We start from the raw sequence: 121,896 nt of genomic DNA on the forward strand, positions 1-121,896 counted from the left end.
ACATTTGTGTGGGACAGAGAGCAGACTCTCACCTCTCCCCAGGATGCTGCTTTTCAAAGGACTACATTCTTTTTAGAGCTAATAAACTCTTAGAGGTGTTCTCCCCTAAATGCTTTCTTTCCAAACCAGACAAAGGGTACAGAGCTGGGGAGATGACCTAGTCGGTAAAGTGCTTATCATGCAAATATGAGAGATATAAGTTCAAATCCCCAGAAGCCAAATACAGCCAACTGGAATAGTATACCTGAAATTCCTATAGAGATGGGTCATAGAGACAGGAGAATGCCAGGGAGTCTGCAAGCCAGCCCGGTGAGCATAGCCATGAACAAGAGACCCGATCTCAAATAAGTGGAAAGTAAGACTAGACATAAGTTGTCCTCCGAACTCCATATATGTGCTGTGACGTGTGTATACCTGCGCATGTGTGCATTCATGTGCACACTCGCACATACTAATAGTGATAACCATTATCATCATCATCACCATATCATAAAAGTTGTACCAGACATTTGAAGACTTAAAGTCAAAGATATTTCTGAAATTCTATGAACATAATTTTAATCTTTGTCTTTTGTGTTTTCATGTAAAATGTATAGCCACCATTACATGTGACCGATCATTGGGAAAAATGAATCTTGTGCTATCTTCAGGCATGTTGGGGTCCTGTTGCTGAAGCAAAACACTTCACGGCACTGGAGAAGTCAAGACTAAAGCAATTCTTGAAAACCTGACTGACCACCTCCACCTGGTTTATCTAGTGGGCTCTCACCCTTGCCGTCTTTAAAAAGAACATCCTGATGTCTGTAATCATTTAGTATGATCTTTCTTCTTTACTCTGTTCATAATCTTAATTCCATATCCCAACACCAGGGCCACTGGCAAGAGAAAGACATCATTGTGCATGAACCAACAAAGCATGCAGGCCCGAGATGCTTTTATTGTTGGACACAAAAGCCCATCTGTGAGTGGTGGAGCCAGTGCCCCATATCTTGCGGCAGAGAGAGAAGGGTACTCCCTGTGCCCATGTTCTGTGTGACCGTCCTGCATCTGTAAACAGCCAAAACATAGCGCACAAGACTTGGGGGTTTCTTTTTCGCATGCTGGTGCTTTTTACTCAACAATGTGTTTGTTAATGAACTCTTCACACTGTTTTTTAAAACCTTCTGCATTTGAGCTGGGCATGGTAGCACACAACTTTAAACCCAGCACTTGAGAGGTAGAGGCAGGTGGATCTGTGTGAGCTCAAGGCCAGCTTGGTCAACAGAGTGAATTCCAGGACAGCCCAGGGCTACACAGTGAGACCCTGTGTCAAAAAAACAGAAATGGTAGGTCCGTAGGTAACGAGATAGACAGATGATAGATAAAATAAACTTCTGCATTTGAACAGACTCCTCCTGCTGGTTTGAATTGGTGTCCTATTTGAATGTGAGTTGATGTCTGTGTCTGGGTGTTGTAACGGTCAGAAAAAGCAAATTCATGGTGTAGTAACAAATAAACCCAATCCCAACACTGTTCTCCGTTCACAAACCTCATGGCCTCTGAGGATCAGCAGACGGTCTGGAGCTTCCATGATCGTCTTAGCAGATGGAGAGAACCCTAGAGGCCCTGGGACAGCAAAGATATCATTCCAGTGGATTTGAGGGTATCCTGTGGCTCAGGTGAGCCAAAAGCTAACTTAGGCTGAGGTGACCTTGGGTCCCTAATCTTCCTGCTGGGACAGAAGTCCTGTGTGGCAATGCACCCATTTAGGAAGTGTTAGAGAATCAAACCCAGGTCCTTTGATGCCTTGGATAGGTACTCTACCCATTGCGCCTAGGCAATATGAAGGGTGGAGTAACCCCAGAGCAGGGAAGCTGGTGGCCAGAGGATTAGGTGGAGAAAGATAGTGTCCTGGTTAGTGTTACATCATCTTGACATAAGCCAGAGTCATTTAAGAAGAGGAACTCGCAATTGAGAAAATGCCCTCATAAGATCTGCCTATAGGCAAGGCTGTAGTGCATTTTCTTGATTAACGACTGATGTGGATGGGCCCAGGTCCCTGAGGGAAGTACTACCCCTGGGCAGGTGGTCTTTGATGGTGTAAGAAATCAGGTTGAGCAAGCCATGAGGAGCAAGCCAGTAAGCAGCAGTCCTCCATGCTCTTGCCTCCAGGTTCCTGCCCTACTTGAATTCCTGACTTGGTTTCTCTCAGTGATGAACTGCGATATGAAACCTAAGTAAAAAGCCACCAGAGGCAGACACGATAGTGCACGTGTGTAATCCTAGCTCTTGGGAAGCTAAAGTCGAAAGTTCTTGAGTTCAAAGCCAGGCTGGGCCACATAGTGAGTTTGAGACTAGCCTGAGCTACCAAGTAAGATCCTGTCTCAAGAAGGGGGACTGAGAATATAACTAGCTCACTTGGTAGAGTGTTTGCCTAGAATGCAGGAAGCCCTGGGTTCAACACCTAGCACTGCATGAAAGTTGTCATGGTACTACATATTTATAATCTCAGAACTCCAGAGGAGGAAAAAGGATCAGAAGTTCAAGGTCACACTACATATCAAGTTCAAGGTCAACCTGGGATACATAGGACTCAGTCTCAGAGGAGGGATGCTATGGTATGTATAAGCTTGGCCCAAGAAGTGGCACTATTAAAAGGTGTGGCCCTGTTAAAGTAGATATGGCCTTGTTGGAGTAGGTGTGCCACTGGGGGTGTGAGCTTTAAGCCCCTCATCCTAGCTGCCTGGAAGCCAGTATTCTGCTAGCAGCCTTCAGATGAAGATGTAGAACTCTCAGCTTCTCCTGCACCATGCCTGCCTGGATGCTGCCATGCTCCCACCTTGATGATACTGGACTGAACCTCTGAACCTGTAAGCCAGCCCCAATTAAATGTTGTCCTTATAAGAGTTACCTTGGTCATGGTGTCTGTTCACAGCAGTAAAACCCAAACTAAGATAAGGGGAAATGAGGAGGAGAAGGTGGTGGCAACAAACACAGATAAAAGAACATTTGTGTCTAATAATGATGGAGGCTATGTGTGCTTGTGTGTGTGTGTGTGTGTGTGTGTGTGTGTTGATTTTGTTGTAACCAAAACTCATCTCAAAGCCACCATCACCGTCTCTAGCACTCTGAGAGTTCAGCTCAGAGTGATCAGGAAAAGAGAAGACAGAGAAGGCCTCGCCCTCAGCACCCAGATCCACCTGCTTCATTTCAGAATCCAATCAAACTTGACAGTGGCCTTGAGAGGGAGTTTGAGGAGTTTAATGAAAAGCTGCTCCATCTAAACAACTCTGGCCTTTTGGAAAACAGTGGAGAGTGGGCCCACTCACCTCCTCCACGGGTGTCCCTGGATAAGGACAGATTGTTCTTGTCGGTTTCTCTCCAGCTGCACTGAGAGTTTTCTGGGTTCCCAGGCTGTGGTGTACCCCAGCATGGATCACTCAGGAATCCTACCGGCTCCTTCATTTCTGGATTCTTCTTCTTCCTGCAAGCGCTGTTTTGGAATTAACACAGGCGATGCTTGCAGCTGAGGGTAGAGTGCTTGCCTGGTCCTGCATCATCATCCCCAATGGCACGTAGGCAGTGACATCTAACCCTGAGAGGTCACATCTATAAATCCAGCACTCTGAAGGTGGAGCAAGAGGATTGTGAGTTCAGGGTCACCCTCGGCTACACAGTGAGACAAGGCCAATCTTTTTGAAACCCTAGTGTTAAACAAAACCCAAACAAACAAAGCCTACTGAGAGGAGATAGCTGACTTAGCAGTTAAAACCATACACTGCTCTTGCAGAAGACCTGAGCTGAACTCCCTGCACCCACATTGGTGGGCTCACAAGTACCTATTACTCCAATTCCAGGAGATATGATGCCCTCTTCTGGCCTCCAAGGGCAACTGCACTCACATGTGCACATAGATGCATAATTAAAAATAAGACAAATCTTAGCCGGGCGTGGTGGCGCACGCCTTTAATCCCAGCACTTGGAAGGCAGAGGCAGGTGAATTTCTGAGTTCGAGGTCAGCCTGGTCTACAGAGTGAGTTCCAGGACAGCCAGGGCTACACAGAGAAACCCTGTCTCGAAAAAAATAAATAAAATAAAATAATTGCCAATTAAAAAAAAAAAAAGACAAATCTTTCCTAATTGACTATCTTGAAAAAACTAAACAGGAACCTATAGATGCCAAGTACTGTCTATGACCCGTAGCATAGCTCACTTCAGAAATGTCTAACTTTGTGACATATCCATAAGTTCAAAAAACACGTGCAAAAAGAACTCAACATTTTCAGGAAATTTATGAATGTTATGTTGCATGCATAGCTACCACGGTGGGGGGGGGGGGGGCAACATTCAGTCCACAGGCTGGCAGTTGGACACACCTAGGAAGATGGGAGAGAGGCAAGAATGGATCTAGAGATACCGTGAATTGAAGGCTAGCGCTAAAAGAAATCACATTATAAAGCAGCATTCCAGAACCCGCGTCAGGCCTAGGATATCAATCACGGTGACTTGCTATTCATTCTCCACCCAAGGCAAACCAGACTGGGTTAACAGAATCAGCCCCCTGCCGTGCACCTGGAAGCCCAGGGGCTTCTCTCTACTGCCCCAGCTGTCAGCTCCATTGCTCCACATCCCAGGTGGAAGAAACTGACAGTAGCTGTCAGAACTGCAGCCCCTCCCCCCCACACCCCAACATCTGCCCAGCCATGAGCTGTAAGAACCGTCTGGCAGGATGAAGCTACAGAAATTTCCATGCACAGAGAGACATAAACGACTGCAGCAGCTGATGCCCAGGGCGGTGATGGATTTGAAACACTGCATAATGCTGCCATAGGTTTCATTTACTGTTTTAAGCCACAGAGAGTTTCCCCCCACAGACGTGGATGAAATAGAAGCCAATCTCCTAGAGGCAAAATCTCCTGCCTGACTCCTGAGTACACCAGGGGCTTTGTCACAGCACAGTAAACTATGAGACTAGAAGTTGAATTTTCAAGCTACTCAGGGTAGTTTGAATCCAACCATTTCACACTGCCAGGATGGTATCTGACCCCTAATTAACTTTTTGGGTTTTTTTTTTCATACAAATGTTGTTTAAATTTAATTTGAGGCAGGGTATCATGTAGCCCAGGCCAACCTCAAACTTCCTATGTAGCCCAGAATGACAGTGAACTTCAAATCCTCCTGCCTCCACCTCCTGAGTGCTGGACTTATATACATCGGCAGGAGTGGGAATGGAACTCAGGGCTCCATGAAAGCTAGGTAAGCAGTCTACATTCTTTAAGATTTACTTATTTTATTTATGTGAGTACACTGTAGCTGTCTTCAGACACACCAGAAGAAGGCATCGAATTCCCATGACAGATGGTCATAAGCCACCATGTGGTTGCTGAGAATTGAACTCAGGACCTCTGGAAGAGCAAGCAGCCAGTGCTCTTAACCACTGAGCCATCTCTCCAGCCCAGCACTCTACATTCTTAGCTTTTGCCTTTTAATTTAAAAATTAAACCTTACTGGTTTTTAGAGCAATTTTAAGTCTACAACAGAGTCAAGCAGCAAGTGCAGAGACCCCATAGGTCTCCAACTACACATAGCCATCTTGTCCACTCTGCACAGCCTGAATAGAGAGGTACACACATCACTCTCAAAACGACATTATCAGCCAACACCACGGTCCACACTGGGGATTACTTATGGTGTGCTGTACACTGAGGATTTGGACAAACGTATAATGAATAATGACACGTGTACTAGTCTGTGTTTCCTTCTCCATTGCTGTAACAAAATATCCGACAAAGAAACATAAGGAAGGGTTTATTCTGGCCCACGGTTTGAGGTACGGTACATCTTGGTGAGGACATCACGGTAGCAGATACACCAGACCTGGTCATACTTTTCCTGGAGTCACAAAGCATAATGGCCAGTCAAGGTAGCTTGATGAAGCCCCAGGTCCTAGGAAGGGACTCTAACCTCAAAACCCAAGACGGACAGCTCCTAAGGAATGACACCTATTTGACCTCTGGCCTCCACACACAGGAGCACACCACATACATATGCACAAATAAATCCCCTCAAATTGAGAATGGAAACTAGCCATCAGACCATGTACCACCATTCTAGTACTGCATGGGACAGTGTCACATAAGCCTAAAACCACCAGGCTAGCCTGCTCTCCCCTAGCCCTCACCTCTGATGGATGCTAATTCTTTATATAGCCCAGACTAGCCTTGAATTTGCCATTCTCCTACTTCTACTTCCCAAGTGCCTGGGGTTACAGGCATGTGCCACTATGTTCAGCTGAGGTCACCCTGCCCGTGTCTAACCGTATCCAGTTGAAACCCTCCCAACTCAGCTAATTTTAGATTTTTAGACGAATAAAGGTTCAGAGTCATTGCGCTGAGCAGCTAGAGGGCCGAATCCCTGCTGTATTCACTGAACTGTAGAGACAGGACCATGTTTACTGGAGGATGATAGATGTGTATCTGCTTCTCTAAGAGGAAATCCCCCAAATGCTATATAACTACAGTAGCGGTTGTTCTTGAGAAAGGAGGTGCCACCGTGGTGCAGACCTATAGAGCTAGAATTTGTAAGGAGGAGGCAGGAAAGTCAGGAGTTCAAGGGCATCCTTGCCCACTTGGTAAATTCCAGGCTAGCCTGGGATACCTGAGAGCCTGTCTAGAAAAGCAGAAAAAAAAATCGTTTTACCTCGATAGAGAATAGCTTGTAAAATAATGCAAATGACAGCCTTCAGACCCCGGAGACTTGCAGACTCTTAGGTGTTGATACATTTTAGAATTCTAATGACTTCTTCCAAGGAGAGGGAACTTGGCAAGTGCAAGTGCTAAAGATGATTTCTGCTCGTCTTAAGTAAGTTCTGAATTTCGGGACTTTCCCAGGGGCAGAGATACTCATCGAGGTAAAGCCACGTAGGTCGGTAGGGTGACCCATTCACCCAGGATCACCCTCAACTCCTGGATGGAAACTACAGTGCTGTAAGCAGCGTCCTCATCTGCAGTCTCTGACATGTGGAGACCGGCATCAGTGGGACACTTAAGGAAAAGGGGAATGATTCCAGAAATGTCACAGTGGCCAGAGACCTTCAGTCATCCCATGACCAGTGAGAAGTAAACAAACAAACAAACAAACAAAACAACAACAACAACAAGGATCCAAACCCACCTTGCTTAGTGCATTGAGATATTTACTAATAAGCACATGAGTAGGTGACTTTTTTTTCCCCCTTTCCCTTTTAAACAGTTTCCCTTGTGTTTTTTGGTTTCTCAAGATGTTTTTTCTCTTGTAGACCAGGCTGGCCTCCAACTCAGGGATCAACATGTCTCTGCCCCCCGCCCCCCCCCCCGACAGTTGGGAATAAAGGCATGGCATCACTTTTCGATTTACTCGGAAGGAAGAGCTTGGCCCCAGAGAACCTGACCTTTTTGCCTCTTGAGCCAAGGCTGTGTGTATGCCCCAAAGCATCCCCACCCACTGGGATCTCTCCAGCTAGCTTTGAGGGAGGGCTGTCAGGCCTCTTGTCACAGCTCCCACTACCAATTAGGCAGATCAAATACACGGAATGCATGCTAGACTGTCTAAACACTCCCCGAACGTGGGCCTCTGGATGCAAACACCAGAAATAAAGGAATGCAAGTTTTGAAAGCTGTCATCAGTCTCAGAAATAAAGGAATGCAAGTTTTGAAAGCTGTCATCAGTCTCAGAAAAGGTGCCTTTTGAGATGTGTTTCCAGGAAGCATTCGAAGAGAAAGACTGCTTATTCACAGTTAGAATTAGCAAGCGAGATGGCTTCTTTGAAGCTTCTGGGCTCTTCTCCAGGGCTTCCTGGCATTTAGCTGGTCACAAGGCCCTCTGTAATAAAGTCATATAATTGTCATTGTTTATTATAATGGTAGTCACATGTATTGTTATGCTACATTCATTATTAAAATTTTACATTTCAGCCAAGCTTGTCGAAATATAACCACTATCCATGGTTAAATGTAAATTTGGTTAAAAAAAAGTATGCTAGCAAGGGTGTCATGTGGTGTCCAACCATGATTGTGCACAACTGTAATCCCAGCCCTTGGGGGATCAGGGGCAGGAGAATTATGAATTGGAAACCAGCCTTGGCTATTGTGAGATCTGTCTTAGCGAAAACAACAACAAAATGATATCAAGCTTAAAGTGGAGGATGGGATGTTTTTCTGTGTTGTGTGGATGGACTGATGTAGTCATAGGGTCTAGACAAGTGAAAGGGGGAGACTAGAGTGTCTAGTGAGGAGACATCATGACAGAAGCAGAAAGCGGACTGGTGCCATTCTGGCTAGAGGCCATGTGCCTTGAACTCAGGCTGTCCCAAAGCTGGAAAGCCACAGAAGCAGGGTGTCCTCTAGACCTGTCAGGAGGAGGTCCATGTGACCCACTGTAGCTTCTGAAACTATAAAATGAGGCATCTTCTCTATTGTAATTTATTAACGTATCTACCTTCTCAGGCTCAGTTGATGTACCTGTCCTTCAACAGTATCAGCTGGGCAAGGGTGGACCAAGAAGTGTCCAGGCATTGGGCTTGACGGCATATTCCTGCAACCCCAGCACTTGAGAGGCAGGAGACTGAAGAGTTTGAGGTCAGCCTGGGCTCTGTTGGCTTTTCTCAGAACACTGAAGGTTAAGGGTGCAGTACAGGATGACCACAGCTAGCTCCTGGCACACCCTCAACAGCACACACATTAATAAAGAGGAGCCAGGTGTACTCGTAGCTCACCTTGTGACAAAACACCTTAGAGGAGGCAAATGTGAGGGAAGACTTGAGTGAATACAGCTGGAGCTTTTACAGTGTATCCTGGATACTGCTGGAGCGTTTACAATGTATCATGGACATGGAAGGCAAGAGCCTGAGGCAGAGGATCCCGCTGCATCAAAGCCAGAAAACAGAGAGGGAGGAATGTGCAAACTCAGCTCACTTTCTCCTTTTTATTCAGTCAGGACTCCAGCCCATAACATGCTACACACTTCTGACCTCAACACCAGCTCTTTGTCACCAGTCTGTGATCTGTGATCAACTGCTCAGGCCTTGAGTTTGTACATCTTCTAACTTTAAATCCCATATAAAAAATAATACATTGACATGTGTGTGTGTGTGTGTGTGTGTGTGTGTGTGTGTGTGTGTGTGTGTGTGTGTGTCTGCCAAGACGCATTTGTGGAGGTCAAAGGACAACTTTTGGGAGTCACTTCTCTCCTTCCACTATATAGTTCCTGGGTATAGAACTTGGGTAGTCACAGCCAGGCAGTGGTGGCACACACCTTTAAATCCCAGCACTCGGGAGGCAGAGGCAGGCAGATTTTTTAGTTCGAGGCCAGCCTGGTCTACAGAGTGAGTTCCAGGACAGCCAGGGCTACACAGAGAAACCCTGTCTCGAAAAACAAAACAAAACAAAAAAGAACTTGGGCAGTCAGGCTCCACAGGAAGCACCCGCTGAGCCATCTCAGAGCCAACTACCCTTCAATGGAGGCACTGCCTATTAAACATGGTTGAGCCATGAATCTTGGGAAGAGCTGCCCTTGTCACGGTCTCCCAAGATGATACTCTTTAGTTAACCTATAGTCTAGTTCCTATCATTTTTAGCTGTAGTACCCATATACTGAACCAACTCACCCCATATATAGAACTTCCACCAGCTGGATGAATGGGACTCTGATGGAGCCACAGGTATGTGCAAGGGGCACTAGTATGTGGTGAAGCTCTGCTGGGTAGAAAGGAGGGATCCAAGAAGTGTCACATGCAATGGCCTGTGCCCTCTGCTCCTGCTCAGCACCCAGCTCCAATGCAACACCTGTGTCTATCAATGACTGAGCCACAACCCACCTATCCTTGTGATTCGACTGGTCTGACAAGACCCAGCTAATGAGGTATAGGTAGGTCATTTGTTATTCCATGGTCGGGCGCAACTGCATTTTTACCAACACTCAACAGCATGCCAGCTGTTTCTCAAAAAGATCTATGTGCCCTGCTGCTGATGGCACCGTCTGGCTCTGAGACATCAAGGGCTGGCACTGACACAATGATTCTCACTCTGGGACACAGTACAAGTACCACACAATACCCTGTCATGGTGGCTGCTTCCTAGCCTCACAGACACCATGAAGCTGACAACATAAAATTGAACAGCTGATGTTCTTGCTGCAGAGTCCTTTCTTCTTGGAGATCCACTTAACCCTGACAGCCTTTTAGGTTGATTGGGTATTGATCAAAACAGCATCCCCAGATATGGAATATGCTATCTCCAATCTCTAGAGAGTATTTCTCTGTGTCTTTCTCCCTTTAGCAATGGGAAATATAAACCGTGATTTCTTTATCCAAAATTCTTGACACCAGAATGTATCAATTTCAGGTTCCTTTGGATTTAGGAATATTTATAAATCATAATGATATGTCTTAGGGATGGGAGCCAAGCTGAAACTCAAAATTCATTCATGTTTTATAAACACCACATACAGAGAGCTTGAGGGAATTTTATACAGTATTTTTAAGAATAATTTTATACACTGGAGTTTCACTTTGGGAGACTAGGAGATGTCTCCGTGAGTAAGAACGCTTTCTCTGCAAACCCAAGGACCTGAGTTTGAATCCCCGGCATTGACATAAAAAACCTAGCATGGATGGATTTGTCTGTACCTGAGCATCATGTGACAGAGACGGGTGGCTTCTGAGAACTCAATAGCCGGCCAGCCTACCCAAAACAGCAAGCTTCTGGTTCAGTGAGAGACCTTCTCTCAGGGCAGAAAGGTGGAAAGGGACATATGAAGCCACCTAACAGCCTGCTCTCACCTCTGCACATGTGCCCATGGGAGCACATGCCCCCTCCTCCACATACACACTCACACACACATTCTCCTTTTCTCTCTCTCTCTCTCTCTCTCTCTCTCTCTCTCTCTCTCTCACACACACACACACACACACACAGAATGTGTGTGTGTCTGTGTGTGTGTGTGTGTGTGTGTGTGTAGAATCATACCAGCACTCAAAAGGCTTTTCACTTTTTTGTGTGATCAAGGATGGTCTTTAAGATTTAGTAATTTCACTATCTTTGGAGTATATGTTCAAACCAGACCCCTACAATTATCACTGGTTTGGCAAGTGTGGGGTGTGTGTGTGTGTGTGTGTGTGTGTGTGTGTGTGTGTGTGTATACATACATGTGTATGGAAGACAGAGGTCAATATTGGAGAAATCTCCCTTTATCATTTTAAACCTTATATTTTGAGGCAGAGCCTCTCACTGAAACCTAAAGCTCACTAATTCAGCAAGACTAACTGACCAGAAAATCTCAGGGCTCCTTCTGCCTCTGCCTCCTCAGTGTTGGAACCGTAGGTGCACCGTGCAGTATCTAGCTGGGGTGGTTTGAATAGGATTGGCTGCCACAGACTCATGTGTTTGAATGGTTGGCCCATGGGGAGTGGCACTATTAGGAGGTGTGGCCTTGTTGGAGTGGGTGTGGCCTTGTTGGAGGAAGTGTGTCACTGTGGGGGCGGGCTTTGAGGTCTCCTATGCTCAGGCTATGTCCACCAGTATGGCTCACAGTCTCCTTCTTCCGGCAGATCATGATGTAGAACTCTGGGCTCCTCCAGCAGTGCCATGTCTGCCTGCACATGGCCATGCTTCCTGCCGTGATGACAATGAACTAAATCTCTGAAACTGTAAGCTAGCCCCAATTAAATATTTTTTTGTAAGAGTTGCTGTGGTCTGGGGGCTGGAGAGATGGCTCAGTGGTTAAGGGCACAAGCTGCTCTTCCAGAGGACCCAGGTTCAGTCCCCAGCACCCACATGGCAGCTCACAGCTGTCTGAAACTTCAGGATCTGACACCGTCACACAAACATACATACAGGCCAAACACCAATGCACATTAAATAAATAAATAAATAAATAAATAAATAAATAAATAAATAAATAAAATATAAAAAGGAGTTGCCTTGGCCATGGTGCCTCTTCACAACAAGAAAACCCTAAGTAAGTTACTGGCTTTTTATGTAAGAAGTGAAGATCCAAATTCAGGTCCTAGGCTTACATGTCAATCACTTTGACACAAGATGTTTCAACTTATTCCACCTTCATCCAGAATTTGTGTAACTTACCAAGACTTTTAATGTGGTTTTTTTCTCAACTTACACATTTTCTTGTGCCCTTTCTGTTGTTGTTTTGTTGAGAAACAGCCTTGCTCAGTGACCCTGGCAAACCTGGTTCCCACTATGTAAGCCCAGACTGACCTTGAACAAGTGTTCCTCCTGTCTCCGTGTCCTGAGTGTCGGATTATAGGTATACGTCATCAGACCCACCTTCATACACAGAATGGTGTCATTGGACAGCGGGTCCAAGTAATGTTCAGAAGAATGTTCAGATGACATAGGTCCCTTTGTATCAGGCTCAAACAGGAAGCAGAAGCCACAATGTAATTTGACCCTTAAAACTTCAGTTAAAAAAAAATCTTTGGGCTAGAGAGATGGTTCAGTTGGTAAAGTTCTTGCCGTGCAGGCATGGAGACTTGAGCTTGAATCCCTAGCACCAATATAAAAGACAGGTGGGCTAGTGCATCCTGGAACTTCAGCACCTAGCAGGAGGTGGAAGGTTGGGTGAATCCTTGAAGCCAGTTAGCCAGTTGGTGAGCTCAAGTTTCAGGGAGAAACCTGTCTCAATAAGTAAGACCGAAAAACAATTGAGGACTTGATATCTCTATATACATGAATGTATAGGTGCACACACACATACACACACACACACACAACACACACAGAGAGTTTTTCATAGCACTTGGAAGGTGGAGGCAGGAGGATCAAGGTCAGGAGCCTGCTTACCTTAGGGCAGAGTGAAGCCTGGGGTGGGCAGTATCTGGGTAGAGAAAGCCCCAAGAGACATTGCTGCAGGCAAGCCAAAGCAGGCAGGGTGAGTGCACCACAGAAGCAGACAGCCCAGAAGCTGGCTTCTCAACATATGCCACGCCCAGTGCATATCCCCTCATCGGGAAAGCCACAGTGAGGCTGACACCAGGCGCTGAGTGTGCGGCCGGGCTTAGGGCACCCCTGCATCCTATGAGAAGAAGCAAATGCTGGCCACACCAGAACCAAGAGGGAAAGCCTCCGCCTTCTGCATGCTCTCTTCAGGGCATTGCTTAACAAAACCTAACCACAGACTCACCACTAAGATGAGCCACTCACCGAGCCCGGCGCCATTAGCACTGAACAGGTAACAAGGGATTGGAGATGAACAGCAATAAACTGAAAGACACCCAGCCTGACCAGAGCAGTGTGCACCTGTATCCCAGAACTTAGGAAGCAGAGGCAGGAGAATTGTTACAAATTTGGACCAGCCTGGTCTACATCATGAATTCTAAGTCAGCCAGGATTACAAAGACTAAAACTTAAGTAATAATAATAATAATAAAACTTCTACAAGCTAGATTTTAGCACAGGCTGGAAAATTTAGCACAATCAGGGATGCAAACGTTTGAGAACTTCCTTTCTGACAGGGAGAGGACGGAATAAATTCACAATAACCACACAACATGTATCTGAAACTATTAATCTCTCCCAGCAAAGACAGCACCTCTGGCTCCTCAGGCTCTCAGGGCTGCTGCCCGACTGAGCCTGCCACAGTTCCGTGTCATCTCAGATCCTGTGTTTTGTAAGCCAGAGTGGTGATTAAATGGAGCTGTGAAGGGAACTCCCCCCCCGCCCCCCCCCCCGCCTCCTCCATATCCCAGAGGGAGCATCGAGATCCTCAGCTCAGCTCTCCTGTTTGCTTCTCACTTAGTAGGCTGCCATAGAGGGCAGAAGAGTGGGGGCTTCCCAACTGCTATAGTTCCATTCCACAAACCAACAGAGTGTGTGTGCGTGCGTGCGTGCGTGCGCACATGCGATAACCAGCAATGTGGCAGGGATGCTCAACTCTTGAGTATATCAATCTCAATTTTTTACCCAGGAGCCATGGGAATCAGCCTTACAGACCTGTCTTAGGGTTTGATTGCTGTGAAGAGACACTATGACCAGGACAACTCTTATTAAGGACAATTGGGGCTGGCTTACAGTTTTAGAAGTTTAGTCCATATTGTCATGGTGGGAGGATTGTGGCATGCAGGCAGACAGGGTGCTGGAGAAGGATCTGAGAGCTCTACATCTTGATACCAAGCAAAGAGAGACTGTGTCACACTGGATGTAGCCTGAGCATAAGAGACCTCAGAGCCCGCCTCCACAGTGACACACTTCCTCTAACAAGGCCACACCTACTCCAAAAGGCCACACCTCCTAATAGCACCACTCCCTATGGGTCAAGCATTCAAACACATGAGTCTCTGGGGGCCGTACCTATTTAAACCATCACAGGACCCAAGGGACTCCTGTCAGCCAACCACAGGACAAGGCTCCATGTCTATCTAATGAGTCAGAGCCATTATCAAGATGGAGACAAAATGAAGGTCATAACATGCACCCTTTAATAAAGCTAGTACTAGTTATCCTCTGTTTATTTATTTTTTTGTAAATATATGGTCTCATGTAGCTACGCTGGCTTTGAACTCACTAGGGAGCCTAGCATAACCATGAACTTTTGGTCTTCCTGACTCTACCTCCCAAGAGTCGGTATTCTAGGCATGTATCACCAGGCCTGGTTTCCTTGTAGATTTAAGACTTAGTATAGAAGTACAACTTTCAAAAACTTAGGGAAGCTGTAGTCTAGATGGGTGAGGGTCACCAGCAATGTGGCTTGGATCCCCTGGAAATAAACACAGGTTGGTTCCAACAAACCAAGTACTATTAATCTCATGCTTACACAGCAAAGAGCCACATCTGCCTTCTGCTGTTCTGAGTTCTATCATGCCCACGACCATCAGTGGGCATGACTCTGTAAGAACGTGTTCTGGGACTGGAGAGATGGCTCAGGAGTTAAGATTGTGTACTGCACCCACACAAGGTAGCTCACAATCCCCTGTAATTCCAGTTCCACGGAGATCCAATCCCTCCAGCCTCTGCAGGTACATACCCATACCCCACACAGACACACATATAATCAAAAATAATAAAAGAGGTCCAGCACCCCGTGTCCCTCGTGCTGGTACGTTCTGGTTATGTCTTGCAGGTCCTTTAGGGCACGTTCCCTTCTATTCTTCACTGGATTATCATACCTGACTGATTTATGCTGAGACGTAATGCCTGTGCCTGTTTTTATTTAGTTTGTATTTATGCCAGGAGAGATTCTCACAAGAGATTCTGCTTGAAGTTACATGTTAGCCTAGGGAAAGTCTGCATTTTCTTCCCAAAGAGATGGACAAGGTCACTCCTGCAGGCTCAGAGTTGTCCAAGGAATCTGGCAATCCAAGGGTTCCAGGAGTACCACCTATGATGCCTTCCTTTCCAGAGAAGGGCTCTGACCTTGCCATTGCCAACCTTCCTGGGAAACTCTGCCCTTAGTGCTACTCAGCTGACCTGAGTAAACTCCACCCAGTGTGGAGCCTGTCAGTGTTCCAGACACCTGACGTGCCACACCAAATATAACACACACCATGCCCAATGACATTCACAACTACACTGCTACCTGTGCTGGGCTGGCTGTGTTCAAATGACCCCCTGTAACAGGGCCTCACTAACCAGTTCTAACAGCCCTCTTACCTTTCACTTTCTTAGACCATTCCTGACACCAATGAATGGCTTAGGGTTGAGGGCCCTAAGCAGCATGAGTCTGGGACACAGGATGTTTTATTAGAATGTTCCATCAACACCTGCCCAAGCTGGGGATAGGAAAAGCTGAGCCTCCACTCATCATGAAACAGCCTGGCAGAACTTACGCTAACTTTAAAATGATCCATAATGAGTGTTTACTGCAGGGCCCGAAGGATCCATTTATTCGCTTACGTCCTCAGTCATTGAATATGGGGTTGCCTACGACAGGAGAGTTTACTTATTGTTTTGTTTCATTTGTTTATTTGTTCATTTTTTGAGATAGGGTGCATGTAGCCCAGGCTGGCCCCAAACTTACTCGTTAGCCTGAGATGACCTTGAAGTTCTGATTCTTCTGTCTCTACCTCGTGAGTGTTAGAGTTACAGGTAGGTGCCACCATGTCCACTTGAAGCGGGCCACCCCCGGAAGTCTGAACAGCTTGGGGCCTGTCTAAAGAGAGCTCTCCAACACTGGAGCGTGTCCTCCCTGAAGCACAGCCCCACGTCCACCACACACTGGAGCACAGTGATTTAAGGTTCTGATAACCATACATAAGAATGTCTGCTTTGTAACTGCTTGGATATTTATTTCTTTTTATTTATGTGTATGTACCTATGTGTGCTTACATGAGTTTATGCGTTCCGCACGCATGCAGGTGCTTGTGGAGGCCAGAGAGCATCAGACCCCCTGGAATTGGAGCTAGAAGCAGTTGTGGGTCACCCAGTGTGGGTGCTGGGAACCAAACCCGGGTCCTCTGTAAGAACGGCAAGCACAGGTCTAGCTCTCTGGCCTGTAATTGTACATATTTTACTTGATGCATTTAAAATTATTCTTCTGGAAAGTGGTCTCCTGAGATATCAAAGGGTTCCATAGTGTAGAACGGTGAACCACCCTCTGATCAGTGAAGCATTAGCGACACTGTTCTCAGCAGCCACTGTAGAAAATCAGCTTATGGGCTGAAGAAATGGCTCAGTGGTTAAGAGCACTGACTGCTCTTCCGAAAGGTTCAAATCCCAGCAACCACATGGTGGCTCACAACCATCTGTAATGGGATCTGACGCCCTCTTCTGGTGTGTCTGAAGACAGTAGCAGTATACTTACATATAACAATAAATAAGTCTTTGGGCTGGATCGAGCAGAGGTCCTGAGTTCAATTCCCAGCAATTACATGACCCAGCAACCACATGATGGCTCACAACCATCTGTACAGGTATAGTGTACTCATATACATAAAATAAATAAATAAATATTGAAAGGAAGAAAGAAAGAAAGAAAGAAAGAAAGAAAGAAAGAAAGAAAGAAAGAAAGAAAGAAAGAAAGAAAGAAAGAAAGAGAAAGGAAGGAAGGAAGGAAGGAAGGAAAGAAGGAAGGAAGGAAGGAAGGAAGAAAATTGGCTTATCTTTCCCTAGTAACTTTCCACCCTCCTGTCCGCCATGGTCCTCCAATATATTCATTGTACACATACAGTCCCATAATAGAGTTCAAGGTCTGTTTTCATTTTCCCAGGGTCCTTTTAGCCCCTAGTGCAGAATACATAAAGCAGACCCTGGTGCTTACTGAAGTGCTTTATCCTCTTCTTTCAGAACCCACATCTCCCCTTCAGTTATTGATTTGGGGGGCAGGTTTTGGTTTTTCGAGATATGGTTTCTCTGTGTAGCTCTGGCTGTCCTGGAACTCACTTTGTAGACCAGGCTGGCCTCGAACTCAGAAATCCGCCTGCCTCTGCCTCCCAAGTGCTGGGATTAAAGGCGTGCGCCACCACGCCTGACTACATTTATTGATCTTTCAGTGGGAGATCACTGACTAAAGGAAGCCTCTTGAACAACCAGCACTTCCCTCACATGGTCCTCCCCCTCCTGCAGATGGACCCCTAAATGGTAATCTAGCCTCATCTCCCCAAAGAACATGGACCTAAGAAATGGCAGCGCCACAAAATGGAAGGCGCCTGGTCCCATAATCTCCCAGGGAAGGTTGTTTCCCAACCTGGAATACCTCCCTGTACTGCTGCAATCAGGTTAAAGCCATCACAGGTAGGATCCGTTTGTTCCAATGCAGCAGCTTATTTTGGAAATACATTTGGTGGCAGACCATCCAGACTCTATCGATCTGGGCTCTGACTCCATCGGAGACTATTCAATAAAGGACTTGAAGTCTGAAGAAGGTAATGAATTTGTCTAACCCCACACACGAAGGCTAAAATCGGACCCACGGCCTGCTACCTCTGTCGGTTTCCATTCCCTTGTGCCAAGCTGCCTTCTATGGTCCTCTTTGTGTGGGCTCGTGCTGGACCCACGAGGCCATGAGCTTTCTATTTCAGCAAGAGGGAGGGGCAGAGGGATGAGAGGGGATACACTTTCTAGGCCTGCATTAGTGAGCCATTAGCTACCCACAGTGATCAAATTATCTGGAATGAACACTCAACTCCACATCGCATACATTTAAAGGACAGATTTGCTTAAGACTCACCCTAGCATTCATTAACTCCATTTAGTGTAGGCAAATGTGACCATTCAGTATCAGGGGACTGCAGGGTCATTAGGTCCTTGGCAGTTTTCAATCATACTCTATATTAGGGGCTCATAAGGATAAACTTAAATGAGGAGTGTCACTCTGATGATTACTAATGACATATATTAAGAAGGTAAAGTGTAACAAAAGCATTGACCTTGAAAATGATGGTGACATAAATACAATTTATCATTTAGTGAGTGCAATTTGTTACTGTATAAGAAACACACACACATACACTTATTAAATTGTCATAGTCAGCTTTATCAGGCTAACAACCAGCTCCCAAAATCTTTGGCGGCTCCTGCAATAAATTAAATTTTTCCCTCATGGTGTATATACTTCCTTAAGCCTTTTACTCCAGAATCTGGGCTTCGGGAGCAGCACATGGCAGTATGTCTTTCTGGTAGTGGAAAGCAGAGTCAAAGATACAAACTTGCAATGTCTTAAGTTTCTGTTTGGACATGTGTGCATCACATAGCTGGTATCAGGCAAGGGTGCTCAATACCCACACAGGGTAAAGACAACTATTGGAGACAATAATAAGGTGCCAACATGGAAAGATAAATATAAACTCTTCTCCTCTCCTCAGGAATAATATAGCTAAGTGCCTTGTAGAGACTGGAAATATCAGTTCTACTTGCAGTGAGCGGAGAAGGCTTTGGTAAAGTCTAACCTTGAGTTTGAAGCTTAGGTAGGGTATTCATGGGCAGGACTAAGAGCCAGGACCTTGTAGGCAAAGGGAAGCCCCAGAGTACAAAGGTGGAAAGGAGATTTAGTGGAGTGGCCTCAGTGGCCTCAGTCACAGAGCAGAATGGAGGGGAGGTCTGATCAAGGCAGGAGGACCAGATGCTAGGCCAAAGAGTTTAAGTGCACCTGTTGAAAGCCGGTAGACATCTTTGAGCAAGAGACTGCCGTGACTGAAAGGACTATGTCTGAAAATTGATCTGACCAGGAGCACAGCTGGCCTGAAAGAGGAGCAGGAAGACTACTAAGTTCCTAGATGTCCAGAACCGATGCAGAAGTCTTGAAGCAGGCATGCTGTTTGTGGTTAGAAGAATAGCAAGGCAAGACCTAGAAATTCAGAGCCTCTGTGGCTGGTGAGATAGCAAGCGTTCAATTCTCAGCAACCACATGGTGGCTCACAACCATCTGTAATGGGATCCGATACCCTCTCTGGTATGTGTGAAGACAGCTACAGCGTACTTGTATACATAAAATAAATAAGTAATTCTTTTAAAAAGAAAGTAAAAAGAAATTAGCCCCATTTGCGTCATTCCAGAATAATTCAGTAATTAAGCTCATATGGGAAAAAATGTTTGTGGTGCTAGAAAACTGAACCCAAAGTTATCTCAAAATTTTATTTTGGGGGCTGGAGAGGTGGCTCAGGGGTTAAGAGCACTGACTGCTCTTCTGAAGGTCCTGAGTTCAGATCCCAGCAACCACATGGTGGCTCACAACCATCCACCCCCCCAGCCCAGAAGTGTGTTTGTTTGTTTGTTTGTTGACTCACTTTCACCCTGTAATACAATTCAGGCTGGCTTGGATTCTGCTATATAGCCCAGGCTGATCTTGAACAAGTCTCAGCCTATCTGAATGCTGGGATTACAGATGTGAGCCAACACACCGAGCAGGTACAACGTTGGAGTTTTAGAAACAACTGCTGGGATAGCAGTGCACACCTTTAATCTCAGCACTCTAGAGGCAGAGGCAGGCAGGGGATCTCTGTGAGCTCCAAGCCAGCCAGGGCAACATAGTGAGAACCTGCCTTGAAAAATAAAGAAAAAACGGCATGCAAATGAAAGCTTCAAGACAAGTTTTCGCCTCTTTGGCAAGAAGTAGGTGCCTGTCTCTCTTCCTTGCATTTGAACAGGCTCCAGCTGTCCAAGAGAATTGAGCTTTGGGGAGGTAAGATATTAAGCTAAAGCCACAGCCCACGCCTACGTAGCTGGAAGGAGAACTAATGACCAATTTCAACCGGAAGCTTGACATCCAGCAGGTGGCCATCTCCAGCAGGCACCTTAAAAATTCAGCTCTCACGCTGTACAAAGGTGTTTCAATAAACGAGATAAAAATAACTCTGTGAAAATGCCTTGCAGTGTGTGTGGTAAGCATCATTAGAACTTACCTATTTAAAGATTTTTCTTCGCTAGGGTCACAGTCAAGATACCTAATGGGTTTGAATGCTCCTTGATTTAAAAACAATTGTTTTTCCACGAAAACGCTAAAGTGTATTACGGTCAAGTTAATCTGTTTCGAGAAGATTTGTCAAGGAAATCATTCACTTTGGCCATTAACAAAAACAGGTGGAAAGAAAGCAAGCGAACAGCTGGCCCTGGAAATAGAAAGTGCGCTCTATCTGGAGGGCCACATTTTAGGAGACTCGGGGAGCCTGTAGCACTTGGGGTTCACGGTGTACCGCCTGGAGAGCCAGCGAGGGTGAACTGAAAAGCGGACGATGACCGACACACCGCTCTGCCTGGACCCCGCGGGGACCGAGGGAGGGGACCCCTGGACTAGACAAAGGCTGCAGCCCCGGGAGGCCGGGTGCGCGTGCGCCACGGAATGCGCGTGCGCGCGGCGGTCAGCACCGCGGCCCGAGGCGTGGCGGGACCCGGGGAGGGAAGCGCGGAGAGGGGCGAGCCGAGCGGCGCGGAGAGAGGAGGGTTGAGGGGCGCTCGCGTGCGCCCCCTAGCGGTCGGAAGGGGAGGTGCCCGCCCAGGCCTCGCTGCCCGCCCCTCCCCTAGGGAGGTTCGCGCTCCCGTGGCTCGCGCCTGCGCTGCCCGCCGGCCTCCAGAACGCGCTTTCTCGGCCGCGCGCGCTCTCAGTCTCCGCCACCCACCAGCTCCAGCACCAGCAGCAGCGCCGCCGCCACCGCCCACCTTCTGCCGCCGCCGCCACAACCACCTTCTCCTCCGCTGTCCTCTTCTGTCCTCGCCTTCTGTCGATTATCAGGTAAGCGCCGCAGCTCTGAAATCCAGTCCCCTCTGGCCCTGTGCGCCGTCCTCCTGCCACCCCTCGCCCCAGAGATGGATTTAGGGAGCTGGGCATCAATCAGGCGCAACGGCGGGGGCCTCTCTGCGCCCTAGGCGCTGGGGAGCTGGGAAGGAACGCGTGCAAGAGATGCACGCACGCGAGCGAATGCGTGTATCTATGAGTGCTGGGGTCCCCACTATCGGCTCCGCGCAAATGAGGGGGGCTGTGCCCGCAGGGTGGGGCGCGGATGACGGTGACCTAGGGAAGGGGTTGTTCTGTAATCTGGATCTCAGCCTTTTGCCGCAATGGGCGTGGGTCTGTGAGTGTGCATGGGGGTCCAACGACGACCCCCGAAACAGAACCTGAAATCGGATTTCTCTGCTCCTGATTGCCATCAGCCCTAAGGAAGGTGTGGATCGGGTTCTAGAAAAGATGACTGCCTTCATGTCTCTCCACCTCCCTGACAGCGATTCTGACACGGCCTTCACTGGCCCTGATTTAAGGCGGTGGCCCGCCCCCTCCCCTTTTCCTCCTTCAGAAGCCGGCAGGGGACATTTGGGGGCTGGGAGGAATCCGGAGGATGGGGAGGGGTCCAGGCGCTGTCACGTTAGTCGCCCTTCCCCCTGCGCGCGCTTGGTACAGTGACAGGGGCAGCGCCGTGCCCGAGAGAAGGTAGTGCGCGGATCCCAATGTGGGAGCTCGAAGAGTCAGGGGTCACCTGGCCTCGCGGTGTCAGCGGGCTGGCTGGCAGCGGCTCCCCGCTCGAGGGCGCGCAGCGTTGCAGCCAGGCACAGACCCACGCGAGGGCTGCAGGTGCATTTCGGGGCGCGTTTCTTTCTCTGCGTTCTGCGCCGGGCTCCCGGCATGTGCGCTCCCTGCCGGAGGCGCGGGCTGGCGCGCAGGGCTCGCCCCTCACTGCGGCAGTGGGTGTGGACCTGGGTGGGCGAGGAGGGGGGAGTACGATGTGTCTCCTCCCGCTGCCACCCCTCTCCGTTTTTTCCCCCCTCTCTGAACGCGAGGTGCCATCTTTTTGCGGCGAGTCACGTCTCTATCGTAGCATGCCAAGAGCTGTGGCCAGGCTTTGGAGGACCCGGCTTGGACCCATGTTAAAGAACAGGGGGTGATGAACACGGAAGCCTTGGCGTTTTGCCTCTGCAGCGGTGCGCACCAGAGCGTTCACCTGAGGTCGTCTAGGGGAGCTCGCTGCTTTGTTCGTCGTGTGATTTAGGATCTGCGCTCCCAGCCCTGGTTTTTTGGGGGAGTGTGCGGGGGGAGGCGGGAAGCTTTCATTCGACGAGGATATTTGCCTACGCACTCGGAGCAGCTCCATCCTTTTTTCGCCACTCTTTTCAGACCCTTTGTTGGATCTACAGACTTGCGGCAGCCCACTCCCCAGTTCGACCCAGAGCCACATGGGTGGGATTCGAGATAGACTCTCGTGTGCAGGAGCCCTCAGAGGAAGCACATCCCTCCCCACACCCAGGCCATCCTGAGGACCACACCCCACTTGTGTTTCACTGCTAGGGGAGCCAGATAACCCTCGGGAATGGGGAGATTCGGCAAGCTCAACTCCGCATCCCCACCACCACCACCACCGTTGAACCCTGTTGCCTCTCCCGGTGGGAGAGTGTGAGGAGAGGGTATGAGATCCCCTGGGATACTGCGGCCACACCCATCCCTCCCAACCCAAGGAGAGAGGGTTAAGGGTTGCCATAGGAACCACACCAGCCAGAGGAGGAACCTCTGGGCGTTACCTCACCCCCTACCTCCCACCCCCTACCTCCCACCCCCCCCCTTACTCCGCGGAGATTTAGAATCCTGGGGTAGTCTGATAGTGCCTGGAAGACACGAGGAAGGGGCCCCTCATCCCTGATGCGAGCATCATTCTCTTGGCACTGGCAACCATAGCCATCCAGAGAGAGAGAGAGAGAGATGCCTCTAATGTATTTTATTATAAGCGTGCTGACTGATATTATTTTATTAATATCATTTAAATGAGGGACTTTCATTTTTAAAAAAATCCACATCTACAACAGCCCTTGAAACCAGAGAGGGATAGAAAGCTAAGAGGTCCCAGCCTCCCCACCGTACAGTAAGCTCGGTCTTCGAGGTTTTCTGGTTAATTTTACCGCTGAATACTGGTGCGGGTAAGCAGTTTTGAGACCGATGGATGAGCTTCTTAAGGGCCGAATTGCCCACGTCGACTGCTCACTCAGATTGATGTAGGCTGGGGGTGGAACGCCCTCTCCCGATCAAACCGCGGCCTGAGGCTGTGGCATCGTGGCCGGGCCCGCCTGGCAGAAATTTCGCGAGCATCTGAAAGATAGGTTCAAATACTACCCATCCCTCGCCACACGACGGGCTGCTGGGAACAGGATTCTTAAGCTAGAAGAAGCCAGGCTCTTGGGCTGGATGCGGAAAGGGGAAGGCTGGGAGGGGGGGCTGACTATAGCGGGCCCGTTGGGCAAAGGTGTCACAGCGGAAAAATCAGCGGGAGGGGGAGGAGACAGAACGTTTTACCCAGTGCAGAAACAAAGCTCAGATCACAGCGTCTTCGAACTCCCATTTTGCACTGTGTTGAGGGGTCGAGTGAGGTACTGTGCTGGCCAAGGCCCGTGTTGTTAATTAAAGATCGTGGGGGTTGCTGCTGAGTTTGAGAGACTCCATTCCTGGCTCTGCCCTTTAACAAGCCAGTTTCATTCACCTCAGAAGCTAGAAGTTTGTGCTGAAGCCAGAGCTGTGGAGCGCTGAGCTAGGCTCATCCGAAAGGGTTCAAGAGCCAAGATTTCACCCACCAACCTCCGCGGGTGTGTGCTCCCTTTTATGTCCGGGAGGCCCTATTTATCCTCTAGTGTTCAAGAAATTGTAATCCCAAGTCTTTTTTTCCGGCTGGTTAGCATTGGGTGTATGACAGGGTCAGAGACAAACTAACCAGGCCATTTTCGGCTCAGTCCCCGGGCTCCACAAGACTGCCCAAAATTTTCACGGATCCTACGCCACCCATTCAACTGTCAGGTCTCATAGCAGAAAAAGAAGTATGAAGCCATGGTAGGTTAATTCGGTGGTTACAATTCTGAGATGTCATCTGGGGTTCAATGATACTGCTTGTGTTTGCCACATAAGAATTGCTTGCCCACTCGCCATTTGCAAAGCTTCTCTAAACAAATGGCTGTCCAGATAATTTGTGTGCCCATTCCTCCCCCAGCTGCCAGGCCGGGTGTAATGACTGCTGATCTGTTCTGGACAGTTTGCCTCACCAGCAGATGTGTATGATATAGTACCCTAGCTTGGCTTTGCGGTTCACCTTCGGATGGTTTGAATATTTCTTAGCTTGGCTGGGTGGTTTGTTTGTTTTTTTTAAAGATGAATGACAGCCCACGGTGTGCCTCTTTGCCCTCTGCACAGACCCTGTCTGTCTACACAATTGTGTGTTGGTGGAAGGGTGTGGCTTTTAAGTGGCTTCTAGTGTCAGGCTCCGTTCCCCAGAGAGGAACAAAGGAAGCAGAGAGAGTGCCCAGGAATTGCAAGAAGAAAACTTGGTTGGATTGAGTTAAGGTCAGGCTTGCTCGTTGAGAACATGAGCCCTTGTACAGAGCAAGCTCTCTGGCCCACTCGTCCTTGGAGGGCTGGGTCAGCCTGGGGATGCGATGGGGCTGGAGTGGAATTTCTGCAGACTGACTTCTCCTCCCCTTTAAACATCAACGTGTGCAGTTCATTTGTTGGAAATGTTAAGGACTTGTGTTGCATTCCGTCTCCCCTGAGCATACTGTATATGGCTCTTGTGAGTTCCTGGCTACGTGTATGAACATACATTGCTTTTTTTTTTTCAGTTGAATATATGAACCTTTCCCACTATGCCTTTTCTTATATTTATTTAGTTAAGTTCTTCCTTGGTCCCCTCTTGAAAATGAATCACTTCAAAAGAATGTTTTTAGATATCTAATATAGGGGCTAGATATAGAGTGGGTGTCTGGCCCACCATTGTTTGACAGATCCGTGGGTAAAATGGAGAGATACAGGTCAGGAGGGCATCCAAGAGAACATAGAGAGGGGCAAATATTCAAGCTCACAGCATCCGGGAAGCTCGGGGACAAATCCAGTCTATTTTGTCTATGTGTCCAGTTGGTGCCCACACCGCTGTCTGTGATCTGCTGGACACCTTTGCTCTGCCTGGGGCCCCATAATGTGCACAGGTGGCTCTCCTGCCCCTTGTTGTTGAAGGGGAATTAAGAGCCTAGAGGGGGCTACCTGTGGGGGTGGCCATGTTCCGGCTGCAGGTGACTAGGATGGAGATGGGGAGCCTCACTCTCTCATCAGCCACTGTAGTGACACTCATTGGATTCCTCTGCAAGCAGGAGTTAGGGGTACCTGGCCAAGTGAGAAGGAGAAAAGTCCCTGGCTCCTAAGCAGGGCCTCATAAGGCTCCTGAGACTTGGGTCTTTTCCTGGAAAACCAAGGTCCTCATTGGGGTTGCTGAAGTATCTGGAAAGTGGGGTGTGTTGGGGGCATCTTGTGGGTAGAGGCGGGAAATGCTGCTAAACATTATAGGACAGCTGCCAAATGTCACTCACTGGCTCTGGCATAGAGAAGCCCTGCTGTAGAAACAGTGTTTTGCTGGCACTGTTATCTCAATTGTATATAGTGCCTGTCTTCTAGGAGTGCTGCATGCTGCTGGAGATGATCTCATATAGTTCTCACTGTGACCCTCTGACACATAGGGAAGCCGAAGCCCAGAGAGGTTTCATAACCAACTAAGGATGCACAGCAAAGAACACACAGCTAAGCCCCAGGAGATTTAATGGAACTTTGTGGGCTAGCCTGGGAAGCTAATCGGGCTTTCCAACCACCCAGTTCTTTTGTAAGAGTCTGATTGGCTCACAGGCTGGAATAAGATACGGAAGTGTGGATTTGAGTCCTTGGTGTCTGCTTTGGACATCTGGGACAAAGGATTTCCCTCCACCTTGGTACTCTGCTTATCAAACAGAGAGCAAGTCTTTCCCGGAAACCTTAACCCGACCTGACTGAGCGATTCTCCACTCATCTGTTTCGTGAAGGGCCAGCCAGGTTTGACTGGCTTAAACATAACTGTTAATTAAGATAGGGGCATCAAGGGCAGGGAAAATGGCTGTCCCCTCGCATGAGGGCCTTCCTGAGTTCAGATCTCTAGCGCTTACATAAAAGCTGAGTCCTGCTGTATGCATTTATTAAACCATTGCTGGGCAGGGGGTGAAAACAGGTGAGTCCCTGAAACTCACTATCCAGAAAGCTTAGCCAAATTCACAACCTCTGGGTCTCTGAAAAGCAGGGGGGGGGGGAGGCACAGAGGGGGAGGGGGGAGAGTGAGTGAGAGAGGGAGGAAGATATCAGTTGGATAATTGGATTCAGCTGTGGCCAGGGTGAAATCACTGAGGTTTGGGGGGTGTCAGATTCCTGTCTTAGATTCTGTCCCTCCCATAGCTTGAACATTGGCACCCATGGCTGAGGCCCAGCCCTGAAACTGTGGATATATGTGGAGCTGTGAGCACAAGAAGCTCTCGTTGCAAGCATCCCAAGTCTCCGTGGGCATCGTGGGCCCTGCAGGCTATGCTTGCTGCCTGGCCAGACTCCAAAGTACATTTGCATTATTTCTCTGTGCCACAGTGCCACTGAGACCGCTTCAGCCATGGGCTCACTGCTGCTGACCGTGAGAGGTGAGGCAGCCGAGGTGAGCAGGCCCCTCCTAGCCCGCCAGTGCCAGCAATGGAACACATACTGTCACACTTGCTTCACTACTGTCACCTTGCCAAAGCAGTTGCTGGCAAATAATTCCTTCCCCGCCTCCACTTGCTAGACTTCTGCCTGTAGGGCTCCCAGGGAACATGGGGGGCAGTGTTGAGGTTACCCCCAGCTAGCTGTGGCATTCTAGATTGTTCTCTAGGCATGTGGATAGAATGGGCATCTGCAAAATGAAACCTCAAGGGACTTCCAGGCGGGTATCTTAACCTTTCCTCTTCGCTCATGTGCCAGCAGGCTCTTCACTGAGCCCAATCAGCTTCTCAATAGAAAATCGCAGGAAGTGTATCTCTTACCTGAGCAATTCAGAGAAGTGTTGTAAGCGCCTGGAGAGCAGGTGCCCAGCACAGAGGGCATTTAGAGGTCATTTGGTTTAGAACCCTTGGATGCCAGTGCCAGCTTCCCAACAATCCAACCTATGGTGGAGCTTAGCTACTTAGTAACTGGCTTTTTTTATTTTTAATATATTCATATGTGGCCTGGGGTATTATAGGGCCTGTCCAGAAGATTGCCTAGGAGTTTAAATGAGGAAATGTGATGCTTGCCATGGCCTGGCATGTGACTAAATGGCATTCTTAACCATCTGTATCCTGGGCCACTGGTGTTGGAAAACATGCAGCAGATAAATCGCACCAAGAAAGAACCAAGCCCAGATCCTCTTTCGGAACCAGGCATTGTTGTTTGGGCGGAAGTGGATCTCCAAGATCACACACACCCATGTTTAAGTGTACACACAGAACTCTTGTGTACAGGGACTTATCTGCTGTCCTGCTTCTGTCTGCTTCCTTCCTGAATCCTGCTCCATGCCAGGATTAGACTGCAAACTCCCCACACCAGCCTTCCCTATACACCCACTGGCGCTCTCTCCCTCTGCCCCCCCCTCCCTCCCTCCCTCATGGAAAGGGTGACCTGGCTCAGTGTGTTAGGCCCGAGGTCTCCTGGTTTACTCATTGAAGCAAAGTGACTACTGGTGACTGAGAGCGTAATGACAGTATCAAAAGGCAGTGCGGGGGGGGGGGGGGGGGTGAGATTGCAAACGAAGTGGCTCCCCTCCTACAGAAGTCAGTAGCCCGGTGAGTGGCCTTCATGGCTGACAGTGTCAAGAGAGACAAATGTTAAGTAATCCATAGTCCTGAGAAATGAAGCCTGGGAATTCCAGGCACCCAATAAACCGAGTAGAGTGTGAGCCAATAGAACAAGCCACAGAAGCCTCCTCAATGTGGAATCAAGGCCAAGGGCGTAATAGAGCAGTTTTGGATCATTTTTAGGAATCATTTTTCCGCTTCATTTAATTATTTATTTGTGTGTGCGTGTGTGCATGTGTGCATAGATGAGTATGTAAGGGTGCCCTCAGAGGTCAAAACAGCATCAGGTCTGACCTCCTGGAGCTGGAGTTACAGGTGGTTATAAGCCATGGATGTGAGGACCAAACCTGAGTCTTCTACAAGAGCAATACATGGTCTTAACCACTTACCATCTCTCTATCCCCTTGAACCTTTAAAATACAGTGTGTGTGTGTGTGTGTGTGTGTGTGTGTGTGTGTGTGTGTGTGTGTTGTGTGTTTATTTACTGTTGTATTAATTATCTAATCTCACTCAGGGGTTTCTACCTGTATTAGTCAGGGTTCTCTAGAGTCACAGAACTTATGGATAATTTCTAAATAGTAAAGGAATTTATTGATGACTTACAGTTGGCAGCCCAATTCCCAACAATGGTTCAGTCGCAGCTGTGAATGGAAGTCCAAGGATCTAGCAGTTACTCAGTCTCACGCAGCAAGCAGGCGAAGGAGCAAGAGCAAGAGCTAGACTCCCTTCTTCCAATGTCCTTATATTGTCTCCAGCAGAAGGTGGAGCCCAGATTAAAGGTGTGTTCCACCACACCTTTAATCCCAGATGAAAGGCGTAGCCCAGATTAAAGGTGTGTTCCTTAAACTCGGAGATTCAATCTTCTGGAATCCATAGCCACTATGGCTCAAGATCTCCATACCAAGATCCAGATAAGGATCTCCAAGCCTCCAGATAAGGGTCACTGGTGAGCCTTCCAATTCCGAATTGTAGTTCATTCCAAATATTGTCAAGTTGACAACCAGGAATAGCCACTACAATCCACCCCTTGTCAACTTGACACAAATAATATCTCATGTTCACATGAAACAATAACAAGGTTGTAAATACGCCTAACATGATATAACTATCCCTCGTACAATCGCAAACGCATTAGTAAATTTACAATGGGCATTCATATTACTTTATAATCCTCGTTTCTGCAACTGGTTACGTGGCCTTAATTGGTATTTATAACTACCTTCCTCTACTACCCATTCTGTATTTCCTTCACCTTCAGCCAGCACCTCAGCAGGTCTTGGCTCTTTTCCTGGAGGATTGACCCATACCTTCATTCCTGATGGGTCTGCGTCCTTTGTCATCCTGCTTGGATTAGGCTGTTGTAGTTTCCCATTGACTTTAATCACAGGACATGGTAGTACTAAGAGACGCCCTAAGGGATCTCCTGCACTCCAGACATAATCTTGCTTACCACCATTGTGAAGAGGTAATCCAATTTCCCCATGGTAATCTGGATCTATCACCCCTCCTAACACTGTTATTCCTTTTTTAGCCTGTTGGTTTAAGGGCATTAGAAGCCCAAAATGACCAGGGGGAAGTCTGAGCTTCCAGTTCAATGAAATGTTTGTTGTAGCTCCTGGTAGGAGCACTCCCCTCTCTGGAGCCAAAACTTCTAAGCCAGCAGAACCTAGAGTTATGGGGACAGGAAGCAAAAATTTTCCTAGAGGGTCACTAGGAGTGATAGTAAGTGGAACTATTCCGTTTTCCACCCCTTGATTCCTGGACCCATGAATCCTGGCTATGGGTGAAACTGTACCATATATTGAGCGCTGATTCAAAGCATATACTGCCTTCTGAAGAACTCTGCCCCAGCCTTTCAAGCTGTTACCACCTAATTGGCGCTGTAACTGCGTCTTCAAAAGGCCATTCCATCTTTCTATCAGCCCAGCTGCTTCAGGATGATGGGGAATGTGGTAAGACCAGTGAATTCCATGATCGTGAGCCCACTGTCGTACTTCTCTGGCTGTGAAATGAGTTCCTTGGTCAGAAGCAATACTGTGTGGAATACCATGACGATAGATGAGGCATTCTGTCAGTCCGTGAATGGTGGTTTTAGCAGAGGCATTACGTGCAGGAAAGGCAAATCCATAACCAGAATAAGTATCTACTCCAGTAAGAACAAAACGCTGTCCTTTCCACGAAGGAAGTGGTCCAATGTAGTCAACCTGCCACCAGGTTGCTGGCTGGTCACCTCGAGGAATGGTGCCATATCTGGGGCTCAGTGTTGGTTTCTGCTGTTGGCAGATCTGGCAATCAGCAGCAGCTGTAGCCAGGTCAGCCTTGGTGAGTGGAAGCCCATGTTGCTGAGCCCAAGCATAACCTCCATCTCGACCACCATGGCCACTTTGTTCATGTGCCCATTGAGCAATGACAGGGATGGCTGGGGAGAGAGGCTGATTGTCCACAGAACGGGTCATCTTATCCACTTGATTATTGAACTCCTCCTCAGCTGAAGTCACCTTTTGGTGAGCATTTACATGGGACACAAATATCTTCACATCCTTTGCCCATTTGGAGAGATCTATCCACATACTTCTTCCCCAGATGTCTTTCTCACCAATTTTCCAATTGTGATCTTTCCAAGTCCCTGACCATCCAGCCAATCCATTGGCTACAGCCCATGAGTCAGTGTATAATCGTACATCTGGCCATTTCTTCTTGCAAACAAACTGTAATACCATGTGTACTGCCCGAAGTTCTGCCCACTGTGAAGATTTCCCTTCACCTGTGTCTTTCAAGGTTGTCCCAGAAAGGGGTTGTAATGCTGCAGCTGTCCACTTCTGGGTGGTGCCTGCATAACGTGCAGAGCCATCAGTAAACCAGGCTCTAGTCTTCTCCTCTTCGGTCAGTTGATCATAGGGAACACCCCATGAGGCTATAGGTGCATGCTTGGCAGCAGATGGCATTGTAACAGGAGTAGAAACCATAGGCATTTGAGCAACTTCTTCATGTAACTTGCTTGTGCCTTCAGGACCTGCTCTGGCCCGATCACGTATATACCACTTCCATTTGATAATAGACTGCTGCTGTGCACGTCCCACTTTATGACTTGCAGGGTCTGATAGTACCCAGCTCATGATGGGTAGTTCAGGTCGCATAGTGACTTGGTGTCCTATTGTCAGACGTTCAGTTTCCACTAAGGCCCAATAGCAGGCCAAGAGCTGTTTTTCAAAGGGAGAATAGTTGTCTGCAGATGATGGTAGAGCTTTGCTCCAAAATCCCAAAGGCCTTTTCTGTGATTCACCTACAGGGGCCTGCCAGAGGCTCCAAACAGCATCTCTATCAGCCACAGACACCTCAAGTACCATCGGATCTGCTGGGTCATATGGTCCAAGTGGTAGAGCAGCCAGCCAGTAAAATCATTTTTCGATTTTTTCCCCATCTTGTAGAAAGCTTTGTGCACTGAATCACCTAATTCATTAAGAAAATCAAGGGCATTAGCTTCTTTAAGTTCGGAATATAGTTTCAACCATGGGTCTTCAAAATTCTCTGAGCTCCCAGGAGGGAGAGAATCTGGAGAGGTTTCAATATTTGAAAGTGCTGGTGGATCAACAAGCCAATTCCAGTATTTTAAAAGATTCATCCTTGTACTTCTGTTACTCTAGAACCACTCCTGGTACCAACTTCTGTATTAGTCAGGGTTCTCTAGAGTCACAGAACTTATGGATAATTTCTAAATAGTAAAGGAATTTATTGATGACTTACAGTTGGCAGCCCAATTCCCAACAATGGTTCAGTCGCAGCTGTGAATGGAAGTCCAAGGATCTAGCAGTTACTCAGTCTCACGCAGCAAGCAGGCGAAGGAGCAAGAGCAAGAGCTAGACTCCCTTCTTCCAATGTCCTTATATTGTCTCCAGCAGAAGGTGGAGCCCAGATTAAAGGTGTGTTCCACCACACCTTTAATCCCAGATGAAAGGCGTAGCCCAGATTAAAGGTGTGTTCCTTAAACTCGGAGATTCAATCTTCTGGAATCCATAGCCACTATGGCTCAAGATCTCCATACCAAGATCCAGATAAGGATCTCCAAGCCTCCAGATAAGGGTCACTGGTGAGCCTTCCAATTCCGAATTGTAGTTCATTCCAAATATTGTCAAGTTGACAACCAGGAATAGCCACTACACTACCCTACCTTAGATCATTCAGTTCCCAGGTAAACAACCCAAAGCTTTTATATTTATAATAAGCCTTAATCAGTACTAAAGCTGGGCAGATATCTTCTCTCGACTATTCCTATCTACTTCGCTAGCCATAACCCTGAATTCTAACTTGCCATGTTCCGTCTGAGCTGCTGCTCTTAATTTCAATTGGCCAGCCCTCATGGCCATGTTTTCATGACTCACCTACCCTATGGCATCTCCTCTTCTCTCCACCTTCTTTCCTCAAGGTCCCTGCCTCAGACCCCAGCCTGGGAACCAAAACTCCACCTATCTCTCTCTTCTGCCGAGCAGTAGGCTGTAGGGATAATTTGTGGGGCGGGGCTACATAGCATCACCTGGGTCTGCTCGAGGTCCTCCTCCTTCCTGGGGGCAACCAGGGCCAGTATTTAGCATTACAATAGCAACAGACCAAACCTCAACACTTTGTGTGTGTGTGTGTGTGTCCACATGTGGGCTCACAGAACAATTTGTGAGGGTCAGTTCTCTCCTTCCAACGTCTGAGTCCCGGACACAAACTCGGGTCATCTAGTTTAGGACCAAGCACTTGTTTGGCCATCCCACTGGACCTATTTATACCTTTTGGGGGAGAAAAGTCTTATTTGTGTGTGCATGTATGTGCGTGCTTCTATAGTGTATGTGTATGCATGGTATGTGCATGTGTACGTGAGATGGAAGCCAGGAGACAAAACATCAGATTCTCCATACATTGCCATCCACCTTATTTGTTTATTTATTTATTAAAATTTTTACTTTATTATTTTATTTTATATGTATGTGTGTTTGGTTTGCCTATGTGTGTGCACCATGTATATGCCCGGTGCCCCCCACAGAGGCCAGAAGAGGGTGCTGGATCCTCTGGGACTGGACTTATAGATGTTTGTGAACTGCCATGTTGCTACTGGAAATCAAACCCAGGTCTTCAGAAGAGCAGCCAGTGCTCTTAACCACTGAGCCATCTCTCCAGCCCCCTATTAGTGTTTGAGGCAACATCTCTTGTTGAATCCAGAGCTAAGTAATTGACTAGAATGGCTGGTTCATGACATCTGGGATCCCCTGTCCTTGCTTGAGTTCACCATGCTGGTGTTACAGATGAGCATCATTGGTGTTGCGAATCTAAAATAAGAGTTTCTAGGGCTTGGTGGGAGGTGGCTTGGGAGGTGAAGTGTTTGCCACATAAACATAAAGACCTGAATTCAAATCCCCAGCGTACACATACAAGCCAGATGAGGCAGTGTGGTTCCTCGTGCTTTCAAGACTCTCCCCAGCCTCTAGCTTGTACTTATAGAAGTAATGCAATCGTTATAGCAAAGATATAATAGCCACGTGATGGTTCCAGTTACCTGATTAGTATAGCAAATAGGATAGACAGAGAAGGCTTCAGAACAAGCCCAGATGACCCTGAGCAGGAGCTTGGTTGTGGCAGGAGGTTGGCCTGGCTGCAGACAGGCTCTGTGGATCCCAGCCTTAAGAAGGTCTTTCATTTCTCCTACAAAAGGCCAGAAAAGCACCTACCAGGGAGACATTTGTGTTAAGTTAAAGGCAGGTATACTCCTCTCTGCCCACTCTTGCCTGTCTTTAAGGCCCCCAGAATACACATCAGACACAACTTTAAACTCCTCTTAGGAAAAAGTTTTATTCAAGGTCCAACAATAGAAAGAAAGTTTGAAATCCACAAGAAATGAATCCGTAGTCACTGATAATGGTGGCACTTCCTCTGTGGCCCTTCCACTCCCTGCCAGCGAGGAGGAGAGGGACATCTGTGATCTCTGGTCCCTGGTCTTCCTTCTCCTTCCAGCCTGTGGCTCAGTGTTGTTTTCCCAGAAAGAGTGGGTGATGCTGTCCTGGTACCCTCGCCCTAGCGGTGACACAGAAGATCCAGGCATGTACTTTGATCTTGATGTCTTCCTCCCTGGGACACAAAGGATGTCAGAAAACCTCTGTGTCCATAACTGCCTGTCAATTATGTCAATTAGTCTGCAGCCAGCATAAAGTGATAAGCAGGGAGCGCTGGGAAGACTCACAGAGGGTGCCTTCTCCAGGACAGCTCTTCCACCAGAAGGCTTCAAACTATGTGTAAACAAAATTCAAGGGGGCTTACCAAGCAAAAACAAATGAAGCAAAACAAACTAACAAAAATTCTTAAAATTGTTCTCTGTCAAATCTAGCCCTGCCATTCATTTACACTGCAATTCAGGAGGTGTGTGTGTCTGTGTCTGTGTCTGTGTGTGTGTCTGTGTGTCTGTATGTATGTCTCTGTGTGTCTGTGTGTATGTCTGTGTGTATGTATGTCTCTTTGTGTATGTCTGTATGTCTGTGTATGCATGTGTGTGTATCTGTCTGTGTGTGTGTCTGTGTGTGTCTGTCTCTATGTCTGTGTCTCTATGTGTGTGTATGTCTGTGTGTGTGTGCGTGTATGTGTCTGTGTTGTATGGCATATGCTTTCACATATGTGAGTGTGTGGAGGCCACTGGCTGAGGTGTGGTGTCACCCACTATGGCCCCACACCTTATTTTTAATTTTTATTTTATTATTTTATATGTAGAAGTGTTTGCCTGCATGTATGTTTGTATGCCATGTGTGTCCCTGGTGCCTGTAGATGTCAAAAGAGACATCAGATTACCTGAGAGTTACAGATGGTTTTGAGCTGCCCTGTGGGCTCTGGGAGTTGAACCAGGTCCTATGAAGAGCAGGCAGAGCTCTTTACCTACCAAGTTTCCTCACCAGCCCCTCCACACCTTACTGAGCTCAACATTTTCATTAGAGGAGTGACTAGCCAACAGGATCCATCTGTCTGTCTGTCTGTCTGTCTGTCTGTCTGTCTGTCTCTCTCTCTCTCTCTCACACACACACACACACACACACACACACACACACACACACACACACCGACCCATCCAGTGTTTCAGACATATGCTACCACAGCTGGTTTTTATGTGGGCACAGGGATTGAACTTTGCTCTTCATGTATGAGAGGCAGGCACTTTAGCCACTGAGCCACCCCTCCCCCACTGAGCCTGAGGAACATTTTTTTTTTTTTTGGTTTTTCGAGACAGGGTTTCTCTGTGTAGCCCTGACTGTCCTGGAACTCACTCTGTAGACCAGGCTGGCCTCGAACTCAGAAATCCACCTGCCTCTGCCTCCCGATTGTGAGTGCTGGGATTAAAGGCGTACGCCACCACACCTGGCCTGAGGAACACTTATATGTCCCCCAAATTACTTGTCTTACCTTATCCTTCCCCGGTGGCCTTACCCCCCAAAAGAGGTTTGCCGATGAGCTAATAATCTGAGACCAGTCCTAAGAGAAGGTTGGACTTAAAGACTGACTTTGGTTACACAGCCATAAATGTGAATATTGACTATTGTATGTCTGGGGTTTTTATGTTGAGCTTGCTGAAAACCTGGTCACTTTTTAACTTTGTTATTGGCAGTGCATCAGAATTTAAGTAAATTTATGTTAATTGTCAGAGGAAAAGTTGGCACTGTGAGTAAGACAGAGTAAACCACAGGATGCCTCTAGGGCACAATGAAAACCCACAGCGTGGACAAATAGGAACAGGTCTCTTTCAAAGCTGCCCATTGCCTGGAAGACTGAGACAGCATTTGGAGGTCTCACCAGCCTACTTCCTGCCTAGTCTTTTTCCAGAAGAACACAGGAAATACTACATGGCTTGAATCTGCTGTGACTACTGTGGGGTCAGGCTCTGCCCCGCCCCTATGCAGCCAGCTCAGGAGGATAGACTTTGAAAAAGAAAATAAAAATCCCTAAATCCGCTTAAACGCTTAAACGTGGAAGATCTTCACACTCCCCAGGACCTTCTTTAAGCTGGTTGAATATTCTCCTCCAATAAACCTCTTGGGAATGATATGCCTCCCAGGTGGCTCAGTGCTGGGGTGAGCCCCTCCTCCCGGCTCCAAAGTCCAGCCCTTCCTCCTCCTCCCTCCTCCTTCCTCCCTCCTCCCTGTGCCTGAGAAAAGGCTAGTCATGGATGCACTGTTCCCTGCAGAGTGCTAATAAGGGCTGAGTGCATTAAAATATATGCCTTGCTTTTTTTTTTTGGTATCATAAAATATTATTAACAATCACAAGGCAGCCCTTAATGGCTGTTGGAGAATTTCAGAAAAACATTTCTTTGGATAAGCAGGATTTGTGCCATAAGTTGACAGTCGGGACCAAGGCTTAGAATAAGATTTAAGACTTGATCCATCATTTGTTGCTGACAAAACTGAACTACAGAAGCCAGTGAGCTGCTCACGGTGTGGTCTTGGTCATCACCCACTGCTGCATCCTGAATTTAACTGCCAGTTTCCCGTTGGCCAATAAGAGATTTTTGACAAAGATGGAGAATTCCTAGACCTCTGTCCTTCGTCTGCAAAATGTGAATGATACAGTCTCCCCTTGGAATGGAGTGGATGGTAAGGCCTCAGCCTTGATGTCTACTGAGTAGTCACAGAACTGGAATGAAACAGTCCATGAGAAATCCTTGGGGTAGCTCAGAAGTCAGTGTCCCACTGGAACTGCTACAGCTCCCTGATCAGAGGTCCCAAGTGGGCTGAGTGTAGCCTGAAGTGGCACAGCTGCTCCCTGCCACCTTGCTCCTGTTTCCAGCCAGCCGGAGGCAGCTGGTCCTCTGTAGTGAACACTAGGTCAGCACGGGTCCATGTCCAGAAGGATAAACAGGCGGCCACAGCCCAGTCTGTCCCCAGTGTAGAGAGGAGGAGACCCCAAGTCAGGGTGCAGGACAGTGGGAGGGGTGACCTCAAGTGATTTCGAGACCTCTCCGGAAAGGAGCTGGGACTTCCTCTTGGTCTCCAGTTGTGACCCTTGAGTGGAATTTCCTGGGAGTGTGCCCATTTTTTTATGGAACTTTCAGTGTCTTCCTAATTGGTACAGACTTGACACAGAACCTCACATTCTAAATTTTCCCAGGGTGGATTCTCCCTGCCTGTCCATGGTAGCATATGACAGAAATCCACCAAGGTGAGAGCAAATTCGAGCCAGACCTTGACTTTGATGGCATGATACTTTTGTGGCTCATTAACTGAATGGCTTTAATTGAGCCGCAGCTGGGCTGGAGTTCATTGACTTAGCCCTGTGAACGGAAGGTTTCTTTGGCCTCGTCCTCCAACCCCCAGCACTGGGGATTGAACTCAGGGCTTCATGAGTTCTATCACAGAGCTACATCTGCTGCCTGAATGGAAGGTTCCTGAAGAATGAGGCTGGTGGGAAATCCAGTGTGCAACCCCATCCTGTCAGGGGCATTGGCTGCACCTCAGTGAGCTCCAGTGTCTACTGACCCCACGTCACTGCTCCTTAGACCCTCACCATCTGATCTTCCCGCTTGGGCTGTTGAAACCTTCCATCTTCCCATCCCCCGAGTGGTGAAATGCAGTCTTCAGCTCTCCCTCCATATCCTGGAGTGGACCTGTCGGTTTCCCGCAGACATTGCCCACCCAGCTTTGTTTCTCCAGCTCTGCTTTTACTGACTCCAAAATGAGTTCTTACAGGGCTGGAGAGATGGCTCAGTGGTTAAGAGCACTGATTGCTCTTCCAGAGGCCCTGAGTTCAAATCCCAGCAACCACATGGTGGCTCACAACCATCTGTAATGGGATCTGATACCCTCTTCTAATGTATCTGAAGACAGCTACAATGTACTCATATACATAAAATAAAATCTTAAAAAAAAAAAGAGTTCTTACCCTGGCATCGTTATAGAAATAATTATAATTCCTAGAGTGAATTCTAAAGTTATACTCGATGCAGTTTGTATCCCATTGCCAAACACTTCCCAGAGCAAAATTCTGTCTGTCATGTTCATGTCCACCCACAAATCCCTTGTCTGTCACCTGCTAAGCCGATCCTGCCCTCACGCCCCGCCCAGACCCTGGATTTCTTCTCACTGCCAGCCAGCTGCCATGTCTTCTTCATAGATGGCACCTTCTTAATTCCCTCATCTTCCATGGCATTGTGCAGGTGGTACCCTCCTCACCTGTACAGACTCCGCAGTCTCTGTCCCCTCTGAGTTGTCCCCACCTGTGTGCACTAGATCCAGGAGCCCCACACACTTCCTCTCCCATGCATTCCCACTGGAGTAGCTTATGTCTAGCTGTCATCCTCTTTCTTGTCTTGCTTTGTGTGCATTTCCTGCCTCCTCCAGGTTATCTGTCCTCTCAGAGCAGACACTGTGCATCACCAGGCACTCCTGGACCTCTGGGGCATACCACAGTCACCCAACCCGCACTCAGAGCCCCGAACGTTCTGGTTTTGTTTGGGTTTTTGTTTTGTTGTTTTGTTTTAAGACAGGGTCTCACTCTGGAGCCTAGGCTGACCTGAATCTCACTGGATAGTCTAAGGAACTTTAAACTTGTGGCAAACCTCCTGCCTCAGCCTCCTGGGTGCTGGGATTACAGGATGTGCCTGCTAGCACACTCTGGGTGAATATGGCTATGCAGGCTGATGCTGGGTGAGCCTGACCTGTTTAAAGAAGACGAGCCTTTCCCTGCTGATCCACAGTCCCACTGCTCTGAGCACCTAAAAATAAAAATCACATTTTCAGTGAGATACTTGATTGCAGTCTGTTCTACTTTGAACCAGCCAATCAACCAGTCTCCCCCGTGATCCAGATCCGTTATCTGTATGAAGACGCACAGAACACAGCAACTACCGGTTGCATTTATTTTACTAAAAACTGTGCCTTGGTCCCCGTTTCCCCACGAGACTGGGTCATTTTGCAAAGGAGCAAAGAAATTTGGGGGCTTAAGAAAGAGCCAAATGGTGTCTTAAACCCAGGTCTACTCCATGTCAGGCCCTTGGGTCTCCTCCCCAAGGCTCCATGCTCTCTGCCAGCGCCGCGAGGAGCCAGAGGACCTGTCTGTAAGAATCTGGGAAGCATGCCCACGTGAACGGGTCACTTGTAACGTGAGCCCGGAGAAATTATTTTAACCTGAAAGCAAGCCTCTAAACCAGGCTGCTGCTTCATGTGGCCCATGACGGCAAAACCAAATTTAGCATCACAGACAGGTCCACCCTGAACAAACTCCACTCTCTTAAAAAAGTCTTCCAGCTCACAGAAAGCATGGGCAAACATTCACACCCACCACAGTGCCAGGAGGTTCCCAGTGATCAGAGGCTGGGGGATGAGCGCGTAAATGAACTCAGGGAAGAGACAGACAGTGTTTCCAGGAGGAGAGTCAGTTAAAGGGGACAGGTTCCCTGGATGCGACAAAGGCATCTTTGCTGCTGGGGGAAAAGGTGGGTTGATGGGACAGAGGGAGACCCCGTGGTCCTTCTCTTTTAAAGGTCCTGAGTTCGATTCCCAGCAACCACATGGTGATACATAACCAACTGTAATGGGGTCTGGTGCACTCTTCTGGCGCATACAGATAGAGCACTCATATATATATTAAATAAATAAAAATAAAATTTAAAAAATGTACCATAACCAAAAGGCACAGTTCCTGGAGACCACAGTCCCACTTAGTGGGTCCTGTGGCGCTGCAGAATGGGTGTCTGTGCCAGCCCTTATGTGTGCGGCAGCAGGTACAAGGGTGTTTGTTACAATGGTCCACTAGATAACCCACAGAAGGCTACGCACATTCGTGTTTGGGGACCTCATTGCCGAAGGTCTTCACGGTGACTCCAACAATGAGGTCCCACTTGCTAGTAGGACAAACCCTGCCCCCATAGGGGGCCCCAAACTTTCAAAGAACACTTGAGAAAAACCTTTCTGGATTTACTAAAATTTGGTGTGATTTGGGATGAATTTAGAGAAGACGAGTCATTTTAAGTTGTGGGTGTTTGAGATCAGTGACTGACATGGGTCACCTAAAGTAGGCCCAGGAGTAGGGCAGTAGTGGTGCACACCTTTAATTCCAGCACTCAGGAGGCAGAGGCAAGCAGATTTCTCTGAGTTCAGAGCCAGCCAGAGCAACAGAGTGAGAACCTGTCTCAAAAACAGAAGGGAGGCTTCGGAGGAGTGGGCGGAGCCTGCGGGACTCAACAGAAGACACCAAAAGAAGAAAGAGCCAGGTCTTTCTCTGTGTAGCCCTGGCTGTCCTGGAACTCACTCTGTAGACCAGGCTGGCCTTGAACTCAGAAATTCACCTGCCTCTGCCTTTCAAGTGCTGGAATTAAAGGCGTGTGCCACCACCGCCCGGCCTAAGAGCCACATCTTTTTTTTTTTTTTTTTTTTTTACTGTATATAATTATTTATTTTTAATTTAAGTCAAATAAATTATTTGAGGGATTTTGATTCCTTTGCTGTCCATCCAGGTCACCTGAAAGAGAAGACAATGAGAGATGTGTTAATGAGTTAAGTGATTCAGGGAAATGTATGTTATCCTCTCAGAAAAACACAGCACTATCAAATCAGTGCAGGATTTTCTCTGTGAAGAACATCAATCTTTGGTCACAGCGTTAAGAGCTGTGGGTTTTATAGCCCAAAAAGCCCTCTTTGAAATGACCTAAGAGCCACGTCTTACGTAGCACAGTTTTAGGTTTTACTTTAAAGAAGAAAGCAATCTGTGTCTTTACTTATGGTACAAACTCTCAGATCTCTGACCAATCCAGCCGGCCAGGCAGCCAGGCAGGAACCATTTCATAACATAAGTTGTGCTTGGGTGTGGGTGTAATTTGTGGGTGCAGTGTTCCCATAGTGTTGCAGTGGAGGATAGGTGAGAAAAATCCCACTGTCCAGGCAGCCCCGAGGAGCTGAAGAGGAGCAGGCGGAGACTGCGAGGCTCATCAGGCTGCCCTGGGAAGCAAGTGACTGCTGGGGCTGGGGTGGTCCAAGGAAGCTGAGGTCAAGGCCCACACTCACCCATATACATCTCCAAAGATCCAGAAGACATGGAAGGGGAAAGAGCCACGTCATCAGGTTAACGAAGCCAGTTAAGTAACTCGTCTTCAGACGCAAGTTATTTTTCCCCTGAAACTAAAGTCTAAAAATAGGTAAATTAATGAGTGTCTGTCTATTTCAAACCAAGTTGATTTCTCCCCTTTCCCTCTGCTATACCCATTGTGTGTAATTGCAGTGATAGCATCTCATACCACGGTTTTAAACCACCCTGGGGAACAGGCTCCTTAGCTAACCCAGTATGTTGAAGGGACTTTCACCCATGTGTCCCCAGCCTCTGGCATTCTGCAGGGCACAGAACAAGAGCTAGGCACCATGGAATGGATGAATAAATAGATAACGGATCCATGAATGAACGTAGTATGAGTTAAAGCGGCACACAGGGGAAGGACAATGTACTTTGGTCTGTGTGTTCGTCTCTCTACCTTCTGGAGTTCTGCATTTGGATTTGGCATGCTCACAGTAGAAACATGTGCACAGTGTGTGTGTGTGTGTGTGTGTGTGTGTGTGTGTGTGTTACAACTGCCTTTGGGGATTTCTTGTTTGTTTTTCAAGACAGGGTCTCTCTGTGTAGCTGTGGCTGTCCTGGAATTTGCTCTGTACACCGAGCTTGGCTATAGTTGTCTGTTTAAAAGTTCAGTCAGGTGCCTTTAAGTTCCCCTGAATCCTGGAATGGCATCATGAGCCATAAGTCCCACATCAGTGGCTGTGAACAGGGTCGGGTCTGTGGCCTGGGTTACTGGCATTCCAGCTGACTCCTAGAGTTTCAGTTCTGCATAGAGGTGTTAGATTGTCAGATTTGGGTTGGAGAGATGGCTCAGCAGTTAAGAGCACTGGATGAGCTTCTAAAGGGCCTCGGTTTCATTCCCAGCACTCACACAATGGCTTACCACTGTCTGTGACTTAGTCCCAGAGGATACAGTGCCTTCTGCTCACCTCCAAAGGCATGGGGCATACACATGGTACACACAGGCACATGTAAGCAAGACACCCATATCTTAAATAAATAAATAAATAAATAAATAAATAAATAAATAATTTTTAAGCAGCTGGAATTGCCAAAATAGAACACAGGGTGTCCAAGAGCTGGAGAGATGGCTCATTGGTTAAATGATCCAGAGGATCCAAGTTCAATGCCCAGCTCCCATATCCTGTAACTTCAACTCCAGGGGAATTCTCTTCTGGCCTCTATGGCCCTGCACTCCTGTGCACATACCCTACTCCCTCACATACATACCCATAACTAAAAATATAATCTATGAAAAAACACACAGGGTGTCCAGTTGAATTTGGATACCAAAATAATAATAATAATAATAATAATAATAATAAAGAGGCTACAAAATGTCCCCTTTAGATTTCCAGAGGAGCCTTCAAGGGAAGTGGATCAAAATGCTTCTATCATTTCCTGTCACACCACACACACACTGAAAAGCCCTGGACTGGAGGCCACTGTTAAAGACTGACAGCCATTTTCTCATGTGAAGAGGCCTTCCAAGCCAAGGTGAGCACAGGCCAGCTCAGTAAAGGTTTCTTTCTGTCATTGTCTTTCACACCCGATCTGTTCCCCACACTCAAAGGATCCACTGTTCTGGACACATAAGGGCTCTGGGATCATCCAGAATAGGCCATGGTGCTAAGACCCCAGGATTACTCTCCAGATACCAAGGGCTTATAGAAGAGAAAATGTACCTGGTGGAAGAAAGAGCAGGAAAGGAGAATGAACACGAAAAGCTATTTGGTCTCACCTATAATAGGTGGCTGGTCCACAAGGTGAGATGTCCTCACTGTTCACCAGACAGCAGAAATCCAGAATGGTGTGGGCGGTGACTGCAGCTTATTAACCAGGCTGCAGCCTTTGACAGAGCCTCAGAGTCGGAGAGGAACTGCCTAAGAGAGTGGTCCTTAAAGTAGTCTTTATTCTCCACCCCACCCCACCCCGTGTATGACCTGTTAAAAAGATAAATATGTACACCAATGCACCAGCTCACCTCAGAGGATATATCTGTTCGAAGCATCTAGCTGGATTGATTGCTTGGTGGGTCACATCTGTAATTATAGACTTGAGGTGCTAAGTAAGGATTATAAATTCAGAATCAACCCGGGAAACACAAAAAGACCCTGTCCCAGATAACACTCTTAACTCCCCACAAAAGCTCAAGGCCTTCTACAAAGACTGTTCTTTTAAACACACACCCCTCCCCGCCAGTGGCATGCCTGGGAAGAGGTTCTGATCTGCCCTAACCATCTTATGTCACACAGAAACAGGGAAGCGGTTGCACCAGGCCCCTGCCAGCTATCCTCAACACTTCACTGCCTTACACAGAACCTTCCAGTTAAGCCACAGGATGAGACTAGCCGAGGAGCAGCCAGGCATGCTTGTACACACCTTTAATCCCAGCCACTTGGGAGGCAGAGGCAGGCGGATCTCTGTGAATCCGAGGCCAGCCTGGTCTATAGAGTGAATTCCAAGACAGCTAGGGCTACCAAGTAGAGAGAGTCTGTCTCAAAACAACAACAAAATAGCTTAGAAGCATGGCATACATGGGTATGTACATGTGTCTGTGTAAAACATGTTTATAACATAAGACATAGTTGAACCCGGGAACCAAATGTTCTTGTAGACCCACAGATGGACGGGATAGGTGAGCAAGGAGAAATGGGTTAGTGTGTTTAAGTCCCTACCTTAACATAGATGGGAACGAACGATCTACACTGCCCAGTGGGGAACTGCATGTCATGTGACAACATAGATGGAACTATCTGATTTATAATCCCAAATCCTTTTTATGTCAAAAATAGCCCCACTGCTATTTTTTCCTCTTGGTGCTTTCACATAGATGACTTCATTGCGTGCCCCTCCAGGCCGTTCCAGAGCCAGTGGCACTTCCTGTTTGGAAGGGGAGGAAATGGGTGCTGCCTGTCTCCATCTCCCTACCTTCCTGGGTGCAGATGCCACACCCTGCCCCTGCACAGTCCTCCCCCAGGCAGCTCATCATGGTGAGCGGGACTCCTTCAGAATCCCTGCCTGCTCACATCACCCCTGCTTCCTCTGAAGGACTCAGAGAACATACTGGAGACCCTGCGGAGTTAAAGGAGCCGAGGCGATGTGGTACCTCAGTGTTCTCCAAGTCTTTAGCAAGTACACGCGGTTACCAGCCTTGGCAGGCTAGCTGAGCACCTGGCAGCCTCAGCCGGGAGAACCTTCCAGATGGGCTGTAGGCTTCCAGCACAGGTGCCGAGAATGATGCTCTTCCCAGGCTCAGACCCTTGGGCTGGTCACCCATGTGGTCCAGGTCCCAGGTCTTGGGCCCATTTTTGGAATTTCTATTTGGAGATGTGGGGGTGGCCACTGAGCATGGGACAGATGGTGCATTCCTGGTTCAGCTCATTGCCTCAGCACAATGAGATCGTGCCAGCATGTTTGCAGATGCTTTCTGGTTTTCTCCTTAAGGAAGTCGAGCTCCAAAGTGGCTTGATAGCTTTCCCATGGGCCCTTAGCTCATAGCAGCCTCACTGGGCAGTGCAGGGGCTGCTTGGCCTTTTTCCTGTATTGCTTCCTGAGAGCTCTCCTCCCATCCTTGCTCTGGATGCTCTGGTCCCCCAACCCAGCACCCATTTACCAGAGGCCTAGCATTGCCCTTTGACCCTTCCCAGTCCTCCAAGGAATCCAGACTGTAGCCTTCCAGTAGGAATAGGGTGGCTGTGTGGATGCCTTCCTGTGCATTGGAATCCCACAAACACACCACACAAACCCATCATCTGCAGGCTGCAGAGGACACGTATGGAGTCCACAAGACACGGAGGCACATCTGCAGAGCCCTGCTGTGTGGCCCAGGTGAGAGAAGCAGGAGATGGAAGAGTTCTAGACACTGACTGGTGTGCAGCTGAGGCCTGCCTGGCCCTCAGCGCTGTCCAGCACCACCTAACAACATGCATGGATGTAAACTTCACACAGGATTGCCATATAGCGGGACAGAGACACAGCTCAACATGAATCCAAGGAAATCTGAATGAGGACATTTCTTACTCTGTTTCCCTCCATAGGCTTTTAGGTGAAACTTAGCTGGTAATATCCCTTTATTTGTCCTAATAGTTGGGTTAGGAATTGAAAATATTGGATCAAGACTCTTAAGAATTTCTCCATTGTTTGGGTTTTTTTTTAATCTTAAAAAAGCAAAAACAGAAACAAACCACTTTAGATTTATTTATTTTAGGTATATGAGTGTTTTGCACACATGGATGTCTGTGCACCACGCTCATGCCTATGCCTGAGGTGGTCAGAAGAAGACATAGAAAACCTTGGAACTGGACTTAGGGATTGTTGTGACCCCATGTGGGTGCTGAGAATCAAGCCCTGTTCTCTGCAAACATAACAAGTGTTCTTTTGTTTTGTTTTGTTTGTTTGTTTTGTTTTTTGTTTGTTTGGATTTTTGTTTTCCGAGACAGGGTTTCTCTGTATAGCCCTGGCTGTCCTGGAACTCACTTTGTAGACCAGGCTGGCCTCGAACTCAGAAATCCCCCTGCCTCTGCCTCCCAAGTGCTGGGATTAAAGGTGTGTGCCACCACGCCTGGCTATAACAAGTGTTCTTAAGCAATGAGCCATCTCTTTGTTGTTTTGGTTTGAGACTGGATCTCATGTAGACAGGGCTAGCCTTGAACTTCTGCCTCCTGCCCCATCTCTCAAGTGCTGGGATTATAGACATGTGACGCTACATCTGGATTTCCATCAGGAGAGAGTATTCCTTTAGGATACCCCTTACCTGTGGAAAGCCTGGTACAGAGCCAGTGGTAGAGACATCCCAGAAGCAATTGTCCTTGTCCATGAATTCCATACCTGGCCTGAGGCCCAGACATCCAGTTTGAGCATGTCCTCAAACAAACCCAACTTAGCCAGAGTCCAGTGGCTGCTTAGCGTTCTCTCCCTGCACACAGGCTTTGAGAGTCAAGAGGCCCAGCTCCCAACCTACAGGGCAGGACTGCTTTCCCTGGAGAGGCTGAGCAGCCTGGAAGGGAGGCTAAGGGTACCACAAAGTGTTTACAATAGTAGGTGGCAACACACTTCTTCCTCCTCTTCCTCTTCCTCTTCCTCCCCCTCCTCCTCTTGTTTTTCAAGACAGGGTTTTTCTGTGTAGCTCTGGCCATCTTAGAACTTCCTCTGTAGACCAGGCTGTCTTCGAACTCAGAGATCCACCTGCCTCTGCCTCCCAAGTGCTGGGATTAAAGGGACAGCACCTTTCATATTAACCAAGAGACAGGGTATAAAAAGCTCAATGGAGCATCATGTCACCTAGTGCCCCTTGCGATTGCTGCTGTAGGTCCCTCTCCCCCACTGCCACCAATGATCTGAAGACAATTAAGCCCAGAGTGGCCAGATCATCCTAATTTCTCAAGATCAGTTGGAAACTATATTCCCATTAGGGCTGGCAAGATGGCTCAGAGGGTAATGTCACCTGCTGCCAAGTCAGACAGCCTCAGTTCATAGTCTACACAGTAGAAAAAAGGAGCAAGCAACTCCCAAAACTTACCCTCTCCTCCACTTGTGCACCCTGACATGTATACACACACACACACACACACACACACACACACACATTAAATAAAATGTAATACAAAAATTTTAAAGAAATTTCGCTGCCATCAAAAATCCTTGTCATACATCTTTAATCCCAGAATTTGGGAGGCAGAGGCAGGAGGATCTCTGTGAGTGAAAGGAGAGGCAGGAGGATCTCTGTGAGTGAAAGGGTGCTACATTGTGAGTTTCAGGCTAGCCAGAGCTGCCAAGTGAAATCATCTGGAGATAGAGAGAGAGAGAGAGAGAGAGAGAGAGAGAGAGAGAGAGAGAACGAGAACCTTCTTGTCAAGCATTGGCAACTAAGCTGGGGAAATTAATATGTTCCTGGGGTGTTTGTCTGATTTGGACTTATTGTAGAAGAAGCACTTGAGGCAGACAGCAGGTAGAACTTCCTGAGATAAGTAGGACTGTAAGGAAGGGGACAGGAAGGTAAGTCAGAGATCCATGGATCACCAGCAGCTGGGAGCTGTGCCGTAGTGATGAAGCCCCTTGAGCAACTCCTGAATGTCCCTCTCTGCCTCTCATTCACCAGACAACCTTAAGCCACACCCTAAGAGTGCCTCTTAGAACTTGATTCCCTATGGAGAGGCGTAATGGGCTCTCCCTCTGCAGGGTGCTGAGAGGACCAAGCACAGGGACTCTGTCTGGGAACAGGAATATAATGAATGCCCTGTCTCTTTCCCTCCTTCTCATGGCTGCTACTGGGGCTTGTGAATTCTGGAGCGACAGAGACATCCCCTGCCCTCTGGAAGCCTCTAGGAACCAGAGAGCTAGACCACATGGAGGAAAACAAGGGAAGTGGGGTCTAGAGGAGGTTTGGGGAGCTCACAGAACAGGTGCCCTGCCACCCGCAAAACCTTGGTATGGTCATGGCCGGGTCCACAGTGTGTCTTCCATAGTGAGTTTACTCTCAATCTTAGCCAGAGTAAGATGTCCGGGGGATGTTTAGCCCTCAGGCTCCTGTGAGGGTGACCCATGACCTCCACAGTCATGTCTCCTGTTTTGTTTTTTGGTTTTTGGGGTTTTTTTTTTGTTATTTTTTGTTTGGTTGGGTTTTTTTGTTTGTTTGTTTGTTTTGTTTTTTTTCTTTTTGGTTTTTCGAGACAGGGTTTTTCTGTGTAGCCCTGGCTGTCCTGTAACTCACTCTGTAGACCAGACTGGCCTCGAACTCAGAAATCCCCCTGCCTCTGCCTCCCAAGTGCTGGGATTAAAGGCGTGCACCACCACGCCCGGCTCAGTCATGTCTCTCCTGAGCTCACCAGCAGATCTCTTACCCAAGTACTCTCCACTGCTTAATTTTCCTGAGAAATACATACTAGTGAAGAAAAACTCCACCCCTACCCCAATGAGAGTTCCGTGCCCTAAGGTCATCTGCCCTGTGGTTTCATTGACAAGGCAGTGAGATGTTAAATGCACACATGGGGGCTAGGGGTTCAAACCCTAATTCTGCTAAAGTCCTGACTGTGTGGCCCTGGGTGTGTCATTCATGCCTCTGTGCTTCAGCTGCTTCCTCTGTGAGACTAAGAGAACGGGTTACAGAAACAGCGGACTGAGCGGAGAATGCCATAAGTCCTTGGTGTAGAGCTCGTGGGAGCTGTGTAAGAGATGGGACGGAAAGAAAAGATCCTTAAGTGTCTTCTACATGCATTTCCCAAGCCCTCCATACACAGTTCCCACCGTGCCTTGGGTATGGGGCAGGCTGCAACAGATCTCTGCAGGAAGAAGAGGCTGCCTCGGCCCCAGGTGGTGACCTCTGACACAGCTCCGCCATTCCCTGGTGGTGTCTACAATCTGCAGCCTCGAAAGGTCATTTGCAGCCCATGCAGTGACAGTCACCAATGAGGCCCCTGGACTCAGGCTGCGGCCCTGCGCAGAGGTCGTGAGAATGGGGCATGCTTACGCACAACCCCCAGACACAGGGGAGCCCTGGGTTGGTTTTCCTGCCTCCAGGCCTGAAGCCTTGTTAACCTGTTCATTCCTCACCCAGCCTCTGAAGGTAAACAAGACTCCCATCAGTGCCAGAGCTGGGGAAGAAAGGCCAGAGCTCACAGACCCGGGGAATAACTGTGACATCCTGTCATGTGACCCAGGACATCAGCTCCTGGGCTCCCTCGGGAACCATTCATTTCTATTACACAGGCACCACGGCTTCCTGTCCCCAGAGCCATCCTTAGGCCAACTCACCCATCTCAACCAGGAGAGCTGCTCCCAGCCACCTGGTGTCCTGGTGTGCTTTAGTCAGGGTTTCTAGTCCTGCACAAAACATCAAGTTAGGGAGGAAAGGGCTTATTCAGCTTATACTTCCACATTGCTGTCCATCACCAAAGGAAGACAGGACAGGAACTCAAGCAGGTCAGGAAGCAGGAGCTGATGCAGAGGCTATGGAGGGATCTTACTTACTGGCTTGCTCAACCTGCTTTTTTTTTTAGAACCAAGAACTACCAGCCCAGGGATGGCACCACCCACAATGGGCCCTCCCACCCTTGATCACTAATTGAGAAAATGCCTTACAGCTGAAACTCATGGAGGCATTTCCTCAAGGGAAACTCCTTTCTCTGTGATAACTCCAGCTTGTGTTCTGTTGACTCAAAAAGCCAGCCAGTACATTAGACCCCCTCTCAACTTGCCACACAAACACACCACTATTAAGCCTCAACCCTTACTTTCTTATTCATCCTCAAGATCAAAATAACTTTAAAAGTCCCGCAGTCTTTACAAATTCTTACATATTAAATTTTCAATACCTTTAAAATATTCAATCTCTTTTAAAATTCAAAGTCTTTTTACAATTCAAAGTCTCTTAATTGTGGGCTCCACTAAAATACTTTCTTCCTTCAAGAAAGAAAAATATCAGGGCACAGTCACAATCAAAAGCAAAAGCAAACTCTAGCTGTCCAATGTCTGTGGTTCACTCACAATCTTCTTGGCTCCTCCAAGGGCTTGGGTCACTTCTCCAGCTCTGCCCTTTGTAGCACACCTTGTCTTCTAGGCTCCAGATGCCTGTACTCCACTGCTGCTGCTGTTCTTGGTGGTCATCTCATGGTACTGGCATCTCCAAAACACTGCTGTCTTCCACTGTAACTAGGCTAAAACAATAGCTTCTCATAGGCGCTCTTCATGAAGCCAAGCCTCAATTCCTTCGCATGACCCCTTCAGTCCTGGGACATCAATTGCTACTGAGGCTGCACCTTTACCAATGGTCTTCCATGGCCTCACAGTGCTGAGCCTCAGCTGCTCTTCATGACCCCTTCCTTCATGCCTTCAAAACCAGTAGCACCTGAGTGACTCTTACACATTACCAAGTCCAGCCATAACACAAGGTACAACCTTGGCTATCTCTGACACACAGCTTCTTTGTGCTCTAAGAAACCACTTCCCAGAAGATTTCACCTCAATGATGCTGGTCTCTTCTTTTTTTTTTTTTTTTAAGATTTATTTATTTATTATATGTAAGTACACTGTAGCTGTCTTCAGACACCCCAGCAGAGGGCATCAGATCTTATTACGGGTGGTTGTGAGCCAACATGTGGTTGCTGGGATTTGAACTCAGGACCTTCAGAAGATCAGTCAGTGCTCTTAACTGCTGAGCCATCTCATCAGCCCCCTGGTCTCTTCTTAATCACCACTAATTTCTTAGCTCCAGCTAACCAGCATCAATAGTCCCAGTAATGCAAAGGTTTCACTTTAGTAGTTCTGGTGTCTTGTTAATCACAGCTGATTCTTCAGCCCCAGCTAACCAAAACCACAGAATCTTCACAATAAAAATAGCAACAGTCCTGATAAGAGTACCTCTGAAATTCCATCTTCTGCACTGTTTTCAACATTCTCTTCCAAGCTCCTGCAGAACATCCCACAGAGCTCTTAACATCCCAATGGCTCTTCTAGCTCAAAGTTCTGAAGTCCTTCCACAGCCTCCCCAAAACATGGTCAGGTTGTCACAGGGATACCCCACTATGCTGGTACCAATTTCTGTCTTAGTTAGGGTTTTACTGCTGTGAACAGAAACCATGACCAAGGCAACTCTTATAAGACAACATTTAATTGGGGCTGGTTTACAGGTTCAGAGGTTCAGTCCAGTATCATCAAGATGGGAACATGGCAACATCCAGGCAGGCCTGGTACAGGAGGACCTGAGAGAGTTCTACATCTTCATTTGAAGGCTGCTAGCAGGATACTGGCTTCCAGGCAGCTAGTATGAGGGTCTTAAAGCTCACACTCACAGTGACACACCTACTCCAAAAGGGCCACACCTTCTAATAGTGCCGCTCCTTGGGCTGAGCATAGACAAACCATAACATGGTGATGCCAGGACACCATCCTCCTGGAGTGGTAGTGCTTCACCCTGCAAACCACGAGCACAGGACACTGCTGCTCCTCTCTAGCTGGAGTCGGCTCCTGGCAGAGGAGCAGTGCTGCCTGACATCAGAAGCACAGCATTTCACTCCCATGGCCTCTCTGCAGCTGTATTGAGAGCTAACTGGGGCTGAGACATGTCTTGCAAGGAAGAGCCCTTGATGCCTGAGCCATGGGTGGAGGCAGGCTTGTTTCCTGCGCTCTCCCCAACTCCACGGTCTGTTTCACCTTGCCTCCTTCCTCTTGCCTCCTTGTGTCAGACAGAATGATGGAAATATGCAGAGTCATGCTGGAAGCACTTCTTGAGTGTTTGGAAGCCAGACAGAATGGGGTCAGTGGTCCCTGAACCTCTTCCCCCGGGTCTCCATAAGAAGAGACCTTGCCATGGGTTCTACCAGCCATGACCACACCTTTCCTCCTTCAGCTCAGACTGTCTCTGCTTCAAAGGCAGCGTGTGTTCAGGCAGACCTATACAGTGCGGGAAAGAGGGCGTTGGTAAGGAAGGCATTTGGGATGCACGATGCACAGAGAACCTTTAAAAAGGCTGATGCTCCCTGATGGAGAATACCACTTCCAGGGATCTGTCCTAAGGAAATAATTAGTGAGGGGAAAAAAGGGTTACTATTACATGCCTGCCATCCCAGCTCTGTGTGGGCTCAAGCAGGAAGGTCCTGAGTTAGAAGCCAGCCTGGGCTACATAGAAAAACCCTGTCTCAGCAAATGGGGGACAATGGTTTACAGATGAAGATGTTTATCGAGCTGTTGTTAACAGTAGAAAATCTCAGACAAGCTACAATTTCACCTTCTAGCACAGTGTTCTCAACCTCCCATATGCTGCGACCCTTTAATACAGACCCTCATGTTATGGCGAACCCCCACCATAAAATATTTTTTGCTACTTCATAGCTGTAACTTTGCTACTGTCATGAATCATAATGTAATACCTGATGAGCAGGATATCTGATGTGTGGCCTCCAACCCCTGCTCTAGGAGATAAATATGTAGTGTAGTGCATAGCACTTAGAAAATTATGTCTGCGGAATTTTTAGAATTATTTATTTGTTTGTTTGTTTACTGTATGTGAGTACACTGTCACTGTCTTCAGACCTCTGTAGTTGCTGGGAATTGAACTCAGGACCTTAGGAACAGCAGCCAGTGCTCTTAACCACTGAGCCATCTCTCCAGCCCCCAGCCCTGGAATTTTTAAAAATATGTATTTAGTTTTATTTTACATGTGTACCTAGTACCCACAGAAGAGGGCAACAGATCCCTTGGAACTGGATTGCAGATGGTTATTAGCCACCATATGGATACTGGAAACCAAACCCAGATCCTCTGCAAGACCCAAAAGATCTCTTAATGCTGAGCCATCTCTCCAGTCCTCCAGAACAAAATACTTCAAAATGTATAGGAAAGGCTGAGTGTGGTGGTGTACGTCTGTAATCCCAGCACATGGGAGACTAAGGCAGGAAGGTCAGTGCAGGTTCAAGTCCATCTTAGGCTACATGTAAGACCCTGTCTCAACAAACAAACAAACAAATAAGCAAGCAAGCAAGCAAACAGGGGAAAAAGGAAATGGGTAGAAAGATTAATTGGAATATCTCCATTAGTCGCGAGCAGTTCTATCTCTATACTTCATAATATAGACACATAGCCAGGCGTGGTGGCACACGCCTTTAATCCCAGCACTTGGGAGGCAGAGGCAGGAGGATTTCTGAGTTTGAGGCCAGCCGGGTTTGCAAAGTGAGTTCCAGGACAGCCAGGGCTACACAGAAAAACCCTGTCTCGAAAAACAAACAAACAAACAAACAAACAAACACCATAATATAGGAACATGTTACTTCCTAAATATGAAGTTTAAATCTAGAGTTAAGACTGTCCCATGGTGTATATCTGTAGGGCCAGCTGTTCCATAAGCTATAAGCTAAGGCAAGAGGATCACTTGACCCCAAGAGTTTGGGTCAGCCAGCATAAGAGTAAGATCATGTCTCCTAGTATTAAATAGGTTGAAGAGGTCTTTTAGAGAATAAAACACCTGCCAGTCATTGTGTCTGTAACCCCAAAGTATAGTCTAGCTAAGGCAAGAGGATTTACATTCAAAGCCAACGAGAGCTACATAGTGAGACCCCATCTCAAAACAAACAAAATACCAACCAATCCATGAAGGATATGGTTGGACGATGGACCTACCCAGCTTGAGCCCACCCCCAAAGGTCACCTGAAATGCTTGAAACTAGGAGTGTTTTAGATTGGGGGGGGGGGCATGGGAGGTTTGGGAGCATTTGTTTAGATATACTAGTTAAATATTCCTGATCCCAAAGCCCTAAATCCAAGTTTCAGAGACTGTGGAGAGATGGCTCAGCAGATAAGAACACTTGCTGCATAATCACCAAGACTGGAGGTCGGATCCTAGCATTCAAGTAACAAACTGGGCATGCATCCCAAGCATGCCATCGCCCCAGCTCTTGGGAGAATGGGGGTAGGATGATCTATGGGGCTTGCTAGCTTCCAGCCTAGCCTAGAAAATGTGGGTGCCAGGCTCAAGGAGAGACCCTGCCTCAAAGGAATCGGCTGAGAGTGATAGAGAATGTTGCCTTCTTCTGGCCTGTACACATGTGTGCATACACAGACACATACATACATACATACATACATACATACATACATAGACAAAAAGTATTTGGGGTTTTTGTTGGTGGTTGGTTTTGAGACAGGGTCTCTCCGTGTAGCCTTGGCTATCTGGAACTCACTTTGTAGATCAGACTGGCCTCAGACCCACAGAGATCCACCTGTCTCTGCCTCCCATGTGCTGGCATTAAAGGCGTGCGCCACCATGCCGGGCCTGGGACATTCACCCTGTGGTAGTATCATGTGATTGTCACAAAGGCTCTGTAGGAAGTAGACTCATTCTTTGAAGGGAAACTTGTCTACATCTTCTCTATGCCTTGCCCCCTTCTCAGACTGAACATGGCTTCCCCCTCCCCCAGGAAGTTTCTTAGGGACGTAGAAGCAGCTGAACCTCACATACTTCAGGGAAAGATGTGAATATGAATATTCATGCAGGCACATATGCACTTTATAATATAAATATATACCTAAATAGAGACAGCTGAAGTATGGCCCTTTTAGCATAGGTAAGGCTGAATCTTGGGCCTCTGGTGTTTATTGTATTACTTAAGCAACTCTTCTATAGGTTTGAAACTTTCCAAAATGGATCCTCGGAGGAAGGAGCACCAGTCAGCCCTCTGCCCTTTGCTACAATGGGAATATACTTTGAGCCCACAATAATAATTTGACAGTTTAATTCGTTGAGTGTCTGGTGAGCCTTCCGTGTTGGGAGTGGGAACTCTTGGGCTGTAGCTGTCCAATGTCCACACTTCCAGGGTACAGATGTTTCGCTCCACTGACCTGTAGGGTGAGAGGTCCTGGTTTGATGTGCTGACTCAGCAAAGTGCACTGGCTGAAGTTCATGCCTTGGCAGCCTGCTCCTCCCCGCCCTGCAGTGGCCCAGCCTCCCACCCCCAGCCTCAGATTCCACCCATTGCCTTGCACCGCCTCTTCCCCACCTCACAACCCTTGCTTACGGTTCTTTTCCCCTTTTCTTTTTTTTCTTTTTAAAGATTTATTTATTTCATGTATGTGGGTATACTATCACTGTCTCCAGATGCACCAAAAGGTGGCATCCGATCTCATTACAGATGGTTGTGAGCCACCATGTGGTTGCTGGGAATTGAACTCAGGACTTCTGGAAGAGCAGTCAGTGTTCTTAACCGCTGAGCCATCTCTCCAGCCCCTTCTTCCCCTTTTCTATTTCTATGTTCTCCCCCATGGCCTCCCCTGCCTGTATATATTAAACTAAATAACTCTCCTTGGGCTGGTGAGATGGTCCAGTGTTATTACCACATAAATGCAAACCCAAACATAATGACCTGAGTTTCATCCTCAGAACCCATGATGGACTAAGAGAACTGACTCCTGAAAGGTATTCTGTGACCTCCACACATGTGCCATGGGACACGTGTGTGCGTGTGCACACATACACATGGTTAAAATCCCAAAGGTATTAATAGTTAAAGAATAAATTAAGTAAGTCAGCAACCTTAATCCTTATGACAACGTAAAGCCAGGGTCTCTCTCATTCATCCTTCGCCCGCTTCTGTTCCCAGCTGGGTCTGATTTGGGAGTTTTTGCGGTTGTTTTGTTTTGTTTTGTTTTGTTTTTGCTTTCTGTACTGGTCTTGAACCAGGGCCTTATACATCTTAGGCAGACACTCTACCATTGAGCCATATCTCTAGTCCTTTTTATTACTTTAATTTTAAAACAAAGTCTCAGTAAATTCCCCAAGCTGCCCTTGGCCTCTTTATATAGCCCACAGAGGCCTTGAACTTTTGATCCTCCTGCCTCAGCCTCTGAAGTAGCTGGGATCACAGGCCCAGCTCCAGATGATTGTTTGCTGAGGTGTCCTTGACAGTTCCAACATGTTCACCCTCTTCACAAGAATCCATAGGGACCTGGGCTTTGCCTTTCCCCCAAAGCACCTGTAGTTATCAGCAGAGCCAGCAAGACCCTGTAGTTTCCTGTTCCAGCCCCTCTGCCTGGATTGTCCCCCACCCCATCCCTACCCCCGCCTCACTCTCCTTGAGAACTCGTCCACATCCTTTGGGTCACAACATGAATTTCACTTCCCCAGGGAACTTTTCTCTCAACCTGTCCAGGCTTATGACCTACTTAGGAAAATACAGAAAGAGCTCAATGAATGTTACCCACGCCCCAAAGCAAAAGCAAAACCTCATTGTGTTTTAATCCTACTTAAACCTCCCCTCTTTCCTTGTGAGTCTCCCCACCTGCAATCCAGTCCCCTAATTCTCAGGTATAGATTGCCTGCTCATTGTTCGATGTTAATAGATCCCTGAAGCACAGGCTCCCGGGTAGCTGACCATGATGTGCCCGCCTCTGCCAAGCTAAGTCCTCTCTGGATGGGGTCTGGTGCTCCAAGGAGGGCTTTATGCACCTGTAGAATTTGTCTTGTTGCTAAGGACTATGGGAGGAGATGGTGAGATGGCTCAGTGGACAAAGACACTTGCTACCAAGCTGACAACTTGAGTTCAAACCCCAGATCCCTTGTGGTGGAGGGACAGAAGTGACTCCAACTAGCTGTCCTCTCACCCTCACATGCTTTTGCCATGACATGTGCATACACACATACATGATCAGATAAACCAGATAGGTGGGTAGGTAGATAAACAGAGATAGATGATAGGCAGACAGATAGACAGATAGACAGACAGACAGACAGACAGACAGATATATACATACATATATACAAACATACACATACATACAAACATATACACATACATATATACATATGTACATACATACATACATACATACACGTTTCTTAGACTTGGTTTTTTTCCAGCATGTGTCACAAAGCAGGAAATTGAGGCTCAGACTGGTTATGTCACTCACCCAAGATCACATGGCCAGCACATCAAAAACTAGAATTTGAATTCAGCTTCATGGTGTTTTTATTTGTGAGTTCATTACAATAAAATTATATTTTTTAAAGAGCAGAATTTGAATTCAGCTTTATGATTTCTTAAAAATTTTGAGTTCATTACAATAAAATTATATTTATTAAAAAACAACAACAACAAAACCGAATAAGCTGGCTATGATATCTCAGGCCTTTAGTCCCAGCACTTGGGAGGCAAAGGCAGGCAGGTCTACAACATGAGTTCCAGAGTTCCAGGATAGTCAGGGCTACACAGAGAAAATTGGTCTCAAAAAACAAAATAGAAAAAAAAAAAAAAACTCAGAATTTAAACCTAGATCTGTCAGCCACAGCCTGTATTTTAATACCTTCCACCCCCAATAACCGATTTCCAAGATTAGATGTTCTATCTATGACTTTCATCCCCAGAACACATGATAACTATTGTTTAGGAACGAGCCCACGGCAATTCCAAATACACCTATTTCTGCTTTGTCACAGCTGTCTGGTCCCTGCCAACAGACCAGGGAAGTAGGTCACGGCTGCAGGGACCACGCGCTGGCTGCTGCTTCTGTTTCCGGGACCAGGGGTGGTCAAAGCCTGCCAGGAGTATCACCCTCCACTGGCCCTGCTTGGGTTTCATATCCTGAGCTTGGGGAGCCGTGACCAGGTCTCACAGTGCTGACTGTTGCCTTCTAGAATTCTCTGTCCGTGGCTGCTATGTGAGGCAGTGTCTAGAGGCTCGGGCACTGGCAACAAGCGGGTATTGATGAGATGAGCTAGGAGTGTGTCTCTTCATTCTCCTGGGGACCGTTGCAAACTGAGAGCTGTTGAGTGCTGAAGGAGGGTTACCTCTTAACTCACCTACAGAACAGTCACATGGAGCTAACCTTCGCTTTAATAGCCCACCTCTCTCTATTATTTTCAAAGTAACCATGGTGTGAGCTGTTTGTAACAATGGCCAGAGAAGAAACTGTTACTTTAATGAACTCACTGTGCCAACAGGTTTTGGGGGTTGTTTGTTTGTTTGTCTGTTTGTTTTTTGGGTTTTTTTTTTTTTAAGTCAAAATAAATGGCTGGGCATGGTGGTGCATCCCTTTACTCTCGGACTCATGAGGCAAAGACAGGTGGATCAGGCGGATCTCTGTGAGTTCAAAGCCAGCCCTGAGCTTCAGAGTGAGACCCCGTCTCCAAACAAAATTAAATAAAATTCATAAAAAATTTCAGTAAATGTTAGTCAAGATGTAGTGTTCCTTGCCTTTAATTCCAGTGCATGGGAGGTAGAGGCAGAAGGCTCAACAAAAGTACGAGGCCAGCCTGATCTACATAATGAGTTCCATGTCAGCCCTGTCTCAACAGCTCACCTCCCTGCAAAATAATGCAGACAAAGAGATGAGAGTTCGCCTTGGTGACATGCTTACACATACATGCCTGTCATTCCAGTACCTGGGACCCTGAAACAAGAGGATTGCCATGAGTTTAAGACTTGCCTGGTCTGCGTAGCAAGATTTTGTCATAAAGGGGTGGGGCCTGGGGATGTAACTCTGTTAGAGCACTTGCTTAGCATATCTGAGGCCCCGAGTTCAATCCCCACCACTACAAAGAAAAAACAAAAGTGTCTATCCATGTATGCCTAAGTTTTGATCTTACCATTGCAGCCTGATAGTGTGAAGCTTTGTTTTGTTTTGACTTTTGTTTGTTTGTTTTTTCAAGACAGGGTTTCTCTGTATAGTCCCAGCTGCCCTGGAACTCACTCTGTAAACCAGGCTGCTAACCTGGAACTCACAGAGATCTGCCTGCCTCTGCCTCCTGGATGCTAGGAATAAAGGCATACCATGCCCAGCTTGTTTCTATTTTAGATATAGGGTCTCACTTGATAGCCCCGGCCTGGAACTTGTGGCCAATCCCCCTGCCTCAGCTTCCTGTGTTGGGGGGTTGACTTCAGATTTGCTATGAAGTCAGTGATGACCTCAAACTTGATACCCCTGCCTCTCCAAACTCTAGGATACAGGTCTATGTCATCAGTTCCAGTTTGTGCAGTTCTGGGGTCCAGCCCAGGAATCTGTACCTCTTATAATAGGCACTGTACACACTGAGCTATATCCTCAGTCTTGGAGAAATGGTGTGTGTGTGTGTGTGTGTGTGTGTGTGTGTGTGTGTGTGTGTGTGAAGGAGAGAGGGCCTAGCAGTTAGAAGTATTGTCTGCTCTTCTAGAGGACTCGGGTTCAGATCCCAGCATCCCTTTCAGGTAGCTCACAACCTTCTGTCTTCAGCTCCAGGCAGCCCCCTGGCAACCGTGGGCCTACAGAACACACGTTCCTCACAAACATGGAAACTGCTGGCCCAGACTGGCACAGCCCAGAGGAAAAGCCAACTTTTTCCCTTTGTCACTCACAGACTGGGCCACTTCCCATATCTTGTGTAGCCTCATCATAGTGACATCCACTCTCCTTCCCACCGAGAAGGTGAACCCTGGACCTGAGGCCACCTCGAGCTTTTCTCCTTTGAGTTTAACCCTTGTGGGTTAACGACTGGGAAAAGCACGGGCAAGCACTTGGCTCTGTCTCCCCGAGCTAGCTGCCTGCATCCCAGCCTCATGGGGTGACCTCCGGTGGAAGGTCAGCAGCTGACGTTGTGCTTGGCCTTGTCCCTCCTCAGAGACCTTCCCCTCCTCCCAGCAGTGGGGCAGACTCCCTTGGGTAGCCTGCCTCTGCTCTGATCTTCCCTCCACCATTCCCCTCCCCGGCAGGGGCCTCTTCAAGGCTTCATTATGCAACCTGATATGTTCTTGGCCCAAGACCTGCCTGGAGCCGTGGTCAGGAGTGTCCTTGTAGGCAGCTCTGGTGCTCACCACTCCTGTCCTTTGGAACCCAGAGGTGGCAACGGCATCTGGATTGTACAGGACTGCTGGTTCCCCAACAGTCTCAGGACCCAAACTTGGGAGCAATGCTCTTTGTTAATGTCCAGCTCAAAGGCCCAGCAGTCTCTGGCTCCTGTGGCCCTTAGGGAGCTATCCCCTGAAGCGGGTGCAGACTTTCAACATTCTTTGGGCCTCATGCCTCTCCCATCTGGGTCCCTCCAATATATTCTCTTTCCAGTCACTCTTTCCCACCCCTCTGCCTCTCTCTCCCATCTCAGGAAAGCTTGTGAGGTAGCACATGCAGGCCTGGAAGTGAGACCCGGGAGGGGAGTGTGGAGAGCACTCTACGTAGCCACTATTCCACTCTCCCGGCCATTCAAGAGGTGCCTGCCCCAGACACAAGTATTGACAGGTGTCCAGTAGCTCAAAATAGTCCATTCAGGAGTCTCTACCTTCAAGATGCTTACTATCAGTGGGAAACCAGAGGAAGGCGTGACACTGATAACCTGCCTGCCCAGTGTCAAGTGGAAGACAAGAAACTCAGCGATTCCTGCCGGTGTCTCCAGATTGTTCAATTCTAGCTCAATCCTCCAGGGAAGGAGACAGGACCAGGGACACCAACTATGGAATTCTTCCAAAGAGATTGTGATGATAGATCTGTTTCTGGTGTCCCTAAGCTTTCTCTGCTCTCCCAGCCTTAAAGGGCAGGGGGAGTCCTCTGAAACCCACCCTTTGCCCCAGCACCTTCCCTGGTAGCCATCTGGTCTCCTTGTCCATGATCTCCCGCCCTTTCCTGTTCATGAACGCTCTACTTTAATGTGTTAACCCAGCATGTGGCCTGTCCCTCTCCATGCAGGGACGGTTGATCTGCAAATCCTGTGGCCCACCAGCCCTAGAAGGTGTCCTCTGGCAGGGCCTTTGCCCTGTGCCCTCTGTTCCCTGGTGGGAAGTAGCCTGAATTCCACCACTGCCCTATCTTTTGGGATCCCCACCTCACCTCCAATATCAATCCTGAGAGTCTACAATGGGCAAGCCACCTAGACAGTTTAATGCAGACAGAATTTCCCTAGTGACATGGCTTAAGCCAAAGCCAGATTGACAGCAGGGAACTCTGTGTACAAGCCATTCCTCGGGATGACTTGTTTATCCTATGGATCCTGAGGTCCCTGTGGGGAGACTGGAGACAGGGAAGCTGAGACCAGCCAACAGCAGACTCTGCGGGCCAGCTGGGAGTCCTAGCTTGTGCCCAGGTTCAAAGGGCATCTCTATTTTTAGACACGGACAAAGAAAAGAAATTTAATTTCTCACCTCTTATGCAACTTTTTATTTGGGGTGTTTTGTTGTTAAATTGATGTTTTGCTTTTAGGCAGAGTCAAACTATGTTACCCTGGCTGGCCCGAAATTCACTATGTAAAACAGGAACCAGGCTGGCCTTGAACTCACAGACTTGCCTCTGTGTCTGTCCCACCTCATTGCTGGGATTAGTCATGAACTGCCACATCCAGCCCTTATGTAACTTTTGAAAACACTCTCCTGTTCTTCTTCTTTTTCCCTCTTCTTTGTTTTTTGAAATAGGATCTTGCTGTGTAGCCCAGGCTAGCCCTGAACATGTAATAATTCTGCCTCAGTTTCCCCAGTGCCAATAGTATAAGTATGGACCCGCGACACCCACCTGTGTATGATTTTGCTGGTGACTCCTGGGACACTCAAAAACCCAGAGGAGGCACGTAGCATGATTATCATTCTGTTTTTCCCTCTTGATGTGTACATGTGCACACAGTACAACCACACATACACATGGACACATGTGTGCACACATCCTCAAACCAACATACACATGCTTGTGTGCATATGCACACATATACACATGCATATGCACACCTACACATGTGCTTGCACATACACAAACACATATGTGTGCATGCATGTGCATGCACTAATGTGCTCTCCCTCCCTCTCTTCCACGATGTTTTGTCCTTTTTAATTTTCCGAGTAGAATTTCATTTCCTAAGTTCTTTGGGCTTCTTTCTCATTCCCTTCTTCCCCCCATCTTTCCCTGAATCCCCCTTCCCCCACTCCCACCAGCCTCCCTGTTTCTGGACATAATTCCCATGCAGGCCTTCTTTGGGTCTTTCTGCTGCTCAGTGGACACTTGGCAACCAGCAAGGCCGCGGCTTCAGCAGAGTGTTCTTGAAGCTCAGAACCTAAATGTGTGCCCGGGCCTCCTTTCTCCTGCCTCTCCCTGACCTAGATTTCTGCTGTGTCCACTCTAAGTGGTCCAGGTCTACAGTGCCAGTCTGTCCTGGGCGGGCTGGATCTGGTGCAAGCATAGTTTGTTTTGCCCAAATGAGAGCATGTTTATTGTCCTTTATCAGCTGTCGACATGGCAGATGTTGGGAAAATGCTACAGTGAGGAAAGCAAGCATTCACAGGGGTCTCCTGAGGGGGCGTTCACAAGGCGGTGTCTCCCAAGGGGACAGCTCCCTGCCATACTTTTAAAGAAATGCCTATTCTTCCTGCAGCCTGAGGGTTTTTGTCTCCATTCACAAACACGTTCTCTTTAAAATGATATTCATGAATAATTTCTACAGTTGCTCTTCGCTCTTGAAGGGGCCTTTGTAGGCCCCTCACCCCTCCCACAAAGCGGTTGGCTTCACGAAGGGTGTGCCAGGACAGGGTTTTGGCATAGTCCCCGGGGTGTCACGGGACCAGGGGATGATCTCACTGGGTCCACCATCTGCCCTGCCTGGCCAGAGGCTGCATCGGGAGGGCCAAGGGGCACCACGTGCCCTGGGTATTTTCAAACAAGAACCTTTAGAGAGAGCTGGGAATTCTTTGGCTAATGGGTGTTTCTCCCCTTGTAGGCTCCCAATTCTATAAAACTCCAGAGGCTTCTGCAAGGGCAGCCTCAGGCAGAGTATTATTATAACACAACCTGAAGCAAACCTGTACCATATGAGGATCTGGGGTGAGCTGAGACATTTGCCCTGAGAGGCTGTTTGGTCTGAAAATACAGCTATCCCATAAAGGTTTAGATGCCCCCATAAGGCTTTAATGATAATTACCAGAGACCGCCCTTATGTAGCTCTTAAAACACATGTATTAATTGTTTAACCCTCACATCTTCTAGATATCTGAGGCTCAAAGAGGTTGAGTGACTGAACCAGGGTCACACAGCTAGTAATGAAGGATCCAGGCAGCCAAGCCTGACTTTGCCCTGTCCTGTTGTGAATTCTGTTCCTGCTGCCACCACTTAGAAGGAAGGGGGTGCGGGCAACCAGATATGGTGGCACGCATCTGTACTCTGAGCACTTGAGAGGCTCAGGAAGGGTTCAGAGCCAACCTGGGCTACATAGTGATGCCCTGCTCCCACCCCTCCGCTGAAGAGAGAACTCAAACCTCAGTGCCCTTGACCCAGGGGGTCATTTCTTCCTTTCCGTGTGTTTGTGATGGACACTGTTTATTTTCTGTCTGTCCAAGGCTACACCAAGTTCAGGGCATTCATTACAGAGGGACAACTGCTCCTTAGCCACAGCTCCTGACACTGCCCTGCCTCCACACCCTTCATGACATGTCCTCAGACTCAAAAAATAGGAATGAAGACATCTAAAAAAATTGCTACCTTCCCTCCCCCAATTCTCCTCTTCCTTCCCCAGCTTCCTTGTTATCCCCATCTAATGAAATGTCTTCCCCAAAAAGAGCCAATTTCGGCCTGTTTCCTGTGGCCTTTCAAGCCCCTGCCTCCCCCACGGCTTGTGGGCAAATCCCCAGCAAGCTGAGACTCCGGTGGAACAAAGTTCCAGACTCAGTTTGTCCCCCCAGATCTGCTTCCTCTTTCCTGTGCTCACCCAAGGACAGCACTAGGAGTGAGGGGCCAGTACCCTAATCTTCCCCGGGGTTGCCCTTTACCCTACCTCTGCTGAAACCACCCCAGAGGTCCCCCACTTCCCCTCCCCTCCAACTGACCCACCCGGCCCTTGGATGCCATCTCTCACCTCTATCTAAGCAGAGTTCAGGTTAGCCCTGAATGAGTCTCTTCTGGATAATCCTTATCGTCTCTATTTTCTTTATTATTTCTTTATTTTTTATTTATATTAGTACACTGTAGATGTCTTCAGACACACACCAGAAGAAGGCATCGGACCCCATTACAGATGGTGGTGAGCCACCATGTGGTTGCTGGGAATTGAACTCAGGACCTCTGGAAGAGCAGTCAGTGCTCTTAACCGCTGAGCCATCTCTCCAGCCCCTTCTCTATTTTTTTTTTTTTTTTTGAAGTCTCCTTATTGGGTGTCCATGTGTCATGGTGACAGGTCTCTTCAGGCTACTGCAGTTGCAGCCACTAATGTGCCACCTCTCACAAGCAGTATTTTAGTGACACTCACAGCCATCCCGCATGACTGCAGTAGTTCTGCCCTGTTACACAAAAAAAAAAAAAAGACCCTGCAGTTTGGATGGGGAAGGTGGCCTCAACATCTCCCCTCTGGTGAGTTTCCCAGCTGACTTAAACATACCTGGCTTTTGACTTCACACTAGTATTCTGTCTAGACAAGTCTAGGGAGAGATGTGAACCAAGAATCTCCCTCAGGGTGATGATTCAGATCCCCAAGCTAGAAAGTTGGAGAGTGGGCCACCCATTCACCTAGTAAACTGAGCCCGATGCATTCTGGGAGGAGGTGGGAGGAGGTTGGGGTCGCCCCATTCCGGTTCAGAGAGGCTTGATGCAAAGAGGCCATCTCTGATCCTGAGGTCTGACTTCAGGGGAACCTGGCTCAAAAGGAGCAAAGGGGGTCCCCCTGGGCTCTCCTGTGAGCCTCCCTAAGCCCCTGCCATGAAGATGAGGGTGTGTGCTTCCAGGTGCTGTCTAGAAGACAGATGAGGGCTGAGGGGAAGGTTCAGTGGGTAAATTAGCACTTGAGGTCAAGCATTAGAACCTGAACTGGAATCCCTGTTTAAAGCCAGACACTGTCACACTGAGTGTCTGTAATCCCCGTGAGTCCAGAGGCAGAGCCAGGAGACTCTCTATAAGCTGGCAGACCAGCTAACCTGATAACCCACAAGGCGAGAGGTGAGGACTGACACCTGAGGTTGTCCTCTGACCTCCCCATGCACAATGTGGCTGTGTAGGTCTGCAGTTAGACAAGACCTCACCCAGCGTCAGACTGAAGGCAGGGTGATTTAAGGATAGAATTGAAGAAACGCACAAGTAGTGCCTGGCTATAGAATTATTTGCTCTTATTAAAGGAAAATAAGCAGGGTTTACAAAGAGGGAGGCTGCAAACCAGGTATGGTAGCTCTTGCCTGTAATCCCAGCCCTTGGGAGATTGAGACAAGAGGATCGGGAGTTCAAGGCCAAGCTGACCTACATATAAGACCTTGTCTCACAAGACAGGGGAGAAATGGAATGGAGGGTTTAAAAGCTTCCCTTATCCATCCAGGCCTCTGCATTCAGAGGACTCGGGTAGACTTAAAGTGGTGACAGGGACACTGGTGTCTCTTGAACCAGTCAGGCTCAGCAACCCACCTCTACCCATTAAGATATGTCACATGATAGCTCCTGCCCCCAAATTACTTGGGTCTGGGGTGTGTTTCAGTGACAAAGCAATTACACTAAAGACACACACAAACACACATACACACATACACACATACACACACACACATCTCAGCAAGGGAAAGTAGAGGGAAACCAAAGCCACACAGACAATGCAGACTTTATTTTTGGGGAAGGGAGAGTTGAGACAGGGTCTCACTATGTAGATCAAGTTTGTCTTGAACTCCTAGAGATCCGTCTGCCTCTGCCTCCCGAGTGCTGGGATTACTGGCGTGCCCCACCTTTAATGCTCAACTATTTGGCCATATCAGTGGTTACAAGGCATTTTAGTTCAAACAAGCAAACAAAATCCCCAGAAACTCTTACTTAAAACCAGAACTGTAGCCAAGCATAGTAATACACACCTCCACTCCTAGCAAGGGGCGGGGGTGGCTGGGAGGGAGGGTCAAGCAGGAAGATCATGAGTTCAAAGCTCTCCTGGGCTATTTAGCAAGATATTTCAAAAATACCAGAACTGTCCTCTCGGGCACAATGTATGGCTTTTCTACCCTGGTGGACAGCAGCCAGCTGACATCAGCCATGGCATCTGTGTGCACACAGCAGCACCACCTCCTCTCTGGAGCGACTTCCCTTCATCTTTTTGCACAAGTGCCCGATTGTTCTCCCTTGATGGAGGCTCAGAATCATTTCATCTCCTCACCAACGTGAGTCTCCTCTGTGTATGCTCAATTTCCTCACATTTAATTCGGCCATTTTGCTTGATACTTGGGTCCGTTATTGCTCTGTTCTAGAATGTTCCGTGGTAAACCGCAATGTGATATGACGATGAGCTCAGAGGTCAGCCTTGCAAGAGCACCTGTCCTCACCTGCCCTTGTTAGAGAGACGAGTGGTGACATCCAAAAGGATATGTAACTTCTGAGCCTCCAGAACCTGCCCTCAAGAGGGCCCTTAAGCCTTGGAGGACGATCTTGTCTTTCAGTGCAGCCTGATCCCCTGGCTGTTCTGTGTCCATACGGGAGGGCTTTCCTCGATGCCTTGGCTCCAGTGGTGGCAAGACTGCCTGCTGCTTCAGCCGCCTTTATATGGAAAAGTGCAGGAGCTGGACCACAGGCATTTGCATCTAGAGTACGAGAAGGGCCTCAGAGGAATCCAGGTTTTTATTTTCAACTTTGGTTGAACCAGTGTTCTCATACTCCTTAGCTGACATCGGCTATTGCTGATAACTCACGGAGCCTCAAACTTGACATGTAGCTGAGGAGAGCCTGTGTGTTAGTCAGGGTTTTTATTCCTGCACAAACATCATGACCAAGAAGCAAGTTGGGAGCCAGGCGTGGTAGTGCACGCCTTTAATCCCAGCACTCCGGAGGCAGAGGCAGGCGGGTTTCTGAGTTCTAGGCCAGCCTGGTCTACAAAGTGAGTTCCAGGATAGCCAGGGCTATACAGAGAAACCCTGTCTCGAAAAACAAAAACAAAAAAACAAAAAAAAAAAAAAGAAGAAGAAGAAGCAAGTTAGGGAGGAAAGGGTTTATTCAGCTTACACTTTCACATTGCTGTTCATCACCAAAGGAAGTCAGGACTGGAACTCAAGCAGGTCAGGAAGCAGGAGCTGATGCAGAGGCCATGGAGGGATGTTACTGGCTTGCTTCCCCTGCCTTGCTCAGCTTGCTTTCTTATAGAATCCAGCCCAGGGATGGCACCACCCACAATGGGCCTCCCTTGATCACTAATTGAGAACATGCCTTACATCAGGATCTCATGGAAGCATTCTTCAAGGGAGGCTCCTTTCTCTGTGATAACTCCAGCTTGTGTCAAGTTGACCCATAAAACCAGCCAGTACAGCTGGAATTCCCTCCGTCTCCCAAGTGCTAGGATTTGAACCCTGGCTCTTTGAATACTTTCTTCATGGCTTCGACAAATTAATCTTTCTAACCTATGGAAGCAAGGACAGCAACCAGCTGTTGTAGCCATTAAATAAACCAATACCAGGAACCACTTGCAACATGGTTTCTGCCCTTAGGAGAATCCTGCTTCCTGCCTACAGACACTGACAGAGTCCAGGGGAACAGAACAGAAGCAGAAGAGAGATGCAGTGAACACGGCAAAAAAAAAAAAAAGCCTCTTTTAAAAGATTTCCTACTTTATATGGGAGGGTGTTTTACCTGCATATATATTTTGTGCCACATGCATGTCTGTGCCCACAGAGATAAGAAAACAGCATTAGGCATGGTTGTGAGCCACCAGATGGGTGCTGGGAACCAAACCTCCGGTCCTCTGGAAGAGCAACAAGTGTTCTTGACCTCTGAGCCGTCTGGTAAGCCCTTGATTTTTTTTTTTTTTCCAGACAAGGTTTCTCTGTGTAAAGCCCTGATTGTCCTGAAACTCTCTGTAGACCTGGCTGGCCTCAAACTCAAGAGACCCACCTGGCTCTGCCTCCCAAGTGCTGGGACTAAAACGTGTGTGCCACCACAGCCCAGCTCAGCCCTTGATATTTTTTTGAACCCAGGTCTTTCTGTGTTGTCCCAGTTGGCCTTGCTAGTGGTGTGGTCAAAACTAACCCTTGAGAGCAATGTCCATTGGGAGGTAATTTGGAAACTCTATCTCTACTTGCTTTTCACCAAATCTGCCTGCTATCTATTCTAGATTTAGTGGGTTTCTTTGGGGCGATGGGGTTGTTTGTTGAAACACATATGTTTCTATGTATATATGTAGGAAGGTAGGTAGCCTCAGCTGGCCTCGAACTCCCAGAGATATGCCTGCTTATGCCTCTCAAGTGCTGCTGGGGTTAAAGGTGTGTGCAACAACTCCCAGTTAGAATTTGTTGTTGTCGTTAAAAGAAAAACAGACAAACAACACTTTATGGACATAATTAACATGATGTAAAAGTGATGTTTCAATACATTCACAAAGCAATGCAGTCATCCCTTTTAACCCGAGGCCAGTTTGGGTTTTTAACCGGAGGTTGCTGAGGACGATCCATCCTTCCTGAGAAGCAGAACCTGACTGTGGCAGATCCGCTGAGTCACAGCGTCGGTGTCCGAGCTGAACCCGGGTCTGGCGTCTGGCGCCCCCTAGCGAGGCCTGAGTGGCAGAAAACCCCACTCGGCGCTGCCCGGAGCACCGCGGGCCCCCCACCCCACCCCTCGCACCCAGGAAGCTGCTGGGTCCAGGTCTCACAGGCGTCTGAATCACAAACCTCAGACCAGCCTCACTCCGCCCTTTTACGGGGGAATGAAGGCTTGTGGGAAATGAAGCGAGCGATGTGGGACAGTCGCTTAGAAATGGGTTTTAGTGGCAAAAGATCTGAGTTCGAACTCTGCTTGCCCTAGCTACACGGGTTACTCAACGTCTCCAAGCCTGTTTCCTCACATATGAGAAGGTACTAATTATTCCTTCTGGCGTGGTTGTACGTCAGACATGATGCTGTAAACTGCAGGGGCTGGAGTTTAGAACCACTGTATTTAATTATGCAACTACCTAAGGGTGTTGAGGCCCCTCTCTTACCCAAGGAGCTCTCCAGCAGCTCAAGGGCTGGTTATAAGCCGTTTTGCCAGGAGCAGGACCCAGGCAATGAAGCCATTGTAGCTACATCTATTCAAGAAACAAACCCCAGACTAGGGCAGTCTGCAGTCCAGGGAGGTTCCCGTCTCCCTTGGGAAGAAGACTGGAAGATCTGGGAGCTAGGAAAGACCAGGGCGTCCTTCTGGAGCCTGAAGGGAACTGCTAATTGGTATTTGTAGACTTCTCCAGCAAGTTGAAGCTCCAGAAGGGAAATCACTCCCCAGACCCCAGCACCACTGGGAACCTTGCTCCCAGGGTAGCAGGGTTGGAAGCCAGAGGATATCACTCATGTCCTCAGTAGACTGTCAAGTCCCTGTGGCTGCTTGCCCATCAGGGATTCTCATCCGGCCCACCGTAAAGGTTTACAGTGAGCTCAGAGGCTCTGCCATGGAAAGAAGCCGAGGAAAAAATAGCAGACAAATTCAAGAGAGCAAGCAGGGCCCCAGGAGTGTTTCAGAGAGTCAGCAAGGTGGCCAATTACTGAGGGTTCCCTTGCCCACCTCCTGACACTTGAGAGGGCCACCCAAGATGGCAAATGGGCTGTACAGAAGACAGAAGGACCGATGTCTTTGAGCCTGAGTAGCCGCTGTTCTTCAGGAACAGAAGGACCTGGGACTTCATCTGCACATCCCTGGGCCTCCAAAGGTCGGGGAAGTGCATCTGTTAAGGTGGCAATAGTCATGTCAATGGAGATATTGATCTAAAAGGATAGCCTGCAAGGGCTCCCGAGGGGCCTATGAGGAGCACTCTGTCAACAACTGCCTTCTTTGGCAGGTGTCTGGTAAATACTTCCTGGTGCCAGGTCTTGAGGCTCTGAGGCAGGTGTCCCACGTGCCTCTTCCACTCCTGTGTCATCAGTGTGACTCATAAGGCTGGGAAAGGGTCATCCCCTCTTGCTCTCCAGGGATCTGTTCTTTCTGGGGTTTGGTCCAGTGAAACCTCAAGGATGTTCCAGAACATTCTTTTTTTTTTTTTCTCATCACCCTCCCTCCCTTCCTCTTCTCTCTTCCTTCTGCCTTCCCTACACTGCAGATGGAACTCAGGGCCGTGTACATGCTAGGCTAGTGTTCTACCATGGAGCCCCATCCCTGGCTTGGATTGGCTCCTAGGTCCTGAAATCCCAGCCGACCAAGCCCAGCCATGGAGGGTATAAAGAAGGAACCAGATCCTAAGGGCACCTGCCCTCCCAGGACTGGGGACCTACCTACTTACACAGTTTTTCCCATCCCCCACAAAGGAAAATCGTGACCCTTGAGATGTGCACGGTTTATTTATTTTACATAGTAAATAGTAGCCTGTGTTTTTAAGGATGATTTAATTTCTGCCCAGACCCTGCAATTCACCCTGCTTCCAGGGGGCGTGTCTGGACCTCTAGCTCTGACCGGAAGGTGGGATGTGTGCAGGGGCAGAGGGATCATTAGGAGCTGAGTCATGGCCTGGATGGTGGTGTATGCGTGGGTTTAATGAGACAACTGAGCAGTCGGACACACCATGGACCACCATCCCCAATCTACAGGTAACCTGCAGAGCATCGCCCAGATGCAGGAGTGATTCTTGGCTCTCCAGCTCCCACGATGGGATATATGGAAACTTCTAGAAACAGCTGAAGACAATCCAACATGGAAAGCAAGCAAAACTCCACATTGAGAATACAGGATGTCCAAGAACATACCACCCTGAATGTGGGTGATCTCATCTGATCTCTTAGACTCTACACAGCGTCAGACCTGACTGGTGCTTAGATGGGAGAATATAAAGAGGAGTCGCTGTGCAGGGATTCTTGCTGATAACTCATTTATTTACAGATTTTTATTTATTTTTTAAATAATTATTTATTTATTTTATGTATATGAGCACACTGTAGCTGTCTTCAGGCACACCAGAAGAGTGTGTGGGATCCCATGACAGGTGGTTGTGAGCCATCATGTGGTTGCTGGGAATTAAACTCAGGACCGCTGGTAGAGCAGTCAGTGCTCTTAACCTCTGAGCTATCTCTCCAGCCTCCTAGTTACAGACTTTTAAATTATTATTATTATTTGGAGAGTATAAAAAATATACTAGAGAAGGGACAGCAGTTAAGAACACTGGCTGCTCTTCCAGAAGACTTGGGTTCAACTCCCATTACCCCATGGCAGCTCACAAGTATCTGTCATTCCAGTCCCAGAGAATCTGACCCTTTCACACAGTCATACCGGCAGGCAGAACACCAATGCACATAAAATAACTTTTAAAAGAAATGAAAATATACTGGAGAAGAGACAGGTCTGGCCATCCGCTGGTCCTAGCACTCAGGAGGCTACGACAGGAGGATTAAGAGTTTGAGGCTCACCCAGGTCTCAAAAGTACAATGAAGGGCTGAGGAGACGGTTCAGTGCATAAAGTGCTTGTAGCACAAGTGTCAGGACCTGAGTTCAAATCCCCAGAAACCACATGAAGCTAGACACAAGCAGTGATCTTCAGCAAACAGAATGGCCCCGTTGTCCTGTCCCCATGGTGTCCCTTTCCCTTACCCCTCTTTGCCTAGCCATCTAAGCCCCTGCCTTTAGTGTACTTGTGGATTTTAATCACCTGCCTAACTGCACTCTGGCTTTGAAAATCAATCTACCAGTTTCTAAGCCACACATCCTGTGCCTATGTCTTCCTTTTCATCTCCTTTACCCACATCTAGTTCTGACCTTTGAATCTCTCCCTGGACATGGTTGTCACCCCCATGCCAGCAGGTACTCTTATACTCCCATTAGCCCTGCACATTGCTGCCAAGTTCACCTTAGGGTACCTCTTTGGTGCTGTCCCTGCTGGTGAGCAGAGTCCAAACCAGCCACTTCATCCTCCTCCAGACACTGCTATGCCCTGCAATTGACTCGATTCATAACTGACTGGGTGGACATGCAGGGGCTGGAGGAGGGTGCTGGCAGATCTTCCCGTCTAGCTGCAAGGCAGGGCGCTACCTCCGTAAAGATGCAAGCGCAGCCTGCACAGGGGCCTGGGTTCCACAGTCCTGGCCATAGTCAGCTGGCATTCACAGAACAAAGCAGCCACTCTCTTCCTCCCAGCCTCCTTTCCTGAGGAGAGAGGCCCTGCAATCACCTTCCCTCCATAACTACTTACAAGTCAACAGCACTTCTCAGTGATATGGAACCATCGGGAATGGCTGTAAGTCACTGCCTCATCTTGCCTCATCTTCTTATGGCTTCAGATATGAGCTAATGAAATGGCAGATGACAGGAGACAGAAATGTCACCTGCTTTAGTGGGGATGCTGAACACTCATTGAGACTGGGCATCAGTTTTGCCGGATGGGAAACTGAGGCTCTCCTACTGTGACCTGCGGGGAGGAGTGGCTCTCTCCTTGTCCCCAACTCCATACCCTAAGAAGTCAGATCACTAGACTCAGCATCCCACCTGTAACCAATTCCATTGTCTTTTTTTCCTCCAGGCTTTGAACCAGTATGGCTGACCCTCGCCAGGAGTTTGACACAATGGAAGACCATGCTGGAGATTACACTCTGCTCCAAGACCAAGAAGGAGACATGGACCATGGCTTAAAAGGTCAGTGGGGTGGACATACACAACTGGCCAGTCACAGTGGAGCACAGTCTGTGTTCTCCTCAGCAGGAGCTGACAAGAGGGGTTCAAATCCAAGATTTTAAAGGAGTTGTTCATACCTTACAACACTAGGACATCAGGAGAAGGATGTCTTGTTAATTCGAATGGACTAAGAAAAGTAAAAATTCGAGGGGGTTGAATATTCACCTTCCCAGATAGCATGACAAAAGGGGGGGGGGCGGTCATTCTCAGTTCTACAGCAGTCCTTAGCTACACAAACCTGGCCATCTGGACTCTGTCAGGCAAGAGTATGACGGCACCAGGTTGGGTGTGACATGTTGCCACTATCCAGTAATTCCAGTATCCAAGTGGCAGAGGCAGGAGGATTGCTGCCAGTTCAAAGCCAACCTGGTGTGTAGAGTGAGTTCGAGTTCAGCCAGGACTACATAGAGAGATCCTGTCTCAGACTGTCTTAGGGCTAGAGAGATGGCTCAGTGGCTAAGAGCACTCGCTGCCCTGGGCATGGTGGCGGCATGGTGGCGCATGCCTTTAATCCTAGCACTTGTGAGGCAGAGGCAGGCGGATTTCTGAGTTCAAGGCTAGCCTGGACTACAGAGTGAGTTCCAGGACAGCCACAGCCAGGGCTATACAGAGAAACCCTGTCTCAAAAAAACAAAAACAAAAACAAAAACAAAAAAAAGCACTTGCTGCTCTGCTAGGGGACCTGAATTTGGTTCCTAGCACCCAGTCAATCAGGCCACACAATCTGTTAACCCCACTACTGGGAGACTTACACCCTGCACCTACCTACCTTGCATTCGCAGATTTACATACATATGCATAAACAAAAATAATGGGGGGGCTGGTGAGATGGCTCAGTGGGTAAGAGCACCCGACTGCTCTTCCGAAGGTCAGGAGTTCAAATCCCAGCAACCACATGGTGGCTCACAACCATCTGTAACAAGATCTGACTCCCTCTTCTGGGGTGTCTGAGGACAGCTACAGTGTACTTATAATAAATAAATAAATAAATAAATAAATAATAATGGATGTCAATTATTTTGGATTTTTTTGTTTTGTTTTGTTTGTTTTTTCGAGACAGATTTCTCTGTATAGCCCTGGCTGTCCTGGAACTCACTCTGTAGACCAGGCTGGCCTCGAACTCAGAAATCCGCCTGCCTCTGCCTCCCGAGTGCTGGGATTAAAGGCGTGCGCCACTACCGCCTGGCTGGATGTAATTTTTTTAAAAAAATTTTATTAGGTATTTTCCTCATTTACATTTCCAATGCTATCCCAAAAGTCCCCCATACCCACCCACCCCCCACTTCCCTACCCACCCACTCCCCCTTTTTGGCCCTGGAGTTTCCCTGTACTGGGGCATATAAAGTTGGATGTAAATTTTTAAAGCACTTCTCAGATTTAGTTTAATTAATTAAACTGCATTGGCCTCTGCAGAGTCTATAATGTAGTCTTCTGGCTCTGTTGACTTGGCCTCGAACTCTTTCAAACTCCTTCAAACTCGATGGTTGTCCATTTCACTCTGTGTGTGTGTGTGTGTGTGTGTGTGTGTGTCCCTGAGCGCCCCCACAGCTCCTGCACACACACACACACACACACACACACACACGAGAGAGAGAGAGAGAGAGAGAGAGAGAGAGAGAGAGAGAGAGAGGGAGGGAGAGAGAGAGAGAGAGAGAGAGAGAGGGAGAGAGAGAGTTGCTGATCCTTGGAAGGTGCTGTGAAACAAGAGTGTGCTGTACTACTTAGGGCTGTTCTCTCACCAAAGAAGCCTAAGACACCCAAGAGATCTTGCTATGCCAGGTTTAGGATGAGCTGTTTGTAGGTGTAGCCTGGCAGCTTTGACTTGGCAGGAGGTATCACAGTACCAACAACAGCTCAGATAAATGAGTGACACGAGAGACTGTTTTGAATGATGACTAGAGACGACATGCTGAATACACAGTGTCTTAGTGGATGCTAAACATTGGGTTATGAGTAGATGCAGCCGGAAAGGCTGTGGGGTGGGGGAGGTGGTCACACAGGCTCCTGAATTAAAAGACGCTGATGTGTAACACTTTCCAGGCCTTGGAAAGGGGCTTCTTCTCCCTTTTCTCTCCCTCCAAGGATAATGTAAATAAGGGGGATGGGAGTCCACAGTGAGTCTGAGGGTGAGTCTTGAGGTCAGCCTAGGATACATGAGACACGGTGAGAAAATAGGAGAAGGGCCCTTCTTTGCCTGGGCTCTGAAGGAGGCTGGGAGGTGTCTCATCACTCAGTACCCGAATGCCTTTGGCCTTTCTGCTTTGTGTTCTGCTTTGTACATAGACCCAGCTGCCCCTCCACCACCCCAGAAGCCCAGAATCTCACTGTTGCCCAAGGGACAGCCTTCATCTCCACTGAATGCCCCAGCCACACTGCCACCTAGCAAGTACCATCCATGCTCAGTGCTCCTTGCCCATTGATTCCTCAGGGCCCTGGCCAAACTTTATATGACTTTCTGTAGCTCCCGGAGGAGCTTACACCATCTCATCTAATCTAGACCTCCTTGACACAATCCCCAGCAGCTTTGTGACTTGAACTCGATCCCTGCTTTGTCCAGTCATCACCAAGGACGGAGAGGTGCTTGTCTGTCTGTCTGTCTGTCTGTCTGTCTGTCTGTCTGTCTGTCTGTCTGTTTGAAAGACAGTCTCTCTACCTAGCCCTAACTATCCTGGAACTCACTGTGTAGCCCTAGCTGGCCTCAAACTCGTGGATCTGCCTGCCTCTGCCTCCTGAGTGCTGGCATTAAAAGCATCACCACCATACCCATCCCAAGAGCCATTTCTTGTGTTACAGCATTGCCCTGGCAAGCATGGCCCTCAGGCCAATAGCCCCTCCCTACATGTGTCCAGCCTCACACACACTGTCCCTGAGAATGGTTCTCGCTCTTCACATGGTTGAGAAAACCAGCCACCATGAGTGTATGGCTTCTATCTTCAAGGCGTCTCAGGAGTAAGAAAGATGTGGCCTCCTAGGTTGGCACAGCCCTGTCCTGAATTCTATCAGAATTCTGTTTTCAAGGACAGCAGATGGAATGGGCCCCAGCTGGGACTCCTCTTTGCCAGGACAGTAGATGTTCAGCCTGAACCTGAGGGGTGGGTGTGTTAGTTAGAGTTTTATTTCTGTGAAGAGACACCATGACCACAGCAACTCTTATAAAAGAAAGCATTTAACTAGGATTGACAGTTCAGAGGTTTTTAGTCCATTGTTATCATGGCAGGAAACAAGGTGGCACGCAGGTAGACGTGGTGATGGAGAGGTAGCTGAGATTTCTACATCTGGATCAGAAAGTAGAAAAAAATGACAGTGACACACTGGCCAGGCCACAAAGCACACCCCACAATGACACACTTCCTCCAACAAAGCCACACTTACTCCAACAAGGCCACACCTCCTAATTATGCCACTCCCAATGGGGCCATTTTTATTCAAACCACCACAAGGGGTATTAAAGTGTTATGGAGCATGGGGTGATACTGGACTTAACCCCATGGCCAGAGCATTTGTTCCTCTGTTACAATGGGCAGCTGGCTCTTAGAGCCTCTGGAGAGTCCCAGCCAACATCTGCACCATAACAAAGAATAAAGAAAAAAGAACCACATGTATTCCTATTGATACACAGAGCTACCCTAAAAACTCTTCAACCATGATGTCTTATTTAGGGTTTCCTTAGTTGTGAAGAGATACCATGACCAAGGCAACTCTTAGGACAGCATTTAATTGGGGCTGGCTTACAGGTTCTGAGGTTAATTGGGGCTGATTTACAGGTTCAGAGGTTCAGTCCATTATCATCATGGTGAATAGCATTGCAGCGTCCAGACAGTCACGGCTCTGGAGTAGCTCAGAGTTCTACATCTTGTTCCAAAGGCAGCTAGGAGTAAGATCTCTAAGCTCTTCCCCACAGTGGCATACTTCCTCCAACAAGGCCACACCTCCTAACAGCCACTCCCTGGACCAAGCAAATTCAAAGCACCACACAAGGTGAAGTAAACACCACCAGAATGGCCACCTCCCATGATGAGTCTTACGTGCTGGACAAAGAGCATTATCCCCGCTTCGAGCACAGCCATGCTAACGAAAGCCTAGGGGAGTCAGCAAAGAAAATCCTTCAGCCATTAATGCGTTCCCTGAGCTGAACAATGAGGAGCTGTGACCTGAAGGTGGAGCGGCCACTGGGAAGACCAGAGAGGGCTTTCTGCTCAAGCAGGAGCAGGCTTTCCAGATACATTGTCAGGTTGTCAATATAAGGGCTTTGCTTCCGTTGAACCTGGGTGATTAAAAGGTATATCTTCACACACCAGGAGGTGGTGTTATACACCTTTAATCCCTGCACTCAGGAGGCAGAGGCAAGCCAATCTCTGTGAGTTCGGGGCCAGTATGGTCTAAAGAGTGAGTTCCAGGATAGCCAGGTCTGCATAGAGAAACCCTGTCTCACCCACATTCTCATCCAAGAACCCCAAGAGTGGAACATGGTTGTGTAAGGGGCACTGGTCCCTTCCTGGTTTGATCATCGGGCTACAGTGTCCACACTAAAGAGATTACAGCTCAATAGGACACAGTTCTCAGGTTCCTCTTGAGGTCTGAGGGCTCACTGTATATGTTCCAGAGTCTCCCCCACAGCCCCCCGCCGATGATGGAGCGGAGGAACCAGGGTCGGAGACCTCCGATGCTAAGAGCACTCCAACTGCTGAAGGTGGGGCCTCCCTACTCCCACCACTCCATTCATTCAGCTTACCTTGCTTTGAGCTTCCCCTCCCAACTCCACGCTACGCACTAGGGTTGCGGCTGCGCACTGTGTGCCACCCTCCCGGCTGCACTCGCTGCTTCCTATCCTGATGGCTGAGATGCGCTAGCCCGGTGCTTTGCAGGGTAGTGGGAGCGGGGACCTGCTTCTATGCCTGGCTCAACAGTGTGCGCCTTGAGCATCATTATCGTGCGTGTTGCCCTGAATGTTCCATGCTTGAAGAAGCTGGTCTGTGTAGCACAGCGAGGCTCACACACAGCTCAACAGGGTTCCCATCCTGAATCTGCTACCTTCCATGACCCCCTCAGAAGCCTCCACCTTACTTTTCTTTCAGGGATTCAAAGACCAGAATGCTCATTTGGCTGAGGAGGGGGCAGGTCAGAAGTCTCCCGCTCATCTGTTAGGAGCGGGTTTTGGTGTGGCATCTTCGTTTCTTGGGCTCTGGATTTTGGGCATGGAGTACGTTTCATCTCCTGTAATCTGTTCACTCCAGATATGTGGTGTCTAGGTTGTCGCAAAGCTCATTGTCTTTTTTCCTGAAATGCTCCCTGGTCGGCTGTCTTGCTTCCCAAGTGGGTTAGTTATAGTGCCACTGTTGGCTGCTGGAACCCAAAAGCTCTACCAACTGAAGAGGCTTTTTGCCTTGCAATCATAAGATACCCGGACATGGGCATAGCTCCCTAACGCCATGTATGCGCTTCTGTCTTTGTCTTCTGCCATCCTACGTGGTTGGACTGTTGCTTCATTGTTGAAGAATAGCTGCTGCGCTCCCAAACACTGTCATCTGCCTTGGAACAAGAACCATGGCTGGTGAGACAGCTCAGAGGATGAAGGCGTTTACCATGCAAGCCTGGGGACCCGAGTTCAATTCCCCAGAACCTTTGTAAAGGAGGAAGGACAGAACCGACTCTACAAAGTTGTCCTTTAAGTTCCCACACACTGTGATGGCATGTGCCCACAGAGATGTATTACACACGTGTTCCATAATAATGAATGAAAGACAGGCAGAGGTGGTGCACGCCTTTAATCCCAGCACTTGGGAGGCAGAGGCAGGCAGATTTCTGAGTTTGAGGCCAGCCTGGTCCACAGAGAGGGCTCCAGGACAGCCAGTGCTACACAGAGAAACCTGTCTCAAAAAAAAAAAAAAAAAAAGCAAATAATAAAAATAAGAATGAATGAAATTGAAATTAAAAACAAAAACAAAACAAACAAAAACAGTCACCAAAAGGACCCCGAAGAAGCCAATGTGTTGCCAAAACTAAATCAAGAGTTTTCTATTATAAGCTCCTCCTGGATGTTTTCATTTTCATTCACTGGCCAGAACTGGCTCTCTGGCCACCGTGGGCTGCATGGCTGTCCCCACCTTGCTTTTGGATCCATTGAGTAGAAGAAATCAAGGAAAAGGGACATGGAGAATGGCTTTTAACTAATCGTCCATAGCTCCTCCAGCCTTCCAAGGAGGTTGGAGCTTCCACTCTGAGCCCTTTCTGCATCCCTGAACATGGCTTGGGCGTTCTGTTACAGAAAGAGAATTTGGCCAGGCCCTCTCCCGCAGCATCTGCCTTTGGATAAATCCAGAACATAGCTGTCAAGCTCCTGCCAATTGTTCGGCATGCTGGCCCATCCCCGGAGGATGCAGGTGGCATGGCCCTTAGCCTGGTGACAACCTCCTGGCTAGATTTCCTTTGCCCTTCTGAAAACCAGCGATGCAAGACACTTCCTGCTCATCCTGTTAGAACAGGTCTGCAAGCTGTCTGCCACCCTGAGAAAGCCTTGGAGCCAAAGCTGGGGCAGGCTTCCCAAACGTGGCTTTCACTGCTCTGTCACCATTGTCCAGGAAGAAACAACCCACTCATGCAGTCTGGACCTGTACATGCGTGGGCCCCCACATGCCTCACTCACCCTCAGGGAGGGAGGCAGCTGGGGCTGAGCTCAGCGAGCTGTTTTATCTGCACCAGACAGGATCATAAGGAAAATAGCCTTTGTGGACTAGCTGTGTGGAATTCTGGGAATCCCTTGAAACCGGCCACTCCTTGGGTGTGCCTCGCATACCTAGTAGAGAGGCTGGGGGTTCGGGAGGAGCTAAAGTGCTTGCTTTGAAAAGATGCCCCCAGGTCCTGGTCTGGGATCTCTTATCTCTTGCATCATCGAGGAAACTGGATCTGGCCTGGTTATTGCCACATAAGGAACTCTGGTGCCTTTTAATGAGATGTGAGGAGGTTGGGGGCAGGGAATTAGAAGTGGTAGAAGTTTTAAAGGTCACCTACAGATGGCACTCTTGTTCTACACTTGTGGAAACAAAGGCTAGGGTGACAAAAGGCTTACTCAAAGCCCCACAGGAAAGCGGCTCAGTCTATTTCTCAGCTTCCTCATATTGCCTGATGAGTCCCAGCTGCGGGGCCCCTGCATTGCAGTGAGGATCACACAGCTGACCCCCAGGAGTCAGGCTGTGTCCCTCGTCATCCTTACATGACCCCTGTAGGCTTTCCAGGCAGGGGGTCCTCCTGTTAGTGTGCTTCCTGGGGAGATGGGCAGGAAGGAGGACTGTGGCCCTGCTTTGAGCTGGCTTTTCTTGCATGTGGCTGGCAGGCCCCACTCCTTGCACTGCCCCTGCATAAGCAGAGGGGTGACTGTTGGTGGTTTCCAGACGTGACTGCGCCCCTAGTGGATGAGAGAGCTCCCGACAAGCAGGCCGCTGCCCAGCCCCACACGGAGATCCCAGAAGGAATTACAGGTGAGGGTGAGCCCCGGAGCTGCCTTGGACAGGTCACCCTCATAGTCGGGTGCAGCAGATGAGTAAGCCGCTCTGGCTTCTGGGGCTCCTGGCTATTTAGCAGTGGCGGCCTTGGAGTCTGACTGCCTCCCACAAGGCTACAGAGTCCTCTGATTCCTGCTGGCCCCCACCTCAGTCAGTGTGCCTATTAGAAAGGTTCTCAACAGAGTTCTCTGGGGAAGGTTTCCTGCCTTCTTCACATTTTCTCCAGGCCCAGCAATAGTAAGTAGCAGGTCACCTTTAGGGGACAGTTTACTCCCAGGAGCACCAAGCAGGCTACATCGACTACATAACTGAATCCTTCTGATGGTCTAATGGGATGGTGCTGTTGTTCGGAAATGTGACCTCACGTCCATCTTTCGGGTTCGGTCTATGTAGTCTGCTCTACCAATGTGGGTGACAAGGAATTAGGCAGCGAAGCAGCAAAAAGAATCCTGGGCTCGGACGCTCAGTCCTTCGTAAGTCATCCTGCAGGGACGGAGGGCTAGGCAAGAAATCATCATAGCCCAGAGCCTGGTACCTTCCCTTTGTGCTGTCCTCCATGGCCTCAGGGAGAACTCCAGCAGTTAGCAGGATGAACCCAAGTTGCCCAGTTAGCTACCGAGACATGCCTGATCTCACCGTGGCAGAGATGGGAAGACCCCTTGCTGAGGAGTGCCTCTCTGCAACTATGCCAGTCACTCCTCCTCCTTACAGTGATCCAATGTCTGACTAAGGCAACTCTAGGGTCTGTTAGGGCTCGTCGTGGTTTTAGGGGATAGACTCCATGTGACAGGTGGCGGCACGGTGGCGGTCACACTGCATCTGCAGTTAGGAAGCAGACAGCAGCGAATGCTGGTGCTTAGCTGGCTTTCTCCTTTTTCCCCAGGACCCCAGCCCATGGGATGGTGACACCCATATTCAGGGTAGGTTTTCCCTGCTCAGTTAAACCTTTCTGTGAATACCCCCGGAAGATGCGCCCAGGGGTGTGTCTCCTAGGTGGTTCCAAGTCTAGCAAGTTGACAATGAAGAGTGAGCACCCTAGGAGCCTATAGCCAGCCTTCTCTCGCACACCCATGGAGAATGCCCACTACAGAGCCACCCCGGCTTTCAAAATGTGTTTCTGCTTTGCAAAGTGATTGACTGGCAGTAGTGGCTTCTGAGACAGAAGGGGTTAGATGTTCTTAAATCCTGGCCAGGCCTCAGCCTTGCTCATGAAGGATGCTTGAAGGTCACAGACACCTTACGGGGGTGAAGTCATGGGTCATATGATACTTTTTGTCTCTGGCTATTCTTTCAAAGGTTTTTTGTTTTTGTTTTTTTTTTTAGATTCATTTATTTTATGTATGTGAGTACACTGTCACCGACTTCAGACACACCAGAAAAGAGAATCAGATCCCATTACAGATGGTCATGAGCCACCATGTGGGGGCTGGGAATTGAACTCAGGACCTCTGCATGAGCAGTCTGTGCTCTTAGCCACTAAGCCATATCTCTACATCAAAGTTTTGTCATTGAAGAAGTTTGTCCTCCGTTTAGGATGAAAGCTGTAGACTTTCCCACCACTCCTGGGTAATCAGAAATGCTTTATAGTCTTTCTGGTCTCAAAACAGGCCACAAAGGCCAGGACACAGCTCACTTAGTTGGTGGACTGCCTGGTTTAGCATACGTGATTCCCAGGGCATCCCCCACCATGCTATAGATTGAGTGTGATGATGGAGAAGGAAGCCTCACAGCTTATAAACACTCATCTGAATGGCCAGTCAGATGTGACAGTCAGGCCCACAGCCTTGTTCTAAACCAGCCGCTGCTCTGAGCTAGTGCGGGGCAGGTGGGTAGGAGGGGACAGTGGCATCTCTGCAGGAGCTTAGAGGCCACCTTTTCCCATGGAACATCTCCTGAGTGCCCAGACACCTGACAGAGATGACTCAGTGAGGAAAGCTTTGTTTTGGCTCATGGGCTCCTGTGTCCTCCTTGGACAGAGCATTGCCTGTGGTGGAGGAAGCTCTTCTTGGTAGATAGAGAGCCCAAAGGAGTGTAGCTTTGGGTGTGATTTCTCCTTCCTTCCTCTGCGTTCCGTACTGCCTTAACCCCCAGCCCATGGGATGGTACCACCCACATTCAAGGCAGGTCTTCCCTTCAGCTAATCCTATCTGTATGTATCTTCAAACACAGCCACAAATGGACCACAACAGCCCCTGGGTGGTTCTAGATCTAGGCAAGTTGACCATGAAGATTAGCTACCACAGAGACCATTCTTGAATCCTTCCATGCTCTCCCCACTTCAGCTCCTAGCTCCTACTTCCGTAAAGATGGATTCCTCTGTGTCAGATTCTGGCGGATGCGTCCTCCTTCTTCTCAGGGACCCAGCTACTGCATCACCTCTGTGAAAGACAACTCGTTCTCACTAGTGGCCCGTTAAGCAGGATCTAAGATGCTCAGTGCCCACAATTCCGTGGTGAAGATGTCAGCATCCTTGGCTGCACAGCCTGCTGGCAGACTTACAATGCACCTTTGCTCAGTCACCCTAGAAGGGCCAGCCCTTCCCATATCCTGTTGTGTCCCCTGACTGCCATTCAGCAGATCCCAAGCCGGAGAGAACAGAAGCCAAGTGTCTTTCTCTGGGTGGTGCATTCAAGACCACGGGGTGAAGCTACGCATGCCTGTTATCCTAGCATTTGGTAGGCTAAGCTGGAAAGATCAAGAGTTCAAGGCCTGCTGAGTTACACAGTGAGTGCAAAGCCAGTATGGGCTGCATAGCAAGACTCTAGGGTGCCACTCCAGCCCCAGGCCGCTCACCTCTGGGTGGGTTTAGAGTTGATAAGGTTCCCAGCTGTTGATGGAGTTAGGGCCTCACCTTGTGCTTTCTTGAGCACATGTTTGCTGCTTCTTGGGTGCTCAGTAAAGCTGCCCAAGGATGCTGTGTGACTCTCTACCTTTGGGAGGCCTGTCTCCCTAGAGAGCAGGGAACCTTGTGCCTCCCTGGGAACATTCAAAGCCAGTAGAGATACCAACTCCTGCAGTGCCTTCTGCCCTGCCCCTTGAGATTTATGATTTCCTCATGCCCCTTGCTGAGCTCAGACATGATACCATCCCCCATCCCCCCCCACATCAGGGGCAGGATATCACACTACTGCACTAGCATGGGAAGATGGATAGACTCTCTTAGCACCAGGGCGGTCACTGGTGGAGTCCGGGAATGCCTCTATCTCTACTAAGGACTCCGTGACTGCTTCGTTGGGTTTGCTGTCCCTCTGAGTCTGTCTTCCATTTCCTTAATCTTACTCCGACCAGATCCATTGTTGGACTTTGCCTTCCAGGCAGTTGACACAGTGTGTGGCCAGTACTGTGTTATCTGACAAGGAACTGTCACATACACCCATAAAAAGCAGCACAAAAGACCTAGAAGTGTCTGAGCTGATAACCCGTCGGGTGGAGAGCGTCTAAATTCACTTCCTGTGGCCACACCCTCAGACGGCCATCTGGCTACCCTTGACAAGTAGTGACTCGGGCTCTTTCCTTGTGCCGGCCTTGGGAAGGGTGCTGGTTTGTAGAGACTGACCACCTCGGTCTAGAGACAAGGCAGGTGGCCCAGCTGGCACTGTGTGAAATGCTTCTGAAGGCAGCAGCCTTTGGTGTGCCTCAAGGCCTTGAGGTCAACTTGGGTCGCTGACCTCATCTAGACTAGTGTGGTGTGTCATCCCATTGTTGGGTCCTGTTTGCCCCTTGTTCTTTTTTGTTTGTTTGTTTTTGTTTTTATTTTTTGTTTGTTTTTTGAGACAGGGTTTCTCTGTATAGCCCTGGCTGTCCTGGAACTCACTTTGTAGACCAGGCTGGACTTGAACTCAGAAATCCACCTGCCTCTGCCTCCCGAGTGCTGGGATTAAAGGTGTGCTCCATCACGCCTTGTTCTTGAGATTAGTGCCCATATGGTCCGGACCTTCCTCAGTCTTCTTTGTTTGAGGTGACTGTTGGCTTCTTAAATAAAACCCAAAGGCCCTGAAAAGCTATCCATTGGCCCTGTTGGCCTCCCTCCAGCCAGGTAGTGCTGGGGTTTTTTTTTTTGTTGTTGTTTTGTTTCGTTTTTTTTAAATGTATTTATTATATGTATGTGAATACACTGTAGCTGTCTTCAGACACATCAGAAGAAAGCATCAGATCTCATTACAGATGGTTGTGAGCCGCCATGTGGTTGCTGGGAATTGAACTCGAGACCTTTGGAAGGGCAGTCAGTATTTTTAACCGCTTAGCCATGAGCCATCTCTCCAGTCCCAGGTAGTGCTGTTTTTAGGAGTGATGTGTGGCAAGGTTTAAAGAGAAGGAGCATAGCAGCTTGGAGCATCTCCTTCCTGTCTTCAGGCCTTCACCATCCTCCTACAAGACAAACCCTAGTCCCTCCTTAAGGTTTCCAATAATAGAGGCTCAGAGAAGCTGGACAGGGGATGGCTTCTGGGTACACACCATCAAAAATAATCTCTCCCTGAACCCCAGTCCTCCCAAAGTGCTGGCCAGAGCAGGCAGTGCCACTGTGACTCATCTGTGAGCCCCTAAGTTCTGGCATCTTTGTGGAGCCAGGCAAGGCATCAGGACCCTGGACCCCTATGGAAAAGCTCTTTCCTCCTCGGTCGCAGTCACCTGGAAGGCACGTGAGTGCTATGGATTTTGTTTAGGCACATGTCATCACCACTGTCCCTAGCCGTGGCCATTGCAGAGGAGCAAAACACTGCAGCTGGCCCTGCAGGGTGCCCATGTGCACACACACGAGGAACACAGGTACAGAGAGCATGGGTTGCAACAAGAAATAACAGTCTCCCTTCTGTCCTCTCCCTTTGCTGCCTCGGACCAGCCGAAGAAGCAGGCATCGGAGACACCCCGAACCAGGAGGACCAAGCCGCTGGGCATGTGACTCAAGGTCAGTGGCCCAAATCGACTTTGGGACTCAGATTGGGAGGAGGGAGATGGGAGCACTCAGTGGGCTCTACCTTGAAAAGACATCTTAGCGCCAGGTCCTAGGGCACAAGTTCAGGAGACCCGAAGGAGTTGCCAATATCAAAGTTGGCCTCTGTAGACACAGACAGCGTTTTCTTATACCATCCTGGTTCAGGTCATGCCTAGCCCGGGGATGAGGCCAGTGGGTGACGCTCCCACAGGGTGCCCTGTGGCCTGTCAATCACATCACCAATGCACTTGTCATTCGAACTTCCTTCTCTGCAGTCTTCACACCTTATTAGGATTTTCTTCTCAGGAACTAAATTGTTGTGTTCAGGAGAAGTAGCTTTCTGCAGCTGTGGGTCACAGATACGCTTTAAAAAAAAAAAAAAATTTTTTTTAACCTTAGAGAGTCTTAGGAACTGGAGATCTCTGACATAGAGCAAGAGCTGGCTTTGTTTTCTTCCATTTTTCTGGATAAATGAACTTGAGAGTGTCCTGTGTAGCAGCCAGACATACAGATAGATGGCAGAGGAGCTGGGGGGTGGTGTCCTTTGCTCGATAAGGTGACAAGGGATTTGTCTTTTGTTTAGCGGTGCTGGCCGCCTGTAAAGGGCTCTGCCTCACTGACCTCAAGAGTTAATCATCCTTTAGGTAACTTGGACACTAGACTGCTGAGGAGGACTTGGGGGAGACTTTTGGTCATGGTCCTGTGTTTACCCTGACATTTGCCTTACTGCCCCTCCACCACTCCCAGAGAGTCTGCACTTAAAAAACAGTTTTGTTTTGAGATAAGATCCTCCCAGCCCCAGCTGGCCTCCATTTGTATTCAAGGATGACCTTGATCTTTGACCCTCCTACTTCCACCTTCTTGGGAATGCTGTGGTTAGAGGCATGTGCTGCCACACCCCGTTTACAAGATTCTGTGACCAAACTCAGAGCTTCTTGTGGACTGGGTAAGCGTTAACCGAGCTGCATCCTGGCCCCTGCTTCATATTTACTGAGTACTTTACAGTCCCCGGGGAGCCGCGTGGGTGGTCCTCCCAGCCCAGCTCCTCCTCCTATGAGCTTTAATTATGCTTAGGTTCCTCACCAGTATGCACACACAGCAAAGTATGCTTATGGTGTATGCTTACTGTATACATTTGGGGCCTTGTCTCAACTTAAATGGAGTCTTTGAAGATATTACAGTACATCAGACTCCAGGACACCCCAGTCAAAAATAATTTCTAGGAAGTCTTTTCTTTCTTTCTTTCTTTCTTTCTTTCTTTCTTTGCTTTTGTTTTTTCTTTCTTTCTTTCTTTGCTTTTGTTCTTTCTTTCTTTCTTTTCTTTTTTTTTTTTTTTTTTTTTTTTTGGTTTTTCCAGACAGTGTTTCTCTGTGTAGCCCTGGCTGTCCTGGAACTCACTTTGTAGACCAGCCTGGCCTCGAACTCAGAAATCTGCCTGCCTCTGCCTCCCAAGTGCTGGGATTAAAGGCGTGCGCCACCATGCCTGGCCTTTTTTTTTTTTTTTTTTTTTTTTGAGGGGTGAAGGTTATGTTTGTTTGTTTGTTTTCAAGACAGGGTTTTTCTGTGCATTCTTGGCTGTCCTGGAACTCACTCTCTGTAAACCAGGGCTAGCCTCCAGCTCACCTACCTCTGCCTCCCAAGTGCTCACCACTGCCCGGCCTAGGGAACATTTTCTTGAAGTCAGTAGAGGACCAAATCTGTTGGGTGGCATCATAGTCCATGGCTGTCTTGGCCTCTGGCCTGTGAGCCAGCCGGTGCTCAGTAGCCCAGACCCATGCTGGTTTCCTACTTCTTGAAACAGACCAAAGGCCTCAATAAGTTTCCTGAGAAGGAGGAGAAATTGGAGGGTTTTTTTTTCCAGACAGTAGCTGGTGTATGCGGAATGCATTCATTGATCAGTGGCCATGTGATAGCCTTAATACTGGGAGCATAATTGAATGTAACTGTGAACTCATCCTGCCATAAAGAAGGAGGGCCAGGGCAGAATTGGGTCCTTTGTTGGTGGGTCCCACTGAGTTAGAGACAGAGGTATAGTGTGCATAAATAATACTTATGTGTGTCCAGAGTTACACACATGTGTATACACAGGTCCTCCCCTCTCCTTCCTGCCCCTTATCCAGTTTCTATGTCCCCAAGGCCTTTATGGTTACTGGTTTTATTAAAGAAAATTGGGCAGATGATTGGGATATTTTATGGGGACCAGGTAGGCTGTTCAGAAAGTTCAGTTATGTTAAGTGTGGTGGCACATGCCTGTAACCTCAGCTCCTGGAAGATCAGGAGTTCAAGGTCATCCTTGGCCACATAGTGAGTTGGGCCAGCCTCAGGTCCAGGAGATGCTGTCACAAGCAAGCAATCAAACAGAACCAGGGGATGCTTGTTACGGACCTCACAGTGGACTCCCTACTCCACTCCCAGCATTCTCAGGGCACAGTCAAATACCCTAGAGAGGGTTCCACATGACTATCACATGACTGATCCCAGGTTTGTTTGTTTTGGGTTTTTTTTGGTGGGGGAGGACACAACAATATGCTTAGATTCGATGAGATGTTGGATAGGGTGCGGGGTGAGCAGTCAGAGCCCAGTCAGAGCCAGAGCCCCAGTGCTCCTGCTTCCCCTGAGGCAAAAGGCAGCCCATGAAAAATGATTTCAGAGCTATAAATGTGCTGCTCTTCCATGCACAGGAGTAATGAGGTGGCCTCTTAACCAAGGCTCCATCCCTACCCTCATAGCTTGGGCATTTTTCAAATCTGTCAGAGCAGGGCTAGAGGCTGGGTGATTTATGGCACCCGCTGGTTTCACCTCTTCAGAGAGAAGAGAGATAGACAGAGATAGACAGAGGCAGAGAGGCAGGCCACTGTCATAACTCAGCCAAGAGCATCTGGAGCCCAGAATCTTCTAAGGGCAATGGTAGGTGAGCCCGCAATCACATGCTGAACAGCCAAAGAGGTGCCAGCAGGCTCTGGGCCAGCCAAAAACACCAGAGGGACCTCAGAGCTCACCAAGTCCAAGTCTCCCTTTTACGGACAAGAAAACTGAAGCCCAGAGAGGGTATTAAGCAAGCTAGAGGCAGACAGACCAAGAGAGCATTTATTCCAAGTAAACAAAAGCAATGAGCTGGGTCTGAGAGAGGTCTGTTAGGGGAGTCCCAGTCTTTTTTTATGGCAAGTGCTATGGTATCCTTTAAAACAGTATCTTTACTCTTGATAACCATTTGCCATCACTGCCTCTTCAAACCCTGAGGAGGTGAGAGTTCCCAGCCAGCAGAGGGAGATGCCCAAGAGGCTTCTAAGGAGGAGCGGGGTGGTGTTCAAGTCCAGCTTGGACTGAGCACAGAAGTTTCTGGGGGTCTCACTGCCACTCTAGGCGAGAACCAGTCAGATGCTCTGGCCTTGGCAGTCACCCGCTGTCCCCTGAAGCCTCCTCCCACCCGCCCAGCCCCTCCTCCACTAGCTGGTCCTCAGGAGCCCATCCAGGATCAGGGACCAGAACGGGCCCAGGAGTGCCTGCCCATTCTGAAACTTCCCTCTGCTGGGTATCTCCACACAGAACCGGAGAAGGTCGAGATTTTCTCACAAAGTTTGCTTGTCGAACCAGGGCGTCGTGAAGGCCAGGCCCCAGATTTGGGGACCTCAGACTGGACCCGCCAACAGGTGTCTAGCATGTCTGGGGCTCCCCTCCTGCCACAAGGCCTCAGAGAGGCTACATGTCAACCTTCGGGAACAAGACCTGAGGACATAGAGAAAAGCCACCCGGCCTCTGAGCTGCTGCGGCGAGGGCCACCTCAGAAGGAAGGCTGGGGCCAAGACAGGCTGGGGAGTGAGGAAGAGGTGGATGAAGATCTCACCGTGGATGAATCATCCCAGGATTCCCCTCCCTCCCAGGCCTCCCTGACCCCTGGCAGGGCAGCCCCTCAGGCCGGCTCCGGCTCTGTCTGCGGGGAGACCGCCAGCGTGCCTGGGCTCCCAACTGAGGGTTCCGTCCCACTTCCTGCTGATTTCTTCTCCAAAGTCTCCGCAGAGACCCAGGCCTCACAGCCCGAAGGGCCTGGCACGGGGCCCATGGAGGAAGGGCACGAGGCTGCCCCTGAGTTCACGTTCCACGTGGAAATCAAAGCCAGCACGCCGAAGGAACAGGATTTGGAAGGGGCTACAGTGGTGGGGGTCCCCGGAGAGGAGCAAAAGGCCCAGACCCAGGGCCCCTCTGTGGGAAAGGGCACCAAAGAGGCTAGCCTTCAGGAACCTCCTGGCAAGCAACCTGCAGCCGGCCTGCCCGGGAGGCCAGTCAGTCGGGTTCCTCAACTTAAAGGTCTGTGGTTTACGCTCCCTCACTCCTCCCCTGGTACCCTCCAGGCTGTGGACACTGTCACAAGCTTCTGGCCTTGACTCCTGCACCCTGAGATTCCAGGATAACCACTAAACCCACGCCTGGGCCGACGCCCCCTCCCCAGCCCCTGCCCTCAGCCTCTGGTAGCACGTGTTCCTTTCACGCTTGCCCTCGCAGTTGTGCATGTCACCAACACCCACCTGTGCTTTCTGCCCTGATTGGCTCTCTGCCACTTGATGTATCCACCGTGGCCCACCAGGCCACGGGAGATTGGCAGGCATACGGCATAGAGTGGGTAGCAGCATCACTCATTTTGAAGAGGCTTATGATTGATATTGACATTCACAGTCTAGAACATTCCCAGCTCTCTGAAATAGGCTTAATTAGCCCCACTTTGCAGATGAGAAAACTGAGCCTCAGAGCAGTAAATCAACCTTGTGATAGACCTCCAGATTAAACAATGGATGGAGTCAAGTTCAGAATCCAGTTAGGTCTGCTCTGAAAGGCACACTCTTGCTGTGGTTCCCACATTGTCCTCCGGAAGAGGCGAGGCTGGAGTGTGTCCTCCTGGTGCAGAGACACTAAGTCCACCTGCCTGATCAACAGACAGCTTGTCACATTTGAAAGGTGACAGCTACCTCTGTAGAGGTAGCTAATGGCCCAATAACCTCTCCCCTGTTTCTCTGTATAGCCCTGGCTGTCCTGGAACCCACTTTGTAGACTAGACTGGCCTCGAACTCAGAAATCTGCCTGCCTCTGCCTCCCGAGTGCTGGGATTAAAGGCGTGCGCCACCACGCCCGGCTCTCTCCCCTGTTTTGACTGTAGCAGTAAAGCATGTCTTCCAGTTCCCTAGAGGCCCTCCTCTCAGTCAGGGTCAGGCAGAGTCCATGTGTGGAACTCCTCTGGAGCCCTTTGGAGCCCGCAGAATGGCAGGGACATTCATGACTTTAAGATTCTACAATCTTAAAGGCATTTGGACTTTTGAGATGGCTCAGTGGGTAAAGCTACTTACCAACAAGCTTAACGATGTAAATTCCATCCTGAAGACCCACAAGGTGCCAGGACGTACCATATGCTTATAGAGATTCGAGGGCAGCTGTGGGAGCCAGTTCTCGGTTGTTCTCTGATTTCCATACTCGTGGGAAGACATGTATGTCTCACACACACACACTCATGTCTACTTATACAATAAATAAACAAATGTAAGAGTAGAGACTACGTGACATTTTAGAATTATTTCCAGAACCTAGAAACTGATGACTCTTAAGCTCATAGTCAAAATCATCTTTTAACTATGGGTTAGACACTACTTATAGAGAACACCCCAATATATCATACGTGAAAGCCTGTCCCGGTGGTGGCACAGCCTGCCACCCTAGCACTCCAGAGGCTAAGACTAAAGGAGTACTGCAAGTTTCAGGCCAACCTGGGCTACATAGTGAGTTTAAGGCTAGCCTGGGCTACAAAGCAAGATCATATTTTTTAAAAGAATCTGGGCTTGGTGCCCCATGCCTTTAATCAGCACTGTACTCAGGATGTAGAAGACAGGGATCAGGGGTTCAAGACCAGACTCCGCCACATAAGACCCTGTCTTAAAACAAAAGCAGAGGCAGAGGAAGGGGAAGCCTGTGTCTTGTTTCAAAATCCAAGACAAAGGAGTTGACGTTCTATTGAATTCTTGTCCTCCAGATGTCTGGGACAAGGGGCAGGGAAGGCACAGTTCCATGGCACAGTGAATTTAGAAAGGAAAAAATAAATAAACAGACCTAGCAAAGCTCAACAACTTCCACTCACTGTTGTAGGCTCATCAGGGATCTTGCTGTGCTGTGCATAGGAACCCTCTAAGGAGGAGGCGTCCTCTGGATTCCACAAATATATTTGATGCCTCCTGCTGACATCTTCCAGAACAGGGCTTGTTGAGTCCTCCTGGAACTCAGGAAATGCTGACTAGCGGGCTGATTGGCAGTGATGATGGCAATAAGCAGGTTACTCCAGTGAAAGAGTTCGGCAACACAAAAAAAAAGTGGCAGAGTTTATTAGCTACATCGTGGCACAGACACAAAGGCCAACGCAGCAGAAACTACACAGAAGCATGCCACGGGGACTGCTTGCACCCTAGGCTTGGGAATTATTCAGACAGTCAGGTGTTCCATTCTCACTGAGCCTGGGAACAGTCGCAGTTGCAGCTTCCTTGGTTAGTGACAGTCTAGCCTTGAGGAAATGGTGATCTTTCCCCGAGTCAGAAGTGGACTGGCACAGCCGTGTGTCTTAAACAGACACACAGGGTTGACAGAAGAAGGAACGCACAAGAGCTCCTATTGCTTTGCAGAGTCTTGGGTGCCTGTTGGTTGCACACACAGCCTTGGTGCGTCTCGGAGTCTCCATGCTATGTCCCAGGTGATTCCTCCACAGTAAAACGGGGAGACCTCTGGGTTGGAGAGTCAGCGCTGGTCACTCTTCATTCACTTGCAGGGAGCCTCAAGGTTAACAGAGCTGGGCTTCTGTGAGCAGCATGGCCTGGAATGGGGTTTGGCATGGTCAGCGTAAGATGGTCGAGAAGGTGGATCTAAGGACCCTTCCTAGCATGGGGCAGGAAAATAGAGGTGGCTCCAACTGGGCCTTGAGGCCCTAGAGGGTTAAGTGCGGGTCTCACAGGAACGCAAGGCCAAGCCTGGCCACAGTAAGAGACATCCACAACCCTGATCCAATGATCAAGCTATAGCCTGAGCTAGGCTGGGCTGTCCCCATCCATGGTCTTGGGGCATTTAAATGGCCCAGCATTCGGTGGGGTTACCGATGAGGAGAGTGAGCAACCATAGCCCACCTGCGCCTCTAACAGCACCTGCTGCCTTCCTCCGCATGCCCCCACCCTCGGCCAGCCTGCTTCCCCTCTCACCAGGCTGCTCTGAGTGACGGCCCTGTGTGCTGTGTGATACTAATGATGTGAGACCTCGAACATTTGAGGACTAAGAAAATCAGCCGGTTTCAACCAAAGGACGCTCATTCCACCACCCCTGAACTCCTGATGTCCCTGTGAACTTAAGCACGGGGCATCACGTGCACTCTCTATTTTATATTTTACCAGCTCGTGTGGCCAGCAAAGACAGGACAGGAAATGACGAGAAGAAAGCCAAGGTAAGCTACTGACCCGCCGGTCCTAGAAGGCTCTGCTTCCTGCCTGTGTTTGTTCTTGCCGTAACGTGTGGAGAGTGTGTGTCACTAGAGTACAACTGTCATTTAAAGGCCATTGCTTTGTTACAAAGGCAGTGTTTCTGTCTTGATATTTGACACAGGGAAGGGTGGTCAGCTGTACTCAGTTCCTCCCCAACACCTACCTCCTGCCATTCCCTCACAGTTTAAATGAAAACTGTGTGTAGTTCGGAGTTAGCACTAGAGATCTAGGCTCAGTAAACCGAGAGTGTTTTTAATATACACAGCGTATCCAGGGAGCCAGGGAGCTATGCTCGAGGAGTGAAGTGATCGCCAGATAAAGGCAGGGAGGATTCTGGGTGAGCACTCAAAGAGAAAAGCAGGGAAGCAAACAGGACAGGAAGCGTCAGTGCATCCAAGCAGCGAACAGCAAGCGGGGCAGGAGGAACAGCTGGAACTGCGCCTGGGGAGAGTAGGCAGGTGGCCTCGGTTGCTGAGTTGTATGTGGGGCTGCCTTGTGTTCTGAATTAGCAGAACCTCCTTTAAATGAAATCTGGAAAAGTGTGGGGTAGAAAGCGTGGTTCAGAGCGATAAGGAATCTTTAAAGAAAGAGAAAGAAGGAAGGAAGGAAGGAAGGAAGGAAGGAAGGAAGGAAGGAAGGAAGGAAGGAAAGAAACAAAGAAAGAAAGAAAGAAAGAAAGAAAGAAAGAAAGAAAGAAAGAAAGAAAGAAAGAAAGAAAGAAAGAAAGAAAGAAAGAAAGAAAGAAAGAAAGAAAGAAAGAGTGGTTGAGTGGTTCAGGGTAAGCCTTTGCCAGTCTTCAGCAACCAACCCCAGTAGATAAAGAGCCTGCTCGCCACAGACCAGCCTCCCAAACTCCGCCTGTCTTCCGTTTTGTTCATCTGTCATCCTCTCCCTCCACGCCTTTTTGTCTTAGAAAACCCTGAAGCTGTATGTGCGGTGTTATTTTCCTGGAAAATCCCACCACGGCCCAGATTGAATCAACTGGACAGTCCCTAGGAATGCTGCCCAGCATGTCTGGCCTGTAATTAGTGCCAGAGCTCCCAGTGAGTCTCCAGATGTGGATGGTGCTAGCTAAAGTCTGGGAGAGAGTCCACTCCCAGAAGGGCCTGTTCTGTACTAGTTAGGGCTCCCTGTCACAATGCTCAGGAGACAGGCAGCCAAGCCTCGTGCAGGACTTAGCCCTGCCCCACTTCTTAAAGCGTGAGTGACAGTTGCTTGTCAGTCAAGATGCTCATTGAGTTGCAGGGTAAGTGATGGGGAATCCTGGCCCCATGCTTGCACAAGCATGATTGTACTCATCATTCAAGTATACACTCAGGACACAGTCCCTGCCCTGGACTGACTCACAGGAGAGCATGGAGCCAGACTTATTACAAATCTAGGCTGGGTAGAGGAAGCTTCCAGTGGAGAGAGAGGGATCTTGCCCAGCTAGGGAACAAGGGACTCCAGTACCCATCCTAGCTTTCCTCCTGTGAAAGCAGCCCCAGAGAGTCTGTCCCCTGGACTCTCCTCCTGGTACTGGTGACAGAGATTCGGCCCTGACCCCTTCACTGGGAATTTTGATAGAATGAGGAAACACTGTAGAGTCTCTGGTCAGGACTCCAGAACAGCCTGCACTTGGTCTCTCTGTTCTGTTTTCTCCCCGCCCACCTTTGTTTCTTTTGAGACAAGGTTGCTCTCTGTGTAGCCCTGGATGTCCTGGAACATGTTCTGTAGACCAGGCTGGCCTCAAACTCAGAAATCTGCCTGCCTCTGCCTTCCAAGTGCTGGGATTAAAGGCGTGCCTCTCAGTTTCTTATTTCCAACAGACTGGTCTCAACAGTCCCTGCAGCCCACCAGGGTCATACTTCCCAGTCAGAGTGCGCAGAGGCAGCCATGATGTCAGCTGTCAGCCTTCTGGCTAGATCCTTCTCGGAAGACATCCAGCCACATAGACACCAATTTCCTTAGGTAGAATGTTCTGAGGTTAATTTTGACCAGACCAAGATTCCATCAATGGCGTTAATTAGATTTGAGTCTTTGTTTAATCAGAAAGTATGTGTGTCTATGCATGTGCATATGTGTGTGCATTCATGCATACGTGTGTGTGTGTGTGTGTGTGTGTGTGTGCATGCGCGCGTGTGCATGTGAGCACATGTGTATGTATGTGTGTGTCTGTCTGTCTGTCTGTCTGTCAGTCCTTGGTGACATCTGACAGAAGCTTTTGGTTGACTCTGGCACAATCCTCCTTGAAGTATTAGGGTTTGGCTTTTTGGTGTTTTTTGGGCATAGTAGAGCGAGAGGGTAGGGTGTTAGTGAGCCTGCATAAGTGCTTCTCCTGAGGTTGAGCCTCTGACCCACGTCACAGTAACATTCTTTCTTGAGAAAATCTTGCTGCCTCTTTTCTGGCGGTCTCCACCTGCTTTACTAAGTGGGAAACACCTTTAGGCCAGCACTCTCCAAGTCGGACCTACAACAAGGTCCAATTGCTAAGGAAAGAACGTAGCCGCACGTCTGCCTGTGCTTCAACCTCCCTCTTACAAGTCCTACGCCATGTCACTTTCAGTCATGCCCATCCCACATCAGCTGTGTAGCATGCGCGTAGCTGATGGGTGCCCAAGAGGGCAGAGTTGCCGTCCTTTCTTACTGGAAGGGCGGTGGAGAGGGCTGCTTTGAGCTGTGACTCGCCTTCTTTGTGTTGAGATTTTGTTTATCCTTTTCTCCATTTGTTTCCATTCCCCGTGTGCTGACTTTCATTTTGATTTTATTTATGTTTATGTTTAAGACATCCACACCTTCCTGTGCTAAAGCCCCGAGCCATAGGCCCTGCCTTAGCCCCACACGCCCCACTCTTGGTAGCTCAGACCCTTTGATCAAACCCTCCAGCCCTGCCGTGTGCCCTGAACCAGCCACCTCTCCTAAACACGTCTCTTCTGTCACACCCCGAAATGGCAGTCCTGGAACAAAGCAGATGAAACTCAAGGTAAGGAAACCAACTTTGGCGAGACCCAGGCTGCTGTACCGTGGTGTTCAAATGCTTTCTTCAGCTAAACTCACAGGCAGTGCTACATGGTTGAAGGACCAGGGAAGGCACTGGGGACTCGGAGCCCTGCTTTGTGCCTCCCTCTTCCCTGGAGATAGAAGTCCCTGATAACCAGGGGATCCGAGTTTGTAAATTAGGGCTCTGAGCTGAGCATGGTAACTGATGCCTATAACCAATCCCGGCACTGAGCATGATTTCCGTAAGTCAGAAGCTAGCTTGAGCTATACAGTGAGCTCCAGGCTAGCCTGGGCTACAGTGTGAGTGAGGTTCTAGCTTGAGAAATAAAGAAAGAAACCAGGTGTGGTAGTGCTCATAATCCCAGCACCCTGGAGTAAGAGGCAGGAGGCTCACCGCAATTGCCTAGATGGCCAGTAATATGTAGAAAGTCTCTTCCTCTTAAAAATGAATAGATGAATAAGTACATGATAAAGAAAGTCTCAGCTCCACCTAGAATTCTTACGGTAACTGGCCACGCCTCGTGGTGGGTGGCGTGTCCTCCAGTTGCACCCATTCATCCCGACAGTCCCTTCTCTCCTCCCTTCCTCCCGAGTCTGTGGTTTCTTTATGTAGCTCATGCCATGTCTGATGGTCATCTACTGACCATGAGACCCATAGCCACTCACAGTCTGCTGGCTGGCTGTGTTTGCTCTGCCTCAAGCTCCCAGCTTTCAGCCATTGTTCATGGCCGAGTCCCCAGGGGCTGTGGAGAGAGCCGAAAAAGACATGGTTTGGCCGTCTGTGAGTTCTTCTGAGGCCTGAAGCACATGTGGGTCTTCAGTGGCCTCTGTTGAACCCAGTCTCCGTCAGTCAGTTACATCTATACTTAAGAGTCTGAAAAATGGGTGTCCATCCACCAGGTGTGGTCTTCCAGGGTCAGCCTACTGATCTACCCTGACCCTGATCTTGCTTCAAGCAGTCCTGTCATTTTATAACACAGGCTAGCTCACCATGCGTCTAAGAAGATCCTGGTACTTGACATGCAGGTGAACTGTGGGGCTGTGTGCTCCACAAGCCCTCAAGACTTGTACAAGGCCTTCTCAGCATCTGTCTCCACCATCACCCTCTTCAGTCAAGGTGGGAGGATGGGGCTGACTTTTCCTTGGTGGCGGTCACCTTTCCCAGTGGTGAAAACCTTCCACCCTGATTCGGTTTACAGGGCGCTGATGGCAAAACCGGGGCGAAGATCGCCACACCTCGGGGAGCAGCCTCTCCGGCCCAGAAGGGCACGTCCAACGCCACCAGGATCCCGGCCAAGACCACGCCCAGCCCTAAGACTCCTCCAGGGTCAGGTGAGACTACTCTCTGGAGTTTTAATCCAGAAGCTTCCAGAAGGTACAACCCTTGCCTCAGGAGGCCACTGACAATTCGTAACCCCTGGCACCTACTAACCCTTGTGGTTTGTCTTCTTTTTAATCCTTTGACAATTGTCTGAGGTAGCTAGTGAGTCCTTGCCTTTTAATTGGTGAAGAGATCTTGCTCATTTTTCAAGCATGAGGAAAATGCAGTCACGTGATTAATAAATTGGAGAAAGGAGCATGGCCTCTAATCCATGGCTCTGGGGAGGCAGCCCCAGCATAAAGTGTTATCAGGTCCCCTACCTCTTTGGAGGATCAGTAGTCTGGGCGGGAAACCGTGGGGGAATCTCCAACATCTCAATGTCACGCAGCTGGGTTGTTAGGAACCTTCTAGTAAAGCTCAAGGGTCATAGCTGAGTGATGGCGTGCTACGGTCATTACTCCAGTCTCCTGTGAATAAAAGCCAGTTGGCATTAAGAACCTGGCCAGGCTACAGTGGGGCTGTTTCACGTCTAATAGAGATACCAGGAATAGAAGCCCTGAGGACCTGCTCCCAGAAGGGTTTTTGGATGCCTTGTGACTCTGTTGCCTGGCCTGCATTGCTCCCTGGTAATACCCAGGAGGCCTGTGGGCCCCTGTGTCTAGCCTGGCTCTTAGTGTCCCTGTTCTCTTGGCAGAGGCAGCCCGTATTGCCTGCTGCATGCTTCTGGTATTGTAAAGGGTGTTGCCTGAGAATTGGCTGTGTTTTCCCTAAGCAGCTGTGGTTCTGGTGTGTGTGTGTGTGTGTGTGTGTGTGTGTGTGTGTGTGTTTCTCATACACTGATGGTCTAGGAGCATTAATGATGTGCTAAGTGGGGTTCAGTTGTGGCACTTCACCCTTAACGCCTTGCTGGTCTCACTCCCACAATAGCCTGGAGCAGGGGCTCTTCCAGGCTCACCTGTGCTTAGGTGGCTCCGTGCTGATTGGCTACATCTTCCTTACTGGTCCCAGCATCTGTCCCTGCTTGTCTCTTATGCTAGGCAGACCAGCCAGCTGCTGTCACCTGAAGTACTCAGAGAGACTCCTGTGAACCTGATTATAATGAGGCTGTCTGTGGATTTTTTTTTCTTTTTAAGCTTCCAAGCAACCGCAGAGAAAACTACCCCCTGCAGGGGCAAAATCTGAGAGAGGTAACTCTGGGTCCATTGCCCTGAATGGGTGGGCAGACCCTCTTGGTGTGTATTCTGCCCTCGTGCTTGTCCGCAAGGCTGGGAGGGAGTGCTGCTTCAGCCCAGGCTACCCCAGAGAGGCCCAGTCTCGAACTTACTTACTTCTCATGTGCGGTTTGCACTGGGGCATCTATGGACTACATCCTGTGTGTTCAGATTTACTTCGGGAACTAGGACTGTTTGTGGGATGGGGAACATGTGTCTGGAGACATCTGGGAGTGTTGGAGGTTTGGACCGTCTCTAACCTCAGTCCCAGTGGGTAAATATCACTGATAGGCAGAGGGTTTTGCTGGGCCGAGTTTTTGTTTGTCAAGACACGGCGTCACATCAAGCAGTGGTGGTGCACGCCTTTAATCCCAGCACTTGGATTAAAACAATGGGGGGCTGGAGAGATGGCTCAGCGGTTAAGGGTTAAGAGCACTGACTGCTCTTCTGAAGGTCCTGAGTTCAAATCCCAGAAACCACATGGTAGTTCACAACCACGCATAATGAGATCTGACACCCTCTTCTGGTGTGTCTGAAAACAGATACAGTGTACTTACATATAATAATTAATAAATCTTTAAAAACAACAACAATGGATCTTTGAGTTTGACACCAGCCTGGTCTACAGAATGAGTTCCAAGTCAACCAGGGCTACACAGAGAAACCCTGTCTCAAATAGTAATAATAATAATAATAATAATAATAATAATAATAATAATAAAATAGTTGTTAATCCCAGTACTCGGGAGGCAGAAGCAGGAGGATTGGAGGATTTCTGAGTTTGAGGCCAGCCTGGTCTACAGAGTTTGTTCCAGGACAGCCAGGGCTATACAGAGAAACGCTGTCTCAACCACCACCCCCCCCAAAAAAGAAAGGCATCTCTATTTGCCAAGGCTGGTCTCTTGGCTCAAATAATCCTCCTGCTTCAGCCTCCAAAACAAGGGACACTGTGGAAGCACATCACCCCCACCTAACTTTTTCTGCATTTAGCGAATGCTCAAACAGCACAACAGATGCTGTGCTGGACCCTTCATGACCTCCCTGCCTCACCTGTCCTAAAGATTTATTTTTATTTTATACGTATGGATGTTTGCCTGGTCCCCACAGAAGCCAGAAAGGACTTGCAGACAGTTCTGAGCCACCATGTGGGTGCTGGGAATGGATCCTGCATCCTCTGGATGGTCAGTCAGTGCTCTCAACTGCTGAGTGATCTCTCTAACCCCCAGATACCCTTCCCGTAGCAAAATCCTGAGGGCTCTGATCCCTGCATCTTTCTGACGAGGACACAGGCATAGATAGAGAGGGTCACTGGCTCAACTGAGGCTACATTGCAAGTGTTGGGGAAGAGACACAAGACACAGCTAGCTACCCTGTATCCCCGGGGACATGGAGGCTGAGCTAAGCAGCAGGTCCACATCTCCCCGAGCCCGATGGCTTTAGGGGGTCCTGAGAAGTGGGAGACTGGAGCTGAACGCTGACGCTTTGAGGGGGATCAGCTGCAGTGAGCTTATTTGCTATGGGAGCTTCTTGCTGTGGGCTGGGAAGCTTGAGAAAGACCAGTTTTGCAAGCCCAGTGCCTCTGTCATATCTGGTTCTATCAGATCTGGATGGGGGGCCCCCGAAATTTGCATACCATAAGTCCCACCTCTAGCTAAGAACATCAGAGGTCTTCAAACACAAAACAAAACAACCCTTGGGGTGTGGTGGCTCAGTGAACTCTAGGTGTGTGGGACATGCAGAGGGTACCATCCTGGAAGCAAACGGAGGTGAAGGATGCAGGGTGGGAGAAGTCCCCACAGCTTTCCTGGGTGTTTAGAAAGGTACAAGGGGGAGGGCATTCTGGGGTTCAGCAATGCGGGGTGTGGCTTGTGCAGAAAGCTCTGGTCAAGGAGATTCATGCTGTTCTGTGGCCCCAGAGTTGGAGGAGCTCTGGATGTGTGTGAGAAGGGTCAGGAGGACCCCAGCTTGAAGGCTACAGTGGGGGCCCCAGTCACTGTACCACCCCTCAGTTGAGGGAAAGGACACTTCAGGGCTTAGGGAGTGTGGATCACCCCTGGGAAGAGGTATGTCATATATTGGGGCACTGATGAGAATTCAGTTGCTTCCTAAGAAATAGCTGTCATTGTATCAAAGTGACAGAGCAGGAGTGATGCTTCTCTGCAAATAGTCTTCATGGTCTTCTCCCAGAGCCCCCTCTGGATCCTGGCAGTGGGCTCCCAGTCCAGTGGCCTCAGGGACTTTGCAGACGTCGCCCCCACCCCGCGCGCCCCCCACGTGGCCTCAGTCCCTTCCTCTCTCCCGACTTTCCAGGTGAACCACCAAAATCCGGAGAACGAAGCGGCTACAGCAGCCCCGGCTCTCCCGGAACGCCTGGCAGTCGCTCGCGCACCCCATCCCTACCAACACCGCCCACCCGGGAGCCCAAGAAGGTGGCAGTGGTCCGCACTCCCCCTAAGTCACCATCAGCTAGTAAGAGCCGCCTGCAGACTGCCCCTGTGCCCATGCCAGACCTAAAGAATGTCAGGTCGAAGATTGGCTCTACTGAGAACCTGAAGCACCAGCCAGGAGGTGGCAAGGTAAGGGTGTGGCTGGTCTTCTGGGAAGCCAGACTCCCACCTAGCCAGACTTGCTCCCCCCCACCCTGCCCCCACACCCCTCCAACCCCGGAAGCACACGGGCCACCAAGGCACTGGCTCCTCCCTTCCCCTCTTTAGCCTTGCTAATTGGGCAGGTGACAGCCACTTGTCTACAGGGACCCACCTATGGTGACCTATGGATTTTGCTAAGTACCGCCCTTGTTGGGCTTGGCTTTCACCCTTGGTTCTGGGGAAATTCATGGTTTTAATATGAGCAGCTGGTTCTACGGCAGTCATGAAATTTGTAGACCTCTTGTCCCCAGGCTCGTCGAGGCTCCTCCTTCCTCGCTTTCTCCTGAGAGTTGCTCAGGCTACATATACTCAGGGTTCTGGAATCTGCAACAGAGAAGAGATTATGTGGGTGTCAGCAGGCTTAACTCCCCACCCCTGAGTTTCTCCCGAGTCCTCCTCTGTGCACCCCTGGATGTCCCAGTCTCATCTTAGAAGGCACAAGCCCGTGGGATTGGGGTCACCCTACTGACTTCATTTCAACACAACCATAAAGGCCTTATCTCTAGACAGTCCTGTTGTGAAGTTGAAGTATCAACATGTAAATGAGAATACACACAGAATGCCACTTCCCCACCCAGTGCTGGACTGAGGGGAGGCATATGTGGGGCGTGGGGCTGTGAACCATTCCTCAGTCTACCATCTTTGTCTTTGGGCTGGGTGCTTCTCGGACAACACACCTCTGCAGGCAAACGGAGCTCCTCAGAGTGTGGGCCAATGTTTACCCTCCATCTGAGCAGTGGACACTCTTCCTACTGTCGAATTAGGTTGGGGCTTGTCACTAGAGGGAAATTGACTAGAGCTCTGGTGGGCACCTTCCCTGAACACTGTGCTTTGTTGGGGGAGCCCTAGGCCTTCCTATTGGCTCTGCACAGTGGGGTTTGTGCAGCGTCTAGGTTAAAGTGTATAGCTCACAGGGACTTGGTAGCCATCAGCACACAGTACCTGCAAGTCAGAGACCCTGAGGCAGACACAGCCACCTCCTCTCTTTCCACCATCTCAGATGCCACCCTAGACTCTCAGCCACTGTCAGGCTCCTGTCCCTTCTGTCCCTTCCTTCTTAGAGCATCACCCGTTCCCATTCATTCTGGTCCTGGACAGTGGCTCCCCAAGCACTGTATCCAGAGACCTCCATGACTCTGCCGACCCCAATTTGGGCTTCTCAATGTCACCTCTGCTGCCCACTCCTTGGGAACCTCTGGTTCTTGCCTTGCTTTTTCTGACCTGCAGGGGGCGCCATCTGCCTAGAACGCCCTTCCCTCAGCTCTCCCCTGGGAACTTCCCCCTAGGACTCCTTGATTTGCATCCCATGATGCCCCAAGGGTGCTGAGCCTTCATGGAACTGGGCTTCTGGATCTTATCAAGGACTCACCAGAACTGCAAGACCCTACAGCGTGGGCGGCTGCCCTGTCAGCCCCTGCCCATGGCGGGGTGGCTTACCAGGCTGGGCAGTTCTTTCAAATTAGTACCAGGAACTGGCCCGAACAGGGAGTGCAACATTCTGCAATGTTCCATAGAAAAAAAGGGCTTGGCTAGCCTCATCTCAGGAGCTGTGCTGGGCTATGACGACTTGCCATTGTCTACAGAGGAGACAAAGTGACTTGCCTTGGGACTTCAGGGGTGACAGCATGGGATGTGACAGGACCATGGAACAGAGGGCAGGAGAGTTGTCTTAACAAGCCCTCAGCCCTTCAAGCAAAGAGCAGCGTTGCCGCCTCCAGAAGCTATGATAAGCCTTTTATTCCAGGCTGATGGACCAGACCTGTAACACCCATTGATGGGAGCTTCTGAGAGCTGAGCTGACATCTTGGATCCCTGAAATGTCTGTTTAATGAGACCCTACCTCAAAAGAATGATTGGCCATGAAAGGCAAAATTCTGAGAGTCTGAAGAATAGGGCCAGAGATGTGGCTCCAGGAATAGTGTGTGCCTAGCATGCTTGGAGCCTTGGGTTCAGTCCCCAGCACCAGATAAACACTTCCTGGTCTTCCTGGTAGAGCACACCTGTAGTCCCAGAACTGCAGAGGTGGAAGAAGTTCAAGGTCGATCTCCACCACAGGCAAATTTCAAGGATAGCCAGGTCATCACCATTGTCATCATCATCCTGAGATTTTTTTTTTTTAAGATTTATTTATTTATTATATGTAAGTACACTGTAGCTGTCTTCAGACACTCCAGAAGAGGGCGTCAGATCTTGTTACAGATGGTTGTGAGCCACCATGTGGTTGCTGGGATTTGAACTTCAGACCTTCGGAAGAGCAGTCGGGTGCTCTTACCCACTGAGCCATCTCACCAGCCCTCATCCTGAGATTTTTAAAAAGGGCTTGGGTCTGGTGAGATGGCTCAGTGAGCTAAAGGTGCTTGCTGCCAAGTCTGGCGACGGAGTTCAATTCCCAGGGCCCACGTTGTTGTCGCGAGCCGTCCTCTGACCTCCAGGCGCTCACCTCCCCACAATAAGTGAATAAAGCAGGGCTGGAGAGATGACTGAGAAGTCAAGGGCCCTTGCTCTTAGCAAGAGTTCTGTCCCCAGCACCCACTGCAAGCTGCTCACACCTGCTTGTTCAGCTCCATGTCACCTTACCCTTTCTCCTGACCTTCTCAGGCATCCATACACAACCACACAGAGAGAGAGAAAGAGAGAGAGAGAGAGAGAGCGCCTGAGACGGCTCAACAGTTAAAGGCACTGGCCACCAAACCTGAACACCTGAGTTTGGTCCTCAGAACCTACAAGGTGGAGGGCGAGAACTGACTCCAACAGGGTTTCTCCTCTGATGACCTTCACACCGTGTCACAAGCATACACCCACATCCGCACAAATGAATTAATGTAATTTAATTTTTTTAAAAAAGGTACTGAAGACTACAGACCCCTCTGGAGTGGTGTTTACCTTGAAGAAATGGACTGCAGGGGACTCTGCAGACATTGAGTGTCCTGAGGTTCATTTAGATTTTCCATCAAGCTAAGCAAGAGTGACACATGTTATCCTAGCAACCTCAGGTTGGACCAAGGAGTCTGTTTAGCCTGGACTCCACATGAAGGAAGATCTTGATTAGGAGATATGCGAGAGGCATCTACTCTTCTGCCTTAGACTTTCCCCTCGGCTTCCATGGTTGCTTCGGTGAACGTGTTTCACCCTAAGATTTCACAGTGAGGCTGTGTTAAAGGGAAATGCAGCCGGTCAGACAGCCTTACCAGAGAATACAGGAAGGAGTGTGGAACCAGGAGACAACAGCTACTTGGAAGTTCTTTTAAATGTCTAATGCTCTCTACCCCAGCCTCACTGTGACCCCCAGGGACAGAGCCTACCCCAGCCTCACCGTGACCCCCAGGGACAGAGCCTACTCCAGCCTCACCGTGACCCCCAGGGACAGAGCCTACCCCAGCCTCACCGTGACCCCAGGAATGGACCGGAGTGTTTCCATGGTACAGTCCAGGCTGAGGCTCATGCTCAGTGCTTTCTTATCATGCTGGCTTTTGGTCCTCCCCAAACCGTGGGGTCCTGAGCACCTGGGTCTTCCTTTGGTCTCTGCCATGACCCCATATACAGGTTCCGCAGGTACCTTCTCAGCTCAGACACAGCTGGGCCGGCCCTAGGCCTTCCATGTCCATCCAGAGTCGGCCCCTCCCTGTGCAGCATCTGAGAGGAGAGAGTGGGGAGTTCACAGTGAGACCAGGGTTTAAACCGTGTTTTTTAAAAATTACTCACTGGAGCAGGGCATGATAGAGCATGCCTGTAATCCCAGGAGGACTTGCTGTGAGTTCAAGAGTAGCAAGTTCTATGGGTAGCAAATTCCAGGCCAGGCAGGGAGGCTTGTATCAAGATATTCTCTTAAAAAAAAAAAAAGAAAAACAAAAACAAAAATTTTAAAAATAGGAAAGGAAAAGAAGACTCTACTGTCCAGTGATCTGTTGTGCGATCTCACGTTCTGCCTCTGGAGCAATGGGTCTCAATTCTCAACCTTCCTAACGCTGCACCCTTTAGTACACTTCCTCATGCTGTAGTGACCCCTACCACATATCATAAAATTGCTTGCAATGCTACTACAAAACTGTAACTTTGCTACTGTTAAGAATCATAATGTAAAGCCGGGAGTGGTGGCGCACGCCTTTAATCCCAGTACTCGGGAGGCAGACCCTGTCTCGAAAAACCAAAAAAAAAAAAAAAAAAAAAAAAAATCGTAATGTAAATATCCATTTGACAAAAATCTTAGGTGACCCCTATGGAAAAAAAAGAAAAAGGTCATTTGACCCCTCCCCCCAAAAGGGTTTCAAGTCACAGGTTGAGAACCTCTGTTCTAGAGACTAGAGGCCCTGGAACCTTAGATCCTTGTGTGTCAGGGCTTCTCATGGAGAAGTGTGTTCTTGGAATGGAGGAAACCAGGCGTACTAGTCATCTAGGACTGTAGCATGTAGGAAGCTGAAGGCAGAATTGTTAGTTCAAGACCAGCCTAGGCCACCCTCAAATTAAAAAAACATTAAATTATAGAAATTCACCTGTAACCGAAAGAAAGCATTAAATAACAGGAGATGATAGTAAAGTAAGAGATGGAAAGACAAGCCAGGGGTGTGGCTCGGGGGCCCGAGACCCATCCTGACACTGTCACCAAAGCTGTAGCCCGGGATACTTGAGATTCTGTTTAGATAGATAGATGGATGGATAGATAGATAGATAGATAGATAGATAGATAGATAGATAGATAGATAGATAGATAGATAAAGGTGGCTTCCACCAGTAATCCCAGCACTCAGGAGGTAGAGGTAGGAGAGTCAGGCATTGAAGGTGGTGCAGACCTTTAATGCCAGAACTCAGGAGGCAGAGGCAGGCAGATTTCTGAGTTCAAGTCCAGGCTGGTCTACAAAGCAAATTCCAGAGCAGCCAGGGCTAAGTAGTGAGACCCTGTCTCATAAAAGAATAAAAATAAAAAAGAAAGAAATGTTGCCGGGTGTGGTGGCACACGCCTTTGATCCCATCACTCAGGAGGCAGAGGCAGGCGGATTTCTGAGTTCGAGGCCAGCCTGGTCTACAGAGTGAGTTCCAGAACAGCCAGGGCTATACAGAGAAACCCTGTCTCAAAAAACCAAAAAAAAAAAAAAAAGAAAGAAAGAAAGAAAGAAAGGAATTTCACTTCTTTCCTAACCAGTTTTCAGCTACTGTCCCCCTGGTTGACTAAGCAGATGAAGAGCTCCTCTGAAGTTTTCCAGGTCCACGCAGGACATAACCTGTGAGTCCCCCAGTCAAAGCTTGTAGAACCTGGAAGAGCCCTTGGGAGTGCCGGGGTTGTAGTACCACAGGTGACCACAAGATGGCAGAGGAGCGCTGTAGACAGCAGCCTGTGTTCTTGGCCCACTCACAGTTGTTGCTTTCTTCTCTGCAAGTGTATTGCGATTTTCTGAGTCGTCTTTTCCGCTAACTGGTGGTCTTTTTTCTCTCATCTCTGCCCATTTCTTTTTGTTTCTGTCTGCCTGTCCTTCTGCTTCACCACTGATTATACAGAGATTGAAATAGTTTTTAAAATATGTTAACATTTGTATGTGGGCGGGGGGGGGGAGTTGCATGTATTTTAAATGCAACATATTCACTGACACAGGAAAAAAAAGCCTTTTGTTTGTTTGTATTGTTTTGGTTTTTTGTTTTTGTTTTGTTTTTTTGTTTTTTTTTTTCAAGACAGGGTTTCTCTGTATAGCCCTGGCTGTCCTGAAACTCACTTTGTAGACCAGGCTGGCCTCAAACTCAGAAATCCACCTGCCTCTGCCTCCAAGTCCTGGGATTAAAGGCGTGCGCCACCACCACGCCCGGCTTGTTTTGTTTTTTAAAAGACAGGAGTTCATTTATTCCAAACTGGTCTCAAACTCACGTGGTTGACAATGGCCTTGAAGTTTCTGATATTCCTGCGTCCTCTCACCAAGCACTAAAACTACAGGTTTGCATCACCACACCCAGTTTTATACACTGTGAGGGCTTAAATCCAGGACCTTTTGCGTCCTGGGAAAGTCCTCTACTATCTGAGCTCCGTCCCCAGCTACTGCCACTGTTGAAAGGGTAGCTGTAATGGCACCTGACCTCCGGCACCTTATTGCCTTTTGCAGGTCGGCTAGACTGGATACAGGCAGGCTTTCTTGGACTCTAAGGAAAGGCTTTCTGGAACCCCAGCTGGCCACGTCAGGTTCATGTTCCAAATGAGGTGATGCCCGGCCTAGCCCAGTTAGTACCAGCAGTCTGGGAGCTCCTTGGGCTAGAGGCTTGGTGCCAGCAAGGGATTCCCTGAGAGTTCTGAGCCCAAACAGAGGTAGAACAAAGTCCACCTAGTGTTTGACATGGCTCTGGGAAGTGTAAACTAAAGTGGGTCCAGCCAGCTTCTCAGGACCACTCCCTGCCCACAAACACTTCCTCCTGAATCGAAGGCCCTCAGCTGAAAACATCCTCCATTCGCTCCAGGATGTTTCCAGTGTCCGGTCAGAGCCAAAGCCCAGCGCCGTGGACCGGGCCAGCTGCTTTTGCTGGGAACGGCATTGCAGGCTCCAGTTTCACAACGCCAGCCACCACCCTCTCCCCCTCTGAACCTCAGTGTTCCCGAGCGCTTTGGCTTAACATGACCACTAGCAGTAATTCAAGTCTGCTTTGTAAATATCTATCTAGTGCCAAACACCACAAAAGCTTGTTTCCTTTCCTGTGGGGTTAGAATAAGAAACACACACACACAGGGCGGGGTCTCTATGTATGTTTCAGACCGTGTGCGATTGCTTAATGTCCTCTGATTAATTTGTGTCTAGCAGTCATCTTCCTCCAAAAACCATTTTCTTTGTCAAATCATGAGTTATGTAATCAGTCACATTTCCTTTTTCCTCATTGGCTTCCGGGAAGCTCGGTGCTGAATATAATAGTGCCCTCTTCCTCTTATTTTATTGTTATTATTGTTGTTGTTATTATTGTTGTTATTATTTTGGGTTTTCAAGACAGGATTTCTGTAAATTCAAGGCTAGCCTGGTCTACTACTGAATTTCAGCATAGCTAGGGCTACATAGAGAGACCCCGCCTCAAAATAGCATTAAAAAAAAAAGTTAAAATTAACAGAGGATAGTCTAAAGTAACTAAGTATTGTATGTGCACGCCACTGTGTTCAGAAGGCAGAAGTGGGGTTTTATGACAAGTTCTTTACCCTCCCTGAGCCATCCCACCAGCTCAGCTCAAGACAATCTGGTTTGAAGCCTTTAGCCTTGCCACTCCCCAGCCTTGGACGCTCTTTGTGATAAGGTGCCTTGCACTGGTGTGTCTGTTTGGATTGTTGTTGATCTTTCTTCTCATCACTTGACCCAGGGGACTCCTTGTTTACAGTTGTCACTCCACCCAACCTAGTGACCTCCCAGCTCTGTCCTCCTGTTCCCAGCCATGTTCTCTTCCAGATTCCTTTTGTGACTTCCAGGGTGCCATCCCAGGCAGCTTCTGAGCCCCCTGAGGAGTCAGGGCTCAGACCTGGCTCTCCCCCCACAGCCCAACAGGTCAGGGGGCGATGCTCCGGTGTGGTTGTCTCTCACTCTTTTTTTTGGCTATCAAAGGTGCAGATAATTAATAAGAAGCTGGATCTTAGCAACGTCCAGTCCAAGTGTGGCTCGAAGGATAATATCAAACACGTCCCGGGTGGAGGCAGTGTGAGTACTGTCGCAGTCTCCATGAGGTGTGCTGCAGCCTTTGCTGTAACAAGTGTCATGAGTGTGTCCTTGTGAGACATTGCATAGAATAAATCATCTAGGGCTCAGGACCTCCTGTGTCCCCACAGTGTCTGCTGTCCCCAGACTCCCCTCCCTGTTCCATGGATGGCCCAGCAAAGTAGGGAGAGCAACCCGTTCCAGCTGGCCCTTCTCTGAGTAGCTGGGTCCCCATGGTACCATGTATGTGTTCCTAGAAGCCCCGTAGATATTGGAAATGGGGTTGAAGACAGTGCATCCATGATGTGGGCTGACACCTCTTCCCTCATCTCTGGGGCAGTCTCTGTTGGTTGGGGAGTGGGGAGTCCATATGATCCCACTAGACACTAGGACTTCCTGTTTCATGTCAAGGTCCAAAAGGCCCCTAGCCACTTCTCCATTTTTCATCTGGGTCTCCTTCATCTTTGAAGAGAGGAAAAGATTCCCAGTTCAATTTAGCACTCCCCTCCCCCCAGGACAGGGACTCTGGTTGCACAGAGCCTAACACCGAGGTGACAGGTGTCAGTTGCCTGCATTGTTTGCCAGAGAAGGGGTTTTAAATGTCTCCTCCTTTAAACACCACTGGGGACCCCCCCCCCCCCCCCCCCGCACATCCTCAGCGAGTCCCTGCAAAGAGATGTTCTTAGGTTCCCTCAATGGGCTTAGGGATTCCCTTTGTTCTCTTGGCTGGCCGGTGCCCAACAGGGCAGGATTTGTAAAGTGGCCCCAGGCTTCTCCCTGCCAGCTCCCCCTCCCCTGTTCTGGGTCAGTCCCAGAACGGACCTGGGCTCTCTGATTGAGCTGCAGGCTCCACCTCTCGAGCGTGCGTGCTGGAATGCAGGGGTGGGCTCTCTTTCCTGAAAGTGCCGAGCCCACAGGGTTTATTCTTGCAATGTGCTCCTGCCTCCGGCCCCGACACCTGCCCTGCCTTCTGCCTCTTGGACCGATGGCCCCAGAGCAGCAAGTGCTGGCCCTGTGGCTACTGCCTTCTCACGCTTACTCACCGTGTCTGCCTTTTCCTCTGTCCTCCACTCCCCGCTGGCCGATCCTGCCACCTCCCTTACTTGTTTTGCTTCCTAAGGAAAGGCGGGGCTGTTGGCTACACTGCGGTTACTGCCCTGCCTGCCGGTTGCCTTCTCAACGTATAGAAAGATATGGGTTGCGGGAAAGGGTGATCTTTAAGATCGCCGTCCTTGTCCCTGGGCTCTGTAATGTTGTTTATGATACGTTAGCTTCCCAGCCCAGGCTGCTGTGGTTAGGGAGGGAAGCCAGAAGTGTCTGGTTTTGCTCACGTCTGGTCTGTTGCTGGGTCTGAGCGCTCCAGCTCCCAAGGGCTGCAGAGGGCAGATGCTCCTGTAGGGGAAGTTGGGAAAAGGCAGCTCTCAGGGCAGCTCGGATCACATGCTGGTTGTCTGATGAGGCTGCAGTGCCTAGGGTATCAGGGAACTTTATAACTAAGGTGTACTGCAGTTTGCCAGCCTTTGAGCTAACCTGTGACCTTATATAGAATCACAAGATAGCCTGGCCTGTGGCCTGTGGCCACTGTTGACTACAGAATGGACCTGTGGAGAAAGCTTTCTTAGGGAGGGGGACTGGTGGCATTTGGGTTGTAGGATTCCAGGCTTCCCATCTAACTTGCTCCTGGCTCTCTCTAGGGTGGTGGGAACTGCAGCAGGGAAGCTGCTTCTCCATCTCCACCTCCTGGCTGGGCTGTGGCCTCCTCTCTCGGGCTGCTCTGTGGGATCTAGTACCCTAGTCAGCTGCTCCCCCATTCCTTTCTTCTCTGGCTATCCCAAGCTTCCAACATCTCCTGTCCCCCAACATACCCCCTGGTACTGACTCTCTAATGACTCTACCTGGGCTCTCCCATCATCACCTGCCCCAGAACTCCTACTGGCCTCTGGGTCTGTTTGCAGGAGGTCCTTGGGTTTATCTGCTCCTTACCCACCCTCCTCTGCAGGGGCAGGCTGACACCCTTATGACTTATGAGGCCATGGCCCTCCTCTTCCATCAGGTCTGTTAGCAGAACACACACACACACACACACACACCCCATAACACAAAACACCATCAGCCGTGAAAACGAGGGATTTATCCATTGAGACCTCCGTAGAAACCACTTTGCTTTATTGATTCTTGAACATGTGGCACCCCTCTCCCAGGACAGATGAGCCTCCTCACCCCTGGAATGACCATGGTCTGTATGGGAGACCCATGGGACTCTGCAAGTGGCAGCTAGTGACCAGCTAAGCTGTAAAACCACAGATCAGAGAGACAGGCTTCCAGGAGCCCCATCTGCCTGGGTGGTCTCCTTCAGAGTGTCCTGTCAGGAAAGCAACTGTCATTTTCCAGAGCACACATTACTGCTGGGCCACATGAAGGGCCCTTGGGCTGGCGGGTCCCCCCCACCCCCCTTCCCCAGTGTGTCCTGTCTGCTCACTCATGCTTGCTGAGACACTTACTGCAGCTGTGGTTTCTGCCGTGCGCCTGCCTTCTGTTGGTGTTGCTTCGCTCTTCTCAGTAGAGGCTGAAGTGTTCAGGAGACTATGTGTCCAGACACCAACTGGCTCTCCTTCTGGGTCATAGAGCTGGTCTGGGTCCTGTTTGCCGACTGGTAATCCAGGACCATGGGAGCTTCCTGGGTGAAGCAGACTCACCCTCACCAGCTTCTCCTGAGTCTTTTTCTGAGGAGAAGATGCAGGGCTGTGAAGGCTTCTTCCTCCACTGGGTGTCATTGGCCTTTCATCAATAAAACGATGTATGCTTTTATATTTAAGTGTCTGCTACAGAGATGGTCACGTACAAGGACCAGGCACCTGCTTTTCCATGAGAGTGTCTTGTGTTTCTGGGATGTTTAGGTCCCTAAGCTTCCTGGTGAGGACCCAGCTCCCTGGGGGGTGGGGGGTGGCTGGATTTGGGGAGCCTATTTTCCATCCTGAGTGGGGGTGTATGCAGCAGCTGATGGGAGCCACTGACAAATGGTCCATCAGCCTTTGTGCTGTGTTACACCCCTAGTAACATAACCCCCTTTATTCTCTCTCTCGCCCATCCTCTTTGACCTGCAGGTGCAAATAGTCTACAAGCCGGTGGACCTGAGCAAAGTGACCTCCAAGTGTGGCTCGTTAGGGAACATCCATCACAAGCCAGGTAGCACTTGAGGAAGACAGGCTTTGGGACAGGAGTGCTGGCTGGAGTGGGGGGTGCTTCCTAGAATAGGCCAACCTGGGCAGTGAATGTTAAATGTGAAAGTACTGTGTGGCCTTGGACCTGGGTCTGTCTCTGTTGTGAGCCTAGACAAGGGGTGGAGGAAATGGTTTTATATCCCATCCTGTGGCTCTCCAGAAAAGTCTGTATAAAAGGACCAGCCATGGGTTTGATTGGGTCCCTCCCACCCCCAAAGGCCGGCTCTGTGAACATCTCAGCTTTGTCACAGCCAACATGGGGGACACTTCAATTGCATCAGCTATAACATGAGAACTTTTGGGCTGTTGTCTCATCTTCGCTGTAACATTGTTCAAAGAAAGCATTCTTCCCAGGAAAACAGGCCAGGTCACTCCCTCTCCTGCTATACCCTAGTGTGGTGACCTGAGCCACAGGGGAGGTTAGGGTGTCTCTCCTCATGGTGCATTTGACAGGCGGTTTGATTCCAAGGTCTTGAGGGGCTGTGGCTTACAGAATGTTCCTAAGTAAATCTCCACAGCTGGAAGGCATCCGGCTTAAAATTTAGTGTGCCTTCTCTTGGCCATGCTTCCTGTACCACTGAACGATCTCAGGAGGAAGATTCTGCAGGGTAAATATCCCATGTACACGGTCTCGATCAGAGAAGAGGCAGGTAGTTTGCAAGCCCTAAAAAGGGCTTCCTGTGGCTAAACCTCTTTCTAGATAAAGGAGAGCCCTGGCATCTCCTGAGGATGGGTTGTTCTTTGGATCCCTGGCCCAGCCTGTGTGGAGCCAGTGGGGATGTCTTATACCTGATGGTCCCCTCCTGAATGGTGGGTGATACCTGACCTACTTTTTTTTTTTTTAATCAAGTCTCCAGCAGCCCGGAGCACTTCGCTCTGCCTGCTGTGAGCTCACTTAACATATGCTAAGTCCTCCAGACCACAGACTAGGGCAAGAGGCTCATGTGGGTTGTGTTCCAGGAGGTGGCCAGGTGGAAGTAAAATCAGAGAAGCTGGACTTCAAGGACAGAGTCCAGTCGAAGATTGGCTCCTTGGATAATATCACCCACGTCCCTGGAGGAGGGAATAAGAAGGTAAGGGGGTCAAATGGGAGGTCATACGGGGATAAGAGGGCTAGCAGAGTGGATGAAGACTTCAACCTCTGGGTCCTGTCCCCTTTTGGAGGTAGCATATCATCATATCCTGCATATCAGATATTTGCATCATGATTCATAACAGTAGCAAGATTACAGTTATGAAGTAGCAAGGACATAATTTTATGGTGTGTGTGTGGGGGGCATCACCACGGCATGAGGAACTATATTAAAGGGCTGCAGCATTAGGAGGGTTATCCTAGAGGGTCCTCTATGGACTCTCTGGAGATAGAGTTTCACCCTCACCTTGGTGTACCAAGAACAAGGCAGAAGATCAAAGGCAGATCTTTCCCACTAGTTACCAGAGGGCTAGAGCAAAGTCTGAGCTGACTGAGGCCGTGGTCAGCTGTCAGGGAGGTTGTCTGGCATCCCCAGAAGGTCATGCCTCAGGTTGCCATCTCATGCTTTCTACTACTTCCTCTTGGACTCCTGGTTATGGCATTGTTCCCTCGTCATCGTGTGTGGTGTGTGTGTGTGTGTGTGTGTGTGTGTGTGTGTGTGTTACATGCACATGAGTATACCGGTGAGCACACCCATGCACCTGTGTACAGAGGCCAGAGCAGAACATCAGGTGTCTTCCCCTTTCCCTCTGGAGACAGTGTCCTGAACCAGAAGCTTGCTGTTTTTGCTAAGCTCAGTGAGCTCCTGGGATGGACCTGGTTGCATCCCTCAATGCTGAGGTTAAAGTCTACAGGCTCAGTGAGATGGCTCCGTGGGTAAGAGCACCCGACTGCTCTTCCGAAGGTCCAGAGTTCAAATCCCAGCAACCACATGGTGGCTCACAACCATCTGTAACGAGATCTGACACCCTCTTCTGGTGTGTCTGAAGATAGCTACAGTGTACTTACATGTAATAAATAAATAAATCTTAAAAAAAAAAAAAAGGCTACAGGCATGCACAGCCAAGCTCTGCTTTTTTCTTTGGGTGCCAAGGAATTGAACTCAGGCTTTTGTGTTTGCAGAGCAAGCACTCCTACCTATCTCCCCAGTCCGATGACATCATTTAAGAAGGACTTTTTGGTAAACCCAGAGGCAGGTGGATTTCTGAGAGAGAGAAAGAGAGAAAGAGAGAGAGAGAGTCACAAATAAAAGTAAAAAAATAAACCTTAAAAAGTACCCTGGAACGGGGTGTGGTGGCGCATGCCTTTAATCCCAGCACTCAGGAGGCAGAGGCAGGCAGATTTCTGAGTTTGAGGCCAGCCTGGTCTACAAAGTGAGTTCCAGGACAGCCTGGGATACACAGAGAAACCCTGTCTCGAAAAACCAAAAAAAAAAAAAAAAAAAAAAAAAAAAAAGAAACCCTGTCTCAAAAAACAAAACAAAACAAAAAGACGTTTTGGTATCATACCTTCTATTGTACATGCCAGTAGCTGCCACCTGAAATTACCTTAGTAATCTCTGGTAAAGGGTGTGAGGTGGCAGTCATCAGTAGCTCTACAGCAAGCCTGCGTCTTTGTGGCTTCTTTTTATGCTTTTAGCAGCAAGATGGCAATAATTTAGTAAATCAGAGTCCAGAGCTGGTGGTGTGAGGCGGCGGTAGAGTGTTGCAGGATATTTGATCACACTGTGAACCCCCAAATTGTGTTCTTTACTGAAAAACCTGTTTCTAGTTATGGTGTGGTCCAACCATTTAGCACACACCTTTAATCCCTCTGGCTGGGATACAGACACGCCCTTGGTACACACCTTTAATTTCTTTTTTTTTAAAGATTTATTTATTATTATACATAAGTACACTGTAGCTGACTTCAGACACACCAGAAGAGGGCGTCAGATCTCATTACGGGTGGTTGTGAGCCACCATGTGGTAGCTGGGATTTGAACTCAGGACCTTTGGAAGAAGCAGTCAGTGCCCTTACCTGCTGAGCCATCTCTCTAGCCCACACCTTTAATTTCTTTTTTTTTTTTTTTTTTTAAAGATTTATTTATTTATTATATGTAAGTACACTGTAGCTGTCTTCAGACACTCCAGAAGAGGGCGTCAGATCTTGTTACAGATGGTTGTGAGCCACCATGTGGTTGCTGGGATTTGAACTCTGGACCTTCGGAAGAGCAGTCGGGTGCTCTTACCCACTGAGCCATCTCACCAGCCCTTTAATTTCTAACAGTAAAGATAAAGTTAGTTTGTAGAAGGAAACGCTCATGTTTGAAAGTGACTTCTGAGGGGCAGAGAAAGTAACAAATCAGAGAAAGATCCGCCAGAATGAATCAGAGATAGGCTATGTCCAATGAGGAGAAAGGAAAGGGAAGTGCAGAGAGAGGAAGGAGGCAGCTTGGCTGGGACAGCTGTACAGAGACAGGTTGCAGAGAGAACAAGCCAGACACAGGTGAAGACAGAATGAGCCAGAGAATGAGAAGGAGCCAGAAGATTAGAACAGATTGCTAGAGTTTGTTCGAGGCCAAGCAGAGCAATTCAGGAGAGGCCAAGAGAGAAGTCAGATTGAATCAATCAGTTCGAAGAGGAGCTTTAGCCAGAACAACTGAGTTGGATCAGCCAGAGTTCAGAAAGAACTAGAAAGGGTGAGTTTATTCAGTGGTAAATCTCAGAGGCTGAAAACACTCTAGGCCTAGATTAGATTGGATGGAGGCTAGAAGCTTTTAGGTCTGGGCCTAGGTTAGCAGACTGAGGCAGTAAGCCTCAAGAGACAATTACATCAATGAAAAATATATTTACAGTAGAGCATGTGCTTAGCCTGCTTGAGGCTATGGGCTCCATCCACAGCACTGATTGATAGATGATAGATAGATAGATAGATAGGCATTACATTTGTAGGATACATTTACAACATGTAAAATGATGTGTGTGTGAGGTCACTCAGGGAAGTGCCTCCACGTGCATCAACAGGGAGTAGATAAATTATGATGCAGATGCTGCAACGGTATAGCAACTGGCCTGAAGAAGCACTCTGTGGAATAGCAAAATAATTAAGTCTGAAGCTTGCCAGCACACACCTGTAGTCAGCACACACCTGTAGCCAGCACACACCTGTAGTCAGCACACACCTGTAGCCAGCACACACCTGTAGCCAGCACACACCTGTAGTCAGCACACACCTGTAGCCAGCACACACCTGTAGCCAGCACACACCTGTAGCCAGCACACACCTGTAGTCCCAGCAATTGAGAGACTGAGGGTTCTTGGCCAGCCTGGGATTAATAGTAATATCTTGCTTCAAAAAACAAGCCACTCGGGCGGTGGTGGCGCATGCCTTTAATTCCAGCACTCGGGAGGCAGAGGCAGGCAGATTTCTGAGTTGGAGGCCAGCCTGGTCTACAGAGTGAGTTCCAGGACAGCCAGGGCTACACAGAGAAACCCTGTCTCAAAAAACCAAAAACCAAAAAACAAAAACCAAAAAACCCAAAAAAACAAAAAATCCAAGCCACTCCAGTGAAATTGCTCAGTGGGTAAAGGTGCTTGCAGTCAAGCTTGATGCCCTGAGTTTGGTTCCCAGGATCCAGATGTTACCAAGGAGAGGACCACATGCCCACAAGAGGATGCACGATGCATGCACACACGCCCACACAAATGTAAAAAGATTAGACATACAGCCAGGCGTGGTAGGACGTTACTTTAATCCCATCACTCGGTTGAAAAAGTAACTTTATTCTCCTGTAGTAATTGTTACCTCAGAGGCTTACTGCCTCACTCTGCTAACCTAGGCCTAGCTCCTTAAGCTTCTAGCTTCCATACAATCTAATCTAGGCCTAGAGTGTTTTCAGCCTCTGAGACTTACTGCTGAATAAGCTCACCCTCTCTTGTTCTTTCTGAACTCTGGTTAACTGATTCAACTCAGCTGTTCTGGCTGAAAACTACTCTCCATGCTGACTGATTCAAACTGACATCTTTTTACCATTCACTGAATTGCCCTGCTTGGCCTCGAAATAACTCTGGCAATCTGTTTTAATCTTCTAGCTCCTTCTTATTTCTCAGGCTCGTTTTGTCTTCACCTGTGTCTAGTTTGTTCTCCCTTCAACCTGTTTCTGTAAAATTCCCCCAGTAAAACTGCCCCCTCCTTCTCTCTTCCTCTTCCTCTGCTCTCTCTCTCTCTCTTTGTTTTGTTTTGTTTTTTTTTGTTTTGTTTTGTTTTGTTTTTCGAGACAGGGTTTCTCTGTATAGCCCTGGCTGTCCTGGAACTCACTTTGTAGACCAGGCTGGCCTCGAACTCAGAAATCTGCCTGCCTCTGCCTCCCGAGTGCTGGGATTAAAGGCATGGGCCAACCACACCCGGCTTTCCTCTTCTCTCTTAAATTGTCTTTCTTTCCTCTCTCCTTGTGAGAGTTGGGTGTATCCTATCTCTGACTCATTCTGTCAAATCTTCCTCTGATTCATCACTTTGTCTGCCCCTCAATTAGACATCACTTTCAAACATGTGTGTTTCTTTCTACAAACTAACTTTACCTTCATTGTTTGGGATTAAAGGTGTGTACTAAGGGCATGTCTGTATTCCAGCCAGATCACACAGTCCTAGAAGGTCTTTGGATATGATCAGAGTAGCCATGTTGCTGGATTAAAATTCCTCTATGGTCAGGGAGCAGATCTTCTGGAGTTCTAAGCCAGACTGGTCTACATAGTGATTTCCAAGCAGACCAGAGCTAAATACTGGTATCCTTCTTCATAGTAGATAAATCGATATACTAATTAATAAACACTTAGTGAGCAATAATAAAGCAAGCATCCAGTATGAAAAGCAAAGTGCAAAGCCCTGTGTACATTGTTCCCATATGGGTTAAGCATACACATGCATATCTGTTCCTATGTGTGTAGAATATTTAAAGGACACAGAAGCAATGGTCACGGTCATTGGGCAGGCAGGTGTGGGATAGACCATGCACAGCTATTGCTAGTTGGAAAACAATACAAGTAGGGTGGTAGCTCACAAGGATGTAAGCAAGTTAGATGGGTCAAATGCTTTCCTAGCATGCAGGAAGCCCTGGGTCTGACCCTATCATTACATAAACTAGGTGTGGTGGCATACCCTTGTGACTCCAGCCTTGGGGGGACAAGGAGGCAGGAAGGTCTAAAGTCCAAGGTTATCCTCAGATGGATAGAGAATTCCAGGCCAGCCTGTGCTACCTGAGAGCCTGTTTCAAGAATAAGTAAATATGGGGTGTGGTGGTGCATACCTTACAGCACTTGCAAGTCAGAATCAGACAGATATCTGAGTTCAAGGTCATCCTGGTCTATAAAACAAGATCCAGGACATCCAGAGCTACACAGAGAAACCCTGTCTTAAAAACACAAAAAATGAATGAACGAATGAACGAACGAACGAACGAACGAATGAATGAATGAATGAATGTTTTCCTCCCACCACAGACTAGCTCTGGTGTATAGAACCTTATCATTAATCTCACTCTCTACATCTTGCAGATTGAAACCCACAAGCTGACCTTCAGGGAGAATGCCAAAGCCAAGACAGACCATGGAGCAGAAATTGTGTATAAGTCACCCGTGGTGTCTGGGGACACATCTCCACGGCACCTCAGCAATGTGTCTTCCACGGGCAGCATCGACATGGTGGACTCACCACAGCTTGCCACACTAGCCGATGAAGTGTCTGCTTCCTTGGCCAAGCAGGGTTTGTGATCAGGCTCCCAGGGCAGTCAATAATCATGGAGAGAAGAGAGAGTGAGAGTGTGGAAAAAAAAAAAAAAAAAGAATGATCTGGCCCCTTGCCCTCTGCCCTCCCCGCTGCTCCTCATAGACAGGCTGACCTGCTTGTCACCTAACCTGCTTTTGTGGCTCGGATTTGGCTCGGGACTTCAAAATCAGTGATGGGAAAAGTACATTTCATCTTTCCAAATTGATTTGTGGGCTAAAAATAAAACATATTTAAGGGAAAAAAAAACATGTAAAAACATGGCCAAAAAATTTCCTTGGGCAATTGCTAATTGATTTCCCCCCCCTGACCCCGCCCTCCCTCTCTGAGTATTAGAGGGTGAAGAAGGCTCTGGAGGCTGCTTCTGGGGAGTGGCTGAGGGACTAGGGCAGCTAATTGCCCATAGCCCCATCCTAGGGGCTTCAGGGACAGTGGCAGCAATGAGAGATTTGAGACTTGGTGTGTTCGTGGGGCCGTAGGCAGGTGCTGTTAACTTGTGTGGGTGTGAGTGGGGACTGAAACAGCGACAGCGAAGGCTGAGAGATGGATGGGTGGACTGAGTTAGAGGACAGAGGTGAGGAAGGCAGGTTGGGAGAGGGGACACTGGCTCCTTGCCAAGTAGCTTGGGGAGGACAGGGTGCTGCAGCTGCCTGCAGCAGTCCTAGCTAGCTCAGATGCCTGCTTGATAAAGCACTGTGGGGGTAACGTGGGTGTGTGTGCCCCTTCTGCAGGGCAGCCTGTGGGAGAAGGGGTATTGGGCAGAAGGAAGGTAAGCCAGCAGGTGGTACCTTGTAGATTGGTTCTCTTGAAGGCTGCTCTTGACATCCCAGGGCACTGGCTTCTTCCTCCCTCCCCGCAAGGTGGGAGGTCCTGAGCGAGGTGTTTCCCTTCGCTCCCACAGGAAAAGCTGCTTTACTGAGTTCTCAAGTTTGGAACTACAGCCATGATTTGGCCACCATTACAGACCTGGGACTTTAGGGCTAACCAGATCTTTGTAAGGACTTGTGCCTCTTGGGGGACCTCTGCCTGTTCTCATGCTTGGCCCTCTGGCACTTCTGTAGTGGGAGGGATGGGGGGTGGTATTCTGGGATGTGGGTCCCAGGCCTCCCATCCCTCACACAGCCACTGTATCCCCTCTCTCTGTCCTATCATGCCCACGTCTGCCACGAGAGCTAGTCACTGCCGTCCGTACATCACGTCTCACTGTCCTGAGTGCCATGCCTCTCCCAGCCCCCATCCCTGGCCCCTGGGTAGATATGGGCAATATCTGCTCTACACTAGGGGTTGGAGTCCAGGGAAGGCAAAGATTTGGGCCTCAGTCTCTAGTCCTACGTTCCACGAATCCAACCAGTGTGCCTCCCACAAGGAACCTTACGACCTTGTTTGGTTCACTCCATTACTTCCTATCCTGGATGGGAACTGGTGTGTGCCTGCCTGGGGATGACCTTGGACCTCTGCCTTTTCTTTTATCTAAGTGGATGCCTCCTAGGCCTGACTCCTTGTGTTGAGCTGGAGGCAGCCAAGTCAGGTGCCAATGTCTTGGCATCAGTAAGAACAGTCAAGAGTCCCAGGGCAGGGCCACACTTCTCCCATCTTTCGCTTCCACCCCAGCTTGTGATCGCTAGCCTCCCAGAGCTCAGCTGCCATTAAGTCCCCATGCACGTAATCAGTCTCCACACCCCAGTTTGGGGAACATACCCCCTTGATTGAAGTGTTTTTTTCCTCCGGTCCCATGGAAACCATGCTGCCTGCCCTGCTGGAGCAGACGGCCACCTCCATAGATGCAGCCCTTTCTTTCCCGTCTTCGCCCTGTTACGTTGTAGTTGGATTTGTCTGTTTGTCTGGGTTCACCAGAGTGACTATGATAGTGAAAAGAAAAGAAAGAAAAAGAAAAAAAAAAAAAAAAAGAAAAAGAAAAAGGAAAAAAAAAAGGACGCATGTATCTTGAAATATTTGTCAAAAGGTTCTAGCCCACCACGTGATGGAGAGTCTGGATATCTCCTTCCTGACGTGGCTCCAGGCCAGTGCAGTGCTAACCTGCTGGGACATCCCATGTTTTGAAGGGTTTCTTCTGCATCTGGGACCTCACAGACACTGGATTGTGACATTGGAGGTCTGTGACATTGGAGGTCAATGGCATTGGCCAAGGCCTGAAGCACAGGACCAGCTAGAGGCAGCAGGCTCCGAGTGCCAGGGAGAGCTTGTGGCTGGCCTGTTTTGTATGAAGATGGTCCTTTCTGATCACGACTTCAAATCCCACAGTAGCCCTGAAAGACATCTAAGAACTCCTGCATCACAAGAGAAAAGGACACCAGTACCAGCAGGGAGAGCTGTGACCCTAGAAATTCCATGACGACCCAGTAGATATCCTTGGGCCCTCTCCAAGCCTGGGCCTTTTCACCATAGAGTTTGGGATGGACTGTCCCACTGATGAAGGGGACATCTTAGGAGACTCCCTTGGTTTCCAAGCTGTCAGCCCCCTGAACTTGCACGACCTCCTACAGCTTCAGGGACTAGGCCTTTGAAGATTAGGAACCTCAGGCCCACATCAGCCACTTCTGATGTACAGTTAAGGACAATGTGGAGACTAGGAGGAAGCAGCCAGCCTTTCCCATTAAAGAACTCTTGAGTGCCCAGGGCTACCTATTGTGAGCTTCCCCACTGATAAGACTTTAGCTGTCCATAGAAGTGAGTCCGAGGGAGGAAAAGTGTGGTTTCTTCATCATGGTTACCTGTCGTGGTTCTCTCTCTTACACCCATTTACCCATCCCGCAGTTCCTGTCCTTGAATGGGGGGTGGGGTGCTCTGCCTATCTCTTGTGGGGTGATCAGCCCAAAAATCATGATTTGGAGTGATCTGATCAGTGCTGATAGGCAGTTTACAAAGGGATTCTGGCTTGTGACTTCAGTGAGGACAATCCCCCAGGGCCCTTTCTTTCCATGCCTCTCCAACTCAGAGCCAATGTCTTTGGGTGGGCTAGATAGATAGGGCATACAATTGGCCTGGTTCCTCCAAGCTCTTAATTCACTTTATCAATAGTTCCATTTAAATTGACTTCAATGATAAGAGTGTATCCCATTTGAGATTGCTTGCGTTGTGGGGGAGGGGGAGGAGGAACACATTAAGATAATTCACATGGGCAAAGGGAGGTCTTGGAGTGTAGCCGTTAAGCCATCTTGTAACCCCATTCATGATTTTGACCACCTGCTAGAGAGAAGAGGTGCCAAGAGACTAGAACTTGGAGGCTTGGCTGTCCCACTAATAGGCTTTCGCAAGGCAGAGGTAGCCAGCTAGGTCCCTGCCTTCCCAGCCAGGTACAGCTCTCAGGTTTGTGGAGGTAATCTGTGAACTTCTCTTCCTGCTGCCTTCTTGTGATGTCCAGAGCCCACAGTCAAATACCTCCTAAGAACCCTGGCTTCCTTCCCTCTAATCCACTGGCACATGACTATCACCTCTGGATTGACCTCAGATCCATAGCCTACACACTGCTAGCAGTGGCCAAGATCACTTCCTTTATCTCCATCTGTTCTGTTCTCCAGGAAAGTAAGTGGGGATGAGGGTGGAGGTGGTAATCAACTGTAGATCTGTGGCTTTATGAGCCTTCAGACTTCTCTCTGGCTTCTTCTGGAAGGGTTACTATTGGCAGTATTGCAATCTCACCCTCCTGATGAACTGTAGCCTGTGCCGTTACTGTGCTGGGCATGATCTCCAGTGCTTGCAAGTCCCATGATTTCTTTGGTGATTTTGAGGGTGGGGGGAGGGACACAAATCAGCTTAGCTTAGCTTCCTGTCTGTGAATGTCCATATAGTGTATTGTGTTTTAACAAATGATCTACACTGACTGTTGCTGTAAAAGTGAATTTGGAAATAAAGTTATTACTCTGAATAAACAAAAATCTCTGTTCATGAGTTCCAAGTACAAGAAAACAATGGTTTACAAGTTCTTTCCCCCACTTAGAAAATTCAGAACAGGAAATGAAGGTAAATGCCAGACACTGGAGTGAGAGCTCTCTTGGTTCATTCTCACATTCCTCTGCTGGCATACTACCCTCCGACAAACAGTACTCTGTGCCTTGGCTTACAAGGCAGCATTCAAGAGCTCCTAAAGCCTGCGCCAGTTCATGCAAGCTGAAGAAGTTTGGCGTGGGCTTCATTTCTGGAACTTAAGTGT

General features: G+C 48.8%; 1 protein-coding gene and 1 non-coding gene across 11 annotated transcripts; one reads left to right on the forward strand and one right to left on the reverse strand.

The window, feature by feature from the left end:
• The first annotated feature begins 18,933 nt into the window (after positions 1–18,933).
• Positions 18,934–121,615, forward strand: Mapt (microtubule-associated protein tau). Of its 10 annotated transcripts, XM_030245631.1 has the most exons (13): positions 20,789–21,132; positions 71,893–72,005; positions 76,648–76,734; positions 79,433–79,519; positions 84,384–84,449; positions 88,023–88,781; positions 91,886–91,935; positions 96,151–96,283; positions 99,794–100,059; positions 107,682–107,774; positions 110,876–110,957; positions 111,953–112,065; positions 117,497–121,615. In XM_030245631.1, the coding sequence occupies exons 2-13, from the start codon at positions 71,906–71,908 to the stop codon at positions 117,710–117,712; spliced, it is 2,052 nt and encodes a 683-aa protein (XP_030101491.1). In that variant the 5' UTR covers positions 20,789–21,132; positions 71,893–71,905; the 3' UTR covers positions 117,713–121,615. The 10 variants fall into 10 exon arrangements, with proteins under 10 accessions (XP_006532470.1, XP_030101491.1, XP_006532471.1 ...); NM_001038609.2 differs by lacking the exon at positions 88,023–88,781 and having other exon boundaries at positions 20,961–21,132; XM_006532407.4 differs by lacking the exons at positions 79,433–79,519; positions 88,023–88,781 and having other exon boundaries at positions 18,934–21,132.
• Positions 40,537–40,669, reverse strand: LOC115487882. Its single transcript, XR_003949909.1, has one exon. It is a non-coding gene; the product is annotated as a small nucleolar RNA SNORA25 (small nucleolar RNA).
• Positions 121,616–121,896: the final 281 nt, after the last annotated feature.

Source organism: Mus musculus, chromosome 11 (genome assembly GCF_000001635.26).
Source record: "Mus musculus strain C57BL/6J chromosome 11, GRCm38.p6 C57BL/6J".
NCBI lineage: Eukaryota > Metazoa > Chordata > Mammalia > Rodentia > Muridae > Mus > Mus musculus.

Coding starts and splice junctions, on each gene's coding strand:
- Mapt (XM_030245631.1), top strand. CDS start 71,906: ATGGCTGACCCTCGCCAGGAGTTTGACACAATGGAAGACCATGCTGGA. Junction 76,735..79,432: donor GAGCACTCCAACTGCTGAAG/GTGGGGCCTCCC, acceptor GGTGGTTTCCAG/ACGTGACTGCGCCCCTAGTG. Junction 112,066..117,496: donor CTGGAGGAGGGAATAAGAAG/GTAAGGGGGTCA, acceptor TACATCTTGCAG/ATTGAAACCCACAAGCTGAC.